The 124417-nt window shown below is 36.1% G+C and overlaps 25 protein-coding genes and 2 non-coding genes across 38 annotated transcripts in view; 14 read left to right on the forward strand and 13 right to left on the reverse strand.

Moving 5' to 3' along the window:
- Positions 1–4671, forward strand: part of LOC105163286 (polyadenylate-binding protein-interacting protein 4) — an 8253-nt gene extending 3582 nt beyond the window's left edge. For 2 of the 3 annotated variants that reach the window (XM_088881949.1, XM_088881952.1), the window contains 9 exons: positions 3–239; positions 749–870; positions 1034–1103; positions 1195–1228; positions 2206–2522; positions 2719–2865; positions 3220–3312; positions 3401–3463; positions 4308–4671. In XM_088881949.1, the coding sequence (XP_088738075.1) occupies positions 3–239; positions 749–870; positions 1034–1103; positions 1195–1228; positions 2206–2522; positions 2719–2865; positions 3220–3312; positions 3401–3463; positions 4308–4337 (1113 nt within the window). In that variant the 3' untranslated portion in view covers positions 4338–4671. The remainder of the gene's footprint in view (positions 1–2; positions 240–748; positions 871–1033; positions 1104–1194; positions 1229–2205; positions 2523–2718; positions 2866–3219; positions 3313–3400; positions 3464–4307) is intronic. The other variant, XM_088881953.1, reaches the window with a different exon arrangement.
- Positions 4672–6037: 1366 nt separating this feature from the next.
- LOC105163269 (PHD finger protein ALFIN-LIKE 4) lies at positions 6038–8948 on the forward strand. Of its 2 annotated transcripts, XM_011081568.3 has the most exons (6): positions 6038–6291; positions 6434–6466; positions 7080–7308; positions 7711–7846; positions 8177–8451; positions 8647–8948. In XM_011081568.3, exons 1-5 carry the CDS (start codon positions 6201–6203, stop codon positions 8438–8440), a joined length of 753 nt encoding a protein of 250 aa, XP_011079870.1. In that variant the 5' UTR covers positions 6038–6200; the 3' UTR covers positions 8441–8451; positions 8647–8948. The 2 variants fall into 2 exon arrangements, with proteins under 2 accessions (XP_011079870.1, XP_011079863.1); XM_011081561.2 differs by lacking the exon at positions 8647–8948 and having other exon boundaries at positions 6039–6291; positions 8177–8643.
- Positions 8949–10221: 1273 nt separating this feature from the next.
- On the forward strand, positions 10222–10911 carry LOC110012310 (putative lipid-transfer protein DIR1). Its single transcript, XM_088881306.1, has one exon. It carries the CDS (start codon positions 10338–10340, stop codon positions 10647–10649), a length of 312 nt encoding a protein of 103 aa, XP_088737432.1. The 5' UTR covers positions 10222–10337; the 3' UTR covers positions 10650–10911.
- Positions 10912–15084: 4173 nt separating this feature from the next.
- On the reverse strand, positions 15085–18499 carry LOC105163292 (protein phosphatase 2C 16). Of its 2 annotated transcripts, none has more exons than XM_088882013.1 (5): positions 18318–18499; positions 16579–17455; positions 16066–16386; positions 15854–15959; positions 15085–15639 (listed from the first exon to the last, which is right to left on the reverse strand). In XM_088882013.1, the coding sequence occupies exons 2-5, from the start codon at positions 17446–17448 to the stop codon at positions 15305–15307; spliced, it is 1632 nt and encodes a 543-aa protein (XP_088738139.1). In that variant the 5' UTR covers positions 17449–17455; positions 18318–18499; the 3' UTR covers positions 15085–15304. The 2 variants fall into 2 exon arrangements, with proteins under 2 accessions (XP_088738139.1, XP_088738137.1); XM_088882011.1 differs by having other exon boundaries at positions 16579–17521; positions 18318–18498.
- Positions 18500–21152: 2653 nt separating this feature from the next.
- On the forward strand, positions 21153–21226 carry TRNAT-AGU (transfer RNA threonine (anticodon AGU)). Its single transcript has one exon. It is a non-coding gene; the product is annotated as a tRNA-Thr (tRNA).
- Positions 21227–23241: 2015 nt separating this feature from the next.
- LOC105163309 (U-box domain-containing protein 35) lies at positions 23242–27266 on the forward strand. Its single transcript, XM_020696523.2, has 8 exons — positions 23242–23576; positions 23757–23839; positions 24017–24138; positions 24361–24552; positions 24754–25309; positions 25393–25920; positions 26022–26783; positions 26881–27266. The coding sequence occupies exons 1-8, from the start codon at positions 23399–23401 to the stop codon at positions 26995–26997; spliced, it is 2538 nt and encodes an 845-aa protein (XP_020552182.2). The 5' UTR covers positions 23242–23398; the 3' UTR covers positions 26998–27266.
- Positions 27267–28235: 969 nt separating this feature from the next.
- On the forward strand, positions 28236–29317 carry LOC105163318 (mitochondrial import inner membrane translocase subunit TIM23-1-like). Its single transcript, XM_011081628.3, has one exon. It carries the CDS (start codon positions 28421–28423, stop codon positions 28994–28996), a length of 576 nt encoding a protein of 191 aa, XP_011079930.1. The 5' UTR covers positions 28236–28420; the 3' UTR covers positions 28997–29317.
- A 1955-nt stretch (positions 29318–31272) lies between these two features.
- LOC105163326 (telomere repeat-binding factor 4) lies at positions 31273–35375 on the forward strand. 3 transcript variants are annotated; one of them, XR_002287734.2, is made up of 7 exons: positions 31275–31589; positions 32477–32667; positions 33053–33137; positions 33828–33911; positions 34518–34794; positions 34882–34957; positions 35037–35375. XR_002287734.2 is itself a non-coding variant. In XM_011081641.3 (7 exons), the coding sequence occupies exons 1-6, from the start codon at positions 31440–31442 to the stop codon at positions 34954–34956; spliced, it is 819 nt and encodes a 272-aa protein (XP_011079943.2). In that variant the 5' UTR covers positions 31277–31439; the 3' UTR covers position 34957; positions 35037–35375. The 3 variants fall into 3 exon arrangements, 2 of the variants coding, with proteins under 2 accessions (XP_020552192.2, XP_011079943.2); XM_011081641.3 differs by having other exon boundaries at positions 31277–31589; positions 34925–34957; XM_020696533.2 differs by lacking the exon at positions 33828–33911 and having other exon boundaries at positions 31273–31589; positions 34925–34957.
- A 323-nt stretch (positions 35376–35698) lies between these two features.
- Positions 35699–38102, reverse strand: LOC105163343 (glycylpeptide N-tetradecanoyltransferase 1). Its single transcript, XM_011081659.3, has 2 exons — positions 37916–38102; positions 35699–37238 (listed from the first exon to the last, which is right to left on the reverse strand). Exon 2 carries the CDS (start codon positions 37220–37222, stop codon positions 35924–35926), a length of 1299 nt encoding a protein of 432 aa, XP_011079961.1. The 5' UTR covers positions 37223–37238; positions 37916–38102; the 3' UTR covers positions 35699–35923.
- Positions 38103–39414: 1312 nt separating this feature from the next.
- On the forward strand, positions 39415–42915 carry LOC105163354 (eukaryotic initiation factor 4A-8). The gene is made up of 5 exons (XM_011081668.3): positions 39415–39579; positions 40901–40970; positions 41083–41189; positions 41423–41853; positions 42034–42915. The coding sequence occupies exons 2-5, from the start codon at positions 40903–40905 to the stop codon at positions 42667–42669; spliced, it is 1242 nt and encodes a 413-aa protein (XP_011079970.1). The 5' UTR covers positions 39415–39579; positions 40901–40902; the 3' UTR covers positions 42670–42915.
- Positions 42916–44368: 1453 nt separating this feature from the next.
- LOC105163364 (uncharacterized) lies at positions 44369–45046 on the forward strand. Its single transcript, XM_011081680.3, has one exon. It carries the CDS (start codon positions 44463–44465, stop codon positions 44793–44795), a length of 333 nt encoding a protein of 110 aa, XP_011079982.1. The 5' UTR covers positions 44369–44462; the 3' UTR covers positions 44796–45046.
- Positions 45047–45744: 698 nt separating this feature from the next.
- On the reverse strand, positions 45745–49841 carry LOC105163372 (casein kinase 1-like protein 2). 2 transcript variants are annotated; one of them, XM_011081685.3, is made up of 14 exons: positions 49521–49839; positions 49358–49398; positions 48567–48636; positions 48318–48466; positions 48132–48227; positions 47965–48035; positions 47780–47841; positions 47602–47665; positions 47436–47520; positions 47226–47352; positions 47042–47124; positions 46914–46971; positions 46595–46707; positions 45745–46403 (listed from the first exon to the last, which is right to left on the reverse strand). In XM_011081685.3, exons 1-14 carry the CDS (start codon positions 49594–49596, stop codon positions 46113–46115), a joined length of 1386 nt encoding a protein of 461 aa, XP_011079987.1. In that variant the 5' UTR covers positions 49597–49839; the 3' UTR covers positions 45745–46112. The 2 variants fall into 2 exon arrangements, with proteins under 2 accessions (XP_011079987.1, XP_088738051.1); XM_088881925.1 differs by having other exon boundaries at positions 47436–47665; positions 49521–49841.
- An 839-nt stretch (positions 49842–50680) lies between these two features.
- LOC105163377 (putative phospholipid-transporting ATPase 4) lies at positions 50681–57627 on the reverse strand. Its single transcript, XM_011081696.3, has 11 exons — positions 57374–57627; positions 54880–56862; positions 54674–54784; positions 54059–54335; positions 53884–53972; positions 53695–53782; positions 53369–53578; positions 53102–53227; positions 52039–52137; positions 51770–51961; positions 50681–51677 (listed from the first exon to the last, which is right to left on the reverse strand). Exons 2-11 carry the CDS (start codon positions 56676–56678, stop codon positions 51009–51011), a joined length of 3660 nt encoding a protein of 1219 aa, XP_011079998.2. The 5' UTR covers positions 56679–56862; positions 57374–57627; the 3' UTR covers positions 50681–51008.
- Positions 57628–63096: 5469 nt separating this feature from the next.
- On the reverse strand, positions 63097–65671 carry LOC105163390 (coatomer subunit zeta-1). The gene is made up of 6 exons (XM_011081715.3): positions 65512–65671; positions 64654–64813; positions 64311–64458; positions 64141–64218; positions 63773–63857; positions 63097–63485 (listed from the first exon to the last, which is right to left on the reverse strand). The coding sequence occupies exons 1-6, from the start codon at positions 65530–65532 to the stop codon at positions 63426–63428; spliced, it is 552 nt and encodes a 183-aa protein (XP_011080017.1). The 5' UTR covers positions 65533–65671; the 3' UTR covers positions 63097–63425.
- A 200-nt stretch (positions 65672–65871) lies between these two features.
- Positions 65872–65945, forward strand: TRNAN-GUU (transfer RNA asparagine (anticodon GUU)). Its single transcript has one exon. It is a non-coding gene; the product is annotated as a tRNA-Asn (tRNA).
- Positions 65946–66149: 204 nt separating this feature from the next.
- Positions 66150–67472, reverse strand: LOC105163400 (uncharacterized). Its single transcript, XM_011081726.3, has 2 exons — positions 67312–67472; positions 66150–66537 (listed from the first exon to the last, which is right to left on the reverse strand). The coding sequence occupies exons 1-2, from the start codon at positions 67352–67354 to the stop codon at positions 66317–66319; spliced, it is 264 nt and encodes an 87-aa protein (XP_011080028.1). The 5' UTR covers positions 67355–67472; the 3' UTR covers positions 66150–66316.
- A 1212-nt stretch (positions 67473–68684) lies between these two features.
- Positions 68685–71450, forward strand: LOC105163410 (protein IQ-DOMAIN 8). The gene is made up of 5 exons (XM_011081737.3): positions 68685–68980; positions 69273–69527; positions 69889–70098; positions 70185–70298; positions 70392–71450. The coding sequence occupies exons 1-5, from the start codon at positions 68915–68917 to the stop codon at positions 71064–71066; spliced, it is 1320 nt and encodes a 439-aa protein (XP_011080039.2). The 5' UTR covers positions 68685–68914; the 3' UTR covers positions 71067–71450.
- A 2944-nt stretch (positions 71451–74394) lies between these two features.
- On the forward strand, positions 74395–75018 carry LOC105164570 (uncharacterized). The gene has a single exon (XM_011083249.2). The coding sequence runs from the start codon at positions 74395–74397 to the stop codon at positions 75016–75018; it is 624 nt and encodes a 207-aa protein (XP_011081551.2).
- A 9899-nt stretch (positions 75019–84917) lies between these two features.
- LOC105164577 (uncharacterized) lies at positions 84918–86773 on the forward strand. Of its 2 annotated transcripts, none has more exons than XM_088878309.1 (3): positions 84918–85331; positions 85422–85551; positions 85710–86773. In XM_088878309.1, exons 1-3 carry the CDS (start codon positions 85220–85222, stop codon positions 86620–86622), a joined length of 1155 nt encoding a protein of 384 aa, XP_088734435.1. In that variant the 5' UTR covers positions 84918–85219; the 3' UTR covers positions 86623–86773. The 2 variants fall into 2 exon arrangements, with proteins under 2 accessions (XP_088734435.1, XP_011081563.2); XM_011083261.3 differs by having other exon boundaries at positions 84923–85352.
- A 1413-nt stretch (positions 86774–88186) lies between these two features.
- Positions 88187–91815, reverse strand: LOC105163419 (Ribosomal protein L34). The gene is made up of 3 exons (XM_011081749.3): positions 91452–91815; positions 89215–89314; positions 88187–88682 (listed from the first exon to the last, which is right to left on the reverse strand). The coding sequence occupies exons 1-3, from the start codon at positions 91729–91731 to the stop codon at positions 88610–88612; spliced, it is 453 nt and encodes a 150-aa protein (XP_011080051.1). The 5' UTR covers positions 91732–91815; the 3' UTR covers positions 88187–88609.
- Positions 91816–93563: 1748 nt separating this feature from the next.
- LOC105163426 (uncharacterized) lies at positions 93564–97474 on the reverse strand. Of its 4 annotated transcripts, none has more exons than XM_020695272.2 (10): positions 96805–97471; positions 96373–96467; positions 96144–96211; positions 95998–96041; positions 95826–95918; positions 95582–95735; positions 94911–95063; positions 94717–94827; positions 94285–94350; positions 93564–94052 (listed from the first exon to the last, which is right to left on the reverse strand). In XM_020695272.2, the coding sequence occupies exons 1-10, from the start codon at positions 97101–97103 to the stop codon at positions 93954–93956; spliced, it is 1182 nt and encodes a 393-aa protein (XP_020550931.1). In that variant the 5' UTR covers positions 97104–97471; the 3' UTR covers positions 93564–93953. The 4 variants fall into 4 exon arrangements, with proteins under 4 accessions (XP_020550931.1, XP_011080073.1, XP_020550894.1 ...); XM_011081771.3 differs by having other exon boundaries at positions 95826–95903; positions 96805–97470; XM_020695235.2 differs by having other exon boundaries at positions 93564–94350; positions 96805–97474.
- Positions 97475–99560: 2086 nt separating this feature from the next.
- On the reverse strand, positions 99561–103712 carry GLYR2 (glyoxylate reductase 2). The gene is made up of 12 exons (XM_011081781.3): positions 103274–103712; positions 102606–102684; positions 102065–102130; positions 101835–101910; positions 101701–101756; positions 101494–101578; positions 101334–101394; positions 101155–101207; positions 101001–101071; positions 100806–100878; positions 100204–100308; positions 99561–99878 (listed from the first exon to the last, which is right to left on the reverse strand). The coding sequence occupies exons 1-12, from the start codon at positions 103515–103517 to the stop codon at positions 99714–99716; spliced, it is 1134 nt and encodes a 377-aa protein (XP_011080083.1). The 5' UTR covers positions 103518–103712; the 3' UTR covers positions 99561–99713.
- A 278-nt stretch (positions 103713–103990) lies between these two features.
- Positions 103991–105326, reverse strand: LOC105163447 (SMAD/FHA domain-containing protein). Its single transcript, XM_011081794.3, has 2 exons — positions 104790–105326; positions 103991–104617 (listed from the first exon to the last, which is right to left on the reverse strand). The coding sequence occupies exons 1-2, from the start codon at positions 105238–105240 to the stop codon at positions 104133–104135; spliced, it is 936 nt and encodes a 311-aa protein (XP_011080096.1). The 5' UTR covers positions 105241–105326; the 3' UTR covers positions 103991–104132.
- Positions 105327–105525: 199 nt separating this feature from the next.
- On the reverse strand, positions 105526–107644 carry LOC105163455 (uncharacterized). The gene is made up of 2 exons (XM_011081807.3): positions 107504–107644; positions 105526–105922 (listed from the first exon to the last, which is right to left on the reverse strand). Exon 2 carries the CDS (start codon positions 105915–105917, stop codon positions 105717–105719), a length of 201 nt encoding a protein of 66 aa, XP_011080109.1. The 5' UTR covers positions 105918–105922; positions 107504–107644; the 3' UTR covers positions 105526–105716.
- A 1416-nt stretch (positions 107645–109060) lies between these two features.
- LOC105164586 (uncharacterized) lies at positions 109061–110361 on the forward strand. The gene is made up of 2 exons (XM_011083273.3): positions 109061–109933; positions 110021–110361. Exons 1-2 carry the CDS (start codon positions 109128–109130, stop codon positions 110148–110150), a joined length of 936 nt encoding a protein of 311 aa, XP_011081575.2. The 5' UTR covers positions 109061–109127; the 3' UTR covers positions 110151–110361.
- Positions 110362–113095: 2734 nt separating this feature from the next.
- Positions 113096–114224, reverse strand: LOC105163464 (NDR1/HIN1-like protein 10). Its single transcript, XM_011081818.3, has one exon. The coding sequence runs from the start codon at positions 114079–114081 to the stop codon at positions 113299–113301; it is 783 nt and encodes a 260-aa protein (XP_011080120.2). The 5' UTR covers positions 114082–114224; the 3' UTR covers positions 113096–113298.
- Positions 114225–117972: 3748 nt separating this feature from the next.
- On the reverse strand, positions 117973–121090 carry LOC105163474 (protein HOTHEAD). The gene is made up of 5 exons (XM_011081829.3): positions 120738–121090; positions 120010–120406; positions 119539–119849; positions 119061–119446; positions 117973–118803 (listed from the first exon to the last, which is right to left on the reverse strand). The coding sequence occupies exons 1-5, from the start codon at positions 120820–120822 to the stop codon at positions 118180–118182; spliced, it is 1803 nt and encodes a 600-aa protein (XP_011080131.1). The 5' UTR covers positions 120823–121090; the 3' UTR covers positions 117973–118179.
- Positions 121091–124417: the final 3327 nt, after the last annotated feature.

The following is a 124417-nucleotide window of genomic DNA, read 5'->3' on the forward strand; positions in this document are numbered from 1 at the left end:
AGGAGAGAGGTATTCAGCTAGATGGAAATCTTGAAATTGATGAAGAAACACGATTTTCGTCCGTTTACCGGGGAGTTGATGACAGTGGATATGATGAGATTGAGGACATACTGTTGGATGCACGAAATGATGAAACATTTGGAGGCATCTCCAGTTCTGTTATTGGCAAACCTCTGATGGACATGCATAGTGGGAAAGCTAGTGATGGCACTCGTGTGTCGTCAAGATCTTCCTCACTGGTACTTATCCTACAGGAAATAGCTTTTCTTCATTCTCGTACCAAGATTGGGGGCGTACTGTTTTTTAATTTACTTCCCCGATCTTTTCTAATGAATGCATTAGATTGTTCAAAAAGGAGTACAATTCAAGTTGAATAGTCCATTGGACAAAAGAAGAGCGACAACCTGTGACTAATCCCTCAATTTTTATTTTCTTTTGGGTGGGGTGGGGGGGAAGGAATAGCGGGTTTAACATGCATGTTTGGCTGAAATTCTCTAAAGTATTTTCTTTCCTCATTTTCCTCCATCTTTTATCCCACACTTTTCTCCTGCTTCTCTTCCGTTGAAACTATAGACTGCACTGTTGCAGAAACAGTGAGGCTTTCTCTATTTTCTATAAATTTTCTCTATTCTTTTATTTGCATTTCTTCTGTTGTGAGGGTTCATTTAAATGGACTAATTTTTTTACTGTCCTTTTTTGGATACCATTAGCCTTATGTTTTCATTGATATTTGCTTTTCTTGCTGCAGGAAGAAATGCAATCTATGACTGCTATGAGCAGGGATGTGTATCATTCAGGTTCCGAGGATCAAGGTCAAGAGTTGTTAGCTGAAGGGCTTTCTAAAGATTTCGCTGTGATTGATGCAACCAGGTCTGTTTAGTTCAACGTAATGCATAAATTAACACGAAGGCCCATGTTATCTTGAGTGAGAACATGAATTGTTGGATGATATTTTGATTTTCCTTAAGTTTAATTACCACATCTTGTCTTGAAGAAATTCCACTAATGGCTAAGGGGTGTTATTTTCATTCAGGGTTCAGGGTAACCAACTTATTGGTCATGCTGAAAGTAGTTGCGCTAAGGAGGATAAAGATAAGCAACTGGTTAGTGTTTGTTGACTTCTCTGAAGCTGGGTTTCTGTTTCAGTGTTAAAAAGTGGTGAGTACTTCCTCACACATTTCCTTTTCCCTACAGGTGCTTGATCAAAGTCGAGCATCAAAAGCTGAGGGTGAGCGACTTTTCCTATTACTGCTGTCTAAAATTGTTCCTGATTGTAGTTTTTGATTTATCGAAGTAATATCTCGGAGGTGACTATTCAGCTAGTTTTCTTTTCTAATTGGGGTGAGGGGGCTGATAAAGAAGGGTACTGTGTTCGTTTTTCTCTGGGAGGAGGTTTGCCAGAGTTTTGGAATGGGGAAGACTGCTTAATTTTGTGTGCCCTTTAGTGAGCTTTTGCTGAGAGTTGCTTGATGGACCTCGGCTGTTGCCTTCCTTTGGAAATGTTAAGATAACTTATGTTTGTAAGGTTCCTTGTCTTAAAAATTTTTGCCATGCCTATTGACAATTTTTTCATTCTGTATAGCTAAAACTTGTCTTAATATTGGCATCCCCCTCTTCTGCAGTGGTGCTTGCATAAAATATAGAATGAATTTCCTTTGATTGGATTGTGTACAAGCAATAAAATAAACACAACTCCTTAACCTGTTGAGATCTTGTTCTTATGCAACTGACTTGCAGGAATCCTGAGTTCTTTAAAATTTAGGGATAATTACATTTAGACCCCCTGGTCTATTTACACAACCTGCCTTTTGGATAATTACACATACACCCACCGGAAATGTCAACATTATTTACACAAACCACCCTTGCCTATTGGAAAATTACGCATACATGCCCAAAAACGTCAACATCATTAAACAAACTACCCCTGACTGATATGATAGGGGTGGTTTTTGCAACTATGCAAAAAGCACGATAGTTTGTGTAAATAGACCATAGCTTATAGGTCAGGGGTGTAATGTAAGTATCCCTAAAATTTATCGGAATGTGTTCTGAATCTTTGCTTGGCTCAATGTGGTGGGCCTGTTCTGCCATCATTATTCTTTATCTTTGGCATTTGTGAGTTCTATAGAATCTATCTTCCTTGTGCCACTTTATTCATCTTAGTATACATTTAGTTTAACATTAATATTATTCTGTTCACAGATTCAGATTCACCGCTGAAATTAAAGAAAGAAACCTCTGATAAGATTGCATTGTCTGCAAATGCTACAGCATTTGATCCATCACAGGCATCACTAAAAGGTACTGAAAAGGCAAGCGCCTCTAGTGAGCTGTCAGAGGTTGCAATACCTCCCAAAACTCAAGGGACAGCAAGTTCTGTTGCACGACCCGGTAGTTCTGCTTCATCTACTTCTGATCGTGGAGGTGCAACTTCAACTTCTGCTGGCCGAGGATTATCATCGAGTTCATCTGTCAGTTCATTGTCCTCAGAGAAGTCAACTCTGAATCCTCATGCTAAGGTGGGATGATAGACACCCAAAGTTTCTTTGTATTAGCGACTGTGGCAGATATGCACACTGCGTCCTATAAATCAATCAAATTAATGTGCATGAATGATGAATTTATGGATTGTTTTCATTATTGTGTCATATTTCTGCCACCTGCCTATAGCATATTATGCTAATCTGTTCTTGCTGTACTTGATTTGTCTGGCAGGAATTTAGATTAAACCCAAATGCCAAGAGTTTCATCCCATCTCAGACACCTTTGAGGCCTGCTTCCCCAGTTGCTGATAGTCCCTTCTATTATCCAGCTAATATGGCATCTGTTCCGCAGATGCCTGGAATGCCAGTTGGAATTGGGGTGAGTGTGAAGTTCTCTGTTGCTGTCTGGTTTTCATTTTTCTTATGGTGCAGAAGTGTGGCCTTTGTTAGCTGTGAATAATACGATTTTTAATTCCTTGCATTTATAGAAACCAAAAGGTGCTATATAATACATGTAGTATTTATAGATTCTACTTTCGTTCTTAAAAACATTGCCTGTTCCCTCTTTGCAGGAAAAAGTTATTATCAAACCCTTATAGCTGGTAACTATAGTGAGAACTAGGGGTTCATAAATCCGTCACATCCTTATAAATATTACTAAAGTGATTATTTGTTGCATTTACTATTCCCAAACTGGCTTTAGTTTTTTGATGCCTAATAATTTACTTTACAGATTGGACCTTCCTTTGCTGCGCAGCAGCCTGTTATATTCAATCCACAGGCTGCACCAATGCCACAACCATATTATCATCCAAATGGGCCGCAGGTTTGTTGTGTTCTGGAATCTAGCTCTACCCATAATATTCTGCCTGTTTTTTGTTGTACTACGGGTGTTTAACTGGATACCAATGCAGTATGGGCAGCAGGTGATGATGGGACAGCCTAGGCCAGTTCTATACATGCCAGCATATCCTGCGGTAAGATAATTACATCTTATGTTCTTCTGCTGTTCTATACTTCTATTCTCAGTACAGTATTGCTCCTAGTATTAACTGGATCGTTGTTGCATCATTATGGAAAAATCACCTGGAGTCCTTTGCCTCTATTTGGCTTCTAAGCTCAAAAGTAGATTGTTGTGCCTGCATGCATGCCAGTGTCGATTGACCATACTGATACTGTTGTGCCTGCATGCATGCCAGCTCAGAAGTAAGCACTTGTAGACTGTTGTGCCTGCATGTCAGTGTCGATTGACCATACTGAGATGCTCTAGGTAAATAAAGGGAAGAGGATCTAAAGGAGAAAACAGAAAAAAGATTGGGAAAATGGTGGTAGAGAGGTTGATTATGTTGTTAGCATGCCTCTGTAATAGAAAATATGAGAAGGACGTTAACAAGTAAACAAGAGAGGGTAAAACAAAATATGGCAGACTGAATTAGTATCAATTGCTACATGATGATTCCATAATGGTCCTCCCTAAGAAGCTCCCGCTATCAAGAAATCCTCAATTTTGTTGCTATCTATATCCTGTCTGCTGCTTATATGACTTGCTTCTAAGTACCTATAGATGATAAAAGGAAATCTAGGTGGTAGAAAATGGCCTGACCTCCTTACTGTTTTTTAATAGCTTCAGCCTTCACGAGCTTATAAGTAATTCTAACAATGAATTCGACCACTTCACATACCATGAGACCTCCTTCAAGTTTTGATGTTCTGAAAGAGAGTTCCTGATACATCCCTTTCTACTTGATTTGCTTTCTCAATTGGTCAACCAGGTTAATAGCTTTCTGACTTTATTCTTTGTTCCTTGATATATTTGTGCAGGAAATGCCATACAAGGGAAGGGAATTTTGACCAATTATGGCAAATTGCAATGATGGTTCTCTGATCGTGGAAAATTAAAATATTTCTGACAGAAGACCACATGGAAATGATTTTAGGATGAAGCTCAGCAGCTGATGAAGAAATGCAAAAGCTTTGAGACCTTCTGCGCGAACCGGATTTTTTCTTTAAGGATGTGGTAACATAAATATATAAGTCGGTACATTAACCATATTCTGGAGTCTCTTGATGTTCTAACATGGAGTACTAAGTTTACTTTTTTTTCTTTGGATATTTTTTTATTTTGGCTTAAGATATTGAATTATTCCAATTATCAATTAAGTTTATTTTTGGTTTGTAAATAAAATACCCCATCTCCATCAACCCCCCGCCCCCAATTCCCATTTGGTTTGACTGTATGTATGCTAGTTTGGGCGTCCGATGTTTGAGTTCTTCGGCAAAATGTGGCCATCGTGGATCTTCAAGTGCATCTTAACAAGCCCTTGCGGAGTTTTGCGCCACTGCAATCTCAATGAGATGTCCATGTCCCTCATCTCATTCTCTCCAGTGCACAATAGCTTTGATGGATGACAATAATTTCGAATATGTTTTATCATCTGAAGTATTATCTTATTTTCCTGTTTTCTTTTGGATCATTAACTATCTGCCTTCTCTTCTGATTATATTTCATAGCTTCATTATTCTGCTGTGCATGGTTCTTTAAGGTTGGGTGCATGAACCTATGGCACTAAGGTCCAGTGGAACATTATTACGTGTTAGTTAGCATTAATACTATGTCTTAGATTAAGTAACTCATTGTTGCGTTGACAATGATGTTTTAATTTTTTTATGCAATTGATGTTTAAGCATTAGAAAGAAACACAAGAATATCTTACATAATTGTGACGATGTCGTTGCATAAATAAATAATATAGGGACATATGAAGATAAAAAGCAATAACTATGTAAGAATTGTGAGAATACCATGTTAGACGACTATCTAACGATACATATACGAACGCATGATCATGGTACAAAAACAATCATATTGAATATGAGGTTGGAAAAAATATAGACAAATGCTATTATTGGTAAAAATCTTGGTTTTGTTTGGTTGTATGAGAGTAAACGTGTAAGGCGAGCTTAATAACCTTGGAAAATATGGTAGTAATTTTTTCTTGGATTATAAGGTAATGAATTTTAAGTACTTTACCTTGTTTTGTATAATTAAAATCACATGGGAAGGGAGAAAGTTATTATTTCTAATTTTTCCAATTAGTTTATTTATTTATTTTTTCTAATTTTGTGTTTATGAATAAGATTAGAAATAAAAATCAAAATTAAATGATTTCCCTTTAATCTCTCAAGCCATGTTTGGACTGGAAACGAAAAAAGAAAAAGAAAATTTATAGCTGTAAGTACAATTATATTTCCTTTTCAGAAGTAAAATTTACACAAATACCATGAAAAATATTACCCTAACATCTTTAAAAAATATAATTGTAATTTTGCAAAAGACAAAGGTGTTGGGTGTATTTTGGCTTAATTTCAGGATTTTCAATATAATTTATCTCAATAATTACAATTTATAATAAAAAAAGGATTACTTCAACTAATACATAAATAATTAGTAAATATCCAAAATTCAATTCTAAATTCTTGAATAAAAAAGAAAAAGGAAAACAGAAAATGGGGAGTCGGACACCTGACCTCACTCTCAAATATAGTTAAACCCCTCCATCTTCATTAGATTCAAATCCGCCCCATCCATTTCCATTTCCCTTTTCTCTCCTTTCTAATTTTAATTCTCCATTGTTATTCTCTTAAACCTCCAGACACACACTTTTGCTGAATTTCCCCTTTTTCATTCTCCTTGCTGCAACCTTGTGCTCGAGAATGGAGGCTGGATATAATCCTCGTACTGTTGAGGAAGTTTTTAGGGATTTTAAGGGTCGAAGAGCTGGGCTTATCAAGGCCCTTACTACAGGTTTTGTTTTCTGCTTTTGTTGCTCTTGTTCCTTTTTCACGCTTTTTTCGTGTGTGATAATTCTTGGACTTGTTTTTTTTCTTTTTTTTTGGTGTTTTCTTTCTTTCTTTTTCTTTTTTTGATGCGGGGTGTTGTTTTGCAGATGTCGAGGAATTTTTCCAGCAGTGTGATCCTGGTAAGTGTTTTGTGTTTTTGTATATTTTATGTTATTCCCTTTTCCTTTTAGCTCTTTTCAGTTTTCCGTTGTCTCTTACTGCTGTTAATTTGTTTACGTGCTTGTGTTTATGGAGGAATGGCTCTGTTTTGCATGAATCCCGTTGAGCGGAAATGCGTTTTTCTGTATACTTTGGTTGATTGGGCTTAGTTGAGATTGTGAGTTTTAAGTAGATGCATGTAATTTTCTGGATATTGGTTTTGTGTGTTCATTACATTATCTGGGTGGCTTTGTAACTTATATGATTAAAATTCTTCAATAAATAGTTCCTTCAGAAAGAATTCGTTTTCTTGTATGTGTCTGCAAATGGGGTTTTGAGCTTATCGACTGTAATGTACCTTGAAATGGCAAGGCATTATGTTGGTTATTGCAAACTATCATCAATGAAACCTCAGTACTGGGTAAACTATTGGTAATTCTTGCTTTTATCCAAATCCTTAAATTGAATTCATGGGCTGCAATTACTTCTTTTTGGTGTCTTATCTTGACGCTTCTGACTTTTTGGTGTATTACTGGTGTTTTAGGAAGCCATCTTGTTCAGCTAATATTGAATTATTCATGCTTTGCACTACAGATAAGGAAAATTTGTGCTTGTATGGGTTTCCTAGTGAGCAATGGGAGGTCAATTTGCCAGCTGAAGAAGTACCTCCTGAAGTCCCCGAGCCTGCCCTGGGCATCAACTTTGCCAGGGACGGGATGCAAGAAAAAGACTGGCTATCTCTAGTTGCTGTCCACAGTGATGCCTGGCTGCTTGCTGTTGCATTCTATTTTGGTGCTCGATTTGGATTTGATAAAGCTGACAGGTAGGTCTAGTGCTATTTATTCTTTCTAAGTGGTGCTATAGCATATTGTTATTGTTGAATATTTTCACACAAAAAGCAGTAGAAGTGATGCCAATCCTTGCCTAGTCTGTATTAATATGTAGGTACCTTGATCTTTGTTATAGAGGCTGCATGGTTATAGCAAGTTAGTTTATGCAAACCTTCAGTCACTGGAGGAAATTGGGACCACCTTAAATTTGGATGATCATGTTTTTTTGTTGTGGTGGGGAAGTTGGTTTGGATGTGATGTTCATAGAAACCGACTATGCAGTTGCATATTGTCTTGTGCTCTTTCTTCTGATACATTGACATCTTTTCTGTGTAGCTTGCTTAAACCTTTGGTAAAGGTTGTGCTTATGTGATGACTTTTGCCACTTGATGCAGGAAGCGGCTATTCAATATGATCAATGATCTCCCCACTGTATTTGAAGTTGTTACAGGTGCTGCAAAGAAACAACAGAAAGAGAAATCTTCAGTCTCAAATCATAGTAGCAACAAGTCCAAGTCAAACTCTAAATCGGTAGGCAAAGGGTTCTAAGTTTGCTACTTTATTTCAGCTGCTACATGTTCCATTTGTCTATTTTCACATGATTTTCTACTTAGTAGTAATATCAAAATTTGACTATTATTCGTTGGGTCTTGACTGCTTCCTTACCCATATTGATCTTTATTTTCCCTTATCATGTCATGCTCGCAGCGCGGCAATTTTTAGGCTGTTTTGTCTAGAGTAGTTGACTGGCAGTCTAGATGTCATGTAGTCCAACCGCAATATTTCCACGGAAATACAGTATTGTCAATCTTCTTCAGCACCTCCTCAATAGCAATGCTAATGTGCTTGTTTTGGTGACAGCGGCCACCTGAAACTCAGGGAAAATATTCAAAGGCACAACCAAAGGATGATGAAGAGGGGTTGGATGAGGAAGAAGAAGATGAGCATGGAGAGACGTTATGTGGTGCCTGTGGAGAGAACTATGCATCAGATGAATTCTGGATATGCTGTGACGTATGTGAGAAATGGTTTCACGGAAAGTGTGTCAAGATTACTCCTGCTAGGGCCGAGCATATCAAGCAGTACAAGTGTCCCTCATGCAGCAACAAGAGAGCTCGCCCGTAGCATAGAATGTGGTGAATCTCTAGCTCTGTACTTTCCAAAAACTCTACTTTCAGTTAGATTGTTTCTTGTCCAAGTGCTAAATTTAGTGTTAACCTGTGAATGTGCACTTCTGCTCGGCAGATTTCGGTCTCCGTACAGTACTATTTGTTGTAGTGTTACAAGTAGTTCAGCAGATTTACTAAAACTTCTTTGCTTCTGCTCAATAGGATTTAAGTTTTTCACCTTCTCCGAGAAAGCTCTTCCTATGCGCTGCATTTCTTTTCAATCAGGCTCTCTCTGGTGGTTTCTCTCTTCTGATTCATGTGAGATTCAACAATTCAGATGATGAAGAGGATTAGTGGTCATTGGCCCGTCTTATATTTACAAATTTTGAATAAGCTATGCTTTTCCTTTTTCGACAAGGAAATAAGCCCGTATTATGAACTTTTTTCTGTTTGCCTGAATTTAGTGACACCTATCCAATTGGTGTAATAAATGATATCATCGTACATAAAGCTACTTTTCCGTATTATTATCTTGAAACAAAACGCAAATAAAGGCTCAGCACAAAGATAATCATAAGTATTATTACTAGCCAGTAATGGATGTTTAATCTGACCCTCTTTCCTGCTCCACTGAAAATTTGACACAACTCTTATCAAGATAAGATTTCCATTTTAAAGTGGAGGTAATGAGGCTGATCAAGAAGGAAGAAATTCATATGCAATGCCTGGAAAGTCGTTTTGCCGGCTCTACAGGTTAGTCTACAACACGATATGATATGAATTCATACCAAAATCAAGAGAGAAAACACCTCAGACGGCTGCCTTGTATGTTTGATGCTCCTCCAATCAAACCCTCGTTCAAGCGACGACCATCATTTTTACCTAATTGAAATTTCTTGGTCACATCAGTTAGAATGATGGATGATTTGAAATAAGCTCCATATATTTTGAATTATTGGATCCAAGAAGGTGCATGGAATTTGCATTGATAAGGTTGCAATTCAATTGAAATGACTTAGCATTCTACGCTGTGTATGTGGTTGGAGAATCTATTGTAGTTGGTGACCCTTTCTAGTATCCATCACCCACCAAGGAAGACTTGAAACTCAGATATATAATTCCAAACATTTCATCAACTACTTTTCCCTTTTCTTTTCTGGTACTATTGTAAGTGCCGTTTTACAGTAAATATGAGGCCAAGCATAGAATATTTTGCTGGCTGCTACTCAAATGTTGACATCTAAAAGTTAAAAATGTTATTGTCCTCTTTCTTTAAGGCTAACAACAACAACTTTCATCACATTGTGTACCATGATCCAAGATCTAAAAGCTTGAAATGTTGTGGAGAAAAAGAAATATATATATGGGTAAGTTACGACAAGCTCCCTTGAGATTGAAACAAATACCTTTCTAAATTAATGACCATATAACAAATACTCTTCGTGACAACCAATTGTAAAGGGTATTTTTTAGACGATCATTAATTTCAGAAAGATATTTATAATTTTCAAATAATTAGAGGGTATTCATAATTATGACAAATGTCATGGGAGCCCGTTGTAATTTACCTTATATATATATATTTAGTTTTTTCGACTTTACGAGAGATGAGGTCCATGAAAAAGATATATGTGGTTGAGGCTTGAGCTGGACGGAGAAGACCTGAAGTCAACCTGACGTATACTCCAACCAATTTACCTAAGCTAAACTGCAAATAATGTGATCATACAGGAATTCACTCTTGTGACCCGCAAATCTCAACACTCTAAGAACTACCGACAGAAGTTACACTGTATCAGCTCTCAACATTATGTCACAAGCCTCACAGCGCTGCCAAGAATTCCTATATAAGCACCATAATAATCCCTCAACCAATGAAAACATAAAGTCAGTAGAGGCAGAGAAGAGAAAAAATGCAGATACCTTTGTTTCAGAAGGTAGCAATCCTGGCAATAATATTGCTGCCAATGATTAGTATTCATGTCTCCTATGCTCAAACTGTTTGTGGTATGTCAGGAGAGGATCTGATGGCCTGCAAGCCAGCAGTGGTGCCACCTCGTCCACCACCGCCATCTGGGAGGTGCTGCTCAGCCTTAGCACGTGCTGATATTCGCTGCCTTTGCACCTACAAGAACTCGAAGCTGTTGCCTTCCCTTGGGATTGACCCAAACCTCGCCGTTCAACTTCCTGATAAGTGCAAGCTCCCTCATCCTGCTCATTGCTAGGCATGAACCAGGACCCTCATGACCTGTGTGCCACATGCCATATATAGTCAATCCTGTTGAGCGTACCTTCAACTTTATGTATTCGATTGGAATAAGCTGTTTCCACCCTTTGTCTTGAAACCTAATTTGTACCCCTGTAGTCATGTTTTATACATAAATTTCCCCTTAAAACTGCCGAATTAGGAGGATTAGATGATATAAGACGTTTATGTAATTTAATCCTATGCTATATCTGGATACTAGATGTGGTCGACTTACCAGACGTTTATCGCCTATTAATTATCTCGCCAAGAACCAGTGAACCACATTAATCATGATCTCGAGCTAAATGTTACCAATCTGTTATACCTCCACTCCTATGCTCCGCAGAACATTTCTTGGAACAAGGTAATCTTTTCTGGTACTTCTGATACACTGTTTTGCCAACTCATCCGACAGTTGCACATATAATCCAGCTACTTTATCCACATGAATCTATATTGAGATGCAAAGAGATAAAACTGCTAGTGTAAGTATCTCAGTCTGTACTATTCATTGTGTCTGAAGTCAAATAAACGAAGAACACAAGTTGACAGATGAAAGACTACGTTGCAGGATTATGTTACAGAAACTCCCCAGACTATAATCTGCAACAGTTTCAAAGGGAGCTGTTCAAGATTTTTGATTCTACAACTCCTAGAAAATACAATCCATTTTGATCAAAATGATCAAGAAATCACCCAACTACAGGGGTTATATATCTAAACCCATAAGTGAAATGTGAAAATTGATTGCCAAAATATGTGTAGGCCAATAGTAAGTGCGCTAGCTACCAAGTAGTATAATAAGTAAATAAAATAATGGGAAAAAAAAAATTTTAGTCCTTTAACTTTGCTATCGATTAATTTTAGTCCTCTAACTTTTGTACTTATCAATTTAAAGTCATGGATTTGCAGAAATGTGTAAATATCGTCCTCCGGTGTACGAAATTGGCAATTGTGGTCGAAAAATAGTATGTGCACTGCACATGCCAATTTTTTTGGGGGATTTTAGTCTTGTGTGGCACAATTGTATGACATGTCATTTGACATGGACATTTTTGGAGGGAAACATGTGAGTTTTTCCCTTCAAACTTAATACCCAACTAACAAAAAAAGGGGGAAAACTAGGCCAACATCATTTTTTTGCAGCTGCCATCTCATTCTCTTGCCATCTTCAACATGTCATCCATGAAAGGAACACTTTTTTGCTATTGTGGAAAGAGAGCAATGGTAAGGACTTCTTCGACTAATGACAATCCAGGAAGAAGGTTCTATTCTTGCAAAGATTACAAGGTAATTCTTTCAATTTTTTTGGTATATTTTCTTGCTCGGTTTTCTTGCACATTTGTTTGAATTTTTTTGCCATTTTCGTGAGCTTGGATAGAGAGAAGGGTGTCGACTTTTTGCTTGAAAAGATCCACCAATGTGTGCACGGGCAAAGATTGTAACCTCTGGATTGCTCGCAAAATATTTCCGATATGAAGCCAAGATTGAAGAATTGAAGAAGGTGGAGGAGGACTATGCTAAAATGAAAACAATTTATAGAAAATGGAAACTTTATAGCAAAGGGTTTGTGCTAAAATCAAAACAATTTAAACAAACCACTGTTGGTCCTCGCAACACACGCCATTCCGATTCAGAGTAAAGGAGAAAAAAAAAACTTATCGTAATCAGGGGGAGGCTCGCCATTGCGAGAAGAGTCGCATCACCACCATTTTCGCACCAAGTGCCACTTCTCAAGCGCAAGGAAATCGGGAGAAAGAAGAGAGAAATTAGGGCAGAGGAGTTTGGGGGAATATGGAGAAATCGTTTGCTGAGACCTTTTTCTTTTCGTTCTCTTTTCTTTTTCTTTTCCCTTAAAGTTATGTCATTACACATTTTTTGCCACATAAGCAGATTAGTAAAAAAAGAATTCCACATTAATGCTTACTTGGATTTTTCCGGCCTAAATCTCCAAATTCGATGGAAAATTGGAAAGAAAACCCTAATTTGGATGACATTTATACCTTTTTGCAAATAAATGACTTTAAATTGATCTGTACAAAAGTTAGAGGACTAAAATTAATCGATGGCAAAGTTAAAGGACTAAAATTTTTTTTCCCTAAAATAATTATCGAAACTATGACTAATCTACGATTATTTGGATGACCGAGAATTAATGGATGGATTATGACTATAAAAAATGAGAATATTCGATAATGAGAAATATGCTAAAGCTATATGTCCACCTAATTGATTCAATGAATGCAAAATCTAGCATATTAATCTAACATGCAAGTGTTTTCATATACTGAGGTTCTTTCCATGTCGATTTGATTCACTCTCTCGGGCTATAGCAAACCTATTGTTACCAAGGAAATAGTGGATCACTCCAATCTAAAACTCATAAAAATAATTTATTAAGATAAGTGAACAACCTATGCAACCCGGTAAATCATGTCTATGCGTGTCAACATATCATTCAATTCACACTACAAATTACCCTATCCACTATGACAAATCCCATTCAAGTTCATCAACATAATTAATTAAATTCAAGAGATGATCAGACTTTTAAATTATAAGAACAAGCACAATAAATTGCAGAGATATGAAAAATAAAGCTATATATTTAATCCGGTAAAAATACTTAGAACATTGTCCGAATTAGGCTTTCCTAAAACCTTACTTTTAGTTCATCTTTATCTAAATCACACACAAACGAGAAAATAAAGAACTCATGGAATCGAAAGTTGGGCGTGATCGGTTTGTCACTTCGGCGCCGGATCTTGCTCTTTCACTCGTCTTCTCCTAGTGTTCTTCAGAATTCTCCAGCCAAAAGAGACTTTTCTCTTGCCTCCTTCCTTCCTTTTATGCTAGTTCTTCAATATGGTAGGAGGGACAAGAATCATGCATTCCATTGACCTTTATTTTCTTTACTTTTTAGTTCTATTCTTATCAAACTTCTCAAAATATTCTACAAGGAAACAAAATAACTCCACAACAAGTTTCATATCAGCACTCAACTTTGGAATCTTCAATTTTCGTTTACTGCATGTTTGATATCCTGTGGGCACGCGTAAAAGAGAAATCAGTTTCTGTCTCACAATTTCTGATAATCCGTGGGTCACGGGTTATTTTGGCAACGCTACTATTGAATTTTTTTTTTCCTCATTTTAGCTCTTTTCTTGCAATTCTCATTCCTTCCACAAAAGCACCTAAAATGTCACGAATACATCCAAGAACAAGCATCACATCACAAAAATATAGGGACATCACTAGAATAATATATCATATAATTTACCCTAATAAAAAAACATCTAAAATAACATCATTAATTTAACTTAGAAAATACCTTGAATATGTCTCTACAATTTCTAGAGACTATTATATCTGCATGGGACTCTTGATGTGACCCAAATTTTATCTTGTATTAAGAGCATGGTTGTAACATCCATATAATAATAATTTATCATGTCTGAAGTACATGAATTACTTATAATTATGTGGTAAAAGATTAAAAATATTCAGTGTGAAGAGTGTGTGTGTCAATTTTATAATACTATTTAAAATAAAAATATTTATAAAAAATATTATTTAATAAAAATACATACAAAATAATAAGCTAGTATTAAATTTATATAAGAAAATTGTGATAAAAAAATGTATGAAAACTAAAATAACAATAACTGTCAAAAGATAGTAAAAGAGTGGAAAGTTATATAAATAAATAAAAACATCAAAGTAGAATTAAAAAGAAAACAGACAGAACAAGGGAGACTCTGAAAAGATAGATTGATGTTTTTTACAAATAAATAAATATTATGATACAATTTGAATTAACTAATTTTATGTAAAAGTACCATTTAGCCCTTTTTTAAGATTTTATTATCTTACTCCTACGTACTTATGATACTTCAGAATGCAATTAATCTATTAAAAAGTAGAGTAATTATTTTATGTAATAAGCTAAGTATCTAATATTTTTAAATGTTCTTTGTTGTTTTATTTTCTGCGTTTAATGCGATAAGCTAAGTATCCAATTCTTGGGGGCAACCTCATCTAAGAAGGTACGGAAGTGGTAAATTATATTAACACTCCCTAATATTGAATTTAATTATGAAAAACATTTTATAATTTCTGCAAAATTATAAATACACATCTAAAGAGAATATACTCATAAAATGTTAATCTAAATAGGAAGTTGTATTTGTAATACCGCCCACTGTCATCATTGCATGTATGATCCAACGACTGATAAACCCTATTGGGAGAATGGGCATGTATGATTCAACGACTGACAACCCTTGTTGGGAGAATGGGCATGTATGATCCAACGACTGACAACCCTTCTTGGGAGGGCGTCGTCGATCCACCGTCAGCATGCCCCGCGACATGGTCTAGATTCCACCACCTTATTCTACCATGATACAACATTATCCAATTTACGTAGGTTTGAATTGCAATGGTGGATAGCCAAAATTAGTACAACAGGTAATTCCTCATTTGTTTCTATATTACATCATAGGACAGCTAATCCTCATACACACTTCAAGCCCATGTGAAAAATTTATGGACCAGTTATGTAATAATGAGGTGCTTCCTTGATACCTGTATCAAACTATATCAGAACCAGTAGTTGTCAACAGGGCGTCATCAAGACTTGCTCTTGAACTTCCTCTGAGCTTTCAGGTCCACTACAATTATGGATATATTATCCTTGCTCCCTCTCTGCATCGCAAGGTTGGAGAGGTACTCAGCTGCCGCTTGAGCGGCCGGGTCGACACCTTGGCCTCTGTTTGCTAACGAGTTAGTTCCGTTCTTTTTGTGCCAGATTAGAATCCGTTTTCTAGCCACTTCGCATACTTCCTCGTTTGTCATGACGTCCCACAAGCCATCGCTGGCCAGAACAAGACACTCATCTTCTCTAGCTCGAGGCACAAACATGACCTCTGGCTCTGGGATGATCCATGGCTTCAAGTATCTGTCACCTGAGATGCAGACCAGCAAGAAATGTAAGGTTGAATAACCACAAGCGGACTAGATAACTTCTTTCACGACAGGGAAGCCGCAATTAATGGGTAGAATGCATTGATAAGAAACATAACAACCAACAAACCAGTGCTAAGAACATAACAGGTAGCAGTTGTACACGTGCATGAACATAGTAAATGACATGACATAGTGGGAATAGAATAGACATACCAATAGACCTAGACATTGCAAGAACGCCAAAAACACGGTGTCCATTCCATTGTATGACCTTTCCTCCAGATGCTTCAATTCTAGCATATTCGTCCTCGCGGTTTGGCTGAAAGAACGAATTAGAAATATAAATAAGGAGGTTATTTGCTAAGACGAGCTATGAAGCGGATCGATGGAGCAAGGGCAAGAGAAGGTAATAAAGATCAGCTTACTTTGTGATCAATGGACAATGCGATCGCTTCTTTGCCACGGTAAAGGACAGCCCGCGAATCTCCACAGTTGCCAACTATTATGTGGGACGATGAAACGACTGCAACCACAGCAGTCGATCCAACCGTTTCCGAGGCAATGGGTGCACCAGTGCTCCCATTCCCCCCGACTTCTTCGTCAACCTTTGCAAAGCAACTGGTGAAGACCTTTTCCCACTGCACCTGCCTCGTGTCTCGGGCGATCCCGTTCATCATATCATTGTTACAATTGTTTAACTCCTCCACCAAAGCCTGATGGACACGATCCCGACAGTAATTTGCAACCTACAAAGCAAGTGGTGCAATAATGAGTTAACTTGTGGAAAACAAACTAATCGTCAACAATGTATCAGACTCCTAAGAGAATAAAGATCAATTTAGGAAAGAAAAGATACATAAATTTTCAACCTAATTAACAATCGAGTGTAACTAAAACCCAAGTCAACATTAGTCCCTGATGAGCAGAGATCAGCGTACCTGAGATCCACCATGACCGTCATAAACCCCGAAAAAATGAGAAGTCAGTTGACTTAAAGTCTGATTTATCCCATCAATTCCTCGATCGCCAATAAACATTTTAATAGGAATTCTCATGAAATTAGGTGCGGTCATAACAGCATCTTCCATCTCCGGCCTATTCCCGCAGATCGAAACCGAACCCCAAACTGGAACACAGTCCAATTCATAAACACTCTTCACACCACCTTTGCTCTGCTCCTTCTGGCTCGACAACTGAACAGCAATTACAGATGCTTTTATTGTAGGTCCACTGGAACTTTCTTCATTCGGTTTACTAGATACTGCCACTGCATCATCCGACACTCTCTGTCGCACACTTCTTTCCTCCACACTGATGACCTTTGCGACTAATTGACCGTTTTCAGTGCCCTCAATTTCAACAGCTATTGGCACACTGATCTCGGAAGCAGCATCTAGAGGCACGCTTATATCTGAAGTAGGATCTAAGGGTAGTAATCCCAGGCTACTTATCAAGCTAGGGTCTTCCACGACCGAGAGAATCTCATCTTCTTCACTTTCCTGAACATCGTGAACTAGCTGACTGTTTTCAGTGATCCCTATTGTCTTTAGTATGTGAAGATCAGCTTTGCTTCTCCCCAGCACTGAAGGGGTTTCATTACTTATATGGCTTATGGAACTATAACCGGCATCCCAACAATAACTGGAATTATCATCCAACATCAGTGCTGGATCCGACAGCAACGTCACCGTTTCTGTCACTAGTTTGAGACGTGCGATTTCCATGTGGTTCGAAATCCCAGAATTTTCACACACAGGATTAGCTAAGCTAAGTGTAACTGCAACTGCTGGAGAAATCTCTTCCATCATTCTTGTTCTTTAAAGCAATAAAGACAAAACGTTGGTAAATCTATTCAGACTCGGAAAGTCGATCTTTTTGTTCCTTTCAAGCAACAAACATCGGAGAAGATTCTTCAATGCATAAAAAGGGATCGATAGTGTACGAATTCAACAACTAAAAGACAATACCCCAACCACGGAGCAGTTGACAAAAGAAGTAAACAAGAGGTGGAACAAGAAGCACAACAAGATTGAAGACAACAAGAAATACAAGACACTGGATTCAACAGTGAAAGTAAAACATCTGGAAATGAAACAGGGATCTTGGGGGAATCAGATCTGGATGTCAAATATAGGATTTACACTTCCAAAAATAGAAAAAATAAAATTAAAACAGGGGATCTAAATATTTCCCATACTCTTTCCTTCTAGAAAAGAATTACCCCCAAGAATACCAAATCTCAACCCCACCACCAACCCTTATATACTTGGGAGAATGGAGAAAAAGGACAAAATCAAACCCTTATCCATAGCTGCTGTTAGAAGAGAAAAGTCATTGAAAGAACCTCGGAGAAAAGGGAAAACCAACCCCCTCAAGATTCACATGGAAACACTTATAGATGCTAACTTTTTTGCCACATGGAGTATGGGTTTCATGGATCTAAGGCAACCCTTCTCAGCCTCTTGAAAATATGGGTTTCTTAATTCCCCTAAAAATCCCCCTTTTCTACAACAACTTCCAATCAAGATTCATTCCTCAAAACAAATTCTTGGTACAACACCAAACCCCAAACTTACACAGCAAAAGGGATCATCACTAACTATTATTACAACATCAAAGAACCAATTTTTCACAGTGGAATTGGATGATCAAAGAGAAGATATTGAAGGGTTCTTACCAAGAATTAGATTGAAACACCACAAACAAGCCAAGAACTGAAAAGGGCTCAAAGTATTCTCAGTATTATTAATGCCCACCTCCCAAGATTAAGATTTTTTTGGTTTTTTTTTTTTTTTTCTGTCACCCCTTTCGTTTCAGAGCTTGTAAGAGAAAGAGAAGTCTGTGGAAAAGCTTTAGCTAATTGTATTGCATCTTCATGGGACACGTGTAGATTCGATTATCTAACTCCAATCAATGCTTCTTTACACCAAAAAATAAATAATAATTATAGAAACGAAATTTGCATTAAATAATAAAAAGAAAACAATCAGACTTAGGATTGTTCTTACAATATTGAAAAGGAATCATGGACTTTTCATGAGACAGAGTTCAAGAAGACCACGTGTCCTTGTTCGAAAGGGAAAGGCTACCAAGTCTTAAAAGAGAAAAATGAATGACAACAATCATCTTACATTACATGTATGGTTGGATTTAAATGGGGAAAGATGAAGCTCCATAGATACACATTCTTCCAAGTAGTTTTGTGTTTGCAAGAACTTGTAATAAGGGCATGATAAGTATACATAGTTATCACATAATTTACATGATTTCCTGCAATGTTTCCTTTTCTTTTATGATTTGCGTCATTTTTATACTTATTTAAAAGTATTTGCTTCATAAAAATAGGTTTCTTGATCAACCAATTTAAGTCGCGATAATTTTTCACTTATACTCAAAAAAAAGAAAAAAAGAAAAAAACATGTTTCTTGATTATTGAGTTGAAATCAAACAATTTATACAATAAATAGGTGCAAGAGTATCATAAAACAAGGGGGGGGGGGGGATTTGGATGATATATGTATGGTTTATTTTATCTTTGTTCTTGGGGTGGGGGTGGTTTGGATAAACTCTTTTGAGTGGGGGTGTGGGTGAAATTGTTAGGTGGTCCAGTGGGATTGGGTTATTTGGCTTTAAGTACAAACTTTATAGTGCCGTGCTACATGTTGCAATTGAAACTTTGGCAAGTCAATCATGTACACAATGTGGATGTTACTTGTACCAATAGGATTTTAACAACAAAGCATTGCTTAGTGGGACATGTGTGTGTTATAATGCACTGCACCCCATGGACCACAATTTTTATATATTTCTACTGAGAAATTATAAATTCATTTGATTCCATGCAGATTTTGGGGATAAATATTTTTAAAAAAATAAAATTTTAATATATAAATTATAGAACTCGTCCCAAACATAGTAATATATAATTTCTTTCAACCTTATAGTTCATTTTAAAATATAAAATCTTTTAATACATCTCACAAGAAAAATAAATAGAAAGAATATTTAGGAAACTCAAAAATAATTAAACGCAAAATTCAATCGGAAGAATTTGTTTGACTTTTTCTGTGTAATTAAAGAATTTCTCTTCAATTTAAATAAAAGTCGAAGTTCCTAACTCTCCAAAAGTTATTATAAACTAAGCTTATAATATATTAAGATATATTAAAATAAATAGTTGTGAAAACCTAATGTATGTATGTGTATGATTGATATCAAAAGTGCAGCAATTATGGAGTTTGGCAAACATTTTAAGAATTGTACGATTAATGGTAGATGGTTGCATGTTCGCCCTCTATTCATCACATGGATTAGGCACACCAACCTTTCTTGTTGCAACTAATTACAATTCTTCCCCATTTTCTTGGGACCAGTATACCAAAATTAGCAACTAAATTCCATTTATTTGTTTCTTGAAAAACGACTAGATGGGATCTTTTATCAAAGTAATTCATATTATATTTTATGTGTAGAGATGTATATATATATATAATTCAGATTGCCTGTATCATTAAATAAATATTATATGAACGTGTTATGTATATGTAAAACAATGATGGGTATTCAGGGGTTCTGGTTTTTTAATGTTTTAAAGAATTGCGGAAAAAATTTATTTATATATATTGGTCCGCAAGTTTTTAAATCTTTTTGGAAATTATACGTAATTTTATTTTTTTTATATATATTGAACCTAATGTATAAATATAATTTCTAGCCCCCCTCAACCTTTTATTATTGGGTCCTTCACAATATAAAATATTATTAAAAAAAACAAGAAACCTGTATAAGAAAAGATCTAAAAAAAAAAAAACAAACAATAATTTGACCTATAAATAAAATAATTACTTTAGCCCATATGTAATTAATGTAAATCAAGACACCACATAATTCAAGATTCAAGGGTGGAAATAAATTGATATATGTATGTGTGTGTGTATATATATATATATGAGAAACGAAAGATATTATTCATGTTTGAGAATGCAAAGGACTATCAAGCTAATTTATCAAGAAAATAGAGGGGCCAAAATGTAATTTATGAAAAATATATTTTGCATCACATTGGGGCATCACTTGCATTTGCTCATCATGTTTGAAGGAAAAACAATAATTACATGGTGACTTCCCTGCATCCATCTCTCAATCAATATAGTAATGTGTCATACCCCACCAGACCATTATGAGTTGACTGAAATAAATATATGCATACATATAATTATAGTTCATTTACACACTTTCATCCACATAAATCAAAAGATTAAAAGTATCCATCAACATAGCAGCATAAGGTAATATTAATGATAAAATATTAAGTAATAATTTAAAAATTATCACTAAATATATATTATAAGTGACACTAATTTTAATTTTATCATCATAGATTTAATTATTAGTGACAAGAATTGTTTATAAAATTATCACTATAAACTATTTGTGATATATACATTTAGGGGTAGCAATTGAACCCGAACCTGACAGAACCCGTCCCATTAAAATTAAAAGTGATATATGAGCTTTCATAGCTCAGTTGGTTAGAGCACCCGTTTAGTAAGCGGGAGGTCTTGAGTTCGACTCTCAATGAAAGCAAGAGAAATCTTAGGCGATTTAAATATACTGAGTGGAAATTGGACTATCAAAGGAAATATTTATTAGATTCATGATTGTTGTTAATTATATCTTTTCCTATTTATGAAAATTACATTTATCGAAAAAAAATTGAAAGTGGGGTGGGTAGTGTGTCCTGAGAGTTAAGACCGGGCGAGTCTCTACTCGCTCCGATAAAATTATTTAATCTAAATTTTATTATTTTTTTATCTTAGTAGAATAAACACTAATAAAATACTATATTATATTATTTATTTATTGTTAGGTCAACAATTGATCAATTAAAAAATTATCTCACAATACTTAATGAGGACGCAGATGGAGAAGTTGTTAGTAAATAGTAATGTATAATTGCTATAAATTGTTTGAATTGTTTTTTTATGAATTATTTTATTTATACTTGGGAATTTATTTTTTGGACTTGAATATTTGAGTTAGGCAATGAACAATTTTATTTGTAATTGATATTTTAATTTATATATATATATATTGTAAAAAAATTTAAAAAATATATTCGGATCTACTAGGTTAGACCCGCACTGACGGATTTTGTATCGGGACGGGACGGGACGGATCTTAGGTCCACCCGAACCTGCCCTATTGCCACCCCTAGTCACATCTACTGCATCCAATTGAAAAGTGTATTATATAAACTTAAACAATCAGTTTGTATATGGTACAAATCTTAGTTAATAGTTAATAAAGGAAGGGTTGTAATAAGTAAATAAATTCATGTTTATTCATAAAGAGGATATGGTCAAGATACGTAATCGTAGTTGTAGATGTTGATGACCTGAATATCAAAATGATTTAACAAGTAGCGGATTACTTAAAAAGTGAGTTTGAAATAAAAATATAGTTCAACACCAACAAAGAGACACTTGCATGATGTCAAACACATTCCACATTATTTGCATGGAAGACGTGACAGGGGATTATATTTTGCACAATATGATGATGTAAAACCAACCAACTAGTTGATTATTCAAATGCGAAATATTTGTTCGACTCACATATTTCAATGAATATTTGTTCATATACGGTGAAACTGCTATGTCATGTCGTGCAACCATATAAATTTTGGTAGCCACCTATAAATTTCATATAGAGTTAATTACACATTATGAGATTAGTTGTGAATGTATACAACTTAGATCACTGATATATTATGTTCATGAGTCATGTGGGCTAGATCAATTGAAAAAAGTCTCAAGATAATATATGAAGATAATACGACTTACATCGTCAGATTAAAGAATGATATCTTAAAAGGGACAGTTACAAACACATATCACCAAAAATTTTCTCCGCTCAGGAGTTTCAAGTGGAAGGCAAAGTTAATGTTAAAACAAAAATGTTCAAGTTAGAATTTAGGGCATCTATTTATAAAGTTATTACCAACAAAAATATTCAAACAACTCATGCATAATATTGATAGACAATATTTGAAAGATATCCGTCTAAATGAGGGGGAAATTATACCACTGTCGTATTAGTTTTTTCAAACAAGATTTTTAACGAAGTATATGTGTATAATAAGAGAGGTACACCCCGGAAGATCATGAATGCGTACCTCCTCTTAATATTTCCCATAATGCTTTTAGGTATAACCTTTTGAATTCTCTCACAATGTTTGTAATTAATTTTAACCTTTAATGGTATGATTGGTAATAATATTTTAGCGGTCTATAAATAGACCACCATGTATCATTTGTAAATAAGAAGAAGAGGAAGAAACAAGAAATAAAATATTACTCTCCAAGTCTATTTTCTCTCTATATTTCTCTTATAAAATTTGGAGAAATAGAACAATAAACTTGAAATACTAAAAATGAGAACTGTTTCTTGAAACTTCTTAATTTGTGATAATTAAAATTTAATATATATATATATATACATAAATATCAAAAAAAGTATGACTAAATATGTGGGGGATGCAATACCTCTAGAATTGAACCCCCAAAATATTGCCCAAAAAACGCACACCAACGAAAATAAACTGATCAAAACTCGCACACAACTTCACAAATTTCGCCAATTACACTAATCCTCTGCGGGTGGAGCTCAACGTCCTTGCATGCATTGCATGGCGGAGCTACCCCGGCAGTGCTGATTAATCAGCCACCACCACGAGGACGACGACCACAACGTGAAATGGCGAATTGCGAGCTGGAATATTCATCGGAAGAAGGTGCACTTTCGACGGTCGTTGCCGTCGACAAAGACAAGAACAGCCAGTTCGCCGTCAGGTGGGCCGTCGAGAATTTGAGGCCGAACAACCGGCAAATCATTCTTGTATATGTTTGCACCCAACAACAAAATTTGCGTCCGCGTAGGGTATTCTTGTTCTATCTTTATACGATGTATTTCTATCAATATTATATGTACAGTTACTGTATTCATTTCTTGTTCTGTAATATATTCTGACATGACATGACAAGATGACCAATCTTTTTAAAAAATACATATACATTTGCATTTTTTTTTTCATTATTTGTTGTTGTTGGTGCAGAAGATGGTGAGGCTCGAAGTCTAAATCAAGCTGAACTGCAACAGTTGTTCCTTCCTTTTCGTGGATTTTGTGCTCGCAAAGGGGTAAATGTTATAACATTTTTCGTGACTTTATACAATCACATATAGACACACACACTAAATAGTTCTCCATCACATTTATCATGTATAGAAATAAAAATTTACTAATTTTAAGGGATTTTTTAGATGAAAAAGGAAAAAGAATAACTGATTTATTTTCGTGATTAATAATGACTTTAGATTCGTGGAAAGGAAGTGGTTCTGCATGCCGTAGACGTCACAACCGCGTTGTGCGAGTTTATAAGTGCTAACTGCATCAATACCATTGTCCTTGGGGCCTCAAGCCGAGGCGCTCTAGCAAGGTATATATATATAAACATACGTCGTACGTGGCAATATATGTTTGTCGCAAGCCTCATTAGAATTTTATGGGCTTATATGATGTTCAAGTATTGTCTTGGTTGGATATGAAAAGAAAGTGCAGACTTCCATTTTAATTATTGGAAATATAAACCTTAAATGTCACAAACTCTAAACCTTATATATTTACCTATGTTTTTCTTTTTGATTGATTTTTGTTTCAGGGCATTTAAGAATACAGATATTCCAACCTCTGTAGGGAAACATGCACCTGATTTTTGTTCAGTATTTTGTGTATCCAAGGGAAGAGTACTCAAGATTAAATGTGCCAAGGAACCTCTCTTTCCCATCACACCAACAACTTCCATGCCCCACAATACTTCATTCTCATGTGATATCCCTCCAAAAGTTCTTGTGTAAGTAATCGATTGTAATTTTACCATGTTTTATGTGCTCTCGAGTACATACATGTACAGTTTGTGTCTGAAAAAAATCTTGTCCAAATAAGAGAACTCGAGCAATCACGGGCTTTGTTTCTGCACACGTTTCATAACTTGTCTTGTAATGTTATGAGCCTAAACGGCTTATGTTTCTTGATTTTCCGTGTCTGATTTTAGACAGGGGAGCTGGAGAACGGGCTCCGACAGATCAGCCTCGGACGGGCAGAGAGGATCACCAGAAAGCAGCAAGAATACTTCATCTCCGAACCCAGGAGACAACATCCGAGATTTTCAGCTAATCATCCCAACCGAAAGGCCTTCTATCAGCAGCACAATTTCACCTCCATACTCAATGAGCAGCAATGATTCGCTTCCCATGCTTCCATGGCGAAAATGGCCCGGGAGTAAGAGCCGATCACCGATGGGATCAGAAAATGTTAGCTTTGAGACTGCTTCCTATAACAGCAGCAACTCAGGGGATCATGTAGGGGCCGGTGACTTTGAATCTGGGCGCATGACTCCACTAAGACGGCTGCCGGGAGGCAAGATGGCGCCCTTCCAACAATCTGCTAACCATCTGAATCTCCGGGCCCGAATGCTGGAAAGTCTGCCTGACTTTTCACCTGGATCGAGTGAACGTTCTGACATGCAGAGTTTCCACTCTGACATCTCCTATGAACTTATGGACAGAATGTCCGACTCGTCTAGGAGTTCTACCTCATCAGTAGCAGCGGTAAGTTGAAACCTTATTCATGATCCACGCGACGACACAAGTCTTTCTGACTATTTTCATGAGTGCGAGAATTTTTGTTCCAGGAGTTAGAGGAGGAATTGAGAAGATTGAAACTAGAGCTGAAGCAGACCACAGAGAGGTACAATGCAGCTTGCCAAGAAGCTGAAACTGCCAAAGAAAAGGTAAGAGACTTAGTCCAGTGGAAATCAGAAGAGGCGAGTAGAATAGAAGAGGCCAAACAATCTCGTGAGGCTGCATTGGCGATCGTAGAGAGGGAGAAGCAGAAGTGTAAGGCTGCACTTGAAATAGCACAAAAGGCACAGCGGATAGCAGAACTGGAGACGGAGAAGAGAAAACGTGCGGAGTTGAAGTTCAAGCAAGAGTCGGAAGAGAAGCAGAGGGCGATGACTGAATTAGCACACAGTATGGTTAGATATAGACATTACGCAATTGAAGAAATTGAAGTTGCAACGAACTACTTCTCCAGTTCAAACAAGATTGGTGAAGGGGGGTATGGACCTGTTTATAAAGCTACCATGGATCACACGGCTGTCGCCATTAAGGTTCTGAAATCAGAAGAAACAGAAGGCCTGAAGCAGTTCCAACAAGAGGTACTTACAGTTAACATTGTAACAATACTTATAAGAACAAAGATCTCACTAGCATACCTGTCCAAGAATGTTCCTGATTCCTCTACTCTGAATATTGACAGGTTGAGGTTTTGAGCAGGATGAGACATCCCAATATGGTTATCCTCTTAGGAGCTTGTCCTGAGTACGGTTGCCTCGTGTACGAGTACATGGAAAATGGCTGCTTAGAAGACAGGCTTTTCTGCAAAGATGGCACTCCACCGTTACCATGGACAACCCGTTTCCAAATAGCTGCAGACATCGCCACGGCCCTGAACTTCCTTCACCATACTAGACCGGAGCCACTCGTCCACCGTGACCTAAAACCGGCCAACATTCTCTTGGACAAGAACTTTGTCAGCAAGATCAGTGACGTCGGCCTATCCAGGCTCGTCCCGCCATCTGTAGTCGATTCTGTTACTCAGTACCACATGACAGCAGCAGCAGGCACGTTCTGCTACATTGATCCAGAGTACCAACAAACAGGAATGCTGGGCACAAAATCAGACATATACTCATTCGGCATACTCTTACTGCAAATTATCACCGCAAAATCTCCAATGGGCTTAACACATCAAGTCGAGAGCGCAATAGAAACAGGGCGCTTCCCAGAGATACTTGACCAAAACATTAAAGACTGGCCAATTGAGGAGGCTTTGTCCTTTGCTAAACTGGCCTTAAAATGCTGTGAACTGAGGAGGAGGGATCGACCGGATCTTGACACCGTGATACTACCAGAGCTTGAACGGCTAAGAGACCTGGGATCACAAATCAAACCAGAAGGGAGAGCTTACTACATGCATTTACAAGGTCCAAGTTCTCTAGCAAGCTCATCTTCAAGTCAGGTCAGTTAGAAACTTCATCTTCACAATAACAGCCATCTACATATCTCTTTCAACCTCTCAACCCATTCACAAAAGCGTATACTCATGATTCATACAGAACACGAGGAACAACTCTGAAACAAAAACGGAAAATCAAAGCAAGAACGAGTCTGGACAGGATGGCAGCACGATTACCTCGGCCTCGGATAATTCTTCAAAGGACAGAAGCAGATGATGAAATAAAGCATCAAAGTGAAGTCAATGAGTGGGTTTTTGCAAGCTTCTCACTCAAAGACTACTTAGATGTTCATTTTCTTTCAGCAGTCAATGTATAAGCTAATAGTTCTATACATAGTTCAAAATAGCGGTATAGGCAGTAATATCGGTAGGCGTTGCTATGCAGCGTATTGGGATATTATCCAGCGATACCATAAAATGCACTATAGACGCTAAAAAGCTCTCAAACTTTTGGAGAATTACAATATCAAATACCATCAATATAAAGTACTGCTCATTACCATATATATATATATATGTATATTAAGACGTTTCAGAATAAAATTTAATAAAACAAAATTAATCTCAAACTTGCATTTGTTAAGAAAAAAAAATATACTTCATTATGCATGTAATAAAAAAAAATTGGATGGAATTTTCTGGAATAGGCTACAAATATGCTAGAATCCTCAATTTTCCCTCCAAAACGAGCTGCCATACTTTTTTTACCACCTAAGCCAGCAGATTTAACGGGCATGAGAGATGTATCTGTTATGCAAACCACCTCATTTATATAGTATCATTTTTTGTCAAGTAGAACCAAAAAAGAACAATCACGAGCATCTCAGAGACGTCAAAAAGGTTATTTTATTATTGCCTTAAACATATAAGTTCTCATTTGTGTATTGCATATAACCAAGAAAATGAAGATGTCAATATGCTTAGAAGGCAAAATGTTGGTAAAAGAACAATAAAGCTCCATAAAAGGGTAACAATACTAGTAATTGCCGTTTTTATGCCTAATATTAAAGTGTTGGTCAAGTAATATATGATACTTTATACGGAAACGGATACACCCTTAATCAAGTATTCACATTTTTATATTCTTCATTACGATCACGCAATATCAACTTTCTTTATATATATATATATATTGCATATGTTTTTTGGGTATTGCTACCTGATGATGTCGCATCAACTTTCAACTAATAGAGCCCATTTTAAATCGAATTTCAAGCATTATCAACCAAAGAAAGCATTAAACTTAATTTATTATATTGATAAATAAAGTTGAAATGAAATGTGCTTTTAGTTATTGATCTTATGTCGGTCTGAAACAACTTAATTCCTTTTTCAGGAGTAAATTAGAAAGGACTATTTTGCAATAAAATTAAAACTTAAGGACTACTTAGCAATACCCCAAAGAAAGTAGTAAACCAGAAAGATCTTAAAATGCCACTCCCAAACCCTAGAACCCTGCGAATACCCACCCCCATTCACCCGGACCGGTCCGTTTAGACCGCCTTAATCTCTCAACTTCTCTTGCTCCATTCAAAAAGCCCCCCGATGCAGAAAAGCCAAGAAACCTAACGGAGCCTCCACCACTCTCTCTCTCTCTCCTTCTTCGGGTCACCTCCAAACCCCGAACCCGGGAATCTGCCATGGCATACCAACCTCGAGCTCCGGATCACAGCAGCGCCACCGATGAGAATAGCCGGAATCGACGCCTCTACAATCCCTACCAAGACTTGAATCTTCCCACACAAACTCTGTACAATCTGCCGACCTCCCCGGAGTTCCTCTTCCAGGAGGAATCCCTCGCACAGCGCCGATCTTGGGGCGAGAACTTGACCTACTATACAGGGATTGGCTACCTAGCCGGCGCGACGGCCGGCGCCGCCAAGGGTTTTGCCACCGGCATGAAGTCTATTGAGCCGACCGACACGCTGAAGTTGAAAATCAATCGAATCCTCAACGGGTCTGGGCACACGGGCCGACAGATCGGTAACCGGTGCGGGGTGATCGGGTTGATGTACGCGGGACTCGAGAGCGGTATGGTTGCTGTTAGGGATACGGATGACGTCATCAACAGCGTGGTGGCTGGGTTGGGGACTGGAGCTCTTTATAAGGCGGCGGCGGGTCCGAGATCGGCCGCGGTGGCGGGGGCGATTGGCGGGGTGCTTGTGGGGCTTGCGGTCACTGGCAAACAAGTTTTGAAAAGATATGTGCCGATTTGAGTAACTTCTTGGATTTTGATTTTGCTTTTCTTTGGTTTTCTGCTGATCCATTTGTCAATGAATTAACAATGTTTCGATCATTGGAGGTGCAATTTTGATGATTGTTTAGCTGCTGTGGCGCTGAAACTTGAGTTTGTAGTGTGTAGGCATGAGAGTTTCGTGCTTTGCTGTCTGTTAGTATATAATATCAATACTCCTTCATGGTTATCTGGTGGAATGTAATTCTCAGGTAGTTTAGTGGAAGACGTAGATTTCCCAATAATTTCAGGAAAACCTTGATCACGGCATTCTTGATTATTGTCTAAAGAATTATACTTCCAATTGTTCGTCGTTTTTACTGTTCTTTCCAATGGTGTTCCTTTTGTTGAATTGATGAATTCTTTCCTGCTGTCCTTGTGTTTGTGTTCATCTTTTCTGGCTGGTGGTTTCTGTCATCTATAAGCACCACTGTTTTATGCTGCTTAGTTATCTCTAGTATGTTCCTGAGCACTGTGTGTTGCCTGAGCCAACTTCTTTTTTGCATTTTTGTGCATATGAATCGAGCTTACAATGTGAGTATCGTGTGGGTTATAGTTTGAGGATAAGTTTGTGATATAGTTTAGTTCAGTCAAACGGGTTCATGTTATGTGTGCCTGACCTTTGGTTTGGGTAGACAGACCAAGGATAATTAGCTTAGCTCTGATGTAATTGCATGACAAAGGTTTCTGATATGCATGCAGCTGCAGTTTGCATATTGCAGCTTTCAGAATCTGAATTTGAGCATTGATCAGCAGAATCAGTTACCGCGAATCTGATATCCTCCCTGGTTTTCAGTTGTCTGGTTGATTTGTCTACTTATGAAGCAATGAACTGTTTTCTTTTCAAACTGAAGTTGATGATGCTCCAGGGAGAAAGGAGAAATTTAACCCAGCTTTGTTAGAATTCTTGCTGTGGATTCAATAAGTGAAAGGTATCTGATATTGATTTGGAGGATTGTTGATTCCCATAGCATACTCTGTACTTGTGGAGTCTAAATGGTTTCACTGGGCACGTTATCCCCTACCTCCCCTTGCATTCTTGACTAGTCTTCTGCCCGGAAATTTGTGCATTTGAGTTTCAGAAGTTTCTTTAGTAATGATGTTCGGATCTCTCTTGCACTTGCAAGATGATTGCATCATACATGGGCTCTTGCAAATATCGTGGGTTTTGTATGTCTAGTCTCAGGCTAAATTACATCCACCCTCGTTGAGCTTGACCACAATACACCATCCAAGTCTTGAAAATTTTTCCATTACTTGCTGGAGAAATGCTAAAGTACAGTAAATGCCCTCATGTTTTTGCAGCCACAAAATAAAAATTAGTTATAATAATAATAATTGAAAATATTTTTTTTCTTAAAAGAAAAAGGAGAAAATGCCCTTTCATATTTACAGAGAAAATCTAACGGTTGGTACGGCGGCCAATACGTTTTTGTTAGATTAAAAATTATGATTAGCCCAATGGAGGTTTATTTTTTTTTGTAAATATTTTTCATTCAAATTCTAATGAAATGGGCGTAATTGTTGAACGAAGAGTGCAGGTATAATTTAAAAAAACAAAAATTAAAAAAATTAAAAAGAATTTAAGTATAATTAACCCTGATTTCTCAAAATCATTTGTGAAATGTGTAGCACACATGCATTTACTAGTAACGATTAGAATGATAATGTAATTTAATATATCTATATTAATGAAATTCAAAATCTACATCTTTATTAAAACTTATGGCCTCAACTGACCACTTAAACAACTTTTTTTATTGTTTTTATAAAAATAAGAAAGCGCGGGGATTGTAAAATAAAAAAGAAATATCGTAATTGAGATTAGTGACACTATATGAAGTGGGTGATTGAATTAGCCAACCCAACAGGCAACAGGTGAGGTGGGTTAATGTTATCTCCCTATCTTCTTCCCTAAATCGCAGAAACCCCAGCCTTTCCCGCCATGTCTTTCCCCTCTTCTTCCATAAACCTCTCTTGTTCTCTCCACCAAAGCAAACCAACCTAGCTTTCAACATCCACTATACAATGCAAAACGTTGGGTTTCTCAAATTAGAGCAAACTTTCATTTTATACAATTAATAATTGTTATTATTTTATTTAAATAAGGGTAAAATAATATATTATAAATTATTCTTTATATTGTACATTCAGATAAACATAAAATTAAATGATTCCCACTAAAATATCAATTTAAGTAAACTACCTAATAACTAATCTCAAATTTTTAATCATTTATTTATTCTATATCATTTAAATAACTCATAAGGAAAGGGAAAAAGAAAAAGAAGTATATATGGTATAAAAGGGTCCAGCATTGAGGTCCACGGAGCGGGAGCCAGAAACTCAGATACTCTGGGACTGGCAGTCCACCGCCGGTACCACGGTGGACTAATTCGGTTCTGTCTGTGAATTGGAGGGGTAAAATGGGGAATCAGAAGCTGAAGTGGACGACTGAGGAGGAGGAGGCGCTGATGGCGGGTGTGGCGAAGCACGGTCCGGGGAAGTGGAAGAATATTCTTGTAGATTCAGAGTTCGCTGACAAGCTCGCCAGCCGGTCAAATGTTGACCTTAAGGTTTCGCATTTTCTACGCACTTGATTTGTATGCTTTGTTTTTTTTCTTTTCTTTGCTAGTGTTGTTCTGTAGGTGAAAGTTAATTTGTATCTTTCTATCTGAAACTGTTATAGAATTTTCAGATTTTATAGCTGCTTTTTGTCTCTCGTTCTTTTTTTTTTCTTTTTCTTTTTTTTGTGAAATTTCAATTTGGTGCGTGGAATTTACTATATTTGTGAATTTAGTTTTCCTCAGTGTATGTCATCGTCTTCTCTTTTTTATGTATTTTGTAGCCTTTGTCTATGATTTTTGAAATATATTTGCTGTATCTTTTATTATAGCTTTGTAGGTTATTTGTGTTGTAGTTTACAGGAAGTTGTTTTGAGAACAATTTGAAATAACTTGGCAATAAATAGAAGAATTTGGTTATGAAACAAAAAAAAAAAAAGGTGAATAATCTATTTAGGAATTACACGTCCGCTGTCTGGTTCATATGGATATAGTCAGGGTTGCCCGTTAATATTTCCCTCAGCAATTTTCCATTACAGACATTTTCTTTGCATTTAGTCATCCTAGATGCTCATATTCAATTTTTTTACAAAAGGGGCTAATACAGAAGATTTGGGTGTTAGTAAATTGAATTATTCTTGTCCAAGTCACTTGAGCTATCTGTGTCATTATGCTACTTAAGGATACCCCTACTATGATGACAGCATGCTTATGAAAAAGAAAATGCGATCTGTAGGTCATGTAACAGAATACTTTTGACAAGGGGCTGTTTCCTATGGCACTGCCTGAATTAAATAGTAATAGACCTGTGACCAGCTAGAAATTGGTTGGGCAAATATAATATCCTTCTTATTTCTTGCTTGACGCATTCATTGGTCCCTTTTCATTCTTCTAATCAGGACAAATGGCGGAATATGGGTGCTAACCATGAACAAGTCTCTGGAGATAATGCTATGACTCCGAAAGGAAAAGCAACTGCAGCCAGTGCTGTGCGACCCAGAACTCAAACTTCTTCTGCTGCTTTCGTTTCTAAAGACAGTGTTAATGAAAAGCTTTCTCAGGGCCCACAGAACGCTAAAAGTGTCCCAAAGTATGTTTTGCATTTATATGGTTAAGTGATTTCCTCATGTATTCTCAGATATTACTACCGACTGTGAAACCCGCTGTGTGTGTTATACTGAGCTCTGGTTGGGATCCAGCTTATACCTTTTTAATATTTTGTTCTTAATTAAATGCTCCTAAGATGACCAGAAAAACCATTTGCTTTTGCTGACACTTCAGGTTTTGTCTGTCCATCTGCTCAACTTTCTGTTGTTGATCTTTTTTATTGGTTTGCTATTACATATGATGCAGAATTATTGGAGGTTCACAACCTTGTTGACCACCTGCTCCGCTAGCTTTGTCTTGCTGATTACAATCATATGCATATGATGCCCTATTGAAATTTGATTTGACACCTCTCTATCGTATTTCAGATACAATGCGATGATACTTGAAGCACTTTCATCCATCAAGGACTGCAATGGATCTGATTTTGGTGCAATCATGAGGTTCATTGAGGTCAGCTGGATATTCTTCATCTCCTCTACATACTCCCTTTGCTTAGTAAGAAGGAGCCGCATGAAAACATTTGCTTAAATTTGTGGCTTCAGCACCATTTTGGTTGCTAGTTCAGTTTAACAATCTGTTTTTTTTAAAGTCAATCCTGGCAAATTAAAAAAATTAGGTAGGAATTTAGAAGCAATTGATGCATCAAACTAGAAAGGACCTCTTTAAGTGTTCTGGAGATCCATATCGATCCCTCTTTCATACATCTATGTATTTTAGACCAAGTTTACCTGTGCTCTTGAACTACCCTCTAAATACAGTACACTATATTTTTAAATTTATCTTATGAAAAATGATGTATCATTTTAGGGATAATGAAATTATTTAGAAAATTGGATGTGTTTCCCTTGAACTGTACTTTGAAAAGGACATTCCTAAACTTGAAAGGACAAAAGATTCATAATGCTGGGCTTGGAGTTAGTTGTATTCTGGCTAAGACTTCTCAAACATGCATATGGCTTCTAGTACCTGTGGCTTTTGACGAAAGGATCAGCTACTAGCTGAAGTGCCAATTTGTTTGTTATCTGGTTTGCTCTCCTCGCTTTTGGATTCAGGCAACAAAACCATATGGCTGTTATTGCTATTCTCCAGTTACATGACTGTGTATCAACATTTGACTGTCAATAGACTTATCTTTGACAGAAAAAGTACGAGGTGCAACAAAGCTTTAGAAGGTTACTGAGTTCAAAACTAAGGAAACTTGTTTTACAAGGCACTCTTGAGAAGGTATATGAACTTCCAATCGTGAATCAGATAATATTAAGCCTTCAGCAAGTTTTCAAGCATGATTATATCAGCTATATTTTGAACTTCAAAGAGATTCCAGTTATGGTTTAATTCACTTTAAAGTTTACTGTATTTTAACCTAAAATTTGATGCTCTACTGTTTGCCATGTAATTAAATGCCTGTTATATTTTCTGTTTTGAACTGCATCTGTCATCAATTAAAATCAATTCACTTGCTTGACATATCATAGATGTAAGGTAATTGCCCTGTAGCACCAAACTATACAATCACCTCTTGATTTGTGCCAGAATTGTCCTGTTGTTTATATGCAGGGATATTATACATACTCCATATGAAATAGTAAGTTGAACTTGTAATTGCTTGTATGTGCTTCGTTCTGTATACTTGCATTGCCCCAAGTTGGAATGTGAAACTTAAATACAATTAGCACAACCAACAAATTAACACAGCAAACAGTTACCATACTTAATAAGAGGCCTACATGGAGTGTAATTGCCAAGAAGTATCCACCTCCATCCCTAGAGGAATTCAGGATAGTATTTTCTAGATTTAGTAATGTGTCATGGTCCTGCAATATTTGACAGGTTCAAAAACGGTACAAGATCAGACTTGCTGCATCAGGCACTAAGACGCCTACACCGAAACAGAAAGGTGTTAATTCAAGGCCATTACAAAAGTCTAGGTTGACCATCTCAGCTGAAACAGTGGAAGATGCCGCTAAAACAGCTGCTGACAAGATTGCTGAGGCTGAAAATAAATCATTTGTGGCAGCTGAAGCAGTTAAAGAGTCTGAAAGGGTCTCAAGAATGGCTGAAGATGCAGATGCGTTGCTTATGCATTTAAAAGAGGTTTTTGAACAATGTAAGTTAGGCTCTCTCTCGCGTGTGTTTGTTTTTTGTGTTTCTTGCTTTGTGTCTGTGTTTGTTGTAAGCCAATCTACTATTTCAGTCTTGATCTAAGGAAGATTTGTTCAACTATGTCTGGTATATAGGGGAAGACAACGGAAGACAACACAATTTCTAAAGTAAGCACTACAACACCTTGTATCACATAGGATAACTCGACCAAATATTGTTTCTTTGTTCATGCGTTTTCCTTTTCAGGTTCAGGAGTTACACTGGTCCTTGCGGATTAGTTATTCTGTTGGATTCAAATACTAATTTATTTGCTGTACATAAGATCTAGTAAACAAGGAGATACTCCGTTTTCCGGTACCAGATGGAGACTAACTTTCATTAGCTAGAAGTCAACTCGCTAGTGCTTCTGTAGTCATGAATCCAAGTTGAGGAACGGTCTTGGGGCAAAGCTGCTAGTCGTAACTTTAAGTTGTGTAGTCTGCCCATCCCCGTTAACTCTCTCCTAGGCTTCTAACTTTGTAATATTGGTTGTTGGATGACGGCTCTTACTAATGTTATGTATTCCAGTTCATTCTTCATCAGTCATCTTCTGTCTATAAGTTTCTCGTTCAGTTTTTCTTTTACAATTATTTTTTAGTGCACTTGGAGAAGCTTTCTGCTGGTTCTAAATAACTTCTACAGCACAACCGAGTTGACAAAAAAGTTGGAAGGCATAAAATACATGGTGAAGAGCAAATCACATTGGCGAGGGATTAAAGCATCAAGAAAATTACTGCTACCAGAACCTGCCAACAGAAACTAGTGAAATAAATTTTCCGCATCAGAGTTAAAAGGTGCGAAGCATCTGTAATTATTGCCGGAAAATCAGCCTGCCCGCAAATTTGAGCCGGATAGAAGCAAAGAAAATATACACCAGAACAGAGGCAATATTTATCCAACAATAGTAATTCATCCCAGTTTCAACATAAACCTAGTACAAATGCTCAGTTGCAAAATTCATCTATTTCTCAGTTTCACATTAAGTTGAAATGCGAATCATGCATGCAGGACAGGAATTATAAGGGGGCGCCATGAAAAGATAAGAGTTCACATAAGTTACAAAAGTGCCCAGGAATCTTTGACCGAATCCCAATCTATAAAAGCACAAGCCCAAGTTCGGATGATCTCAAAACATGCTTCAGTCGATAGTTGTAGAGATAATAGTGAAGTTTCCCATCTCCGGGTCCAAATTTCAGTTCCTTCAAGAAGGTTTCGTTATGCATGACATCCAAAGCATTGAAAACATCAAAATCCTTCTTCTTGGCAACTATGAGGGCATCATTCATCAATTGAAGTAAGGGAGTCTTGGTGGACACGTTATAATAAGAATAAGCAGCCTTCAAAACAGAATGGGTCTGGCTGCCGAGTATAGAAGAGGGAAGGGTGTAAAAACTGCAGAAGTCGGTGATTTCATGAGTTTCAGGACTTTCAACCAAGTAACTATCAACAACATCTTCCTTTGGTAGCAGCCAGTGCTCCACATCATCCTCATCAAAATCTGGTGCAACGACAAATTGCTTCAAGTAATTCCGAAGCAAACGAGTAACTGCAGGAACATCATGAGGTTCCATCTTTCTGAATCCGGGGGTTGCCGTCTGATCTGGCAACTTGTACAACTTTATAGTCCGGCTCATTGTCATTCTTGCACCCAGCCTAGAAAACCCAACATCGATAAGCTTCTTTGGATTCAAAGATCTGTGCCAATACTGACAGGTTGTTATGGGCGTAGGAAGGACAACACCAGCAGTATAAGCTGCTTGCCAGATATTCTCCAAGTGAACCCTCCGTGTAACCTCTTTAATCATGACTGGAGCAAGCCTTTTTGATCGAAGTTTCTTATGAACACATAGAAAGTTTACCTCCGCCATCAAGACAACAGCATCACGAACCCGGATTCTGGCAGGGACACCAGTGATGAATGCAACCAGCTTTTTCGAACTCTTCACCCTCACTCCAATATGCCAGCTCCTATAATAACCAGGAGGGCGAAGTGCCCAGCGGAGAAACTCTTTCGAGTAATTGAACCTGAACATATTCTCATCATCCTCAACATAGTTATTGGTCAACAAGCTATATACCTCGGAGCACACCTCTTCAGAGTCTATATCACATGTAATCCACTCATAAGGAGCTGGAAGATTATAAGGCTCTTGTTTCACTTCAGAAACTGGTGTTGGCGGCTCTATTGGGCCTTCAGGCAAGCTTGTATCCCCTAGATCCTTGAACTGTCCAACAGGTTGGGTTTCCCAAAACTTATGCCTCTTTGCAAGTGAGAGAGACTCTTGGACCTTTTTCGCCAAGGCATCAATGGATATTTCATTCTCGTTTTCTGAGGGAACAGTATTATCACCAGAGTTGATGTGGTTTTCACTTGGCGCATTGTCATCAGCCATTCTTAAAAGACTTGCTCTGGCATTCATTAAGACAACAACACAAATTACAATAAAAGGAGACATAATAGACAAAAAGGACTTTCATATGACAAAATTCTGATACATAAGCCAAAGACTAGCATCTAAATTACCAGTTAAGTTATCGATTCCATTCACATATTTCACCCACCTCATTCCGAATAATGTAAGATGAAAGATTCTAAAAAGGGTCTCTGCACAGCAGCTCATAGATATAGTCAATTTGCCATACGACATTAACATTCTTGATGAACCCAGATCAAAGATGAGGAACTATCGACATAACTATCCACTTTTCACTTAGTTCTCACAGCTGACTAATGGGCGAGTACTATACAGTGTGCTACTATATATTAGTGTATTTAAAAGACAGATTCACCTACTTTCAGATATCCGAATCATATAACCTGATTCAATAGTCTGCAAGAAATCATTTTTCAGCTAAATCACACATCTTCCAAACAAACCCAGATCAAAATTCAAACAAACTATCCATAACTCACTGCCTGATTTACTTGAATTTCACAGTAACCAACCAATCAGCTAAAACCCAAATACCGGCCCAAAATCAATTCTAAAAACGAATACAACTGATTATAAGATCTGAATCAGCAAAGTTCACAGCAAATCAAGTTTACGATGAATCGAAACATAAGAACTATGATTAGTTGCTACCTCAACTTCGATTGGGGATTTTTGGCGAGGGCAATGAAGATCTAGGGTGTTCACAGATGACAAATTTGGATGCGGAGATTGCAATAGAGTTTATAAGTGGAGAGAGGAGTTAGAGAGAGAAAAAGGGTGGATGGGCATTGGGAACGACGAGAAATGAAGAGATGGAAATCATGATGGAATTTGCGCTACAGCAGTGGTATATTGCTTTGCTTCATGAACCCTACATCCATGGGCATTTTCGACATTCCACCGTCAATAATACTTGGAATTCGGAACATTGCTTTGACAATAGTAAGTAATTCTCTTTTCTTCAAGCTCTAATAATTATAAATTTGATTTATGTTTTCAAAAATCCATCGATATTTATATTATTACAATATTTGACATGCAATGCAATAATAATTTTAAATCAACTAATAATTTCAAAAAAATAATATACATATACTATTATGAAAATAAACTAAACACCTATACTCCTAATTACGAATAAAAATTCTTATATTCCTATTTGTCAAATTAATTAATATTTGTGTTTGAATTGATGCATTTAGAATCAAATAATTTAGATTCACAATTAGAAACAGACCGTAGAAGTTGGGATAATTTTATGTTATATATGACTTGAAGTCGTGCAACTCTTTTTTTGAGTTCACATCGTAAATTATTATGGGTTTTAAATCTATAAATATGAATTCATCTATTTTTTTTATTCTTTTGCACAAATTTAAATTTAAATCTAGATAAAAGTCGGTAAAAATATTCCTTCAATTTTTATTTTATTTTTTGTTGTAAATAGAACAAAAAATTACATAATTACATCAATATTTTTATAATTGTGTATATATCGATTTAATCAATACATCAATAAAATAAATTATGATAAATCCTCAAAAGTAAAAGAAATACCCACACTTTCTATCAAACTCAAACGCATGACCTCAAATTTATTTATAAGACACATCATTAGCAATCTCCTCTCTCATTTTACACATGGCAAAAGGTAAAAATTATTCATTCTGAAAATGTGCTCCAAGTCAAAGCATAAGACTTGGAATGGGCCTCCAAGTTTACATGAGTGGGTCTATTTGGGTTGAACCCAGAAGTGAATTCAATTACTTTCGTCCAAAGCCCACTTACATAAATTAAAGTTGGGCCTTCCTCATTTTTTATATTAAGAATGAAAGCTAAATTTTCTTAGTAAAATGACTTTTAAACACAAAAAATCATGTAAATAATATACATTTATATTATAATTATTTATACACTTAATTAATTTTTTTTTACTAAATTAAGTTGAAAAATCAGCATTGATCCTTCTAAAATGTATGTACTTCAAATTTCAAGATTGATAAAGAACAAAAAGAATTGTGGATTTAAATTTGTCCTAATCCTAATTTGGCAAGGGCAATTTCGGAAAGTGAAAAGTAGCAAAAAGAGGAGGTAGAATTGCAATAGGACAAGGGCAAAGGGCAAAGCCCATTATATAAAGGGCAGCTCTTGAAGCCACCCACAATTTTTGCAAACAACAAAACCACCTATCTCTTCTTGCAACGTCTCGTCTCTCTTCTCTCACTCCGCGGCGCAGATCCGAGGAGTAATTCACCACTTTGACCAATCACACAGACGCCAACCATTCCCAGGATTTTCTTTTTTCTGATTCAAAGGTTCGATCTGTGTTTTTTTTTTTTTGGTTTCTACTCTGTTGCGCGATGTTTAGTTCTTTTGTTTGTATAAATGTAGGCAGCTTTTGATATGTAATGTGTGTTTTTTGTGGTAAAAGGCGATAGCTTTTTAATGATGAATCTGTTTTTCTTTATGTGTTCTTTTTATTTGTTTGTTTGTTTGAGGTGGGTGGTGATGGGGGGATGCCTTGGTTTTGTTTTATTTATTGGGATCTTGAGATTATATGTATAATCTATGAATCCTTTTCTTTTCTAAACCTTTGTTATGATCTGTTTATTGCCCTTGTGTTTAAGTGCCTTTGATTCTTTGGTTTTGATTTGGGAGCCAAAGATCAGTGATTGTAATGTGATAGTTATGTACGTTGTTTAAGCTCTCTAGATGGCTGATTAACGTCGGGTGTGATTGGCCATGGAATAAGATCTCATTGTTAGAGATGTTAAATATTTCACATTGTTTCTGTCCGTCGGGCATAAGCTTTTGGATGAGAGCAATATATATCAGACTTAACCAATAAAATGTGGTTTATTGTAATTCTTGGTTTGAATCTCATTGCCACCGTGCATCCCATTTACTAATAAAATGAAAAAAAAAAAAATACGTTCGATTTGCTAGCCTTAAGAAAAAGTATTTCACATGTGGATGACTGGCATGGTAGGGACATTAATTAATTTCCAATAGTATAAGCTTTTAGATTAAGGGGTCATTCACATGTGTATATTGTTTGGTCATTTTCTTTTTTGGGTTGACACATTGATTTTGCATGGTGTGGAGTATAGTTTTCCAAAGATTGGGTGAATTGTATTTTGGTTATGGTTAAAATTGGGTGTGAAGGTTTTTTTTCTGTACTTGAAATTTTCCCTAGCGATCGTCAGGGGTTCTGTTGCAGCTGTTTGTGTTATTAAAATCTCTGAATGAGTATGTCACTCGTGGGATGAATTTGTGGGGAGAAGGAAAAAGGGCTACCATTTGTGGGGGATTTATTCCCTGTTGTATGATAGCCCTTGCTTCTATGAATATCGTCCCCAAACATGAAAACGGAAGTTTAATGCTTGTAATCCATGTTGTATGGCCTGCAAGTTTGGCTCTTCTGGTACATTTTTCTTCGAAAAGGAGAAATATCTGGCTTTATGTGGCTCAAAAAACTTTAAGTTTCGTCTTTTCTTATATTTATAGTCGGATGTTTGTCACTGTTCCCTCCAAATGATGTACTAGCAGTGACTTGTCTTAAGTGTTCAGCTCTTTTCTTGAATGACTGTCCAGTTCTTCCTATGTAGATTTACTGACATGTCAAGAAAAATCCAGTTATGGCAGGTTTGGCACCGGAAGGATCACAATTTGATACTCGTCACTATGATACAAAGATGAATGAATTGTAAGTTTCCTCTATGATTAATAATCCCACCCCCCCCCCCCCCAACCTTTTCTTTAAAATATTTGTAATGGAAAATAGAGATGTTTTATGTCATTTTAATCTCCTGGTGCAGGCTTCAATCTGATGGACAAGAATTCTTCACATCTTATGATGAGGTTTATGATAGTTTTGATGCTATGGGTCTTCAAGAGAACCTCCTTAGAGGCATCTATGCTTATGGTATGTTTGCAACACCTTGGTTTCGTTTTTAGATAAATTGCTTTGGTGCCCGTTATATTTATCAAAAAGATGTTATAATTTATATGCTATGATTGGTAATGGAGTAGTTATGCCAATAAGTTCTATTCGGATGAATGCTACCATTAGCCTTTTTTTCCCTAGTTATCCTTTTGTGTCATGTGAAGTAACAATGCTCCTCAATAATGTGTTGATGTTTTCTTTTCTACTCAAAGGCTTTGAGAAGCCCTCTGCCATCCAGCAAAGGGGCATTGTTCCATTCTGCAAGGGCCTTGATGTTATTCAGCAGGCTCAATCTGGAACTGGAAAAACTGCTACCTTCTGTTCTGGCATCTTGCAGCAGCTTGATTATGGTTTAACACAGTGCCAGGCGTTGGTTTTGGCACCTACTAGAGAACTAGCTCAACAGATTGAGAAAGTTATGCGAGCTCTGGGCGACTACCTTGGTGTTAAGGTTCATGCTTGCGTAGGTGGAACCAGCGTCCGTGAAGATCAGCGAATTCTTTCAGCTGGGGTTCATGTTGTTGTTGGCACCCCGGGCCGTGTTTTTGACATGTTACGGAGACAGTCACTTCGTGCTGATTATATCAGAATGTTTGTCTTGGACGAGGCAGATGAAATGCTGTCACGAGGTTTTAAGGATCAGGTACATCACTTTCTCTGATTGCTTTAAAGTGATACATTCTGCAACATGTGTATGGAACATATGTGCTGAATACGACTCTTCTTGTTATTGCAAGATGAGCTGCCATTTCATCATACGTGGATGTAGTCCTTTTCATTTTTCTTAGACTGTACTAATATAATGGGACATTCGTTTTGTCAGATTTATGATATCTTCCAGTTGCTTCCAACTAAAGTTCAAGTTGGGGTCTTCTCTGCTACAATGCCTCCAGAAGCCCTAGAAATCACCCGTAAGTTCATGAACAAACCCGTAAGGATCTTGGTTAAGCGAGACGAACTAACTCTTGAGGGTATTAAGCAATTCTACGTCAATGTTGAAAAGGAAGAGTGGAAGTTGGAGACTCTCTGTGACCTTTACGAGACGCTAGCCATCACACAGAGCGTCATCTTTGTTAACACCAGACGGAAGGTCGATTGGCTGACCGACAAAATGCGAGGTCGGGACCACACTGTCTCGGCCACCCATGGAGACATGGACCAGAACACTCGAGACATCATCATGCGCGAATTCCGCTCTGGCTCATCTCGCGTTCTCATCACCACCGACCTCTTGGCTCGTGGTATCGATGTTCAGCAAGTATCTCTTGTCATAAACTATGATCTCCCCACACAGCCAGAAAACTATCTGCACCGTATCGGAAGAAGTGGACGGTTTGGGAGAAAAGGAGTTTCCATCAACTTCTTGACGAAGGATGACGAGAGAATGCTCCACGACATCCAGAAGTTCTACAACGTTGTCATCGAAGAACTTCCGTCCAACGTTGCCGATCTTCTTTGAGGTGGTCTTTTTGGGTTTTATTTCAGTAAAGGGCTCCCTTCATTCTTTTTTCTTATTGCTAGTTACTATGGTTTTCTTTTTTGGTTATTGTCAATTTATTCTGCAAAGGTTGTTTGTTACCAGCTGCTGATGAAATTGGGAGCCTGGTAATAACCTTTGCAATTTTATCCTTAGTTAGGATTTCTGTAACGTACTCAATTCTTTTGCCCAAAATTTCATTTAATTCTAAATGAAGTTTATCTCTAATTCTTGCACTTTTTTATCCCTTGTTAAGCACATTTGTTAGAAAATAGAACCAAATAATATATCATACTCCAATCTTCATTTCTCTACTGTGGGGTGTAGATAGTTACACTCTATATATAACGATGATATCAATATTTTACTTTTAAACGACTCAATTTGATAGTGTGAACTTTCTTTTGATGTATGAGCAATTGAAGTTCAAAATATTAGATCTTATTTTAAAAATAGAATATACAGACTCGATTTTGATTACAAACATAATGTCTCAAGTAGCTCTCAGAAGGTTGATTGCCATTTAAATATTAAATATTTTTCATACATACTCACAAAGACGATCCCAAAGAGCAAGAAAATGATCAAGACTTGGTAGTAATATAAAGGTCATAGATAGGCCAATAAGCCCATTCCTTTTGGTCCAGACCCATGATTATGGGCCCACAAACTTTAGTTAATTAAATGAGAAATGACCGAAATACTCCTACATATACTTTATGTCTTTTTTTGTTAAAAAAAAATAATCAATCTCTTTATTTATTTATTTTTAATAATTTTATCAGTTTTTATCAAATATTTTATTTATTTCAATTAAGTGTTTTTGGTCTATTCTGGTGAAAAAATTAAACCTATGCTTGTGCAATATATATCTCTATTTATATAATAGTGTAATTATTCCACTTTCACCCTATTTTTTCCACATTTATACATATAAATGAATATATATACATCTATAATTACTGGAAATATAAGAAATAAATGCAGTCAAATTAATGTTAGGTGTGGTCAATGATCCAGGCTGATAATGTTGACTTGTAAAATTAAATCATTCACACATTACACACCATCACAAGTTGAAATACACGCCTAAATAACTCGAATCCGACTCAATACTTATTATTTAAATTTATTTGAATTATTTTTAAGTTTTGAAAAATTATATTTAAATTTGGTATCATTATTAATTTAACAAATACAATTAAACTTTAATTGAACGAAACATGAATCGAGTTCGAGTAATTCGATATTTTTAAATATATTTTATTATTTTTACACTAATTAAATCGAGTTTGATTTAAGTTTAAAAGAACTTTTATAAATTGCGTATAAATAATTTAATTTATTTTGCAGTCCCAATTGAGAATGCATAAACCTGTCGGCTTCAATTTCTACCACTTCCTTTTTCTTTTCTAAAAGCTTCCCATGTGTTTTTGTTTTAAATTGGGTTACATTTTCTATTTGAGTACTGTTATTCGTTATGTATACAAAAAAGCTTCTTACATAAAATTTGGTGTATGTATTTTAAATAAAATAAAAGATACCGCAACATTTGCAATAGAAATCTAATATGGTTAAATTTGTACGTGAATGAATATTCAACGGTCAAGCCCCCACACGTGGCACACATCACCAGCCTCATGCAACAACATGCAAAAAAGGAGAAAACGACTTCGAATATAGTCTAACGAAACAACTTCTCCAAGAAACCCTTTTGTATCTCTCTCTCTCTCTCTCTCTCTCTCTCTCTCTCTCTCTGTGTTGTGTTCTCAGACATGGAGAAATTCTCAAGATCCAAATCAAGCAGAGAAGGTCCAGCTGGATCAGTAGAGCCAAGAACCATGCATGAGCTGAGGAGTCACAGCACTTCTGGGTATAACCCTCCGCAAAATCGTGATACCGACTTTAAGGAGGTGAAGATCAAGAAGAGTGGGTCATCATCTTCAAAGAGGAATTGGAGTTTGATTGTTGACCCAGAACTGCAGAGGAAGAAGAGAGTTGCTGGGTATAAGGCATATGCAGTGGAGGGGAGAATGAAGGGTTCTTTCAGGAAGAGCTTTAGGTGGATCAAGGATACCTGCAACCATCTTGTTCATGGATTTTGGTGATTTGTTTTGTCCGTCTTTGCGATTGGGGTGAGTATTATTGTAATTTTCTCTTTTCTTCGTTTTTTCTTTGGGGGGTTTCAGGGTTTCTTGTGGTTATATGCAGCTTTGCTGCAGTGCAGTATGCAAGGATGATGTTGAGGATGTTTTGAAATTTGGAAATCTTGAGAAAGGATTGAACTATGGGATACTGATGATTTTTGGGTTGTAATGAAATGAGGTAGTTGAATACATCATCTGTTTCTTGATGATCATCAAGGGTTGTGTAGTTCTTGATGACGGTGATCAAGAATTCACGAGCGCACGGATTTAGCTTCTGAGAAACCAAAATTCTGTGTTTTGATTGTATATATTCTTTCTGGTAATAAGTTTGTGATTACAAGTGGTCTTATTTCAAGAGTAAAAATGATGTAAGTAGACTGAAGAATATTTTGCAAGAAAAGTTCACTCTGTGTTGTGTTAAGAAACAGGCAACTTCTTACTCATAAACCAAGTAGAAAAGTTCATTTATTCTTAAAGTTTGTGCAGACATTAACTAATGCATGTGTACAATTCTGTTAGCACTGTGTATCTGACTGAATGAACACATTTTCCACAAACATTAAAAGCATCGCACATGGGAACATTTAAAGACATTTATTTAGTACCCTCAAAACATGCATTAAAGTCCGCACAACATGTGCAATAACCTACCTCACAGACAACTTATTGAATCCTTTGACTGAAGTTGGCCCATGCAATTACTAGTGCAATTACTGCATGGTGGTCTATTCAATCAAGATGAAAAGTTTGTTGTGCGGGCCAACAGAATAACACGCCTACAATATACATATATATATATATATATATATATATAGAGAGAGAGAGAGAGAGAGCTAACAAGCTAATTTTAGGCACTACACAAGCATCAAAGATGAACTTATTCCACATTAAGTTCTTAGCAACAACTTAATAGAGTGAAAGAATTCCATAACCACAAGACATCATGTTGGCAGATCAAAAGAATGTTTGAGTACAACATTAACTCATTAAGAGAGGAAGAAAAACAGATATAAAAGCATTATCTAAGTGAAACTACACCGGAGTCTCTTAAAACTGCTGATACAACAAAATGAATCTCCAGTTGGGTGATCTCGAGTTCAGCAATCTCTTCTTTATTACGTGTGCTTTTCACTCAATCTGCATCTTGTACTGATTCCGATTTGCTTAGGCAGCATTTTTTTGCCGGATACAGTGACAGATTCCCCTGGCTGCTAATAGTTATAGCATTCTGATATTTACATGGGGAATAATCGAGAAACAGCAGCTAGAAAAATCCGGCTAAGAATGCACCCTCTCATCATTATTGCCAAAGTTCAGGCCCTCGATGCCCTTGAGGGTGGCGTCAAAATTCTTTATGTTTGTTGGGTTTCTAGTAGAAGATAAAGTGCGCTTATGATCCGATGATACTACTGGTGAACTTCTTTGGGCGCCACTGGAGTTTCTGTGGAGTGCATCCGAGGTACGAGCACGTGAAGGGTCATCATTGCCAGAACCCTCTGCATCTCGGGTACTAGGGACAGCAGGCCGCCTCGATGATCCAATTTGCCGGAAAATGTTAGAACTGGATAACTGAAAAAACAGAACTCGGTGAGATAAAAGTTAGATCATGCAACCACCCTTAGAAATTGTGAGCGGGACAAATAGAACCAATAAGCTAAAGCCATATCATGCAACTGCCAAATAAGTAACTGTTAGCATTTAAGAAACAGGGAAGCATTGTTAGAGACAGGATTGTGAGGGAGAGGTGGGGTTAGCCTTACGGAAGCATCATTTGCAGCTGGACCTTTCTGCCTAGACAAGTTTCCAGAATTTAGAAAGTTTCTGCCACGAGTTGCAGTTCCAGATCCCCCAGGGGCCTTGCCTTCCTCACCACCTGCATAAAAATTGTAGAAATCCATTTAACTATGAGGCTATAGATGATAGCAAGCTGAATGCCACAGCAGAAGAGTAAAAGCTCCTGCACAAAATGACTTGGCTCCAGAAAGACAGAGCTGGTTTGTAGAATTAACAGCTGCACACGTAGGGAACCAAGAGATGCAACCCACTATGATGTGGCATGAATAGATGCTGAAGAATAACCTGATTGTCTGTCAGCAGTAGCATGTGGGATCCCCGAACTTGTTCCAGCAGCAGTACCCTGTCCCACAATTCATCAGGTTCCGTCTTGGGGGCAAGAGCAGGTAAGCCTAAACATTGAAATTACTTACAAGGGCACGAGATGGAGGATTGGCAAGCTGCGATTGTTGATATTTCAAAATAGTCCAGTCAAAAACGTAGTCAAACTGAAAACCTGCCACGGCCGAGTAAAGAGAGAAGCATATAATGAAAGTGATAGGATAAAAACTGAATAAAAATAAGAGTATGTTGGACGGGTCAGGTAGATGCCAAAACCTTCGCGAATAAAGAGGTCACGGAAAATTCTCTTCAGATAAGCATAATCTGGTTTATCATCGAATCTTAGTGAACGACAATAATGGAAGTACGAAGCAAACTCAGTGGGATAGCCACGACATAAAGCCTATAAACATATTGAACTTCAGAGTCAATCTCAGGCAACAGTAAATACACTGGGAATCAGAAGCAAAGTAAAATTTTAGTTACCTCTATGGAGGTTGAAACTTTTTTCTCACTAATTTTTTCATATTTCTGTTTTTTGTTTCCAGCTTTCAGTCCCTGCCAAGGCAGGCTACATATTTTGGAGAGGTCAGCAGAAATATCACAAGAACTAAACATAGAGAAAATAAACAAGGCAGGTCCATGCACACACCTTCCTCTTAAGAAGTACATGAGAACATATCCAAGCGATTCGAGATCATCCCTGCGACTTTGTTCTATGCATTGGTCAATCCAGTAGAACAGAATCAAACATGAGAACAACATTTAATCAGGTATACTCTATCTCAAGGATCAGAGAGGTAAAAGAAATGGCATAGCCGATTGCATACCAATGCCAAGATGCGTATTCATGCTAGCATATCTGGCCGTTCCAGTCAAATTCTTATTTTCTCTGCATCAAACAGTATAATTTGCTCAATTATATTGGCCAAATAACAAGATGACCTAGAAATGAGATAATGCTTAAGAAAAATACAGATGATTAGGTATGGATATCTTTAAATAGAGATCTTACCTATACGGAATATGTTGATGGGTTGACGAGTCTCTATATTTCTTGGCAAGTCCAAAATCAATGGCATAAACCTGCATGTGAATTGATTGAGTTATGATTTCCAAAAATTATCAACGAAAAAAGGCTAATAAAATACGGCAAACTTCAAAATAAGGAAAAATGAGTACCTGATTTGCGCGCCTCCCCAAGCCCATGAGAAAATTGTCAGGCTTAATATCGCGATGCAGGAAAGATTTAGAGTGAATAAACTCAACCCGATTAATCTGAAAAGAAAAGTTGAAATTTCCAAGGATATGTTGAAATATGAAATTGTCTAAATCCTTGAGCCAACACAAGTGAACAGAACATCATACCATCTGATCTGCAAGCATGAGAACAGTCTTTAGAGACAGCTTCCGACTACAGAAGTTAAACAAGTCCTCAAGACTAGGTCCCAATAAATCCATCACAAGAACATTATAGTCTCCTTCAACCCCAAACCATCTGACATTTGGAATTCCAGCTTCCAGAATTGAAAATTGCGAACCAGTAAGAACACTGATAGAAATAAAAATGTAATAGCAAAAAATTCTCAAAACTAGAACAACAAAAATGATTATTACTTCCTCCTTGGAGTAATTTGTACAACTTTGACTCGTAGAGCAATTGCGGATGTTTTGTCTTCACATTTTCCTGAACACGATTGAATTGCATTATAAGAAAACTTTGCAAAAAAACTATTCTAAATGATATAAATGTATTGCAATAAGTGTAAAAAGAACACATTGTCCAAGGAATTATATGAAATAGCGCACAGCATAAAAACGTTAAGATAATAATTAAATATCAGGATTCTTGGGTGGCGCGCGCTTCTGGTGAAAGTTGTGGGTGAACGGTATGAATTTTCATGCAGCTTTGATTCCTTTGATCATTATCTATGTGAAACCCAGAGTACATGAGAAAATGTATAACTGACAGGTAACTACTGATCGTTTCGACATTGCAAATCTCCAAGTACATTTTACATTATTCCAGAAGAGCAGAGCAGATGACCCCAAGAAACTAAGGATAGCAAAGAGTAGAAGACTAGTCTTTACATACATACTCAAAAGATTTTGATATGAGGCCACACATGTTTCTCATTTGTAACAACTAGTGAATGTTCAAAAAATCAACATAAGAGAAACCATGAAAAGGCATGTTTATACAAAACTAACACATCCTCAGATTCTTAATCTTTTCACTGGACTTGTGAAGCAGATATTCATTTTGCAACAATAATTACAATAAAATACTGATAAAACTGACAAATCACAATGTTAATATCAAAAAAATAAAAACAACAATTACAACGAACCAGACCCCTCGAAGAAAAAGCAAACAAAAGATGGAGCGAAAACTTTCAATCACTTACAAGCTTAATAGCAACCTCCTCATTCGTCTGAATATTAGTGCCTGCGAAACACAATAAACACAAACAATTGCAAATTACCCAGCCACCCAAATCAGAAAAACATCAAATTCAAACAAGAAAAGAAAAACCACAAAAATTAAAAATATACGAACAACTATCATACCTAAATAGATCTCTCCAAATGAGCCGCTCCCAATTTTCCGACCTAGCCGGAACTTATTCCCCACACGCGGCTCCATTCAATCCCTCGAATCAAATTCAAAACCCCAATTGCCCACCCTCGAGATTAAATTAAATCAAGCTGAAAACTGCAGAATTGGAGAGCGAGAGAGAGGAAGAATATCGAATCGGCATTTCATATGAAGCACCGAGGATTCATCAGTGGCGCCTTCTGCTTCGATCTAATCGATAACTCGCAGATTTTTTTGGTCGCTTTACACAAAGCCTAGGCCCTAGGTACCACCACCAACAACAATTATTATTTATTACCATACCTTTCTTTCTTTTTCCCTTTTTATTTTCTCCCTTTATTTTATTTCCTATTTTCTGGTTTTCTTTTCTTAAATAATTAAATACATGTAACTAAAACATCGTCATACGTGGCCTTATTCGTTCCTCTACATCCAACTCTCTTAAAAATTGATATAATTATAAAAATATTTTGTTGTTTAAAAATTATTAATATTTCTTTTATGCATGACATAATTGATGATAAGACCAAATGTCAACTTTAATTTTGTTAAAATACTAAATTTTGAAAAATAAATATTATTAATTGAGATCAAAATTATTATAAAAAAGAAATAATGTTGGATAGACTTTATCATAAAGATAATTAAAGTTTTATACACATATATAAAATTATAATTTAAAAGTTAAAAAGGACGTTTTAGACAATTCAATATAAAATTTGGATGAAGCCCTAACAAAATAAGCTAATTATTCAACGAACGTTGCTAAGGTTGTAATATATTAATTTATTTTACTTTAATCTATTTTCCTTCGCTTGTTATAAATTAACCCAACAAATATATATATATATATATATATATTAGATTGTATAAAAAATAATAATTCTAGAAAAGATGACCGTAAATATTGATATAATTGGAAATTAAAAATACATGTATTGATGATGAGTAGGTAGATTGAAAATAGATGTATAGAGGGGCTGATTTGGGGTACCATGAGTTTCCATCCACAACTGCAATGGCAGATATATACAGGGGCTGATTTGGGGTACCATGAATGCAGAAGCTACTAGAGATTGAAGCATTTGATTAAGGCAGCAAGAAAGAGGTTTCAAGATGTCACACTTGTGGCTCAATCAAATTAGATCAGGATAATTAATTGTGTATGAGATGCAACAAAACATACAATCCTCAATTTTGTTTAGACTTTACAAAATAGCAAATATGTACCTACTCTTTTCACAAGCTTTAATGATGATCATACAAATATTTTACATACAACAGCCTTGAAGCTAAGAGCTTTGGCTTCACAAATTAACCTCACTGCAACTGGCTACACTAGGCACAAACTACACCAAGAATGAATCAAAAATGCCCCAAGACACTGAGTCCCAACCACTCAAACCTAACTATCAAGATTTGGGGAAAAAAATTATGAAACCACTACCTTGTATGCAAAATTATGTCTGTGGTATACTAATGTTATTTGCAATTGAATATTTCTTATGCAGTTTCCCCTTTAAGTGCCTAATCTTTGCATCGACTCTGGCAGTGAACCCGATTTTCGCCTTATGTCGTGCTTTCTTCTTTTCTGCCCTCCACATATGCCGATCCTCGATATCTTTCTTGTAGTATTTGATCTCTTGAATGACGTGATGATCAAGTGGATTGAATGATCTTTGGAATGAGATGTGAGCAAGGTAAGGGAGATTGCATGCAATCGTTACTAATAGGGTGGTCGTCCAGTAAATTGGAGCCGGAGCCAGAACTTCTGTGAGGATTCTGAAGGCATTCACGTTGAGAGCATAAGACAGCTCACCGTAGACCAGAAGAAACAGGTACCAGAAAGCAATACTGCCCCAAATAAGGAAGTGTTGTATCCATGTGAAATGGCTCATCGTTAAAGCGATCTGGCAATTGACAGCCCAGATAATGCCTGTAAACATGGCCGTCCCAACTGCAGTCATATCAGCGATCTGGCCTCCAGCACGGAAAGCTTGGTCATAAAAGATAATGATGTTGAGGAAGAATACAATGACGGAAGTGTAGAGACCATTTCCCATCCACCCAAATATTCTGTACCAGTCGAAGAACAGATTTTTTGGGCCTTGCTGATACAAGGAAGGAAACTGCATCATGCAGAATAGTATGCTTCAGGCAATGGGTGAAGGGGAGGAGTAGTTTAATGTACGCAAATCTACATGGCACCAAAACAACTAACCTCTAAGCATACTTCAGAATCTACATCCTGTTCAAACACTCCCAGCGAAATGACAGGCAATGAAGTAAGGACAACATTAAATAGCAGCATGTACCAGTCAACGTACACTGACTGTCCAGAAAAGCCAGCAAAAGCCTCAAAGTAGAAGATTGTGAGCCCAAATGCAATGTTTTTGTAGAAGAAATAACAAATCTGCAGTTGGAAGATCGCAGCTCAAGTTAGTATTCTAATCGAACATAACTGGAAGACAGTTGACTCATAATGATTACCATCTGGGCAATTCGTTTATAACACCAATGACCATGTACGACCAGAAGCCTCTCCAGAAATCGAAACTGTGCAATAGCAAAGTCACTAGCCATCACAGCCTGCAGAAAGCTGATATTAAGTCAGCCAGTTTTGGATGATATGAAGACACGAGAGTAAGATGATTTTCTTGGCTATTTAAGTGCTACGAAGAAATTAAATTAACAAGAGCCACAGCTACATAGGAGGATATAGCACTTCCAGATGCTGGTTTGCCAGAATTACAAGGTATTGTACTTGGTGCAATAACTTCTTTTACCAGCAAGAAGCAATTACTGAAAACTATGTGCTTCCCTCTACGCTCCTTGACAGAGAATAACGCTATTCCATTTTAGTGGATAAAGTAACAAAGCTCAGCCTATTAAGAAGTCTAAATCAAATCTATCAAATGTAAAAGAAGCCAAAACATGGTTGATATGGAAGAGGTATTCAATGATATCCCTTTAGTACAAGAATTGATCCACATTCACTTGGATGCATCTTATCAGAACTAGTTCAGGTATACATACAAATATAAATAATCACAAAATTTGAAAATATCTAGCCATTTATCTCAAAGTAATATGCTAAGATAAGATGAAATAGATGATCATTCTATCCAGAGAGTTCAATATAGGATAAAACCACTCACTACCTATAGGTGGTGGTAGGTGAACCCTCTTAATCCAGTTAGACAGTGCCAGATAGGCACTGTAAACAGATAAACATGGAGGTAACACATCTATGTCTTGGGTTAATGCTCTAATGACACTTAACCTTTATGTCACTCTATGTCACGGCATTTTCAAGAAAATTAAACAAAGGACAATGTTTGTGGCACCATATAAAGCTGGTACTCAGTGGGAGAGTCGTTGACAGCCAGGCTTCTGAATTGATTAAACATTCGGAATAAGCAGAAACAAGCACATATTTCATTTTTCTTGGAATTTACTGTATAAAAAACTGTATTAAAGATTGTGAGAAGTACAAAATTCTGGTTTCATGATACATGTTGAAAGGTTCTAGTGGGACATATCTACAACCAACCTGCATTCCTTCACAGCCACTGATGCCGACACCAATATCTGCTTCTTGAATCATGCCAACATCATTTGCACCATCACCAATTGCTAATGTGATTTTCCCAGTTCCTTCTTTTACTAATCTTGTTACCTAGTTCCCATGAAATATAACTGTGAAACTTAGGGAATGGTAACTTGCATCATATATATCCTACAGAGCAGGTTTTATCAATGAATAGCAGAAGACACAGACAACAAATTCTTTGCAAGGACGAATAAAGATGTCTCTCACCAGAGCTTTCTGTTTCGGTGAGACTCGGCAGCATATGACAGAAGCACAACCAATTGCCAAATTTAGAAATTGATGCTTCATGTCATCCTCCAGAGTATAAGTTAGAGTTTTCCCATCAATGATCAAAGCAAAGGCAGCATGGGGATCCTTTTCTAGCTTGATCATTTGCGTTGCATTGGTAATTTGATTTAAGATATTCTCCTTTACAGCCTACTCAGTTAAAAATAAATAAATTAAAAGGGGAAGAAGAAGGAAAAACAAAGACTTTCACAAATTAAATTAATTCACCAAACATTATTCCAAATTTCGGTCCTACAGGTAGTGACCTGTTTAGGATCTTGCACTATTGCATCTGTGTTCATTGTTGTTATACATATCTGCTTCATGCCCTGTCGAAGCAAACTACAAGCAAATCTGCAAGATAACAAGACTTGGTTAGCGTCCAAAAAGCTTTCATTCAGATACTATATGATAGTAAAATAGTTAAAATCCGCATTCTGCTGGTGAGAACAGACCCTATGTTTATTGCAGTTTCCATCTTATCACCTGTCAGAACCCAGATCTTTAGACCAGCTTGGGCCAGTTTGTCTATGCATTGAGGCACCTATGGAGAAGTAATTAAGAGAAATGAGATAATTATGGAGGCAGCTAAAGCAGAGAGGTAGCTTCAAAGAATTCATAATGACATACTCCATTCTGTAATTTATCTTCCACAGCTGTCGCACCAACAAGTATCAAGTCCCTTTCCATCATATCAGAAACTCGCTCAAGCATTGCGTCCCTGTCACCACCAATTGAAGTTTTTGCTTTAACAAACTCTTCATTCCAAGCAGAATATTTATCCTCATCAAGTTTCTTGTAAGCAAGTGCTAGTGTTCGCAACCCAGCCTCCCCATAATCATTCAAATGTTTGGTTGTTGCTTCCTCATACATTCTCCCATTTCTCGATAGCCTATCAAAGATGATGCTGAACAGCAAAGGATGCGTAAAATGCAAAATCAGTCAGTACAGCTAAGGACGAGCAGCCAAAACACAAAGATGCAAAAAGAGGTGGCAAAAACAATTAAATAGATCAAGCTTTTGACCTGCCCTTAACCTGATAGCTTAATCACATGCTATCATACAAGGGGAATAAGGTTTAGTGAACCCAAATAGAAAAATACTTAAAGAATCATTTGCTAATGGAGTAACTGGTGGTGGCCACTTTTCCTTTCTATAGATCCTTCTTCTCCTTTTCCTTTTGTCTTTCCTCTTTTTGGCGGGGGGATTCTGTTAGAACTCAAACACATATGATCAACGGCATACCTATCAGCTCCTTTGCACAGGAGAAAGATCTGGCCACTCTCGTCCCGAATGATAACAGACATTCTCTTCCTTTTGCTAGTGAAATCCAACAAATTGAGAAGTTTGTACTCCCTGAATTTAAAGAAAAATATCACATGTCAGGATAACTGCTCCCAGGTAATGTAATTGTACTAGCAGAAAAGAAAACTATATCTTCATGATCTCACCTTTCAATAGGCTCGTCATAGGAAGGATATCTCTCACGAACGAATATGCTTGACTGCGTTCTTCTGCAGAACTCAAAACCAAATTCTCTAGCAGCAACAAGAAATGAGCCTTCATCTGGTGATTCTGCTTCATAAGTAAAGATGCCTGTCTCTTCATTTAGCTCCGGGATCGCAGTGTGACAAATTGATAATATCCTGAAAAATAACAACATAACATCTGCATTGGGTTCTTTAAGCCAATTGCCATTCATCAGACGGTTATCCTCAAAGCCAAACCCCTTTATAGCAGGTTTACGGACATCGCCATCTTTTGAAGTAATGACAGTTTCCAATTCTATTTCTGATTCTGTGAATTCACTTTTCCGCCACGAACGAGGTGTTCCATTTTGGCTCTGGTTATCCATCTCCATGGCCATCTGCTTCGCAGCAGCAAGTTCCACATCACTAGCACGCATGCCATATGGAGTACCAGCAATGGAGCATTTGAGAAAGTCCATTTGGTTGCATGTCAAGGTTCCAGTTTTATCAGAGAGGATTGTATCAACCTGTCCTAGTTCCTCATTTAAGTTTGAGGTCCGTGCCTGAGCAGGAGTTCCAGTCTCGTGATCGTACATATGAATATCATGGTTTATGAATAATGCTTGGAGGACTTTTACAACCTCAATCGACACATAGAGTGATATTGGTATCAGATAGCCATACAGGATAAGAGCAGTAATTAGATGATAGAACCCCGATACCCATGGTTTCCCAGGATCATACAGACCATCCTTATCCGGAACCTGTAAATACCACCAATCTGGCAAATTATATTTAGTTTTCACAATGAAACCTACAGAGCTGATGCATGAGATGAACACCAGGAGGGTAAAAAGGATGTATATTATTTTGTCCATTTGTTTTTCAATCCTACTCCTCTTAGAAGGGGACTTTGTAGAATTTTGCATAACTTTGCTGTCGAAACCAGTGAATATGACCACTCCATAAATATAGGCTGTGTTGCGAAGCTTTGAATCTCGGAGAAGAATCTGACTAGGATCAAGGGGATAGATCTGGCGTTCATATTCAAAATTACCCACAAAAGTGTAAAGGCTGGGGTTGGGATCCTCACATTTTATGATTCCACTAAAGTCCTTGAAACTTTCATCATCTTCCAGGGTTACCGTTGTCTCCAAGGCGCGTTTCACCTTCAAATTAGTCTCCCCATCTAAGTTCATAGTTTCAACATAGCAAATTCCATCTTCATAACTGGAAGATAAAAGAAGCAAATCAGCAGGAAAGAATTTATCTTTTTCTACCTTCACTACATCTCCGACCCTAAGCTTCATCCAGGGTTTTTGACTAAACACGCCATCTGTTTTATGTACATTAGCTTTTCGCAAATTAACTTTCATATCCTGGATAAACCGACGCCAATCTTCCATGGCTTCTTTAGCCATACTCAATCCAACAACAAACGCCAATGGAGCAATCATACTCACAGCGGAGAATGGTGATATAGGAGTTAGAGATAAGACTGCAGCTAGAAGAAAGTACAAGTTGGCTACGCGCCTGAATTGTTCAAATATGGCCTTTGGGAGGAACGTAATAATATTGTACTTCGTTGTGGAAATGTAGTTTGAGCAGTATTTGAGAGGTTTTTTTGTATGCATATCGGGCTGGTTGCAGTGAACTATTCGAGAGAAACCAGGACCTTCGAAGTCATGAGGCCTCTCTTCTTCCGTAGTCCGTGGGCGGCCACAAGCAAACGTATAGAGATGACTCCTCCGGATCCTCGCCCTTATCCTGCCCCGAGCCATTTGACAAGGTTTTGAAGCTCAAACTTACTTAGCTGCCTCACAGAATTATGAACAAAATCCCCAAGCACTTGCCTCCACCGAGCAAGCAAATCGCTTGCTTAGATAACGTCCATAGCTAAATTTACATGCCCACATAAAGACAACATTAAACATTCCGGATGGAAGTAATTTTATAGCCTACCACCTGGAAAGAAGTTATAACAAAAAGATTATTGTTAATGTGCAATTCAAGTTCATACAATATATTGCACTTGCTCTGACGATGAGTATCCAGATTTCGCGATCTTTAGCAAATTCAAGTCAGTTGCAGGCAGGAGAAAACATTATTCAACAGAAAATCAAGCTAAAAACCGCAATCAAGGCCAAAAATCATCTCAAGCAAATTCAAATTGACCATAACAAATATTAAGCTCCAAAGCACATAATTGACAGCAAAAGAAATCATCACTTCCTCCAACACTAACACGCATTAAAATCCTCCAAACAAACAACAAATCAGAGCACCGACAGCATCAAGAACATTACAAATGTTGTAACAGACGCATCATACAAATGCCAGCTCAAATTTCTCCAGAACTTCCAAACAACAGCACTTAAACACACGCAAAAACGGCTTCGAATCTTCTCCCAATTCACCACCCCAAAAAAAAAAAAACCCACATTCATAAATACGCAAATCGAGAACGCAAACGTACCCGCAGACGATAAAAACAGATGATCCTTTTTCTCTTTCCGTTTTACCCGATCAGATATCTTTTAAAAATGAGAATTGGATAGCAGCTCAGATGAAATTTCAGCTCGGAGATCGCAATGGAGGTGAGAGAAAGGAAGAATGAAGGAGAAAAGTGAATGGGGTCCGAGAGAGAGAGAGAGAAAGAGAAAGAGAGAGGGAGGGAGATCGATTTAGAGTATTCTCTCTGGTCGAAGTCCGAAACAATACCAGTGTTTCACGCTCCCTCTCCTTTCTTAATTTCCTCATTTTATTTAAAAATTATTCCATTTACGCTATTTTCAAATTTCAAACTTTATTTAAATATATATATATATATAATATATATTTTCAACTTGCCTATAGTAGGTCTTATAGTAAGAAGACTTTTCTGGGATCTTGATATTTTAGTTTTTCAACCATCTTAATTAATTTAAATTTAAAATTTTCATTACAAGTACCATATCGAAACATCCTACATTAATTAAAATGTCTTTGTAGAATAAAAACACAAAATTCATACAAAATTAAAGAAGATATATCTTACATAATAAAATTATTATGTAATAAATAATAATCATGCACGTGCAAAAATATCATAATTTAATTATTTTATATTTTTCTAAGACTATAGAGGGTTCTTGATTATCTATAAAAATTAATTAAAATATACATATATATATTTATATAATTAGATTTGAATAGAAAAATAATAGAAGGTACAAGTGAAGTGCTACTTTTTAAGCTAAAACTTTGCATACGTTGCAACTCCCGAGCATTTTAATTTAGTTTTTCAATAGTTGAACACATTTATTTATTCCAATAAAGCACCATATTGTTTTTAGGAAAAAAAATAAAAAAAAAGACACAATTTTAAATAAAATAAAATTTGAACTTTAGTAGCATGGATTACCCCTTGTGTATATTATATATATAATGTGTTTATATAAATTACTCTATATTCACAAAATTCTACATATAAAACAATTATAATATATATATATATATAAAGCTTCAGCGGTTTTTGAATTACTCCACAATAATTTATATGTAAAAATAATATTTAATGAATATTTAAAATATAATATAATTTAATAAAAAAATTGAGGTACTTTTTTAAAAAAATAATTGGGACATATATAAAGCACTTATTTTGCAAAATATATATTAAAAAAAAAAATTTGAAAGCTGGCGAAACAGCCCATTCCCATCCCAATGATCCCATGTACGCAGACGCAGTCTTCTTACGTAGAGTTACACCAGTAAGGGGCGAAGTGGGTCCCGGATCAGATGATGTGGCGATCTCCGGAGGACCGAGTACGATTGCTACTCACTACTCTTGTCTGAGTGGCGGGTCCCACTTTTTCTTTCTTATTAGTTAGGTTAATAACTCCACAATTTGGTCCAATTGCCAATAATTGCTCCTCTACACTTCTACTATTCCAATTTGTGTATATATATATATATATATATATAATATATATATAATTACTTCTATTTAATTTAAAATATATCAAAATTTAATGTTCCTTATACTAATTTACTATTTATTTATTTTCTTTATATATACATTTTGACTTAGAATTGTTAATATATTAATAAATATTTCAAACATACTGAAAAATATAAAATACTATATATATTTTTAAGAGTAGCCAATTTTCCTACTTATGTACCATAAATTCATCACAAATCACTCAAAATAAAAAGAGAATTAGAAATTATATACGTATAACCATCGAATTGCAAACATAATCGATAAAATAAAATTAATTAATTACTTTGTATGTTTATGTTTGAATATTCAAATGAGTGATCTAACTATTCATACTTTGATTATTATTTTGTTATATTTTTTATCATAATGAAATTATCTGAAATAATTTAAATCAATCATTGTATTTTTATTATAAAAAACTCTTTGTTATTTTGTAAATTATAAATACCTCAACTCAAATAGGAAGTAAAAAATTGATTGATGGGATTGATTGATCTTGAGATGGAATTATTAGATGGGGTCCACTTGCCTCCCACTCATCACGTCGGTGTTCTTCTCAAATCTAATTGCTCCCTTTTATTCAGTTATTTTCTTATTAAAAAAATTCAATAATTAATAAATTAATGTATCGTCCCATCATTCCATCTAAAAACGTCGATGCAAAACACGAGGACATGCTTTTACGTGTTTGTAGAATTTTATATTTTAATAAAATTAATATATTAAATTTAAAAAGAATACCGTTCGCTGTTTTAATATGCCTCGTATTATATTGATCATTTTAATTTCAAATAAAATTTGGAATAGTTCAAATATTTTTTACACATTGCTAAATTAAATGTAATTTAGACCAAAACTTTTGTATTTTAAGATATAAAATATTACAAATTATGTATATTCCTGCATGTGTGACACGGTGCAATAATATGAAAAAAGCACTCAATATATTAATTAATATGATAAATTACAACGGGCTCTTTTGATATTTGGCAAAATTATAAAATAGCAAGATCAGAGTGGACATTTCGAAATCTCTATAAAAAAAAAAAATTACATAATTTAATAAAATATTATAATTATAAAAAATCTAATAAACTTCTTAATAATACACGGAAGAAAAAGTCGGATTCACAGTAGGAGAAATAATTATGGACTAAGGAAGATATTTATCTTTAATGGCCAAATTCTATATTGGTGTACTAGAGAAATAATTCCAACCCAACATGCAAAGAAAAATTCCTCCCATGTATGCTTATTTATTGTACTTTTCCTTTTTAAATAATTTCATTCAATGCACCGTTCTTGTACATCCACATTTGTGTACCAAGATTGACAACAATAGTCTTCCATCAAGTATGAAATTTCACTAAAAAAATTAAATTCAACTATTTAAGTCTTAACATTCTAAATTTGACCCCAATATCTTAGGGGTGTTTGTAATAATTTTTACGTTTCTGACGTGAATAAATTATTAAAAGAATTGTATGTTAAATAGTGACAAAACTTGAAGGTATTTGAAATAAAAGTGAAAAGTTGAAGGTGGAGTATTTTGAAAAAAAAAAAAAAACAAAGAATATTATGAAATATTTATTATTTTACCCAATTACAAGTACCTTATTGGTTTTTGGAAAATTATCAATATCTCGTGTTTTAGTGACTATTCAACAATTAGTCCAATCTGTTAGTGTTCATTTATTCTCATTCATTTTTTTTGTGAATTAACCAATATGTCATTGCGAACTATCCATTATAATTATACCTTTTATTTTATTTTTATGAACTAAGTTTAATTTTTATTTTCCACCTGACTCGTCCGTTTCTTTTTACAAAATTTTATTTTTTTAAAAAAGAAAAAATACAATAAAGACAAATTAAACAAATTTAAGCCTCTATCTATGAACGTATAATTACTTGAAACAGTAAAGACATAAAAACTTTACGAACATAAAAAAAAATTAACAATTATATCAAATTTTAGAAGAATTTGTTGTAATTTTAGCTTTGAAATCAATCACAAAAGAACATAAAGAAAAAAAAAAAGGGAGGGTGGGGGGGGGGGGAGGGGAGGGGGTTTGGATACCTTGGAATTTGTAAAGGTAGGGCCCCAAAATAAAGAAGTGCTTCCCACTTGGAAAAGTTGAAACAGCCAACCCCCCAACAGATTTAAGGAAGTTGCTTCCAAAATCATACATATAACATCAGACCCACCCCACTTACTTACCACTTTAACTACTCTTCTATTTATGTTCTAATTATGAACAATTCCTTTGCTTTTGCAAGGAAAGAAAAAAAAAAAAAAAGAGTGTCATACACAATTCATCATTGTTTCACTTCTATGGATAATGTTTGCTTCATTTTCAATAAGGGACAGTCAAATTCAGCCCTCTCTTTTTCTTTAAAACAAAAAAATTCAAATAATATAAATTTATTTACGCCAGCACTATATAATTTTTATTATTAATGTGATTTAATTATTATTATTTGGTCATTTTCACATCCAATTTACATATAAAAAGCATACCTTTATTTGAAATGTTGTCATATATTCTGTAGGTAGCACTCATTCCTTTTGAATACTCTGTTCAAATATATGAATCCATAATTATATTATAGGGTTTTTTTATAAAAAAAAATGAAATGTTCTTTATATTTTTACCAATTTATTGTCAAAAATGACAAAATTCTCATTTTCCAAACCAAAAAAAAAAAAAGAACACATTTCAAGATGAAACGTGGGATTCATGTTAAATATAAAATCGAAAGAGAATAATATCCTTTTTCCCCTTAAGTTATTATTTCTAAAATATTCTCAATTACCATTTCTTTAATAATTAAAGAAGTAACATAGAAATTTCATCTGATTTTGGTCCATAGACTTGACTTATAAAAAGTCATAGCTTGTAAGGGATAGAGATGAAGAAATGATCAAAGTCATTACTTCTAGAGGGGTTTTACTTTCTTGGCTTAGACTTGCACACCACTAATACTTTCTCACCCATCAATCTGGACAATAATTAAGGAAAAACATATCATGATGACAAAATTTTGGACTAATTACAATTATTTCAAGCCGGCAAGAATATATATATAAATAGAAAAAAAAAAAAGTATTGGGCTGCTGCAATTTGTACTATTTAAAGTCTAAGGATTAGTGATTGTTTGAAAGTGTCAAGGGTGATATAAATAAGCAAAATATTAAAAAAAAAAAATGAATACTTTGCCGTTTGAGGGAAATATCTAGAATGCGTCTATAATGGTGGATCAGCTACACATTTGGGGGAGAAAATGTAATTAATGAAAAGTTCAGGACTAGTTTGCATATAAATTAGGAAAATTTATATTTATATATGCAAAAAGAAAGAGAATGGAGGACACTTAACAATTATGAGTAGAAAATTGATTTTTTTGTGTCCAAAATCACTCATCCCATAAAGTTGAAAATAAAAAATAAAAAAGAGTATTATATGTATTTATTTATATTGAAACTTTAAGACACCAACAATCACAAATCATATGGTTCATGTGCATTGTAGGAGTTCATTAGAAACACAAGCAACAATAAGCTATTATTTATTTTAATAATAGTTATTTATCAATTGTATAAATAATTATTAATTTATTATTAGTTGTTATTAAGTTAATTTATATTTCCAAGTTGGGTTAGATATCCGATCCAATCCCTGGAAGTTGCAAGTTTACTTCATAGGAGTCAGCCCGCGATTGAGTCCAATGGCCCAATTTTGAACGAATTAGAATGTGGCTAATCTTGGCTGGTTTTGTTGGTTAGGATGAATGCAGTATTGAGGCGCATCCAAGAGACGGCGGCTCAAAGAGTGAGAGAGAGAGACGGGGGGAAGAAGTCTGTCGTGGAATTTCGGATAAAATGAGGGGTATTTTAGTCTTTACAGAGATATTTTGTGATGATAAAATTGCTCAAACCCAATTTCACTGTTCGGATTATAATCTGGCCTATTTTCAAGAATCATCATGATTTTATGCAAACAGTGGCCGGCCTCCGGACATAATCATGGCCCGACAAATTCCGTAGTAAATATCCAGTTGTGGGTGATTGGGCCGTTTGTCCGGCCCAATATCGTCAAGTAAACAAAATATTACGTTATCCTGTTACTACGTATAAATTATATTGTGCACTAATCCATCCCACCTTAATCTCACCTACACAGTAAAAGCGGCCGTAAGCCCGTAATAGATTAATAGAATGAAATCAATTTATTCAAGAAAAATATCTCAAGTACACAAGAATTTCATGTACCTTGAATAAGCAGAACCCATTCACTCAACAAACACAAGGATATAAACACATAACACTAGCTATTCTTGACCCCGAAGAACTGCATCCTTTGTTTTGCAATCTATCAAAGTGTTGGAAAAATGGTTTAAAGAATTCATTCAATGGAACAAGAGGTGGTCGTAGAATCAAACATGATCCGTTCGTATTTTGAGAAGAACATTGTCGAAAAGATGATAAGGAAATATAATCAATTCTTCGTATGGATGTACTGTATAAGTAGATGATGCTTCATCCCAGAAGTGATCTTGTCAAATGCTCGCGTGCTGTGGCCAGAGCTTGGGAAATTGTCTGCCATATAGATCCAAGTTAGGACAAGATGAACAGCAGGAATGAATCATTGGAAATCTCTTCATAATTTGATATTGTTTGATAGTTGGCGTATTACTCCAAATGCTGGTTTTTGTTCTAACCAGCCTGTGAAGCAGACTAAACTGACCACTGCATTAACGGTTAGTCGGGTTCATAATGCATTATGTTTATGCAAAAAGGGGTAATATCGCCTTGTATGAATTTGTGATAGAACCGAGCAACATTCGTGTAAAAGAAGACCAAAAATGTAGAGTGACAGGCGTTACCTGCTCAGACAGTGTTGATCCATCATCAACACTGTGGTTGGCTACTTTTCCAGCAATAACACTAGCATCTGTTTCAAGAACAACACTGCAAGACACAAATTAAATGAATTGATGAACATGGTAATGGTCGAGGGAGAAACTAAGCAACTGAATTTCAGTTTCACATAATACGCTAGCTAATGAATATAGCAAGCGTCCTACGAGAAGTTCTTGTTAAGGACCCGTGCAACGAAAATAAGAAATTTTCCGGGAATTTAGAGAAGAAACTGAATCATAAAGTGAGATAGGCATAATAAAATCGATCATTTTGGCTAAGAAATAATGAGTTATGAATATCTGAACTCAATGGCAGGAGTTCATAAGTTTACCCTCTATCAACAATCTCATCAAAGCACAAAAGAATGAGATCCAAGTTCTCAAGTGCCTCCCTTTGGTCCACATTGTTCCTAAAAGACAAACATTTAATCAGAATTAATCATCAAATGTCACATTGTCAAGATACAAATAACAGGCAAGTCAACACATTTACTAATAAAACCTGAGGAGAAGGGTGACTGAATCAAAAAAGCCCTGTAGAACGGTTGCTAGAATCAGTTCATTTTCAGTGATGCTCCCAGTCACAAAGAAGTGCAGATCTTGAACAAACTTATAGATGATAATGTTGTCTTCGAGCATTGTTATCTCAGCTGCATACCCAGCAAATTCAGCCATTCAGCAAAGCAGCAAGTAAGTGAATTCATATGCCTAAAGGCAGTTAATAATCGAGTTTCTGCCTTAAATACATAAAATTTTATGACAAGACACACGTTGCCGTATGCACTGCAATCATAGCATGTCCCAACTAGCAACCATCACAAATAGTGTTCAGTATCGAAATGTACCTTCACTGCGGGCACTTGTCTTTTGAGTTTTTGTAAAAATAGACTTCTCGAAAGCAAGCTTTGCAGTATTTGTTGGCCATTCATCGGAAAAGTACCTAACAGCTATACGCTTCCCTTCAGAATCCAACAGAAGTATGTTCTTGATAGCTGGGCAAGCTTCCTACATTTGCATAGTCCAACCAAAACAATAAAACACTGTAAAAATTTCACTAAAGTAATCATCACGATGCATAACTACATTATCAATATCATGTCATCATTGATAATACAACCATCTTCGTAAACATAGAGAACTTGCATATACCATAAGCTTTGATTCACATGAATGCATTTGTATATACACACAGACACAAACAAAAACTAGTTGCTAACTTCACAAGCATTCACATATATCACCAATAACCAAGGATAAAAAGAAAATTAATGAGAACATGGACATCTCGTAAATCATAATGCATCAGATTCACACACATACAGAAAAGCTCCTAATATATTCAATCAAACAATCATCATCATTCCCAATACCACAAAATTCAAAACTGTGGGTTAGCAAGAAGATCCTACAACCCATCTACTTTACACACTGTGGAGTTAAATGAGAATAATGGGCTACGATCAAAATGCTTGATTCTTCACAAAAAGCTAAACACAATCTTATTACAATAAAATAAAAAGGACACTTTTTGCGGGTTTCTTGGATAATTGCAGGAATCAAAGGGATTATCAAGAATGCATAAAACTCAGATCTTCAATCAGCTGGGAACTAATATGCAGAAAACATTGGATCTTCACAATCAGGCAATGCGATTGAAAAAAAAAAACGACTGCAGAAACGGAAAAGAATGCAGAAAAACGCACTTGGGTGAGAAAGGTGGCCATTGCAATCCAATTCTGAGAGAAGAATTTCGGTTTTGAGCAAGTAAAATTCACTGAATCTAATGATAGCTTTGGAGCTAAATTTATTGGTTGGTTATGGTGGGCAACCGTCGCGATTCATATCGTGGGGTGGGCTGAAAGCCCACAATTCTGAGGGCTTAAAGTAAAGTAAGCCCAATACATTCGGAAATACATGTGAATTTATGAAACAAACAAACATCGGCAACAAGAATCAAGAAAGAGGATATCTGATTTCTATCTTTGATCTCTGAATAGTGAATATTGAAGACTTCCTTTTTTCTCTCATTTTAATACGTGTTACTAATGTAATTGTTGCATCAAGCTGGAGTAGCTCAGTTGGTTAGAGCGTGTGGCTGTTAACCACAAGGTCGAAGGTTCAACCCCTTCCTCTAGCGAATTTCTTCATCTTCCTTTTATGCCCTTTACAAGTAATAATATGCTTTAGCTTTTTGAGCAGCATATCAGTCTTTCAGTTTTTGAATCTTTAATGCAGTTCAATTGCAAAATCTGTAGCAAAATGCAGTTCACAAGTCGTGCTCCGAGTAGCAGATACCGGCGGCACCCATGTTTGAAAACTTACATAGTCAAACTTCCAAGAATCCAACCGGAAAAGCTCAGAAACTTCCATATATTAGAAAAAAGAAAGTATGCTAGACAAGCACTTGGCGTCCAAGAACATAGTCGGCCGATGGCTATAGCCAGTAAATGTCTAAGGCATTAAGGAATTCTGATGACTAACAGTGAAGCAAGAGAGAGCACAAAAGAACTATTTCTTAGGAAGAACTGCTTCAACCACAGCTTCAATCTCCTCCTTCACACGATGAAAAACACTAGGTCCTTTGACTTCATCAACCGGAGTGCTCTGGTCAATGTCATCGCTTGTCCCATGCGTCTCCTTGTGGTGGCGAGGCGATTTGTCACTGTGGATCACCCCTTCTTTCTCATCCTCCGTACGATTGGTCAAGTTTGCTGATTTTAAACCTTTGTCTATCCACAAATAGAAGAATTGAAAATGAACTCCAAATCCCACTTCAAAAACTCGTTCCATAACAAACAAACAACACGAAGTACACTAATCCAAGAAACAAATACACATCCTCCTACATCATTTGATCCAACAATACTACTTCTGGTACAAGTATATGATGCTCCGCATTTATATATTCGACATTTAACTCCTAAAATCAGAACTACTATTTCTAATTTCAAAACCATTGTCCAGCTCTAAGTATTTGCTAGGAATCAGTAAGAATGTATGAACCTCAAAATTTCTCAAGAATTCCAGCTCCCCTCATCTTAAGCTATGTTTGGATCTTGAATTTTAGTGTATAACTAAGAAACAATTTCTTTGTTTCAAATTCTGTACTTTGTAATCATATCATTAAACATCGTGCTTTTCCTTTTCTCACTATATTTAGCTTTTCTTTTTTTTTTTAATAAATTTATCTAGATAAAGAAAAACAGCAAATGCTTTATATCACACAACCCCACAATATCTTTTTTCCTTAAAATATTTGATCTTTAGCTAGAATTCTTCATTTATAAACCAAACCCTCCAAAATTTTCAGTTCAAGAAATAGATAAGCAGATTACAAAGAAGGGAAGCTACAAAAACTAAAGAATAAGCAGAAAAAACAGTCAAGAAAGCAAATTTACAGCCCATCAAACTTACAAGTGATCACAAAAATCAAGAAAACAAATGCATATTGGTAAAATACCAGAAAATAAAATTGAAAGAAATAAAATTATTAGGCAAAGTACCAGTTTGAGAAACTAGGCTCCCCGTTCCTTTCCCTTCCGCCATGTTGGAATTTTCTGATTATTGCATCCGGCTAAATTTCCCAATTATATGGCCCCTCCCTCAGTTTTTCCTCCTCAGGAGTTGGAAACACGAAAAGTAAGCGAATGTCGCTCTTGCGGTTTTAGTTGAAACTGTAGTTTCTAGCAAGAAACGCACTGTAGAGGAGTGGCTTCTGAATAAAGGCCCAATGGGCCTAAGCACGGTATGAACAGAGAGGCCCAGTTCCCATTTTAGATTTGGCCCAATTAAATGTCAGTTTCTTTTAGTGGGTGAGAGCAAATATTAATTCAAATCTGTTGAAAAAAACTCAAAATTGATACTAATACAGTAATTTTTATATGATATATGTGAATTATAGAAAATTTTGATATACCATTATTTATTAACTTATATGATATGGAGAAAAAGAAAGATTGAAGACCCACCAAAATTTAAATTAGATTAGTTTATTCATATTCAATCAATTGAAATTTTTTGTATAATACCAACTTAAACAAGTACAGCTCATATTTTATTATTGGGTCATATACAAAAATTACTCTCAATACCAACACACTGAATGTGTGTGTATAATTAAATAAAAAAATAAAATAAATAATTGATTAAAATTGATAAAATAATGCAACTTTATATATACATGGGTAGAAAATATCAAATTGATGGAAAAAAATTGTTATTTGTAAATGATAAGTATAGAAAAGGGTACTTTAATTAATTTACATTGTGTCTACTAATGAATAATGATAGTTACTTTAGGTTCTGAGCTTTAATAAAAAGTATATATGAATGTGACGTGGGTGAAATACAATCTTTTTCTATATTCTTTTGTAAGAAAAAAAGAGATATCAAACTTAATCTCTAGATCTGCGTGTTATTTTGTGATGGGTTCGAGCCAATTCGATCCACCTACCCCGCCAATCTGAATTTTGAACCCTAGATAAGACAATACGTAGCGAAATTTGTACAACTGATAAGACTTAAATAATCCTAAAATGACCAAGTTCATCCCAAGGAACAAAGAGGAGGACAATTCATTCAGATTTGTACAACTGAATTTCTAATTCCGATAATAATTGAATAACTTAAAATTCAGACCATGACATTCATAGTTATATGAATTTGTATGGTTGTATTTACCTTAGAATTTGAATGCATGCTACTTTTAAAAATTAAGCAGGAAAAAGTGATGGAAGTTTGTGTTAGTCCAAGGTGGTAAGACAAAACACCAAACCCGGGAACGGAAGCTACATCCAATGCGCCAATTCAAACTTCAAACCCATAAAGCATTTACTATCCGTTACAGCTTTTCATTTCTTCCTTTTTTTTCTTCTTTCAAACTTTCAAATTTCAAAAACTACACTCCGCTCCCCTCCATTAAATTCTAAATGTTACTCGAATTTCGAGAATTCCAATCGTCCTTCTCTTCATTTGTCCGAAGCTGAAATTCTCACTTCTTTTCTGTTCGCATACCCTTCTTCTATTTTGTCTTCACTTAGCAGAGTTTCTTGATTTTCAGAAAACATTTCCTGAAAACAGAAAGAAAAAAGGGAGACAGAGAGAGAGATGGGTGGTTCAGGGAAGTGGATTAAATCGCTGATCGGTCTCAAAAAGCCCACTGTTACTGAAACCGTAAGTTAAATATTATACATAATATTTAACTTTCTTTCTTTCTTTCTGCTAAATTTTTGTTCTCTTGGTATTTTCTGAAAATTTTGATGCAGGAAATCGGTTGAGAAAGAATAAATGTTGATAGATTTTGATGCAGGCAGAAAAAAACATACTTTTACTCTTTTTTTTTTTTTTCCTGATAAATGTTGTTTTTTTGGTGGTTTATGCGATTGATCCGCAATTATCCTTATGTTTAGGTAAGTGGGATTTGTTTTTTTATTTAAATTTTGTTGTTTTTGGATTCTTGGTGTAGGAAAAAGGGGGTGGAAAGAGCAAGAAATGGAGGCTATGGAGGAGTGCATCTGAGGGGATGGCTACGGCGGCGAAGGGCGGAAAAGGGAGTGGCGATGCGGCTGAGACTGAGGGGCCAGAGGGTGCTTCTTATGTTTTTGACGGTGAAATGGCGGCCGCCGTGGCTGCTCTGGCCAAAGCTTCACCCAAGGATTTCATGGCTGTCCGCCGAGAGTGGGCCGCTGTCCGAATTCAGACAATTTTTCGTGCTTTTCTGGTAGTTCTCTGTTTGTTGATGCCATTTTGTTAGGTTCTCTATCTATAGACATGAACCCTTTTCTTGTCTGCAACTAGCTTCTTAGTTCAATTCAGGATCAGTCAGTACAAATAATTTAATTTACAAAATTCAAGCATATAGATTGATTAATATTATAGTTTATAGATTCTTGTTTATATATTCTGTGAAAATAATTGCCTGGTCTAGAGTGTAACATACAAGCCAATGAAGTCAAGAACAAGAATGATCAGACTGTTCGGATTTTCTTTGTGGGATTAGCAAAATTCTGCTTTTGGCTGGATATTTGCCCCTCATCTAATTAGCAATTTCTGTTGAATGCTCTCTAAATGATTGTTTGAAGGCGAGACGTGCTTTAAGGGCGTTGAAAGCATTAGTTCGACTGCAAGCTATAGTTCGGGGACGGCTTGTTAGAAAGCAAGCTGCAGTGACTCTGAGGTGTATGCAGGCTCTCGTACGAGTCCAAGCCCGAGTTAGAGCTCAGTGCAACCAGTCGTCTGCTGGAGGGGAGTTGGAAAATCAGAATGAAGCTGATCCTGTAAAACTGGCTGAGGTTTGATCAGTTAAAATCTATGGTGTGAAACTTGACATGTGCTGTTTGTAGAAATGGAGATTAATATGTATCTGATGTAATTGCAGAGTGGGTGGTGCGATAGCCGTGGGACGGTTGAGGAAGTGAGGTCTAAGTTGCAAATGAAGCAAGAAGGAGCCATCAAGAGGGAGAGAGCAATTGCCTATGCCCTGTCCCAACAGGTAATTTACTATGTTCTTAGCAGAAAGATTTTTGATTGTTTCAAATTTTTGATGAATGACTTGAGCTGATAAACTGGTGCTGTTGAGCTTCAGCAATTAAAGAAAGCCCCTAATTTGAGATTGAACAAGATGGCTACACCAACTAGGGTGGACAAGAGCAGAGCAGGACTGAACTGGTTGGAACGTTGGATGGCAACGAAGCCGTGGGAGACGAGGTTGATGGAAGAATTCCACACTGACTCATTTGAAATATTGGCAACTCCTATGAAATACGACGGTTACATGGTTGGATCTTTTTCTAGTACATCCGACCAAGATTCAATGAGGATAAGACGCAACAATGTTTCTACACGAATATCCTCCAAAGTACCTAAAAGTTGCCAAATTCTACGCTCATCATCTGATCCATGTTCCGATTCTTTATATGATGAGAGCACAACTTCAAACTCGTCAACAACGACTTCCGAGACTCCTGGATCAGGTGACACTCTGGTGGAGCAAAACAGCACTAAGCCTAGCTACATGAACCTGACGAGGTCGATCAAGGCTAAGCAGAAACCGTATACTTATTCATCACACAATCAGTCAATGCAGAGGCATTCAGTCGAGGATTTGCCTTACCGTAGGAAACCAAGTCCGCTTTCTAAGGGGAACGGTAGGAGGAGTGCTGATACTGACCTTTATTCAGTTGATTTCTGCAAGGATCTCTACCCTCCTGTGCATGTGGCTGATTACGAAGGGGTAAAAGGTCGAGGATATTACAAGTAAAGCAATGATATCTAATTGCATAATCTTTTATGTACTTTGGAAGATGTCTTCCTGATGAGTTCAACAACTTGTTGTTCTTGGTACTTACATTTCTTTTTTCTTTCCTGGTGTGTTGGAATTCTTGTCGTAGTCAAGGCATGTATGTTAAGGTTGGTTTGTCAGTACAGAAAAAAGAAGCTCTGATGGATACTGAGAGATCAAAGTTATAGTTACTGGATATGTTGATGTGTAGTTCAAATCATCACAAAGTATGCCTTGTTTATGACTGGTTTGTGTAAATCCTTTAAAATCGAGGGGTTCCTTCGTAACGCGTTCGAAAGTAAGAGGATGTCAGTGTAATTATCTGAACTATTTATTTGTCTTATACATCAGTTGTTCAGTTAAGCAATCTTTGTTACTTGCATTGATATGAATGAAAAAGATTGAAAAGTATGTTGTATGAAAATGTTGAATACATCATAGTACTCACAACATGAAACTGATGCAAACTTCTTACAAGCAATAATTCTTTCTTAACAAGGACCACATGCATCACAATCATATCATTTGCAATTTGATGTGTCACGAACAGCATCATGATTTTATCTTAAAAGCAAACTTGATGCGAATCATGAGCCTACATGGATTCAAGACCTTGTCATTTTATCATGCAGGCGAAACTACAGTCCAAACTGAACACAAAGAAGGCGATGGTTCAGTTGTCAATTAGGAATCAATTTTAGTCTGATTGTGATCGATCGTGCGTAAAAAATATGACACCGGAAATAGTTGGAAGACACAAGATTTACATAATTCGAAAAATTCATATACGTTCATAATTGAAATAAGTAGTTGAAAGACGTCTGATGTGGGGTATATATATCTTCTGAAGGTTGTATCAAGACCTCACCACAATATATTTACAGTCTTTAGACAAGTTTTTTATTTATTTTATTAATTCAAGGTCTTTACGATCTGACTCCGAAGCATCCTATACCTTAATATGTATGGACTGATCGTCATCATCTAGTTATTTTTGTATTTGTGGCTAATGAGAAATCGTATAATTGAGAAAAATTTATAAATAATCGGATTCATGCATGCAACAGCTATAACTTTTGCTAACCGAGCATTCGTACGACCTTTCCTTATATATCTACCTGATTTAAATATTGAGAGACTAAAATCGGGGCCTTTTCGGCATGATTCCGAAAGTGATTTGTTTAATAAATAGGTTTTACAAGAAAGAGGATGATGTCGTATTTGGCTCATTACAGTTAGCAATCACTTAAATTTATTCATAAGATCTTAATTCGATTTTATCTCAGTATAACAATAGTAGGGTTTGATTTTTTTTCTTTACTGCATGGATCAATATTATTTCGAGTAAGAAATTAAAATACTCTCTTAGAGATGTGAAATTTTAAGAGATCATTTGATGGGACTTGAATGTTTTGATGGTAAGCCAAGTTTTCGTTGGTTTTGAGTAGATTAGCAGACTTTCTATCAATGGATTTGGCTTGAAAAGAAGGCAGGCAAGGGTGGGGTGTTATCAAGAAAGGAAAACCATTTTTTCTTGCATGTTGTTATGAAGGATCGATGTGATGATTGTGTTTGTTTTAGTACCACTTTATGAAAAATTATCATTATCCCTTTGTTCTTTTGTACATTTCAATTTGACTATGACTAGTGATTAGGTTTTAGAACAGCATGTCTCTCATTATTTTGGAGCCCCATTGCTTTATTAGTGACTAATATACAGTTTATTTTTGCCACTTTGATAGGATTAGGGTTGTGAAAGTACTAGGTTTTTTTGTCTTTAATGGTTGTCAAATATGGAAATATTCTTTACTTGTCCTAGACTCTCATGTTTATGATGTCCTAAAGGACCATAACTATAATTTCGTCACTTTAAATTTTGAGTGAACTCATTAATTATGTACATCAATACATGAGTAATATCAATGATCATGATTAATCAACGGTTAAGAATTTACCTTTAATAATTATGATCAATGTAATTATTATTAATGAGTAAATGAAGATCGGTTTTTTTCTCACGTAAATTAAAAAATCGATAGTAGATAATCGTATTTTTCCGTTGATTATATATATAGGCCATTAATTATAAGAAATTGTATACTTCTATGTATTGTATAATTTTGGAGATATTGAAAATTCTTGGAATCTAAGGATGAAGCAATAATTATATTCTTAGGTATATTCTCTTGTTGAATACATGAACCCTCTCGTTATGAGTCGTTTCCCCCTAAATCTTAGGGCTTGTTCGTTCGTCAATTCCCATATGCTGCATTTCGCCTTTTGAGTCGTGTCTGCCTGCCTTGGAAGGCCTTAGCATTATCATTCCCTCTTGCTCGCAGGGTAGGTGTCATTTTGGTTTTTGCCGCCTTTAGATCGGGTAATCACTTCAGGCTCCTATTTTGTTTTCTTCTTCTGGCTGCTGTTGCGTTTTTTTTTTTTGTTTTGTTTTTGGGTTGTGTTGAAAATTATGGCCCGATGACCTTTAAAGGTAGGCCCATTTGATGAAAGCCCACAACCACTTGGCTGCCCACTCACCAACCCGATCCACTATCGATAACCCGACCTGTAACTTTACTATTTAATATCTCCTAACCCTAGAATCTCTTAGTCTTCTCTCTTCTCCTGTCTTATGCCGACTGTTAGTCTCTCATCTCTCTCTCCCTGTTTTTCTTTCTATACCAATGGATCTTCTGTGATTTCTTACCTTCATCAGCCACCGGAGAAGGTGGTGACTTTCCTAAACTAATCAATGTCTTTTGGAAATCCACCTCACACTTCCATCCATACGGTGTAGTTCTCTCTATAAAAGGGGGTTTTACCTCCTCGGCTTTGAGATACAAAAAACTGACAAATCTCTTCTTCCCACCAAATATCTGTGTGATCAAAAGTGTTGTTGTCTTCGTGATCGGTTGAAAAAGATCTCAGTAATCTCTCATTTGTGGTACGGTTTATTGTGGAGTAACCGTGGTTGTGGGCGTTCTTGGTGGTTGAAGTCTCTGTGACCATAATCTGTTTAATATTTTTCTGTATTATTGTTATATTATTTTTGGTTTGTATTAAGGAGTTTCGTACTCCACATATTCTGTAATAGTTGGCTAGGCCATTTTTGTGAAGAGATATCACTGGGGGTTCACACCTTACAGGTTGTTTCTCTTCGTTTTGGTTTACTGGGTCTGTTCGTCCGCTTTTCTCTTTAATTGTGTCGGCGCTGGTGTTTTGTGTTTTTTTTCTTGTTTTCTTGTAGGGAGTTAGTAGCTTGTTACTCCCTGGGTTTTCTCTCTAAACTATGCTTTATGTCCCTATAGCTATGGTTGCGGATTTCGATAGGTTGGAGGCGGCTCTTTCCCTCATCGAGGAGGAGGAGTCGGGTTTGGTGGTTCCGACAGGGTTGTGGCATGCTGAGCTTATGTTAAGGGGTTTCTACATTGTGGGTTGTCTGCTTTCCTCTAAACTGTTTCATCCTGATGCTTTATTGAATACTCTACGGGTTACTTTTAATTCGGGTAAGGGGTTGGAGTTTAAGATGATTGAGGGTGATTGGTTTTTACTTAAATTCGCTCATATGCTGGATCATGACCCGGTTATTGTAAGGTATCCTTGGGATTATGATAAAAATCTCCTGATTCTTGTGCTGGTGGATCCCTCGGACAACCCCAGTTTGGTTGATTTGAATTTCTACGAGTTTCATGTGCACATTCACAGTTTGTCGTTGGGGAAGATGACGAATGATGTATGCTTGTTTATTGGGAACAGATTGGATGTGGTCAAGGAGACCAATTTGGATTTGGATGGTGTGGGTTGGGGTTCTTTTGTCAGGATTAGAGTGGCAATAGATGTGAACAAACCTCTCAAATGGGCTTTAAAACTCCAGATAGTGTTGGGGGGCGAGCAACTAATCACGTTCACTTATGAGAGACTCCCGAACTTCTAGTATCTGTGCGGGTATCTAAGCCACTTATCCCTTAATTGTGAGCTCCAATTTCGTGAGGATTTTTGTGATCCGGGTGAAAATACCCCTTATAGTCCCTGGCTTCGAGCAGTTCTTCCGGCCCTTTCTCATAATCGGATGTCAGGCTCTCAGGGGGTGTCTTCGTCTCTTTTCCTCCAGCATTCACTCTTCCGTTCCTCGAGCTCCCTTCAATCCTATTCTACTTCAGCTCCCCCTCTTAGGCGAGACCCTTCCATTTGTGACATTTTCGAGTCTGTTCTACTAACTGCAGAAAAATAGTACCTCCTACTCCCTCCTCTTTCCTAGATAATTCTCTGGACCCCATTTCTCCTTGATCACAGCTACAAGACCTCAATGAAACCCCTTCTTTTTCCCATAATCCCTCCATCATCTACCTCACCCCCGACACTGACAATTCTATGAGTCGTCCCCTCTGCTTTGATTCCAACCCACCATTGGTGTTCCACTTCACGTGGCTTCTTTTCTTCCGCAGTCGGTCTTGGATATGCAGTTCCCTAAAGCTCCTACCACTCACTCTTCTCGTCCCCGTCTCTATTCCTCTAGCCGTATCCGTAAATGTCCCACTCAGTAAACGCAGGTTGTTAGATGAGGACTTTATTGAGTATTTGTGTTCTCAAGGGTAGACTAAAATCAACAGGTTTTCTGTATCATTGGATGATATTACTAATCTAATGGTGGGTTTTGGGGGCCAGACCCATCGATCACCATTTGCTAGTGTGGAACTGCCAGGGCTTGGGGGGACTTTGGACAGTTTAGTATCTCGGAGACCTTATCAGGGATTATCGCCCTGCCTTGGTTTTTGTAGCGGAAACCAAGTGCTCTTAACATCACATTGATGGATTGAAACTGAAGTTTGGTATGCATGGTGTGAGTGTGGATTCCAAAGGTAAGAGTGGGCTTGCCTTGTTATGGTCTCGGTCTTCTGATGTTATTCTTCAGAGTTTTTCGATTAATCATATAAATGTTTCTGTGAAGTTGGATGGTGATCAGGATATTGGCGTTTTCTTTGGAATTTATAGTGAACCGTACAATAGTAAGTGGGACTGCACTTCGGATCTCCTCTCTCGCATTATTCTTGATTAGTCTGAAAAGTTGGGAGGTCTTCAGAGCCCATTCTGGTAGATTCGTAAGTTTAGGTAGGCATTATCCGATTGTGAGATTGTGGATTTGGGATTCTCTGATGACCCTTTTACGTGGATAAATCGGCACCCAACCCCGAATATTGTTTGGGAAAAGTTCGATCGTGCGTGTGTCTCTATCGGGTGGTCTGAGAGGTTTCCATCGGCTTCGGTCTCTCATATCCCCGTGCTTTGCTCGGACCACAAACCTGTTCTTATTGTCCTTAAAAATGAACAAGACTTTTCCAGCGGTATGTCTAAACCATGGAAGTTTGAGGCTGCTTGGCTTTAGTCCCCGCAGTGTGAACAGATTGTTGAGGGAGGGTGGCAGTTGGCTCAGAGTGGCGGTCCAGAGATTGGTATTTTGGTGCAGGTGGAGTTTTGTCGCACTGAACTTTGGTCTTGGAGTTCTAGAACTTTTTGTCATATTGGCAGGAACGTTGATTGTTGAGCTCCAAAATGAGGTTTCTACTATTCGTAAGGAATTTGAGAGCATAGAAGAGTTTGAGAGACAATGTGGGGACAACACAGTAAGGATCTGCGGCTACGTGAGGGGTACATAAATACTAAGTTTTTCCATCACCGCGCTAATCAAAGGTTTTAGACGAATCTTATCCACAGGTTTAAGCGGGACGATGATGTGTGGGTTGAGATTGATGAAAGGATTCGGGAGTATGTTGAGAGTTACTTCCGAAAAATGTTCACCTCCAGCCATCCTCTGGAGGTAGGCATAGTTCTGGGCACCGCGCAGTTGCGGCTACTGGTGGAGCCGAGTATGTCGGCTGAGCTCCTATCTCCATACATAGAAATAGAAGTTATTAAGGCCTTGTTCCAAATGGCTTCTTTTAAGTCCCCAAGTCCTGACGGTATGGCTCTGATCTTTTTTCAATCCTTTTGGTATATTGTTCAACGTGATGTGATTGCTTGTGTCCTTAATTTCCTTAATTCCTTTATTTTGCCTCTGGGGATGAATGCCTATATTGTCTTGATTCTGAAATGTAAACGCCCTATATACCTTTCTCAGTTTAGGTCGATTAGTTTGTGCAATGTCATTTATAAGATTATTTCTAAATGCCAATCAGTTAAAGTTAATATTAGATAAGATAATTTCCCCTGCTCAATCTACTTTTGTCCCTGGATAATATTTTATCGGCTTTCGAACTTAACCATTTTCTAAATATCAAGTCTAAGGGCGGGCAGGGCTTTATGGCGCTCAAATTGGATGTTAGCAAAACATATGATAAAGTTAAGTGGTATTTCCTCCAGCAGGTATTGTCTTGTCTTGGTTCTTCCCCCTTTTTTTTCGTCTTATTCTATTTTGTGTCTCTTCCATCTCCTAATCCTTTATGCTTGGTAGATGTCATTTGGGTCTGTTGCATCGTCTAAGGGAATCCAATAGGGGGACCTTTTTTCTCTTTATCTTTTCCTTTTCTGTACAGAAGCCTTTAATTCCCTGTTGCAGTGTGCGGAGTAGGAGGGGCGTATTCTAGGGGTATCCATTTGTTGGGGGGAGCACCTAGCATATCCCATTTGCTGTTTGCAGATGATACTATTATCTTTACTGATGCATCTCTAGTTATTTCCCGTGCTATCTTGGACGTTTTGGAAACCTACCGCTGGTCCACGAGACAAGAGATCAACTTTGCTCAGTCTTCGGTTGCTTTTAGCAGGAATATGAAGGAGGGGGTTCGTTGCCATATTGCTCACACTCTGCAGATTAAGATGGAGTTGTAGCTGGGGCTCCCGTGGAAGGCGGCGCGGTCCGAGAGAGAATTATTTTTGGTCATCAGGGATCGAGTTTGGAATCGTATATTGGGGTGGAATGAAAAGTTGCTTTCCCAAGCCGGTAAAGAAGTTCTTATGAAATCAGTTATCCAAGCAGTTCCTACCTACGGGATGGGTTGTTTCCTTCTGCCTACCATGTTGCTTACCAAAATTCAGGGGATGATTGCTAAATTCTAGTGGGGCAATAGGGGCAGTCTAAGATTCACTGGTTTTTGTGGGATAGGTTGTGTGAATCTATGCTTAGGGAGGGTTGGGCTTCCGTCAGCTTCACTTGTTTATTTTAACCATGCTTGCTAAATAGTTATAGAGGATTTCTGGGCGGTATCTTGACTCTTTTCTTGCCTAGAATGCGGATGCTACCATCTTCTCGTGTCACTCTGGTAGTAGAAGCTCATTTTTAATGGAGCCCTTCTAGATAGAGGTGCGGCAATGGCGTTAGGTGTGGTGGCCCAGGATGATAGAGGTGTGTGCTTGGTTTGGTGGTCGTGCTGGTTGGTTAGGAGCAGTTATGGTAAGGTTGCTGAAGCTTTGCAACGGGTGAGGCTATCCAACTTGCTGCTCGTTGCTGGTGGGGGTTGATTATTGTTGACGGTGATTGTGCGGTGCTGATCTCTAAGCTCCAGACAGGGGATAGGGAATTCTCTTTTGTTGGTAATGTGGTTCTGGACATTCTTGGTCTAGTGGTTCTTTTTTCTTCTTGTCGCTTTCTTTGTGTTAATCGTAATCTTAACCTGTGGCACATTGTTTGGCCAAATCTGTTTTTGGATTGTATGATGGTATGTCTGATTCACCTCCTGCAGTTCATTCTCTTGTGAACTCTGAGTTGATTTCATGAATGAAATCTCACCTTTAAGTTCAAAAAAAAAAAGGTATATTCTCTTGTTCTGCCTTTATTCCCTCATTTTAGGACCCCTCACTTAAATGAAGACAAGAAATATGTGGACAACATTGTTTAGTGATGATAATATGTTACATTAATAAGATGTTTTCAATCTCTTAATGCTAATACCTTTCTCACACATATATAGATTCTAGCAAAAATTATTTTAGGGGTAAAATTGATTATTTTTATCTTCTATTATAAAATGATCTTACAAGTTATTACGTACTTCATATACACCTAATGTATATTAAAATATATTATACTCATCAACTATACATTTAAACATATTTTGTACTTGTGAGGTTTGAAAATTGGTAATTTTAATCTTGTAATTAGCATAGGACGGTGATAATTTTAGTCGTGTACGAATTTATTTTGACAAATTTGTCTTGAAACTTCAAAAAATTTGTACATGAAGGACAAAAATAGTCGGAATATGCTAAAATAGCCGAAAAGTACACCCTGGTAATGTGTACTTTTCTGGTGGTTTTAACAAATTCCGACTTATTTTATTCTCAATGTGTGAGTTTTTTTAAAATTGCATGACAGAATTAGCAAAACAGATTCGTTAAATTGTCATCTTTTAATTACACTTAGGGATGGGCATCGGCTTGGGTGTCCAAAATTTTGGGTAGCTAAAATTATATTTACTCAATCCCGACTTGAAATTTATGAATACCCAAACTTCAAATACCCAATCAGATACATCAAATACCCGATTCCAAAGTAAAATTGTCATTCTTATCGGATTAAAATTGCAATGTTTCCTATGGGATCTATAATAAAGTTGATTACGAGATGTAGTACCAATCGCAATAAAAGATTAAAAAAAAAAAAATCCGGCCAGATTATTAAGTGAAGAAGCCAAGGCGGGATGGAAGAACAAGGCGACAACTCGACTCTTGATCTCAACATGATCTACTCTTTGTTATTGAACCAACACCTAAAGTTGAATATCGCCTTCTACACATTTAGAAATGATTTCCAAATAAAAAAAAGAAAAACTAGGGAATCTCCAGTTTCAATTTAGCAACTCCTAGAAATTAATGATGCATGCAGTTACCGCGCGGGCTGAAGAACAACATGGATCCATCTCTTTCCTTGTACGTAGGTACCATGTTTGGACCCCTCCATGCATCCACGAATTAGGAAAAAACAAAACTGAACCTCAGCTTCTGTCCCATTATGGCTCATCGAATCAAGCAATGGAGCCTCCTCTCATTAATTCTTTGCATGTGCAACAATATTATTAATTAAAACCAACAATCTTAATTTTGACCTTCAATCACAAGCATATGTTCTTGACTACTTTACCTTAAACCAACCAAAAAATATATCACTATCTGATTTTCTGTTTGGTTATAAAACCAAAAGAAGTATTGCTTTACCAAGATTTCAACATTAAGTAACCTGTCAATTTTGAACAATGGGGTGGGGGTGGGGTGTTAGGGGGTAGGGCTCATTTCTCTTACATCATCTTTTTTTTTCATTAAAAAAAAAAGGGTTTGAAAAATATTTGTGTCTTATGTAGAAATATCTGTGTCTTGAGATCTCTTGCATTTAATGTTTGGGGTTGAAGATGACGAAATTGTCTAACTGTTTTGTTCTCAAGAAAAACAATTGCCAGTTTGATGTGTGAGTAAAAACTTTGGAAGAATGCTATCATTGCTTCATCAGAATGGAAATCTCTGTTGCATCTCTGTTTTTATAACCACTTTGCTTAATTTCTTTAGGTGAAGAACAAATCTTGGACAAACAAATCAATCAAAAATATAAGTACATCTTATTTATATGTATTGGCTCATCATAATCATTGGATCATTTTAATATCTGGTGATTCATTCGAAATCGTACAATTAAAAAAAACAAACTTATAAATAAAAACCTTCCGTGCAACAACTGTAACTTTTGCTATTTTAATATTCTTACAACCTTCATTGTCGATTATCTTACAACCTACTAATTTAAGTATCAGATAGTTATAATTAAGGTTTTTTTAATGTGATTTTGACGGCAATGTGTTTTATAACCTCATCTTTGAAGTAGCAGTCATCTAAATTCACTTAAAAAAAAATTGTCTAAATTTTGACACAACACCGTATATCAAATTTTTGGAAAAAGTAATTAGAACATAATGTGTAGGAGTAATAGACTACGGACTACACATAAAAATGATTTGTGTTTTTGCGAATAAAACGTCTTGTCAGTTTCTTTATTAATCGACTAATGTGAAAATATTCTTTTTTCCACGTACGTCCGACATTAGTCGTGATTATTAAGGACTGATCAAGATTTTGGAACTACTATGTTCACTTTGTGTAAGTGCATATATATATATATATAATTTTAATTTGTAATTTAGTGATAACATTTTTTTTCCTACGCGAATTAATTTATAAGATTAAAATATATTGAATTGGGTCATGTGCAAGTCATATGTAATTTTCTGACCAATTAACTAAAATTATCAAAATTATAAATTTACAAGATTAAATTACAAAAATTAATTTTTATAGAACCAAATGGCACCCATACTTTACCGGACTAAAATTGTAATATTTGGATGAAAATGCACTTTTAGTTCCATAGAATATAGGATTTAACAATTTTAGTTTATGCTTTATGAGATTTTCAAAATAATCCCAAAATTCGACACATATAGTCTTATCCATGTTTCCATAAAATAATAGAGCAGAAGGACATGTGCAATATGCGGGTCCATCAGTTGTGTGAGCAACGAGGCTAACAAGCACGCGCATTACACGTGTCATTGCCATCTATTTTTTAACGGAACTTGGACATTTGATTAAATGTGTTGAGCACTATAAGAAAATGACTTAATAGCAACGAGAAAAAATTACCGTCGAGCTAATTACAAGTAAAATTTTCGTTGCTAGTCGATATTATTTAGTATAAGAAATTTATTTGTCGATTAATTTAGTAATGAATAGTTTAAAATATATATTAAATTATGTAAATTAGCAACTAGATTAAATTTTATTTGCTAATTATCTCGATGCTGATTTTAGCATTATTAGTGGAGTTTTCTAACTTTTGATACTACTTTGAAAATTTCGTTAGGCAGAGGACTAATGTTGACTTTTTACAAGTTTAAGACCATTTCAAAAATTTCGTAAAGTAAAGGACTGAAAATGTTGAACCCATAGAAATTAAATATAAATGTTGCTTTTATCTATCCCAAATTTTACCCTCTATTTCATTTATTACCTTTAAAAGAATTTGATCAGATTAGTAATTTCAATATTTTTTTAATAATCTCATAATTATATTTTTTTCCCCTCTTTACTACCCACTACTCCATATTTTTCTCATTTACTTCACCATATTTATCATAATTTATCACTTTCATAATTTTATTCTTATTATCTCACACAAAGATTTTTTTTATATGCTCGCAGAAATTGCGTACGACAATAACTAATATGATAAATTGGGGACCAACACATGCACATATATATACCTTCACTTTCAAACATGCAATTCCATGGAACATGCGTCTAAACATAAACATGGTGCATGTCCTATATATAATCATTAAACATCATTAAGGTTTGTGTTGGCATTATTATCCTCCATGTTGAAAACACTCCTCATCTTTCTCTCTGTTTACATCTTATTGCATCACGCAATAACATAAAAGTTTTCACTGATATATTACGTATATTAATATGTGGCAAGATTTTGTTTTATTAAATCATTAATTCTCACATGCTTAATAATGTTGTAGTTGTGCTTAAATTGTTGGTGTTAATATATATTATTTTCTATACAATTAAACAGTAACAATATTGGAAATTTTATGAGAAAATAATATGATCATAATTTATTTACTGTCAACGTTGTGTATATTTGCAACCAATCATCAATGACAGTGAAAACTTATAAAACACGTACTATAAATATGTAATAATTCCAATAGTGACAACACAAACACTAGTTTTGTTATACTATTCATTAGCTTGCAAGAGTCATTATGATTATAATTATGAAACAAAATAGTTATTGTACATCTTAATATCTATAAATCATTAGTGATAAAATTTTGCATTATTATTTAATAGTACCGTTAGTACTCTTTTTCTGTGTTAGTACCTAGGAGACGTGAATATAATAAACAATCACGTTAATGAAATTAAGTGTATATATATATGCACACGACAATATTGAGAATTCATATTCGATATGCAAACTTTAGCAAATTTTTATTTGACAGACGGGCGAATAAAAGCATCTTAATTAGTTTTAGATTACACAAAAGAAATGAAGGTGAAATAAAATGCGAAAATTAGATATATAACATGCATTTATTGATAACAACGACAAAATTGTAGGTTGGAATACAAAAAGAACAACGAGAAACTTTACGAGCGATATCTCTGCTCGCCAGTAATTACGTAATCAGTGTGACATAAACGCAATCTACCATTTTATAGGAATCACTTTATTTATATACTTCTTGTTATATTAATATTCTGCTTGAAATGATATAGGTCATGACGTATACATGAGCAATCTACCGGAAATTATTCACTTTATATTAAAATTTTATTGTTATTATTAGTATGTGTGGAATGATATATATATATATGTGTGTGTGTGTGTGTACATTATGCTTATTTCTTTTTATATTTTAAGATTTTGAAAAAAAAAATTAAAAGGCTAAAAATAAAACATAAAAAGAGAAGAATGTGAATCTTCATATACTTTGATAGTAGTAGTTAATTGTCAACTAGCGCAATAGTATTAACTTGTTCTGTTCGTGTTCTTGATGGAACGACAATACCACTATATATGTAACTAAAACACCAACATTAGAAACACCAAATAGTCCTAGTCATGTTGTACCAGTAAAATATATGTCTTACGATTTATATAATTTAATTATTTTTATTAATTTGATATTTTGAAACACCCCGTCCATATAAAAAACACCTTATTCCTAATATGTATGCTGGGAGCATATGTCTGTGATGTATTCGAGTTATTCGACTAATTTTTATTTTTATTTTTTTTGTTTTTCATGATGGCATATATACATTTAAGCTAAGAGTATAATAAATATAACTTATGAAAAGACATATCTTCTTCATTTTTGTCTGAACTGATCAAAGTCCGAAGACATTATGGTACTCATGACCGAAAGTAGTGGATTGCATAAAGGACAAGAGTGTTAGAAAGAAAGAGATCACACAAATACACTTAGCTCTAAAAACAAAAACAAGAATCCTACAGTGAAAATAGGCCTTCTCTCCTTTCTGCCAAAAGATGATGAAACCCAATTCAGAAACCAATATATATATATATATATATACAGGTATGCATAAAATTCAACAAGACAAAACTCCACCGATTTTGACGTCTGCAAAACCACACAACACACCGAATTCATTGCTAAAGATGAGCTCATTTTTTGCCTTTCTTTCTCTGTTTTTGGGCAGAAAGTAATGTGGAAAGCGAAACCTTTTCACTCTTGCAGTTATTTATTTATAATCTTAAACAAAGTCATGATATCATGTTTTTCCTCATTTTTTATATGTCGGAAACAAAGTAGATCAGAAGCATGAGATCAAAAGAGCTAATTATATATATCCATCATCAGCTGTAGCAGCAAATTAAGAGTGATAATGTAGGTAATGGTTCATTTTGTTTATTTGAGCCCATCATTCTTAATCAATGTAATAAATCATGTCATAAATCCACTTGTTCACTTATGTGAGGAAGAATCAAATGCTTTATAGCATATATATATATATATATATGGTACTGCTGCCATAGATATTACCTCACCATGCACCAAAGAGATAGCGCAGTGAAAAGTTAAAAGCGGGCATGCAGTGCACCTACTAGAGATACTACATGCATTCTTGATTTTACAGCAATCATACAATTCTAATTTGTCCATCCATCTCTCTTACATACGTAAGTTTCCAGATTCCAACACGGATACAAGAAAACCACCTTCCATGTAAATAAGAATTTAACTTGATCAGGAAGTCATAATGCAATAAAGAGATGAGAGAGAGAGACCCTACAAATGTATATATGTTGCATGGTTGACTCAAACAATGGATGGGCCATTTTGAAGAGTGAGAAGCAGAAGATGATATTCTCCCCCTCATCCAAAGGGCTATATATATATATATATATATATATAATATAAATTGCACCTTATTTTTTCACCTGCAGGAGAGGGCCCTCAATGCCGTCATCGTACAGCTCTTCACATTAAATTCACAATCTCACTGTACTACTCACCATTGATATCCCCCTCCCCTCCCTTCCCTTCCCTTCCCTTCCCTTCCCTTCAACCTTCATCTCTTTCTTGTCGTTCTGATCTGTGTGCGTAGCTAATTGAATGGGGCATCATAGTTGCTGCAATAAACAGAAAGTAAAGAGGGGGTTATGGTCTCCTGAGGAAGATGAGAAGCTCATCAACTACATTACTACCTATGGCCATGGCTGTTGGAGTTCAGTTCCAAGACTTGCTGGTCTCTCTCTCTCTTGCCATTTCCACGCACATGCATGTACATATGTCTGATTCTTGTAATTAATTTCAGGGCTGCAAAGATGTGGGAAGAGTTGCAGACTGAGATGGATAAACTATCTGAGGCCGGATCTGAAGAGAGGGAGTTTCTCCCACAATGAAGCAAATTTGATCATTGAGCTTCACAGACTTCTAGGAAACAGGTGATACTAATTAATTAAATATCAAGGGGCTGTGATCGATTCACTCAAATATATCATTGTGTAGAATTATTTCATCATAATGCTCAAAATTAATGTAACCATTTTTGCATGCAAAATGACATTTTTTCTTTTAAAAAAAATTAAATATTCTTATGCAGGTGGGCACAGATAGCCAAGCACCTCCCAGGGAGAACAGACAATGAAGTCAAGAATTTTTGGAACTCGAGCATCAAGAAAAAACTGGTTTCTTCTCATCATCATCATCATCATCATCAGAACCTGCAGACTGATCATCACCTCACTGCTGCTAGTACATTAATATCTCCAAATCTTGCAAACTCCAGTGGCAGCAGTTCTGAGAGTCTCTACTTGCTGAGTTCAGACAACAATAGTCTGATAATCCCAAATCCTCAAATGGATCAAATCTGCATCCCAACCCCACAAATCACAGCCCTGCAAGGGTTTGATCCTATTGAATCAAGAGTACTTGATGATCAGGTGATGAGTAATTTCCATGCAAATTTACCCGCTTCTGCTCCCTTTCCCTACCTGCACCCTTCTTGGCCGAATGCGCCACCGAATCCACAGTACACCCCACAAAATCAGAACCATCAGTTCCTCAAACAAGCTGATAGTTTTGTGTTTGGCTTTGATACTCCCACCCCACTTGTTGACTTCAACAACTCAAAGCTGGAAAGTCAAGCTTATATTAATGATCAAGATCCATCAATTCTTGATCATTCTATCATCCCAACTGCTAATGCTGTTGAATTCGCGGTGCCCTCTTCATCTGCTGCACAAGAACAACTCCTCGAGGAAATTATTGGCTTCTCAAGCTTCTCGTCTGCTCTTGAAGCGACGCTGTCTCCTCCCATCAATCCAATGGACTTCGTTGAAGTTCTCTTGGCCTCATTTCCATCACCATGTCCAGTACCATTCGGCTCCACCTCCTCCTCCTCCTCGGCCTCCGCCTCCCCACCGCCACAGGTCTCCTCCTTCTCACCTCTCCCATGCAACAGCCCTTTTCTTGTCAACCCTACCGCCGCTCCCATCTGGGCTCCTCAGCCATAATTAGGTCAATGTATTAATGTATGTATGATGATCAGACAACCTCAGACTTTCTTGTTTTGTATTTTCAGCAGATCTTTGTCATAAATGAATGTTGATATATAAATGTATGCAACAACTTTTACCAATCTTTACAAAGTCCATTATCTTTTCATTTTTTCAGTTATTCAATCTTTCAGTTCAGTTTCAGAGATCTGAATTTGAGCATTAATTGGGAGCAATGAATGACAACTCTGTCATCATATAAAATTACCAGTTATGTGTATGTCTGTGTGTATGGGCTCAAGTTGCAAGAAAGTCCCTTAATTGCCTGCAGTTGTTGCAGTGCAGTTCTGTATCATGAGAGAACAACAATTTTGAGTGGTTCGGTCCATAGCTTTTTTACAATGTGAAATTATTGGCTGTGTTTCTTTCAACAATTTAATGTACGTCAAAGAGGTCAAAATAATTACTGACACACAGAAGGCGGGCGTGTGCCTGAAAAGACAACGCCTCACATGCTTATTGTACATACATATATATATATATATGTAATTGACCCAAGTCATGTAATGTCAGAGCATGAGGGAAGAGAGTCTCTTGAATCAGTCTTATACAAGTATCGTTCGATGATGATTAATATATATATATATATATTAAAATATTTAAGTAATTTGATTGAGGTAAAAGAAATTATCATTATTATAAGATGGGTAGTGTGTTAAACTTAATCTTTCATGTTGTTTCTTCTCTGATTCTAAAATTTGTCTCATGCCATCACTAATAGTCAATATTTCTAAATATCCCTTCTCTAGGTACCATTTATTATAATTATTTTTATTTTCTTTTCATATTTTAGATATCAATTCCACTCGGTAATATATAGTTCCAATAAATTCATGTAATAAATTAATGGCAATCATGAACAAATAATTTCTTACCATTTTCTACTTAATTAATAGTGTCAAAATTCACTTGAGCCCTGCAGTCAAACAAAATTGTAGAGTAGCACCCCTAATTGGAGGATATGAAATACTACATACTTATATAAATACAGTCACAAAGACAAGTACGCAACTGACCAAGCCACATACATGTGTTCAATTTTTGAGTGCACACGCTGATCAGTGCATGTTTGACATTAAAGCGCGCATGTGTTAAACACACATATTTCATATATCTACGTGTGCATTCAAGCACACAAGTGCTTATGCAAAACCAATCCCACACATGCGGCCAGTGTGCATTTGACAAATAGATTGGTGTGTGTCTCTCAGGGAAAACTTGCACATGTTAGTTGACACTAGTGAAGGGAAGGCATATCTGTACCAGGCTCTTGTACATACATGTATAAATTAAGACACGCATGATGTCATTTCCATAAGGACAATAAAAGCACTATCTCGCAGCAAGTAAAAGAGGTCATAGTTTGTTGGGTCCAGGCATACTTGTGAACCCTTATAAATTTTCTTGTACATTAAAATGTAAGAGACATGAACATAAGGCATAATGAGTACACAAAATTAATGCAAAATTTGTGTGTTAAAAGTCAGAAATGCACACATATAACCAAACTGACTGCTACAGCTAAGACAAAGGCCAAGAACATTTATTCAATCAATATGGCTGAGAATGGAATTTCTCAATTTGCCGAAGAATAAAAGAAAAAAAATAAGATCATGCCGCATAAGAACTTCTATTCTTGGATATATTCTGCACTTATAATGCATCATTCACTATCCTAGACAACTAGAGTACAGGCAACAAAATTATTGCACAACTAAAATTCATAGATCCTTCCAGTATTTGGCATATGAAACTCCATATATAAAAAGATTGAAAGCTTGAAGCAACAATGTCAAGTAACGCCTTTCTCTGCATATCTCAATAAACATCCTGCAATACATCGGTAACTCCAAATTGTGAATACTAATTAGGTTTCTCGAACTTTTCAGATCAGATCAACTTTTCATGTGGACTAGACTTCCTCAGAAACTTGCATGAGGAGTCATTACGCTGTGATTCTAGACCGACCCTTTGCAATGCGTCGAGCAATAACTCTTCGTCCCCCTTTTGTTGCCTTTCTGTTCAGGATAGAAAAGAGTATCAGTCACTAGCACCAGAGACTTAACAGTAATCAACATTAGCTGTATTAAGTATGGAGACATACATGGCTGATGCAGTTACACACAATAATATCAGAAAGCAAGTTTTATGCAAGTAGTAATTTTCAAGTAAAGATTTGGGAAGGGTAGTAGGCCGCCACAGTAAAGGTTGTAGTACAAGCGAGAAGCAATTATTTCTTGTCTAACTTCCTCATAATTATTATCATGACTAATTGTATGTTCACTTATATCAGTGGTTCATAGTTCCAAGAGCTTAAAACAAGAATACAAAAGAGAAAGGCATAAAAGACTGAAACCCTGAAGGGAGCTTGCAGCTGTATGACATGTGTAGTCAAGCACATGCATGTATATACGTGCAAAGGTGTGCACAAAAGTGAGTGTGCAAACACACGCGCAAGCATGTGAGCGGCTGTGTGGGCTGTGAGAGTGGTGTGTCGGTATGTGTGCATGTGTGTGTGTGTGAGGGAGAGAGAGAGAGAGATGTAGTCACCTAGCAAAGAATCCATGTGTCCTTTTGCGCCTGATGTTGCTTGGTTGGTATGTCCTTTTTGGAAATAAAATCATAGGCTCACTTGATGAAGACTCATCTCCTATTGGGAGTCGAAAAGAAAGTACCATACATCAATTGCCACGTAATAACCGAGAAATATAAAGAAACAATGCCAACTTTAACTCCTTGTTTCCAATTCAATGAGAATTGATGACATACATACTGCCATATGGAATAAAGCATGGATTAGCAAGACCGGCAAAAGATTGCAACTACATGCTGACAAGTATAAAGATTATCTTAACTCAATCCAGAATTGAGCCAACAGTTTGAAACCAACAAACTATGATTGTGTTTATCACCTCACATTCTCATTGCGTCTAGGTTCTCCCTGAGAACTACTAATTCATCACTGCAACTACAAAATCCTGCCAAATAAGACAACCTCCTTAATGGTTGGACAATATCTTTTGAGCAGTATGATGGCCATAAACATTGTTTCTTGGATTGAAGACTACGCGTGACCAGTTATTTTGGTCCACTTGTACTTTTACGCTACCATGTCCACTAGTTACTTCAGAATTTTTAGATCTGATTTGTGATTCAGAAATAGTAGACATACATAGTAATAAGTCGCTACATTAACACATCAATGTATCCGATTAAATACCATTTACTTTACCAGAGTGTTAGTTTGCTAAGGACACAAAGAGCATATATGCCGAAGATATGCATTATTACAACAGGATCACTTTTCTCATTAAAATAATGCAAACTTAAGTTGACCCACCGTCAACCACTTGGAAAAGAAAATCTCCCAACAACAGAAGGATTAAGAAAATTAAATTTATGAAATATTTGACAAATTATTTACCATATAACTTTTAGCACAGGCTTGCTATTTTATATCCAATATAAGAATGACGACCTTTTTCATTGCTCTCGACCTCTCTATACTAATTGCCTCACCAAATTAATGATAAAAAACAAATGACCACATGCGTTAGTTGTAGCTCCATCCTAGAATAAGTCCCAACTGGAGCAGGAGCACCTAGCAAAACTTCTAATGTCCCCATTGAGTAGCACCATGTTATTCCTGATGCAGTCCTCTCCATCACTAAGATTGTAGTAACTCTATATTTCTGACATCACATTCATCTGAAGAGATGGATGTAACAATATATACATACTGCAAGCTTGACCACATAGAAGACCGCCCCAAGAGTAACATTACATGAATTCCACTTTAGGTAATAATATTGGATGTTTGGACAATGCAATCTTAAAGCACCGAGCTTCTTACGAATGACAGGACACATTCTTTAACACTCCTACTCCACAGCACTTTTGAGGAGGAAAGTGCATTTAGTTTACAAGGGCAAAAATAGCTTCACTTGTCAACATAAGCTTAAGAATTTGACCAATGACTGGTGCAGAGTTGTCTTGACAATACATTGTATCTAACTCAGTTCCTTACAGATGGTATTGAAGTGGTTCTTTTGGTGCTTGAGTAGTCCTTGACTTGTAGAGCAGGCCTTGTACCACAAACTGAATACAGGGGATGAAGGAGAAGATAAGAAGTTCGAAGGTCTTCAATAGGTCCTGCTAGTCAAAATGGGGTTTAAGCATTTTTAGTCCATCAGCTAATGCCAGGCTCAAAAGTAATCTAACCAAAGTTCTTACAACCTAATCAGTTGTGCATACAAAATGGGAACAGATGAGTTGGGATGAAGTAGGGTCTAACCAGGTGGTTGAAGACTTATACAGAAAGCCTTAAACTCCAGTCCAAAGAAAGGTCCCTTGAGGGGCGAGGAAGCCTTCGAAATCCTAAAACTAGTATGCAAACTCAGACGAACTAAGCATTGCAATTGTCACGGAACCCTAGTTGAGAACATGACAAAGCATATCCACATCAAAGAAAACAGTGTCTTGGCTAGAGAAATACAAGGTTAAGTAGTGTTTGAAGTCCTATCATGAAACTACATAACAGGGCAGGTTTTGAACACTCCAAACATACGATTTAAGCAAAATCCAAGTGCAACAGTTACTGATTGACATTAAATCAAATGTATCTTTCCGGTCAGATCAATTATTTTCATACACTTAATAGACAATAACGACGAACACGACTACAATCAGAACAAGGACAACAATACACGAGCTCAATAATCTTGCTATGAACTCAAAGTCCCAGAAAAGGAGAAAGCAAGAATCGAATACGAAAAATTGGAAATTACCCTCGGGCAGGAAAAATGGGAGAGAAGGAAGGCCAGTGGGGTAGAGGAAGCCTTGGGAGGAGAGCTTTCTTTGCAGTTCAACCTCGCTTTGATGCTGTGGAAACTGCACCAGCGTCGCCTTGTCGAACTGAGGAATGAGTAAAGACGGGAGGAGCTTCGGCAGGGCGATCAATTCGGGAGTCTGCGAGATAATGGGGTTGGGGTTGGCGTGGGGAGTCCGGTTGAGGAATCGGGTCATGAGAGAAACACCAGTGCGGATTAGGGTTTTGGAAGACGCCATTTCGGAGCAGAAGAGGAGGTCACTGAGCTACCGACTGTTAAACCCTAAGCTATACTGTGTGGAGTGGAAGAATGAACTTTGGAGTGGAAAGAGAGTTTGGTTATTCTACTTTTTCCTTTTTTGTTTTTCAGTGAAATAGAATTTTCTCAATAAAATGCATTTAATCCTTGGGCAAAAGACAATTTTCGTCCCACAGCTATAGGCCATTTTCGTTTTAGTCCCGTAAGTATCTAGGGTTTCAATTTGGTCCCGTAAAACTGAAAAATTCGCAATTTCAGTCCAAATTTCGCCGGAAAATTTTGTGGGTCGCCGAAAAAAGTCACATGTGATGCATGTGACTTTTAAAATTGGGGGCTCGATCCTGATTGGCTGGAGAAGCTGATGTGGCGCATATGTGGTGCATACGTGGAAATTAAAAAAAAAAACGACGAAAATCAAGCTCGCGACCTTGGCAAAGGCGGAGGATGGCTTTCGTCAAATCTTTGCACAGAGGTGACCAAAATCGATGGGACTGGTCTCAAAAGATTCGCCAGAACGAGAGGCGTTCAACGATGGTCTTCCGAGCAGGTGGTTCGTTCAGACGAAGGAGAATACGCCGGCGGAAGGTGCAGTTGCGGCGGACGACGACCGAGATCTTCAAAACGATGGATCTTTACACCTAGTTGATGAAAATGAATGAGACTAGTCCCATTAAAACCGCAGTGAGGAGACGAACCCAATGGTACCAATTCGCGATCGTGGGTCGTCCTATCGCCGGTGAATCGACGGGAATTGTCCGCAGCGGTCAATTTCAAAGCCCAGTCGCTGTCGTGGTGGGATCTCAAAATTGGTTGAAGGGTTTTGTACTCCTTGCTATGGGGAATCGACTGGTATATGTGGTGGCCAAAAATTTCAAGTAATGGCGGCGGAATTGAAGAGAGAAGGTGGCGGCGACTGGCGGGCGATTTTTAATCCACGTGAGTCGTTTTCTTTTTTTTTTTTTAATTTCCACATATGCGCCACATTAGCTTCTCCAGCCAATCAGGATCGAGCCCCCAATTTTAAAAGTCACATGCATCGCATGTGACTTTTTCCGGCGACCCACAAAATTTTCCGGCGAATTTGGACTGAAATTGCGAATTTTTCAATTTTACGGGACCAAATTGAAACCCTAGATACTTACGGGACTAAAACGAAAATGGCCTATAGCTGTGGGATGAAAATTGTCTTTTGCCCTTAATCCTTTAACAACACACCACCTATTGCTATTTGCTACAGCAAGACAGTGGTTGAGCAAATTTAAAAGGGATAATTATATTTTCACCCCTTACCTATAGCTTTTTATACAAATTACTCTTAATTTTTAGATAATTATACATAGACCCACCAAAAAATCTCTATCACTTTTATAATCCACTCCTTATTTTTTAAAAAAATTACATAAACACTACCTAAAAATATTAGCATTATTGTACAAATTATCTCTATTTTTTAGTTGTCAATAATTTATATAATTGACAAAAGATAGAGATAATTTGTACAAATAAATCATAAATTAGGAAGTGTAAATGTTATTACCCTTTAAATTTTGTTATATTTCAAGTGGTCTAATAAATTTTACAATACAAATTAGAGCTTATTTCGTGTATTTATTACAAATTTGAGCAACAGTTGTCGACCCTTTTATTAAATCCGAGATTACTTGGAGTGGTTGTTCAAATGTCTGATATATTTGCAAGTAAAAATAATGATGGAAGAAAGTTGCAAATTGGTATTGTTAGGTCAAAATTTCCAATGCATTACAGAAATACGTGACCTCACCATGAAACTATAATGAAAATGGAGAGAAAAAATCAACAACAAATCCATTGATTAATCATTAGCATGAAAATAACCTATCTAAGTATTACATCATCCTTTACAAGGTGGAATATGAATACAAACCAACCCACCTCAGCTCACTCAACACACTAGTAGAAAAGAAAAAAGGAAAAATGGTCAAACCACCTACACACATTTATATCAGTAAGTCAAACACAGAAACTTTGAGAAACACTGCCATTTTACACTATGCCACACACTGAAACTCAACAGGGGAAGCATTTGCCTCGGAGCACATCAAACTGATCAACAAGTGGAAAATTTTAAGTATTGCAGTATGGTTCGCACAAATACCTGCCGTGTATGCGGCTAAGATCATTTCTTCAAATATACAATATTACTCGCGTTTCCAGCAAGTATTCTTATTCTCCCACTAGGAGTGCAGATGAAATCCAGTCCAAAGCAGCGGCCTCAGTCTCTGAATCTAAATGTGCAGATAGAGGGAGTAGAGAAACTGCAACCTGTGTCTCCAAATGCAAGAATTTGTTAACTAAGAGTCCAAGTTTCTACAACATAAAGGGGCAGATTCCATCTTTGAATACAGGGAAGATACTTCAAACAAGACCAAATTGCTGGCATAGAATCAGGCAATTCTAAGTAAACTTCTGCCACCAAGTCCAGAAGTATATGCGTTCGCCAAGGTGTATGATATGAAACACTTTCATAAGACAAAAGAATTAAGGCTATACTTACAAAGCCATTTTCAAGTGCTCTAAAATCCAGATCCTCATTGTCTTCTTCCTGATCCTTGTCGAGCATCTGGATAGTTAACTAACCAGTCAATCATCATGACAAACAAATGATATTGATAAAGAAGAATTGGACTAAGAAAATGACCAAAGAAATCAGTGCATTGGACAAAGGCAAAATGAGATGGCCTTGATCATAAAAAGAAAAAAAATTAAAAAGGGGATTATGACATGTTGCACAAAATAATTTGTGGAAATTTCATGTCCAGTAAGGAAGCTTCAGAAGAATTATTTCATTCTTCAAGTTCTAGCATATAACTCTTCCTTATAGACCTAACTTTTGGAAATGGAGGAATTAATCTGTTTATATGAGGATCAAAACAAAGCACAATTTTCCATTTTTGGCATTCGACTCTTAAATGCAACATATTGTTACCTCTACCCGGAAATACTTCACCGTTCTCTTAAACACGGATTTCCCTGCAGCACCAACTGATTCAACAATCTCAATATTCTTTTTCTGTGTGGCCAAACGGCGAACGGCACCCTGGGGAAAAGAACAAATTAACAATCTGGAAACTATTACCCTTGATGTGAATTGAACCAAGGAAACATTTAAAGGCTGCTCACAGCTGCCGAGGCATCACGGCTCAGTTGTGCAAACTGCATGCCAAGGCCCAGCTGGCTGCCGCTGAAACGAGAAGCCGCCTGATGCCTGGTTCCTGAAATGGCTTGCCAGCTAAGAGTGGACCTCCAAAGGCTTTGCTTTGTAACTTTAAGTCCCTGTCAAAAAATTGAGCCAGTACACAAATAAAACAATATCAACTGTATCTAATGTATAAAACAATAAATACAGGCTATACAGCCATGCAGCATTAACAGGTAAGGGAAGAAAATTTAATGGCATCCTCTTATTTTTCCATCTAGAGTCCCAATTCTGATAGCTGTTACAATATGAACAAGAAGTAGAAAAATGAATATCATGACAATCTACCACTCATGAAGTTGTTGGAATGATAATAAAGAAACACGGCATTTCCAAAGAAATGAACATAGATAGCATGTAGATAAACAACGGCTCATGAGAATACATTGAAGTTGCATCATGAGCGTACGGACTTGAGTATTAAAGAATCCGCAAGCATGCTGAGATTATATGACTTAAACCACAAATCACATCTATCAAGAGTTTTGTACTTTGCTTTTCCTATTACTTAACAAGAAATTAAACAATATCAACATAAGACATCATATCACCCGCTAATGGACAATCATCCCGATAAAAGTTAATTTGAGCAGACCTTGTTTGTCAAGGGTGATGTTGGAACTTCTACGTTCAATGCAAGGCCTTTCGGGAAAATCCCCTTCTCGATATCTCTCATGGCTGCATTTATTAATGGTAAACACACAGTCACAGCATCCTTGAAATCACTTTCCTGACTACCATCTTTTTTCCTGCAAACAAATAGAGACCAACCTATCACACACATGTAACATATCCAAAATAACAAATTTTGGCTGTTAAATAGTGTCAGGAAATCAAACCAGTTTAGTGATATTGACATAGAAGGCACACCATTCATTAATGCTTCCCTGGCTCCAGCAACAACGCTCGAATAAAACCTGGATTTCTTGAATCTATAAGTGCAGTGCTTCTATAAACAAAAAATAAAACTCTTATAATCACAAATCAGAAGCAAATTAACCAGCAACTTACATATGGTGGCCACAGCTTGAACCCTTGTTGATACCACTAAGTACCTAAATAACAGACAAAAGAAAGAAAAGGGATCACATGCTTGAAGCACAGAGCAAGGCAATACCATTAGAAAGATTCACTAGTTGAAGTCATTAAAAACATACCAAGAGAGGCTTTGAACACGAAAACAGTGCCCCAGACAATGCCAATGACACACAATCCACAGGAGTTCCTGAAAGTTGCATATATAGCACAACATTTGCTCCAGTGTGACTCATTGTTGTATAATTCAATTTAAAGCTCATGTAATCAACATGCCATCAAATCAAAATCATGCTCTGTCACACTAAACCTATATGAACTGCAACAACGAAAAGCAAGGAGACAATGTACCAGAAATTTCATAAGCAACAGCACCATTAATATCAGCTGTTACCACCTCAACTGTCTCCTTCAACGACACTGAATGCCCCGCAGCAGATTTGTCCCTGTGAACCCACGGTCACTGGAAATTCAGCAGTCAACCCCACAAAATTCAAGCAAAGTCTAACATCACATATTCAAAGAACAAAGTTAACTAAACAAAACACCAGGAAACATAGGATACACTAGAGATTAGCACTTTGATGCTAAAAACTCAGATCCAATAGAAAAAATTCATTTAAAGATTTCAAGAAAAAAGAATTTCGACCACAGAAACCCATTCACCAACTTCACTAAACATAGAAACATCCAAATTGACACACACAAATACAGCAACTCCTATTAAAGATAAAAGAAGTGAGGAAAAAAATTAAAAAGAAAACGAAAGACAAAGAGCATTACGATTGAGGGGCAATGACATTGACATTGTAAACGCCTTCACTAACGAGAGCATTGACCAAATAGGAAAGACCCGGGGACTCAATCCCATCACTATTGGTAACCAATATGATGGGCTTGGACACGTTATCATCACCGGGCTCGTTGCCGGAAGAAGAGGGCTGGCTCGAATCTTCATCATTTATAACTGGCTTGGACGATACGCCGTCATTTCCGGCGGGCATGCGGTTAGCCAGTACTTGTTGAAGATTAGAGACCAGCCCGGGTGGCAAGAAGTTATTCTTCACCACTGGCGTTGTCATTTGAAGGGGGAAAAGCAATGAGAAGAAGTGGAAACTGATGAAATGATGATGAAGAAGAAAAGGATGTTAAGCGGAGCGAACAGGGGTAGAAACTCAAAACCCTATTATGCAGTGAGAGTCGGGGAAAATTCTTGCCCGACCAGTCTCGGCTGAACAAATTCAATCACATCTACTATGTAATTAATCACTTTCTTTAAATTATAAATTCGACTAAATTGAGTCCGGGTAAAAATTTTCGGAGAGTGAGAGGGAGAGAGATTCAAATGGTGGTGGGTAACTGGTTTTGGATTTGGAAAGAGGCATGGGAGCACTGGTAGAAGTGTCTCCATTGGCGCGTGCTTCACACTTTGATGGTTGAGATTTTTATACATTCTGTTTTTTTCCCGACAACGTTTGTAAAGTTACACATTGGACTGAATTTATTTCAACATCTTTTAAAATTTATTAAATTTATTAATATTAATAAATAAATAAAATTTTATATTTATTTAAATTAAATAAAAAAATTATCAAGTTATTTTTGTATATTTTTCATCTATTAATACATATTAAGAAGTATAACATATTAATGCATGTGAGGAATGATTATTACAATTTAAGTCATATTTGTAAATAAATTAAACTTTCTGACAACTTTTTGCCCTAACTATTTTTTTGTGTATTTGAAAATTATTTCGTCTCAACAATAATTAAATCTACCATCTATCGAGGTAGTTGGGTGATCTTTCACAGAAAATGTTGGAATAAACTTTAAAAAAAATTATTTTATATTATTTTGAATATTTAGTTATTTCATAATTTTCACTAATGATCCCATTTTGTTGTGAGTTTATTATTTTATTCATTATATGATCATTAAATTTTAAATAATTATTTTATAGCCCTTTATTGTGATTTTTTTATTACACTTATTCTTAGCATCTCAATTTATAATATGATATAAAAGGATCACTATTTCATACAACGGTCATATTTGTCATCTATATAAAAAAGTCATTTTAAGTGTTTGTTTGAAAAAAAAAAAAAAAAACTTTATAGTCCAACAAATTTTTTAGAGTTTTGATAATATGTGGATGGATTCATTTCTAATTTGTTTTAGTGGTCGTACACATAGATTAGACATTAATGTGAACTAATAGAGATTATTCTCAAGTCATGGTCAATCGTTCATACTTGCATGTAAGGAAAACAATAATAGTTAGTACAACAATAAGTGCCATGGCTACGGTGGCAATGGGAGGGGGGGGGGAGGGGTATAGGGCGGGGTTGGGTGGGCCCGAGGCCCTCCCCTCCAACACCCAGAAGGACTTGCGACCCACCCCATTCCGCCCCACTCGGTAGATCCGATTATTTTTATTTTTTTATTTATTTTATAACTATATATAAAATAATATATATATTAATTAATTACTAAGAAAAGTTAAGATATCAACTATAAATAAAATTATTCATGACCTAACTCAAACATTAAAGTCCAAAAAATAAATTCTCAAGTCTAAATAAATTACTTATAAAAACAAATCAAACAATTTATAGAAATTACAAGTTACTAACAACTTCTTCATTTTCATCCTTGTTAAGTATTGTGGATTAACTTTACAATTTATCAATTGTTGAGCAACCTAACAATAAACAAATAAAATGATATAATATTTTATTAGTGTTTATTCTACCAAAATAGAGTAAAATAATATATATGTTAATGAATTAAATCGGGCGGGTTTTAGGAAGCCGAACCCAGTCCGAACTCGATCGGGTCATAATACTTAGGACCCGCTACCCGTCTCACTTGTATTTTTTTGACCTGAACCCGCCCCTTTTGTCGGATCCGAATCCAATTGCCACCTCTAGTCATGGCTCTTCATTAATGTAACTTTTTCAGTTTGAAGCTTTATTTGTTTGTTTTCTTTCATCACTATTGTGATATTCATATATATTGAGAGATAATTTAACACAATATGCAATTTTAGAAAAGCCTAAGTTTTTGGTAAAAAATGGTGCAAACTCCATACTGTAATATCATATTCATTAGATAGCATAGGGATGTGCATAATTTGATTTACATAAAATTAATTTAATTATTTAAAATTAATGACGCGATGTATTTTTTTTCTTCTAGTTTCTGCATATTACATAAAATTGTAATTGGGGCGGGGATCCGACGCCCAACTTCCCGACCCAAAAAGGGGCAGCGTGGGCTCCACCGCCAATCAGAATCTGCTTTAAAAAATATGTTTTGAACGTGCACGGGACCGCCCATAGTGGAGCGTGTCTGGGTAATACCCCACGCCACCCACAAGGCAAGAAATAACACAAACAGCTCTCATTTCCTCCCACTTCCTAAACTCTATTCTTCTAATTAAACCATTGGGAAATATTTTGCCTACTTTGCAATTACTTTTTCTTACCTCCTAAATTTAGATTATTAGAGTAGCAACTTTGGTGTAGAGAGAAACACGACTCTAATACATATCCATGTATTTAACTGGAATGGATTCGACACTCAAATGAAATTGTTAAAAGTAAAAAAAAAAGAAAGAAATCAGAAATGCAGTTTAAGAGTTGCAGTAAAAGATGTAGTAAGAAAAGTATTTCTACAAAGATGGATATCTATGGTCTTTCTTGCAGTTTCACTTTCAGTGCCTCAATCACGGCCGAGAAATCATCATCACTTAGACCGTGTGCTTTTGCTACTTTGTAGAGCTCGTTTGCTGCTGCTGCAATCGGCGTGGGCTGGGAGACTGATTCAGCTAGTCCCAGAGCAAGTCGAAGGTCCTGACAAGGTAAACAATTTCCATCAGAAGCTTTCTGTAATCTCACATGCATGCAATAAATGAATTGAGTCGAGTTGAACACGTTGCTTCAAAATTATTTAAATGTCCATTGAATTTCGAGAACCTGTGTTAGTCAGCTTGGTCTTTCCACACATACTTTACTGATGGACTTCAAATCATACCGAATGAAAAAAATAAAAATATTAAAACTTGGTTGTTATGTTTAATAGGACAAGCTGAAACAAGCTCTTAACAGTTAATCTCGAGTCGAACATCCAGTATTTTGAGTTTTTCTTTTCAGGTTTAAGTGCTGGAAGATTGGATACCTTCTGCTGATGCTTTAATGGAAATGCTGTGGGGTAGAGAGATTGAACCATTGAAGGACCTTTCACAGAGTACATTGGTGCACTGATTGCACCCTGGGAGATAACCTGCAAGAATTAACAATGCATGAAAACATATATATGCTGCAGAATTCTACCACAATATAGTCATTCTTCTACAGCTAAACGCCACGAACTTGTACCTCTACATGCTATGTTGAACATCAGAACATTGGGCTTGGAGTCTCGAATTGTTACATAGTGAAAATGGGGTTTATTTCAAAAGTCTTGTTTATACAATGATTTATTAGATAAGAATAGGCCGAATGGTAATGATCTTTCTTCATACAATTGTTAGTGGCATGAATCACGTTCATGGAAGAACACAGATCGATGCTTTAGCAGTATGGATGAATAGAACAAGAGAAGAAAGAAAACGCAAAAGTCTTAGTTCTTGCCAATGATCACAAGCAAGCAAATCAAAGTTGAATATTTCACAAGTTCATGAATTGAAAATGGAAAGCAAAGTTATAAACTTTGTGATGTTGTCTTAAGCCAACATGTGGAGTTCATCATACAAAAGGATTAGTTTTGCAAGAGCATACCTCGACCAGCACTTTTGGGTCCAGACCAACTTTCTCGCTAAGAAGCAATCCTTCGGAAAACGATGCCATCATACTGTCAATAGTTCATAATGCAAAAACTGAGTAAAACTTAGGTCTATGGAGTAGTTAAAACCCCAGAAAATGAAAAATGAAGAGAAAGAAGAGGAAGAGTTGCGGAGTAGGAAGGCACAGAACCTTCCCATTATCATATTGACGACAAGTTTCATTGCAGCTCCATTTCCGACATCTCCAAGATAAAATCTTGACTACAAAAATTATGAAAATAAACGAGAAAAGCAAGATCAGGACCATTTGGTAAAGAGAAGAGGAATAGAAGGAGAGGAATCACCTTTCCCATGATGTCTAAAAGCGGAGCAGAAGTTTCGTATAGAGATTTGTCACCTGAGCGAAATTTGCAGCAGTCACAGATTAAAACATAACTTGGAATGAGGATAAAAATGCAAGAGATATTAATAAATGTCATGCTTTACAAATTCTAACTAGTTAACTAAGCCAACTTGTTTCTACCTGCAGTAAGAAAAATTAACTGTCCGTCTTCAGCTGGCTTTTTTGAGCCTGAAACTGGAGCCTGTTGACATGAAGGAAAATACGTGTTTTTCATTCTCATTGAGATAATTGCCTTCATGTGCTTTACGTTTGTATTGAGTTAGAAACCTCAAATGTTAACCTCCAGAAATAGCGCTCCTGTAGATTTGATATGTGCACTGATCAATTTGGAAGTCTCGCCATCGACAGTGGAGACATCTACATAACTATGCAGCCCGTTCAACAAGAACTATTATAAGCTCAAACTTGTAATGAGAGATGAGAGGGACAAAGGGACGGCAGCAAAAAGCAAGTCAAAGTATTTCAAGAGCATATCAGGGAAATATACCCTTTTCCAGGACTCATGCCACTTGCAGCTCCATGCTTTCCGCATGCAACATCCACCTGGAAAACATGAGATGTAATGAGCTTGGACTGCTATGACAGGGCAACTACATCCACAAAAGGAAGGTTTATACTCACTGCGCTTTTAGGATCGGCAAGCATTGCAAATGTGACATCGCAAGAGGCGGCTACTTCCTCAGGTGAGGATTTATATCTGCATTAAAGGTCCCTGTTTTAGAAAATTGAAAAGAAGATGGCACAATCATAGAAACTGACACCTAGTTGGCCTGGTTAAAGTATGTTAATGTATGCAATGATGTTTAGTTACTTTTAGATAATGGCTTGAGTAAGTTCACCCATGTACTTACTTTGCACCCAAGGAGATAAGGGTATCGCATTTGCTTTTGGTCCTATTCCAAACAGTAACATCACATCTACAGGGAAAAAAAAAAAAAAAAACGTGGTCAGTAGCGAGTTATAGATGAGAAGTGCTAAAACATATACATTTGACGTATTGCCCAGTATCAAGACCCTATCAATACCTTTGGCCAAACCAAAGAATCATAAGAATATAAATTAACGAGGAGAGACATTTTCTGCTTTACTGAAAAATTCAAGAAAGAACTACACATTGCATGTGTGGTTTCAACTCCACTACTGTAGAAGACAAACTTGATGAAGCGGATAGCACAAAATAAGTATTTTTAAAAATGATATCTGGCATGCATTAATTTCAAATTCATTATTTCAAGAAGAAGATGCTAGATATTTGCCTAGGATATCAATGTCCTATTTTGCCAGCACCGAGGCTGTGAAAATTTTGAACATGTAGACAAAGATACAACGAGTGGATAAGGAAGTTGGACATGAAGTAATTTAAACTCAACATACTAATGAAGAGACTTGTACCCTGCTTTTATGAGATTTTGAGCCATTGGAGAGCCCATAATTCCAAGACCAAGAAAGCCAACCCGAGCTGGAATTTCATCTGTTTTGCCGACATAAAGTTGATTAAAGTTTTTATCCAAAACATAAGTTGGCAATTCTAGCTTTTCAACAGACAATAACAAATTAAAGAAAAAAAAAATCAGCAAATCAAACTTGAGGACACACAACGTGAACAATAATTTTGCAACATAAAACGAAAATGGAAGTAAGATTCTTCGTATGCCCCAGCCTTGTTAAATTTTTTTGACATATTTTAAACATCTTGATCGCAAGTTTTCAATCAGATACAAAAGAAATAAGAAGTTTCGTCATGCTTAAGCAGCAGCACATTCAGATACAAAGATTACTTATCCTGCAGCCTTAAAATTCTAAAAACCCATCATTTCAGTTTTCAGAGATTAATAGAAGGAAAAATAGTATAAACGAAAGACAGAAAACTTCCAGAGATTCTTAAATAAAGCTGGAACAAGAATTGTGACAATATGCAATGTAATTAACATCGTATAGGTCTCCGACAAGCTATAACACAGTAGCAACGCACATCCCACAACAGAAGCTAGAATCATAAAGTAAGAACAAGAATGCCCATCACACAAGAATGTAAAATTACCCCCAAAAAGAAAAGGTACCTTTGGGAGGTGCACTCGATTCTTGAGAAGAAAAGGCCTTAACTTGGACGGAGAATTGGGTTTTAATGGGAAGACTAGAAATGGGCTTGCGTCTAAATTGGAGTGGTCTCTGGGGGCAAAAGCTTGAGCACGCAGCCATGGATTTTGATAGTGAAAGTGCAGCTTTTGGGGGTGAAAGAATTGCAGCAGTGGTTAGATAATAATGGTTTGTGCAGCTGGGCTTCACCATTAGAATCTTGGCCATTCTTTTCAAGAAATAGTCTTGTTAGTCAGTATATTCCTAGCAATTGGAAGAGATTAAATTTGTATGGGAAAAGCACGAAGTCCGATGAAATACTGGACACGACATTCATCGAGTTATCAGCTGCGGTATGGGGGTTAATAATCTGGATAACTTCGTTAGGAAAGGGGAACACTTTGTTGAGGGTGTTTCTGGAATTCAGTATCTACTATGACTATCCAACTATACTTCTTGTTTTTGTTTTTTCCTTTCTTGCTTCTTTTGTTTTTTACTGTTACTTCCGTTATTTTTGGACAAATTTGATTCGGTACAAAATTGTCCATCATGGGAAGAAAATGCACTCATTACAAAAGAACCTTAAAAGTACCATGGTGCATCATGGCGAAGCAGCTTATGAACAAGCTGATTTGCCTTGATCATATTGAACATTGAAACCAGTTGTTTATCCCAAAAAAAAGAAAAAGAAAATAAAGGGATACAGTTACAACCATGAAGTTAATAGTCAGGCATTTCACCAAATGCTAGATTAATTATCCTTACAACATACAGGTAAGTTACAGTGGTATATCTACATTCCACACCTACAAAACATCCCAAGCAAAATCCAGTTTGGGATTGTCATTCATCTTCATCTCCATCTGCTAATTCTTCTTCTTCCTCTTCCTCCTCATCACCAACTTCTTCCTCCTCTTCCAAGTTTTCATCATCGACAATGAAACCTCCCAACGTCTCATCATCTTCATCCTCATCTTCAACATCTTCATCATCCACTTCTTGGTTTATCTTCACTGCAGTGCGTTTGCTCTTGCTTGTTGGTTTGCCACGATCCTTGGACCTTGTCATATATTTTGGCCTTTGAGGCTTCTTGGACTTGCTAATAAACACTTTGTCATCTTCACTCTCTCCAGTCCACTCCTCGTCTTCATTCTCTGCTCCTTTTTTCCTCTTCCTTCTCGTACTCCCCCTTTTTTTCTTGTCCTCATCATTATCAATATCACTATCTCTTCCTGTTTCCTCAAGAAACCAGTCCCAATTCTTGATGTCCCTTATCATTTTCTTGGGATAGGAATCAAACTCATGTCCTATTACCACCAACCCAAATTCTGCAACGAATAAATAATTGAATCAGCAAAGAATTCACACGTATAGGCATTCATGGAACAGCTCAAATTGAACAATCAACAAGTTCAAAACAAAATTAGCATGCAAATTTTACTTCAAATAAACTTTTTGAACAAATTATGCTAATAGCAATTGAAGTTATGAAAAACAAACCTTTAACAGGATCTATATCCGAAATATCCACACTCTCTTGCTGCAAATCTTCAACACCTCCTAACCCACTCCCACTCTCCCAAGTCCCAGCCAACTCGCTCTCCAAATCATTCTGTCGAACACTTTGACCGCCACTTTCAGATCTTCTCAAAGTATACCAAACGGGATTCTTAGAAGAAACGCAGAACATATCGCCGTCTTCCACTACGCCCCTTTCGAACCTCCGACTTATGTTGACTTCATTATTTTTATTCACGTAAATGGGATTCTTTCCAAGAACTTCAAACTGGAGGCGGATTTCTTGATTGTCGGAAAATGTGGGGAAGGAGAAGGAAACGTGGCGCCGAGAAATCGTTTTATCAGAGGAATTCAGGCCGCGGGCTCTCCCGAGTTCCCGGGTCTGACCCGGTTTGATTTGAATATTTGACCCATCTGCACCGACTATTTCCATTGACGGAAAACTGAGAGGTTTCCGAGAAGAAAGCACGAGAATAGGTGGCAAAACCGGCGGGCCTTTTTCTTTTATGGTGTGGGAAATGTTACAACGCGCTTTTTCTTCTATGACCTATTAAAACGCATATCTTATTTGCTTCACGTTTTTCCTGTATCGGTGAACAATTGTATTACTCTTCATCTTACATCTTAATTTAAGCAAACATTTTAAATAGTTCTCTCAGTTAAAAACTTTACAAAATTTTGTCTGCTAAAAATTCAAGTCTAAAACATAGCACTAATATTCTTTAAACCTAATTTTGTATTCTACTCTCCTTGCAATGTACAAAAAGACCAGTTCGATCTAATCCTTGACTGCCAAAAGCTGCTAAGCTACAAAGGCTAACTAATTGTTACACATCTTATTGTAGAAATGCACAAATCAGCACTTTCTTCCCCAAAATAGACGGGGGATCGATTTGCAGCATGAAGATTTCATTTTGAAGATTGTGGAGGAGCAGTCTTTGGGTCTTGTTTTGGTCCTGAAACGGCTGCGGTTGCTGCAGCAGTCACAGCAGCAGCTGCAGCGCCAATCTTTGCTCCACCGGCAGCTTTCATTGCACCGCCAATTTTAGCAAATGCAGCAATTCCTCCTACAAGTATGGCTCTTAATGCAACCGTTGGTTTTACCGACATGATATCTGCAATACCCATCTCGATATCAGTTTGGCGGATCAAGATATTCCAAACAGAATAAGAAAATAATGGAGTTGGAAGAAGTTCAGGACAAGAAACAGTTGCAGACAAGATTAGTTACCACCTTTGTCTGAAGCAAGATATTTAGTTTAGGGCAGTGATCAATTTGACAACTAATAAAGCTTAAACTATTTCTGCAGCCTATCTTAATCTTCCCCTTAACATCTTTAGTGCTAGTAAACATGGATGCAGCAGATCTAGAGAAGCAAAAAAACCAACACTCAGAATTTTCTCAAGAATATTACAAGTTTCAACAGGAATGCAATGTTCAACTTTAAGTCTGAAATTCAAAGATAATGGTAAAGACCGAAAGACAAGAGATGTTCATTAATATAATACGCAACTAAGCTCAAGCTATGCTGTGATTTCTTAAACTTGATAGGATATAAGCCAACAATATCCACGCAAACCACCATGACAAGAATTCTGGGGTGCCAACAATATGGTTGGAGAAATAATATGGCATGGAGGGAGTGTGAATGACTACATTTCTGGATACATATACATATGATCCAACATAACGACTTTCAAAAGGAGAGGATTAATAATAAAGGAAATAGCTGAGCAAACTCACAGAATAATGTCTGCTTTTTCTGCGATTAGAAGTACAGAAAATTATATAAGCATGGAGTCTTTAAAAGGAGCGACTGCATACTTTCTCATCCTCTTTTGATTAAAAAGACTAGATCCTTTACAATTTGAGTATCTTGATCTTTGCTCATTAATTGGGCTAATCGTAATGTAAACGTTGGCATTATTTTACGCACATTACACTAAACAACAGTGCTACTAAATCTGAGAGAACCCTACACAAGCAGCTCCAATTCACAGAAAACGAATGTAGCTCTCCAACACCGAATAGATAGTACCCTCAAAGGCAAACCATAACTACAAATTATTAAGAGAAACTACCAAGTCCGTTTTCACCAATCCTAATTTTGCCAGATCCTTCAACCTAAATTAGTTCAGTGCCAGTTTTCTGTATGCACCTATCACGATATGTTTCTCATCTCCAATTAGAGGGAAAAGGCAAAAGGCTAAACAATTAACACATAAATCAGAAGAACGAAATTCAGAAATCAAAGTGCTCATAAGAAGGTTGCCTCTAATTCAAGCTCAAAACTCCCAATATATCCCATTCACACCCAATAAATCAACATCTTATCAAAATATCATTCATAAGTTATCTTCATCACACAAAAACAATCCTCTCCACAGAAAAAACGAAGCAATAGCTCAACATCCATCAATCCTCCACATTCTCAATTCTGAAGAAAGCAAATGAACCCAAATCAAAAAACCAAAAATCTGGCACAAATCAGTGCTCGAATGAATTAACGCATAAATTAAAAACAGAAAAATCAATTCACACACTTAAAGTTGACGAACAAAAATCAAAACCCAAAGATCCAATGCCACCATACCAAAGATACATGACATATTCAATCAGCTGATGAATTCAATTGAAAAGGCCGCGAAAAAAACTCAAACAACTAAAACTGAAAACTGAGAAGCAGAAATCATACCTTAACTCAGAGCTCAATAATCTATCAATGGGATCAAACACTACACCTTATTCTTCGAATTATAGATATATATATATATATATATATATTATATCCCTTCTGCTTCTGCGTGTGATTTCAATATAAAATTTTCTTCCTAGAATCGAGCGGCAAGAAATGAAGCCGTTGCTAACTGACAGTACGTTGTCGTACGGTCTTTTGGGCCAAATGGACCGAATTTTACTGGATTCTGGACCAAGTTATTGGGCCGAAGTTGAATTGTCATTCTGTATTTGGGTCAATGGGCTCCTTACATATACAGGCCTTCATACATTGTTTTCTTCTATAACAGGCCCACATAATTGAAATTAGCCCATTAAGATGTCATCCTATTTATTTTTTTTCCTTTTTCTCTTTTCAGATAAAATATAATAAATATTTAACTATTTAGACATTTGATGCTCATATTTGCAAGGCCCACATTCTTGATACTTAGTAATTTGTGCCACATTATACGTATATTTATACATTTATTAAGATAGAAAAATTATATAAATTGTATTATTCAAGTTTTGTACATAAAAGGTACCTGAAAATACATATATAAAATAAGAAAAGAAACTATAAATATATGATTTTTATGACATTCTTTTTATAAAAGAAGATAATGACGTAATGTTGAAAAAATGAAAAACTTATCAAAGGTTAATTATACAAGACCGTTATCGATAGATATTTACTCAAGAAGTGAATAATCAAACAACAACGTACAATTTACAATTTGAATTTGCGCTATAATAATCTCCACACAATTTAAGAATTTTTTTCATAGCCTTAAATCCAAGCTACCAATTGAGATATTGCAAGAAACGCCAAAAACTAAAATGAAAATGTCAAAGAAACGTTTTAATATTTTTTTAAAAAAGAAGCATCTAACCCCACTTCGCCTTATTGTATTTTTTTACTCTCGCATTTTGCGATACTTTTTATTTTGATCTATATAATTTCTATTTTGGTCTCATTTATGGACTATAAAAACCCTAATATTCATTCAATTAATACTTGATTTTGTTTTCTTTCCAATCATAATGGACCAAAGAACGAGATATGCTGAGATCAAAAAGAAAATAAGTGTCAGTTCAATATTTCGAGTCCTACAGTTAGTAAAATAATGGCAAAATAAATATTAATATATAGGTTAAAACATATATAGAAATTAATAGGAATAGAAGACACAAAGAAGAGAAAGGAGGTTAAATGTTTCTTTCTCCAAATGTTAAGGTACTTTGTAAACTTTTTCTTTAAAAAAAATTAAATAGCCTACGTGGCTATATTACAATTTTGATAAAAGCTAATTTGGATTTAATACTTTCTTGACACAACACAACTTTCCAATCCTAACACTTGTGAGTACATCTCCTTTCATTTCTATCCAACCCTACGTACACCATCTATCCTTTCTTACAACCAGAAAAGAAGGGACAAACACCAAATACTCAATTCAATCAAGAAACCAACCCCCTCCCTCGCAAAAAACACAAAAAACCAAAATCCTCATGATCCCCATCTCCGCCGCACCCGCAGCCGATATCTCACACACTACGCACAATCACAATAACAAAACCACCATATAAATCATATAGCCATGCAATCCAACAACATTATCATTCCCAATAATCTCAACAAAAGAACAAACACTTGTACACCGTCAAGAAAAAACAACAACAATAATATTACGAGTATCAATACCATTCCTCACCACCGTAGCCATGTCTCCACCACCCAGGCATGCGCCGCATGCAAGTACCAACGCCGCAAGTGCGCCTCCGACTGCATCCTCGCCCCGTACTTCCCGCACGACCGCCAACGCCAGTTCTTGAACGCCCACCGCCTATTTGGCGTTAGCAACATCGTCAAGATCATCCGTCACCTCGACCCACCGGCCAGGGACCACGCCATGCGGACCATCATCTTCCAATCCGAAGCACGTGCGGCTGACCCCGTCGGTGGCTGTTACCGGATTATACGTGAGCTTGAGCAACAGATAAGCCTCGTCAAGGCGGAGCTCGAGATCGTGCTCCACCAGCTCACGCTGTGCCGTGCTGCCGCAGCACGACAGGTGGAGTCGACGCCTCTGTCGTCCATTAGCGGGGAGCTCGCGTGGTCGTGCAATGAAGAGGCAAAATGGGGGGGAGATTGCGGAGAGAACGATGATGATGAGGTGGTGGTGATAAATGATGTGAATTTATGGAATTGCATGCATGAAAATACGAACGGATATGCAGAGTCTATATCTTCTTCGTTTGCAGCTCAAGATCATCATCGGAGGAGCCTTTCGTTCGACGAATGCAATCATGATATGAAGGCCATTCTTGATCATTTGTCGGGTGATGATCATGATGGGACACATGAGGAGTTCAAGTTTGATTCGCATGGGAACATTCTACCAAGGTTTTTGAATGTCTAAATGATTGATTAGTGAATCATTGTCAGAATTAACCTCGTATTAAAATCAAAATTTGATGTGATTGTGTGCAGCAAAAATGCGATCCTGACAGAGGAAAACCCGACATTCAAGGAAGAGGATGAGCCCTTATCATATATTCAAGATCACCACGATTTAAAGGCTGCAGCCACATTCTTCACCCTCACAAACTGTGATTTTTAACGTTTTCAACACAAAGCTTTGTAGACAAGTGAGTAGTACTCATCTATATATGCACGTACATTATTTTTGCTACTTGTTAATTTTCAACATTCTTTCCATTCATTTTTCCCCCCTTTTTTTCTTCTTTGTATTATTGCATAGAAAATAGCAAATTAAAACGACACATTTCTCATTTTCTGATGGCAACCAATTGTGTACGTATACAGAAAATTTTAACTCAAACATGTTGGCATGATGTAAGTACATAGGTTTTACTTCAATTTACAGTTTAAGAAAAACGATTTAGCACACGGTAAATGGAATTACAAGTGCAATGTGATTCTGATCCATGTCCTCCTTTATGCCCTTACTTGCTTAAGCATCTAAAAGTATAACTGGAACATTTCCGGTGTTATTTTCATGTATTCCTCTCTTCCTGATCAAGCAATCGAATTTTCAAGCTTACATAAAATTTTAAAACTTTCCAAAATAAATTAAATTAACACCCCCAAAAAATTCTTACTAAATTTTGACACGCAACATTATAAATTTAACCTTTATTGAAATTGAATGATTACTAAATTGGTCAATTACACTTACTATCCTTAAAGTATATCGTGTGTCGCAAGCATTCCCCCAAAATTTAAAACATATGAAAAAGGTCCACCTTACTTAATGGCATTATGATTCCTTTAGATCGTGCTGGTGCGATATGATTGTTGAAGTGTCAGTTGGAATTTTCTAAATATTTTTGCCCCCTTATGTACAGGGGTATATATATGTTTGAGTCATAACGCACACCTATAAAAATAAAAGAAAAAGAAAAGAATGATAAGAAATCAAGCAAAATTACATCCAAAAAAGTGAAGGTCCATAATTGCAGTAGAGGTATGTTTATTTGAAATTATATATTAATTCTAATTTGCTACTCATTTTAGAAAATTTCTAATAGTAGATCAAATTCACAAATTTCTTGTGCATCATATCAACAATCAAAGTATTATGTTGAAAATTTTTGTGGAGAAAAATATAAATGTAAAGAAGAGGTTGCGATTCAAACATCTTGGATACCAAATAATTCCATAAAGAAATTTACAAGTTGCGTCAATCGAAATGTAAGATACCAATATCATATTACTATTTCATACTTATATTAGTTCGAATAATAAAATGAACTTACAATTATATCTGGAGAAAATAAAAAAAGAAAATCTAGTACAATTTTTTGGTGCAGCAAACCTCAATTTCTTGGGTATAATTTTGGTTTTATGCTTCATTTTTTTTATTTTTATGTGTTTTGGAGAATGAAATATTCAGAAAGTTCCAACAGACACTTCAACAAACATAAAAACCACACCTACGCCACATCAATCACACGAGTCTAACGGAATTATTAATGGCGTTAAGTAAGGGTGAAACTCATGAACTTTAGAGGGGTGGTTACAATATAAGATATATTTTGAGGGTGGGAAATGCAATTATGAGATGGGTGGAGGAGTTGGAAGTTAGAAATGGGTGATGAGGAGAAGGTCGTGAATCCAACCGCATGACAGCTTTCACAAAACAAAACCTTTTCCTTTGTACAAATAAATAATAGCCGCAACTTTACTTCTCTTTTCCTCATCATATGTGTTTGTTTCCAATTCTGTTTTCTATTTCTGCCAATACTTTGCCTAATACAAATTAGAAGGCCGTTCACATGTGATATGGTGTATAGGGGCAGAACTGGAAACTGAATTAAATTTATTCTGTAAAATATTGCTGGGCTTTCTTTTCCTTTATAAATGATATCAATTAAATTATTACAACCTTTTTCCGATTTTCCACCGACGCGCAACGCACATTTCTCACGCGCTCCACCTAATGCTGCATTCAATAGCTGTAAATACACGTAACATGTGACACGCCTTTACAACTTCTGTTTTTGCGCTTTTTTTTTTTTTTTCTTTCAAATATTACATTTATATATGTTTATTTATATAAACTATTCTCATCTTCTACATAATTACAAAAATCTTAAATATAATTACAAAAATCTTAAATATTAGAAGTAGTTTGTATAATTATATAGAAATTTTTTATGTTCCTGAGAGTATACATACAATTCCAAGAGGAATAATTATACTCCCCTTCCCTGAGTTTGATGTAATTATATTTAAATTTTTTATGGTTTAAAAAATTATATCTAGTACCCCTAAAGTTTGTTTCATGTAACAAATAAATTCATTTATTAGTTAAAATTTATCGAATTTGCTGATATTAATAAAAAATAAATATATATTTACACTCGATTGACTTATTATATGTCAAATAATTTTTTTTATAACCAAATTACCCTCACACGTCTTCAAGCATAATGTATGTGGGAAATTACATCTTCACCGTTATAAGAGTAGTTTAGTTCGAAAAAAATTATTTGACATGCAATATGTAAATAGAGAGTAAATATAAATTTTTATTATTTTTTTGTTTAATATTTGATAAATTTTAATTGATGAAGAGACTTATTTGTTAAATAGAAGCAAATTTTAAGGGTGTTAGATATAATTTTACAAATCACAAGAAATTTATGTGTAATTATATCAAATTTGAAAGGAGATGAATATAATTATCCCATTCCAAAAAGAAGGAGTAATTTGTGAAAATTAACCATAGGTCAAACGGCGTTAATTGCCATAATTATATGCCAAACTGAAACTGTTTTGGCTCGCCAATTAATTACATGATGAAAAGCGCAAACCTGTATAGTTAATGGCATATGCAAGTCAACCACAAGTAGGCCAAGATTACTCATCCAGTGGTTTTTCTGTTCTTGAAATTAATAACATATCTTCTTTGGAAATCGTATTAATTAAGACTTTGATTACCAAAAATGAATAACATTTTTGAGAAATTCTAATTCGATTTCTAATAAGATATGATGATATTTTCAATCAAGGCGAAAATGATGCTAAATATTCACCGAGTGAATCAAATTTTGTATCCGAATTTCAACAGTGAATTCCAATTCATATATACGAGAATTAAGCTTTCCTATTGCTTCCTAATAACAATCATATACCAAAACCAATAGAGAAAATTCAAATTAAACTCAAAAAGGAAGGAAAAAAATGAAATAATTTTTTGGTAGAAAAAAAATATATGCTCACACCTTCCGCATGATTTTTTATCAAACTGTCCAATTGATGATCTTAATTCTCGGATCGACCTTGCACTTCAGGTTGGAAGTCGTCGCAGTCGTCGCCGTTTTGCCAGTGGGGATTGAAATCTTAATTCCGTCGCAAGTAACTCTGATTTTGAGCTTCTTTGTTTTGATTTTCCCGATTTGCGCCTTCATTTTCGTTTCCAACTGAATCTGAAGCGGCAAATTCCTGCTCCTGAAGCTAGATTTCAGCGCTGAAATATCGGTTCCGTCGGGAAACGGAGAATTGGAGCTCGAAATGACGGTTCTCAAGCTAGTGACGTTCTTTCTACCGTGTGCGAAGCCAGGAAAAGATCCGTCGCCGATGTCAACATCGCCGGAGAGTATCTTCACCGAGATTTGGTCGTAGAGGAAGGTAATTTTGCTATTACGGTTACGCGCGATGAGAGTGACGTTGAAGGAGGAGGTGAAAGCTGTGTCGGTGAGGTTGAATTTGGAGAGCTGAAGAGAGGCCACGGAGAACGAAGGTCGGTAAGGTCGGTAGAGCACATAAAATACCGCGCCGGCGATAGCGGCAAGCAGGAGGAGGAGAAGAATCACTAGAGTCGTCCAGAGGCAGCAAGAGCAGCAGCAGCCTCTGCGGTGGCTCCGCCGCACCGGGGGACGCGGACGGTAGGCTGGACGAGTGGTATTGTAAAGCTGCGCTTTATTTGCTGGGAATGCTGGAGTACCGCCGCCGTTAACTGCTGCCGGTGCCGCGGTGCCGCCATTGGCGGTTGGCTTGGCTGATGGGTACACTTTGTCTGTCATGTGTAGAGAGAGAAAATGGGGGGATTGTTTTTTAGAGAGAGAAAGACAGAGGGAAGAGAAGGTTTTGGAAGATATATGAAGAGGTTAGAGTGATGAGAGAGAGAGAAGAACTGCTTAACTAATGCCTAATTACAATTAGTGACTAATACTTTTGAACTGAACGCCTAATCACAATTAGGCACTACTAATAACACATTACTCATTGTAATGAACTAACCAACACTTACAAAAACAAAAAGAGAGAGAATTAAATTGAATTGAAATTCAAAATCAGACATCATTAATATTAACTTCGTCACCAAAATCAAAAAGCTATTTAACTAAATTTACTTTCTCATAAGATAATAGATTTTAAATATCAAATGGTTTACCAAACATCTCAAGATTTTAAAAACTTATAATCCTCTAAATTCAACAATGAGGACATTATGCATCCAATACTAAATAATAATAACTTATGTAAATAGATCACAATTAAAAGGATGTAAATATAATTATTTTTCATGAAAAAAGAGTAATAATAAAAAGGAAAAGAAATAGGAATTGAAACGTGAGTCCATGTTCTTTGCGTGTAGAAAAGAGATGTTGCCAGCTCACCTGCTGCCTATCTTTGTATATCTATACGCTGTTGTGGACAACCATTGCCTGCCGCCCGCCCGCTCCTCGCTCCATTTTATTTATCATTTTTCTTATAACCTCATAATTATCTACCTTTTAATTTTATTATTAAATATAATTTATTACATTATTTGATATATTTCAATATTAAAATATTGATATGAGATAATTTATAGACTCTTTATAAATATTTGAAAATGTTGTTAGAATTGTCTCAATTTAATGTCACGCCAATCAAATTTGATTTAAATAAGAATTTTTCTGTAAATATAAATTAAGTATAAAAAAAATTAGAATAATTAATATGTCACTTGAACAATGAGTCCCTAAACTATGTTTAGACAGGGGACAATTTGTCTGTTTGGTGTATTTGTTAGATATTTATAATTTTTCAAATAATGAAAAGGTATTTGTAATTATAATAAATATTAGGAGAATCCACTGTAATTTATTATTTCTTTTTAATATGCGACTCATTTTATTATTTAATGTATTTAATTCAATTTTATACAAAACCAAAAAATCAATAAATTAGTATAAAAATAAATAGACACCCACATTCATGAAATCCAAACTGAGAAAGTTGTAATGCCTCGACCGTACTGATCAATCGCCTAATCAACATCACTGTTGCTTTGCATTTATCCAAACAATCATTGGTAGAAGGAAATAAAATGGGCCAATTGGATTTCATTTCTGTCTCATGGACTGGTTACTCACCACCTAATTAGTACATTAATCATAATTGAGCTTTCTATTAAATGTTCCCTCCAATATTTGGGAGATTATTTTTGATAAAATTCTGCTTACAAAATGACGAGGGTAATTACTAAAAGACTAAACTGTCCTTCAATTTTGAAGAAATTTGCAATAAATGGCAGGATCCGCGCATGAAGACGTGGACCCGACTCGACCCACCTAACCCGGTCCAGTTGACCCGCCCACTCTGATAACCGCTAGATCACCTGACACTCGGACTATCAGATGATGCCACATGGCAAGCTCTTAAACAGTACCATATATTATAAATACCAACATTTATGAACATTTATAGACAAGTGCATTTATCACATTTCTTGATTTCAATCGCTCTTCACTGATAGCTTTCGACCCCATTTTTCAAACTTAAGCATCGAAGGGCCTTAGATGGGGGCTACCCAGCAAGTCTAACGTGTGTTATGTTTTTAAGGATCCACTTGTAGGAAGCTCAAAAAAGGATCTAGCAACCCGATCTCAGGATACCAGGTTCAGCGACCCGACCCCAAATTGTGTGACCTGCATCACAAAACAATTTTTGACCTTTTTTTTAATTACCTTATTCTTTGTGAACTTCACAATTCGAGTTGTTTTATATTACTATTTTCTTTTTGCTCGAAGTCTGTTTTTGAAATTCATACTTAAATATCTAGAGACCAAATTATTTGCTAAAATATAAAATGACTTGAGCTTCACTCGAGCTCAAAACAATTGAATTTCTAATCAAATCTTACTCGAGTTGGGCATTTTCATTTATTAGTAGGTCGCCTTTTTTAATTTTGTTTGGCTCAAAGTCACTCTTTAACATCTTAAAATTGAAGTATCACAACTGCACCACTTGTTTCTTGTGGCTCATAATTTTTTTGCTAAGGATTTGTGGACCAATGCTTGGGCAAAAGAAAGTGAACCACCTTCCTTTCCCTTTATTTTTACCTAACTATTATTTTTGGAAAAGGAAACAATTACATGAAAAATGGGGCTATAAATTATTTGAGTTTATCCGAACACATTATTGTACAAATTTATTTGATTTATTATCGATTTTCAAAAATTATGTTTGAATTCAGTTTGATTATAGATCTAATTAAGCTAAAACGAGTTTTAATTTGATCAAACATTAATTCAAGTTGAATAATTTGATATTTTTAAATATATTTTATTATTTTTTAATTAATTGAATTGAGCTCGAAAGTTTATTGAATAAAAAATTTGTTACAGTTTGATATGCTAAGTTCAAGAAATTGAGTTTGAGCGAGATCTTATAGATCGATTTCAATCGAGTATCAAATAATTATGGACTGGGACTTTTTATTACAAATATTATTAGTTACATCTTGTAGTGTAGTTAACAGATTCATACTATATCATAAAATATTACATCATCTATTTCTTTAAAAAATATTTTATAGGTAAAATTGAGCCGTAAATTCGGTACACCAAATGCTAGACTGAATATTGAACAAAATTAATCGGTTCAATTTTGATAATGGTAAAAAAAAAATCGTGTATATTGGTTCGGTATTCGATAAATTGAATATTGTTTTGGTCGAGATATAAAAAATAGTTAAAAATATATATTGAAAATAATAATTACACATGTTATTTACTTTTCAAAACCTTTAATTAAAATAATTAATATATCTAAAAATGTGCATAAAAATTTAAATATATAAATAAAGATAATAAACTTTCGATATTTGAGGCGACTCGATAAAATGACAGACTATGACACTAAAAGTCAAAATCGAACTAATGGCGAACTTTTTGACAACAATAGAAATGTAATACCAAATTATATTTTTTGATTTGATTTGATTCTGATATGTGCGGAATTTTCGATTGACGTATCAAACTATAAAACACTCCTGATTTTATAGATATAAGCTGTATATTAAATTTATAATATAAGATGAAAATATAAATTTGCGATAAAGAATTCAAACCCACAAATAATATGGCTTGCAATTTAGACTTGTTGGCTCAAGAGCCAATCGATTTTTTGTCGAAGTTGTGGTCCCACTACAAAGCGTGCAACTTAAAAATTACGTCATCTATATTATTTAAAGAAAATTTGTAATATGTTGGCGATTTAAACTTGTTGGTCAAAAAATCATTCGAGTTCATGTGCAATACATGTTTGCGTGTGTAAAACATACATTATTTAATATATTTAAAGAAAATTTTATACTGTTGATGTAGTTGTGATTTTGATGCAAGAATGAAAAGAAAATTTTACCTTCGACAAAACAATTCACCAGGTAAAATTACGTTTAGAGAGGGAATTTTTGGAGGAGGAAATGTATTGAATATCAAATTAAATGAATAGTAACTTCATGTAAAAAAAATAATATTTTTAGTATTTATAGAGGTGTTGAGAGATATGTAGTGTGGTAGGGTATATGTATTAGCCTCTGGTTTATATATATATGAAAAAATTATTTTTTTATCTCTATACATAAATGTGTATTACTAATATATACATCGTCGACTGTGTATACTAAATGAAATAAAAAAAAATTATGAAGCAAATTCCAAGTAATTAGAGATAGTTGATGAACAAGAAAGAACGACAAATGGGGCAGTACGAAGAGAAGTGGTGATGCCAATTTCACATCCTCAACTGGCAAACTCATGAAACCAACAACAGAAATTACTACCAATTTTCTCTACAACAAAACACAAACTCAGCCTACAGCTACATATTATGTTATTAGTGCTGCCCCTCTACACTCCACCTGCTTTCCCTAATCTCTCCCTCAATATCTTCACTCCCATGTACCGCCCCATCATCATGACCGTGGCCTGAGGATTAGTCCCCGGGGAGTCGTAAAACGTCGATCCATCAACCACACGCAGCCGCTCGACTCCAAGAACCCTGTAGTCGGGGCCGACGACCTTTCCCACATGGCACCCTCCATGATAGTGCCAAATAGTAATGACAGTATCTTTGCAGAACTGCTCAAGGGACTTCGTGTCATTGGTGTGCTTTGGTATGAGATTGACATTGGCCTCAACACTCATATTCAGCAACTTCTCTGTCGTTTCCTTGTCCATCTTCGTGTAGTTGGTGAAGTGTTTCGACTGCAAGATTTTCTCTATGATGCGTATACCGTCCACACACTGTGCCACATCGGCCGGATGGCTGAAGTAGTTGAAGGTGATGGAAGGGTTGTCGTCGATGTTTGTGTTTGTTAGGCTGATTTGGCCTTTTGACAGGGGCCGGGCTATCTTTTCTAGTATGAAGCCTCCCATGAATGCTTCATGCGGAAGGTTTTGTTTGCTTCGCCTGTAGTTGTGGATCGCTGCGTGTGTGCGTTGCTTCGGGGGGATAGTTGAAAGCTGACCTATCTGTTTAACAGCATTCAAATCAAGAAAGTGTAAGCATTAATTCTTGGCTAATTCAATGCTACTGTTAGATCATATATACTGATATCAACATCACATTATCATATTCTGATTCAACGGTTCAAGGAGTTGGGCACATGCCCACTTGGGCAACATTGATCACGTCCCTCGTAGTTCTTGGGGAAAGAGTTCAAAATGTGACAAAAGAATATAACAAGTTCCACTACCCAAATTTTCAGTTTTTAGCCCTTTTAACTCACCTCAGCTGAAGCAATTCCATGATCCCTACGAATGCTATCGGACGATTGTCCGAAACCACTGCTGGCCTCAATATACACTCCCAACTCGGTAATCCCGACGGTCTGTATCAACGACTGCTCAATCGGTCCATTAGTAGGCACGAAAATCGTGTTGAGTGGGTTATCGGCCATGTCTCTCCCCACAAACTCATTCTCAAGCACCAAAGGAATGTTGAACTTCTCGAGCTCTGCCTTGGGTCCAATTCCACTCAGCAGCAGCAGATGAGGACTCCCAATTGCTCCCAACGACACGATGACTTCACTCCCTGCCCTCTTCGATAGAACTGCTCTGTGCGTCATCCCGTTTTCGTCCTTGATCACAACTCCAATTACCTTAGGCCTTTTCCCTGTCAAGGATAAAAACAGTCACATATAGCATTGCAAATAATTCTCATACAAGCCAAAATTTGTGTAACTTCCTGTAACTCTTCCGACCTACCTGACTTGTCAAACTCGATTTTCTGAACTGTGGCGTGTACTAAAACACGAAGGTTATCGGGATTGGCAGAGGCCAAAAGCTCAGCAGCCGTGTGGCGACGTCCAAACTTGTCGAAGATCGTTCCGCCAACTTTTGTTCCGAATTTGTGATCATATGTGAATCCGTTGAACGGAGAAATCCCAACTTCTAGCAGCCCGTCTCTTACTGCTTTCTGCCACGGCATGAGCCGTGGCTGGTGCACGATCTGCTTCTCGATCCACGGATATGATTCGTTCACCAGTTTAGCATCCCAACCAACGCTCTTGATGTAACTGCAGGTCCACGGATTCATTCAATTGAGCACAATTCAAGTGTTACAATTCACAAGTCACATCGGTGCAGGGTTTAGGAGGAGCTAAGGTACAACTTTAAAAGTTGATTTTAATAAATATAAATAATAATTAAAAGACAAGCGACTGATGGGAGTTGTACCTTGTGCTTGCCCGGGTGTAGAAACCAGCATTGATGGCAGTTCCTCCGCCCAACACCCTAGCCCGGGAATTAAACACACCGTCGGTGGAGACGAACATCTGCGACGCCGACGTCTCCGAGACGTCCGCCAGCGAGATGTGGAAGTTCTGCATGAATGAAACGTTCGCGTTCGCAAACGGCGTGCCCCCTCTCTCCAGCAGCAAAACGCTGTAGTTCTGGGAGAGGGTGGCGGCGAGGGGGCACCCCGCGGTGCCCCCGCCGACTACTATGTAGTCGTATTCCCGTTCTCCGCCGGGCTGGGCGTGCCACGCGGCGGAGGACGGGGGGGGCGAGAATGAACTGGCGGGTCTGATGAAGGGGTAGCGATAATATCCCGCCGGATGTTCATCCTGCATGCCTGCACAGTCCAGTACTCCAAGATCAATTTTATATACAGTCGGAATGTTCGGAGGAAAAACATGCAGTACAAACAATTCATTCTTGATTTGAGAAATATATGAATATGTATACACACACACACGAGTTTGTGCGTGTATATGGACTAATTATGAGACAAAAATAGTGCTGTTACACTACTGAAAAAGCAGTCTTGATTTGAGAAACATAGGACTTGTGTGTGTTTATCTATATGAAAAGAAAGAATAAAAGAAAAACACACACACACACACATATATATATATATATATATGAAAAAGAGGAGTGAGAAAGAAGAGAGAGAGAGAAAGAACCTTGACAGAAGGAGAGCACAGTGGTGATCCACACAACTACATACAAGTAGAGAGCCGCAGAGTCACCACTAAAAACCAAAGCCATTTGTTGGCCACACGCACAAAAACCTCAAGAAAAACACACACTAACTAGTTCAATTCCCTCCCTCTGGAGGGATCTCTCTGATCTTTATGTGGCTTCCGCTGGTTGGTGCCTTGTTCTCTGTGCATGTTTGTAAAAACCATATTATATATATATTTCCCAAAAGGATGATAACTGAATTTTCTATCTTTTTATTTACTCCACCTAAATATACACATCACGTATGGAAAACATTTTCTTCAAACATGCAGAAGAAAACGGCTTTCACGCACAACCTGTGCCGTCCAACACAGTATCCATCAATTTATAATAGAAGATCCAGACTGAATTTACATGCATGCCCTTTGGCTATGGCATGCATGCACTGATCATAGGGGTAATTACAGTGCTTGTACAATAATTTTAGAATATATAAAATTTTTTTATTTATTTAAATTTTGCAGCAGGTTATAATAGTTTCTATGTCACAGAAATCCCAACTGGGAAAAGTGGCATTTAATGGTAGAAATTTAATGTTACAGTTGGTGAAGAGATAAATGCTTCCCACATATATAAATCTTTATCTTAATTATCATTTTTATTTATTCTAGGGTGTGATGGAAGTACATGTGGACACCTACAAAAGCCAGCTGCATTTTCTGCTCACACACGCATATATGGCAGGCAACATTTAAATCAAGCCAACTTAGTAATTTATGTGTGTACGTCTATATGGGATGTGTTGTATTTTTAGTCTTGTAATTAATACCATTGTTTTGATATTTTATTCGCATACTTTTTTAGGGTTGCTAAATGATTCTTCATATATATATGTACATTAATATCACAAGAAAATTGGTTGAGAAGTGGTATGTGTCAGTTAAAAAATTGTACAACGTATTTTATTGGTTGATTTTTGCTAATGTGGCAATTTATGCTATGTGGGTTTTTGTTTTTTTTCCCCCCACATTTATCATAATTTATTCAGCTAATAAAATATGTTCTTTCCAATTTTTTATTGTCACATTATACCACTTTTCAACCAACTTAAAAAATTCACATGAAATTTGTCTTGAAATTGTGAAATTTGAAAAGGTGAAGGATAGGTTACAACTGTAATTAACAAGTTATAGTACTAAAATGCTTATAATTAGAGAAACTAAAAGTACAATTAAGCCCATCCATATATATATATATATATATATTTATATGTAGTATAGGGCAAAATCATTTTTTGTATAGGGCAAAATTCTTTCTTGATCCGGTTAAAAAAGGTCATTTTCATTTTTAGTATCATCAATATGGCGCATGTTGCTTTTGGTACTATAAAACATAAAAATACGTCTTTTTTGTCTTAAGTTAACGAAAGAGGCCATGTGCCTCGCACATGTTAAAGGATGTTACCTACTATTCACTCACGTGACTTTATTATATATATTAAAATAAAAATGTTCTAATATATTTATTTTTGTAAAAAATTAAAAAAAAAATCTTATAGTTTGTGTCAAGATTGGTCAAAATACTTTTTTTTCTTTTAATAGTACCAAAATAATAGATTTTTTCGTTGTTTTGGTACTACTAAACATGGCCTTTGAAGTTAAAGTCATGTGAGTGAATAAAAGGGTAATGGTTGTTAACACCCACGTGGCCACGTGCGAGGCACACGGCCTCTACTGTTAACTTGGAACTAAAAAGACGTGTTTTTGCATTTTATGGTACCAAAAACAACGAGCATCGTAATAATTATGATACCAAAAACGAAAATAATTTTTTTTAACTTAGACCAAGAAAGAATTTTGTCCAGTGTATATGTTGATAGCTAATGTTATTTTGGTAAAAGCACAAAAATAACTGTTTGCCGGTTTCCCAGTTCAGTTGCTTTAATGGAGTTCATGTGAGTTCTGATGATAGCATGTTTCCTCACAAAGAATTGAAATGCCTATTTTACCCTCATAATTGCTCATATTGACGTACCCTTTTATTTCAATTTAGTTCTAATTAATAATTGTTGTGAAAAAGGTGAGAGATACTATTAGTCATTTTAGGGTTTGCCAAGCAATTTTAAATGAGGTAATACAATTATTTCTTCCCGTGGTCCGTACAAATGTTATTATTTTATCAAATATTATTATTATTATTATTATTATTATTATTATTATTATTATTATTATTATTATTAAATACATTGGTAGATGTACTTTTCTAGCTCATCAACATTAATCGGCTATTTAATTCTAAGAAAATCATTTGAAATTCTGGTGAATTATTAGTCTATATATATAGATTAATATTGTGAATTATACATATCTAAAAAATCCCAACAAACCCACTAAAAAAAAATAAATTATTCCCTACCTTATAAATTTTAATTAAAACTAAGCTTCTAATTTTTTTATATTACTCTTCATATATATATTTTCCTAACCAAAAACGATTTACAATAAAGTGTAAAATTTAGGTAGTGATTTCTTGTTATCTTCAATTATGAAATTAAATAATAATCCTCCCTGATTACAAAATCCATCTCAAAAGCAATCATTTTTAGGGTTAATTATAATTTTTCATCCAAATTATGACCGTTTTTATATTTTGACGTTTATTTTTTTTTTTTTTATCATACTTAACATCTCAACTTTACGAAATTTTGCACTTTGCTATTTCTAATTGTTTTACAACCACCAAGTTTTTTGTCGAAAAAACATCACATACATTTCATATGTGATATTTAAAGGTTATGTGATACTTTCACATATGCACATCATGTGATATTTTTTCGATAGGAAAATCAACAAAAAGACGGTCATATATGGCAAAGTATAAATTTTGTAAAGTTGAGATAATAAGTTAACAAAAAAAAAATCAATAACAAAGTATAAAAATAAACATAATTCAAATGACGAAATATAATTTACCCGACTTTTATCAGCAAAACAATGTGTAATTATATAGTAAGTTACTAATATCGAGTGTGCACCACTTGCATTATTTGATATATTGACAAAAAGTTAAAAAGAATAAATTCGATAGTACAATTATTTATTTATTAATTTTTGGTACAAAGAAAAGTACAATAATCACTAACATTTTTAATTAAACAATTAATTCATATATAGAGTGGCTAATTGGTCCATAATAATATCCAAAACCAATTATAAAAAAGAAAACGTATATACACTTACTCCTAATTAATAGTCGTCTTTTTGTATAAGTTAAATTATTATAATTCTAATATAAATACGATTAATTATATTATTTATGCCTCAATATTAAATAATCCACAAAATTCTTATTTGGAGTAGAAATAATTGTTGTTTCATTCTTACCCTAATTTTCTTGAAAAAACATTCATTTCTCTTTTCCCTTACATAGAATTATTGCAAAAAAAACACATTTTATCTAAACAAATAATATTGTCAACATATACCAAAAAAATCGGCAAAAATTGCATTTTTCGTCCCACGAAGTAGGGGAGTCTCGACTTTTGTCTTCGCTTTACACAAACTTCAAAATATTTCTAAAATTAATTCTTTTTTCCCAATAAATTGAGCCCTGTAGCCTGATATTTTTGTCAAAAAATAGACGGCAAAACCATGTGAACTCTAAATGGCGTTTGAAATTA

Source organism: Sesamum indicum, linkage group LG1 (genome assembly GCF_026168435.1).
Source record: "Sesamum indicum cultivar Baizhima isolate 11 linkage group LG1, ASM2616843v1, whole genome shotgun sequence".
In the NCBI taxonomy this organism is placed as follows: Eukaryota; Viridiplantae; Streptophyta; class Magnoliopsida; order Lamiales; family Pedaliaceae; genus Sesamum; species Sesamum indicum.

Coding starts and splice junctions, on each gene's coding strand:
- LOC105163455 (XM_011081807.3), bottom strand. CDS start 105,917: ATGTCGGTAAAACCAACGGTTGCATTAAGAGCCATACTTGTAGGAGGA.
- LOC105163377 (XM_011081696.3), bottom strand. CDS start 56,678: ATGGCTCGGGGCAGGATAAGGGCGAGGATCCGGAGGAGTCATCTCTAT. Junction 53,579..53,694: donor TAGTGCAAGATCCTAAACAG/GTCACTACCTGT, acceptor TTAACTGAGTAG/GCTGTAAAGGAGAATATCTT. Junction 53,228..53,368: donor CACCGAAACAGAAAGCTCTG/GTGAGAGACATC, acceptor CATGGGAACTAG/GTAACAAGATTAGTAAAAGA.
- GLYR2 (XM_011081781.3), bottom strand. CDS start 103,517: ATGGCCAAGATTCTAATGGTGAAGCCCAGCTGCACAAACCATTATTAT. Junction 101,579..101,700: donor GGCATGAGTCCTGGAAAAGG/GTATATTTCCCT, acceptor CGGGCTGCATAG/TTATGTAGATGTCTCCACTG. Junction 101,072..101,154: donor TTTTAGACATCATGGGAAAG/GTGATTCCTCTC, acceptor TAATTTTTGTAG/TCAAGATTTTATCTTGGAGA.
- LOC105163269 (XM_011081568.3), top strand. CDS start 6,201: ATGGAGGCTGGATATAATCCTCGTACTGTTGAGGAAGTTTTTAGGGAT. Junction 6,467..7,079: donor TTTCCAGCAGTGTGATCCTG/GTAAGTGTTTTG, acceptor TTTGCACTACAG/ATAAGGAAAATTTGTGCTTG. Junction 7,847..8,176: donor CCAAGTCAAACTCTAAATCG/GTAGGCAAAGGG, acceptor TTTTGGTGACAG/CGGCCACCTGAAACTCAGGG.
- LOC105164570 (XM_011083249.2), top strand. CDS start 74,395: ATGGTTGCGGATTTCGATAGGTTGGAGGCGGCTCTTTCCCTCATCGAG.
- LOC105163326 (XM_011081641.3), top strand. CDS start 31,440: ATGGGGAATCAGAAGCTGAAGTGGACGACTGAGGAGGAGGAGGCGCTG. Junction 33,912..34,517: donor TACAAGGCACTCTTGAGAAG/GTATATGAACTT, acceptor AATATTTGACAG/GTTCAAAAACGGTACAAGAT. Junction 34,795..34,924: donor AAAAGAGGTTTTTGAACAAT/GTAAGTTAGGCT, acceptor TCTGGTATATAG/GGGAAGACAACGGAAGACAA.
- LOC105164586 (XM_011083273.3), top strand. CDS start 109,128: ATGCAATCCAACAACATTATCATTCCCAATAATCTCAACAAAAGAACA. Junction 109,934..110,020: donor CATGGGAACATTCTACCAAG/GTTTTTGAATGT, acceptor GATTGTGTGCAG/CAAAAATGCGATCCTGACAG.
- LOC110012310 (XM_088881306.1), top strand. CDS start 10,338: ATGCAGATACCTTTGTTTCAGAAGGTAGCAATCCTGGCAATAATATTG.
- LOC105163447 (XM_011081794.3), bottom strand. CDS start 105,240: ATGGAAATAGTCGGTGCAGATGGGTCAAATATTCAAATCAAACCGGGT. Junction 104,618..104,789: donor GGATATAGATCCTGTTAAAG/GTTTGTTTTTCA, acceptor TATTCGTTGCAG/AATTTGGGTTGGTGGTAATA.
- LOC105163343 (XM_011081659.3), bottom strand. CDS start 37,222: ATGGCTGATGACAATGCGCCAAGTGAAAACCACATCAACTCTGGTGAT.
- LOC105163372 (XM_088881925.1), bottom strand. CDS start 49,596: ATGGAGCCGCGTGTGGGGAATAAGTTCCGGCTAGGTCGGAAAATTGGG. Junction 48,467..48,566: donor CAAATTACTCCAAGGAGGAA/GTAATAATCATT, acceptor CAATTCTGGAAG/CTGGAATTCCAAATGTCAGA. Junction 47,842..47,964: donor CATCAACATATTCCGTATAG/GTAAGATCTCTA, acceptor TGTTTGATGCAG/AGAAAATAAGAATTTGACTG.
- LOC105163426 (XM_020695235.2), bottom strand. CDS start 97,103: ATGACAACGCCAGTGGTGAAGAATAACTTCTTGCCACCCGGGCTGGTC. Junction 95,064..95,581: donor CATCACCCTTGACAAACAAG/GTCTGCTCAAAT, acceptor ATTTTTTGACAG/GGACTTAAAGTTACAAAGCA. Junction 94,828..94,910: donor GCCGTGATGCCTCGGCAGCT/GTGAGCAGCCTT, acceptor TCTTTTCCCCAG/GGTGCCGTTCGCCGTTTGGC.
- LOC105163400 (XM_011081726.3), bottom strand. CDS start 67,354: ATGGCGGAAGGGAAAGGAACGGGGAGCCTAGTTTCTCAAACTG. Junction 66,538..67,311: donor GAGCCTAGTTTCTCAAACTG/GTACTTTGCCTA, acceptor ATTTGTGGATAG/ACAAAGGTTTAAAATCAGCA.
- LOC105163318 (XM_011081628.3), top strand. CDS start 28,421: ATGGCATACCAACCTCGAGCTCCGGATCACAGCAGCGCCACCGATGAG.
- LOC105163309 (XM_020696523.2), top strand. CDS start 23,399: ATGGCGAATTGCGAGCTGGAATATTCATCGGAAGAAGGTGCACTTTCG. Junction 24,139..24,360: donor AGCCGAGGCGCTCTAGCAAG/GTATATATATAT, acceptor TTTTTGTTTCAG/GGCATTTAAGAATACAGATA. Junction 26,784..26,880: donor CAAGCTCATCTTCAAGTCAG/GTCAGTTAGAAA, acceptor TGATTCATACAG/AACACGAGGAACAACTCTGA.
- LOC105163390 (XM_011081715.3), bottom strand. CDS start 65,532: ATGGCCACCTTTCTCACCCAA. Junction 64,459..64,653: donor GACAAGTGCCCGCAGTGAAG/GTACATTTCGAT, acceptor CTGGGTATGCAG/CTGAGATAACAATGCTCGAA. Junction 64,219..64,310: donor TCAGTCACCCTTCTCCTCAG/GTTTTATTAGTA, acceptor TTTGTCTTTTAG/GAACAATGTGGACCAAAGGG.
- LOC105164577 (XM_011083261.3), top strand. CDS start 85,220: ATGGGGCATCATAGTTGCTGCAATAAACAGAAAGTAAAGAGGGGGTTA. Junction 85,353..85,421: donor TTCAGTTCCAAGACTTGCTG/GTCTCTCTCTCT, acceptor AATTAATTTCAG/GGCTGCAAAGATGTGGGAAG. Junction 85,552..85,709: donor CACAGACTTCTAGGAAACAG/GTGATACTAATT, acceptor ATTCTTATGCAG/GTGGGCACAGATAGCCAAGC.
- LOC105163292 (XM_088882013.1), bottom strand. CDS start 17,448: ATGATGGAAGAGATTTCTCCAGCAGTTGCAGTTACACTTAGCTTAGCT. Junction 16,387..16,578: donor ACGGTCATGGTGGATCTCAG/GTACGCTGATCT, acceptor CTTGCTTTGTAG/GTTGCAAATTACTGTCGGGA. Junction 15,640..15,853: donor TGCAATGTCTAGGTCTATTG/GTATGTCTATTC, acceptor TCTGCATCTCAG/GTGACAGATACTTGAAGCCA.
- LOC105163354 (XM_011081668.3), top strand. CDS start 40,903: ATGGCAGGTTTGGCACCGGAAGGATCACAATTTGATACTCGTCACTAT. Junction 40,971..41,082: donor GATACAAAGATGAATGAATT/GTAAGTTTCCTC, acceptor CTCCTGGTGCAG/GCTTCAATCTGATGGACAAG. Junction 41,854..42,033: donor CACGAGGTTTTAAGGATCAG/GTACATCACTTT, acceptor TCGTTTTGTCAG/ATTTATGATATCTTCCAGTT.
- LOC105163474 (XM_011081829.3), bottom strand. CDS start 120,822: ATGGCTTTGGTTTTTAGTGGTGACTCTGCGGCTCTCTACTTGTATGTA. Junction 120,407..120,737: donor TGTGCTCTCCTTCTGTCAAG/GTTCTTTCTCTC, acceptor TGGACTGTGCAG/GCATGCAGGATGAACATCCG. Junction 119,850..120,009: donor TACACCCGGGCAAGCACAAG/GTACAACTCCCA, acceptor GTGGACCTGCAG/TTACATCAAGAGCGTTGGTT.
- LOC105163410 (XM_011081737.3), top strand. CDS start 68,915: ATGGGTGGTTCAGGGAAGTGGATTAAATCGCTGATCGGTCTCAAAAAG. Junction 68,981..69,272: donor AGCCCACTGTTACTGAAACC/GTAAGTTAAATA, acceptor TTCTTGGTGTAG/GAAAAAGGGGGTGGAAAGAG. Junction 70,299..70,391: donor CCTATGCCCTGTCCCAACAG/GTAATTTACTAT, acceptor GTTGAGCTTCAG/CAATTAAAGAAAGCCCCTAA.
- LOC105163364 (XM_011081680.3), top strand. CDS start 44,463: ATGGAGAAATTCTCAAGATCCAAATCAAGCAGAGAAGGTCCAGCTGGA.
- LOC105163419 (XM_011081749.3), bottom strand. CDS start 91,731: ATGGCGTCTTCCAAAACCCTAATCCGCACTGGTGTTTCTCTCATGACC. Junction 89,315..91,451: donor CCCATTTTTCCTGCCCGAGG/GTAATTTCCAAT, acceptor GACTCCCAATAG/GAGATGAGTCTTCATCAAGT. Junction 88,683..89,214: donor ACACATGGATTCTTTGCTAG/GTGACTACATCT, acceptor TATCCTGAACAG/AAAGGCAACAAAAGGGGGAC.
- LOC105163464 (XM_011081818.3), bottom strand. CDS start 114,081: ATGACAGACAAAGTGTACCCATCAGCCAAGCCAACCGCCAATGGCGGC.